The 125,864-nt window shown below is 43.7% G+C and overlaps 1 protein-coding gene and 1 pseudogene across 8 annotated transcripts; one reads left to right on the forward strand and one right to left on the reverse strand.

Annotated features, from left to right (window-relative positions):
• Positions 1-8,230: 8,230 nt before the first annotated feature.
• Positions 8,231-89,258, forward strand: Ddhd1 (DDHD domain containing 1). Of its 8 annotated transcripts, XR_008217108.1 has the most exons (16): positions 8,231-9,142; positions 48,588-48,761; positions 49,472-49,492; positions 55,650-55,751; positions 56,956-57,084; positions 58,925-59,072; positions 61,675-61,781; positions 64,779-64,885; positions 69,495-69,757; positions 72,286-72,361; positions 76,731-76,880; positions 78,911-79,163; positions 80,069-80,260; positions 82,516-82,599; positions 86,633-88,113; positions 88,520-89,258. XR_008217108.1 is itself a non-coding variant. In XM_052733438.1 (15 exons), exons 1-15 carry the CDS (start codon positions 8,350-8,352, stop codon positions 86,809-86,811), a joined length of 2,778 nt encoding a protein of 925 aa, XP_052589398.1. In that variant the 5' UTR covers positions 8,231-8,349; the 3' UTR covers positions 86,812-89,258. The 8 variants fall into 8 exon arrangements, 7 of the variants coding, with proteins under 7 accessions (XP_052589398.1, XP_052589400.1, XP_052589401.1 ...); XM_052733438.1 differs by having other exon boundaries at positions 86,633-89,258; XM_052733440.1 differs by lacking the exon at positions 82,516-82,599 and having other exon boundaries at positions 86,633-89,258.
• Positions 33,544-34,531, reverse strand: LOC128107517 (60S ribosomal protein L36-like; annotated as a pseudogene).
• Positions 89,259-125,864: the final 36,606 nt, after the last annotated feature.

Consider the following 125,864-nt stretch of genomic DNA (forward strand, 5'->3'; position numbering starts at 1 on the left):
TCTCCAAAATATATAAAGAACTCAAGAAGCTAGATACCAAAATATCAAATAATCATTTAAAAACTGGGCTACAGATCTAAACAGAATTCTCAACAGAAGAATCTCAAACGGCTGAAAGACATTTAAGGAATTACTCAACATCCTTAGTCATCAGGGAGATGCAAATCAAAATGACTCTGAGATACCATCTTATACCTGTCAGAATGGCTATGATCAAAAACACTGAAGACAGCTTATGTTGGAGAGGATGTGGAAAAAGGAGAACACTCCTCCACTGTTGGTGGGAATGCTAACTTGTACAGCCACTTTGGAAATCAGTATGGTGCTTTCTCAGAAAATTGGGAATCATCCTACCTCAAGACCCAGCTATACCACTCCTGGACATACACCCAAAAGATGCTCAACCACGCCATAAGAACATAGACTCAATTATGTTCATAGCAGCATTATTCATAATAGCCAGAACCTGGAAATGGCCTAGATGCACCTCAGCCAAAGAATAGATAAAGAAAATGTGGTGCATATACACAGTGGAGTTTTACTCAACAGTAAAAAACAATGTCATCATGAAATCTGTAGGCAAATGGATGGAACTAGAAAAAATCATCCTGGTGAGGTAATGTTATGCCCAGATCGTGGGGACCCCCAAAAGACCACCACAGAGACTGAATCCTGTATGTAAAAGCAAACAGCCTTTATTTTCAAGCTTGGAGCTTGGGCTCTCTGTCCAATGCAGCAGCGACAGCAGAGAGCCCAGAGCACAGGCAGGGTGGAGTTTTTATCATAGCAGAGGTTGGGAGAGAGGGGATTTCCAGGGTTCAGGACCCTGATTGGCTGACATTTGTATGGGGTATTGTAGATGAACAGTCTTATTAAATAAGAAACACAGAGCCAATTGCAGAGTTCAAAGCTCAAGAGGTTAGAACAATAGCTGAGAGCCGAGCTTACCCTTTGCTGCCGCTGCTGTCCTTCCTCTCAGCAAGTGCGCTACTTCCTGTATATCTGTCTTTTTTTTTTTGGTTTTTCGAGACAGGGTTTCTCTGTGTAGCTTTGCGCCTTTCCTGGAACTCACTCTGTAGCCCAGGCTGGCCTTGAACTCACAGAGATCCGCCTGGCTCTGCCTCCCGAGTGCTGGGATTAAAGGCGTGCGCCACCACCGCCCGGCTGTCTTTTTATAGACTTTCTGTTCTGCCTTTTCATTGGTTCTAAACCCAACCATATGACCGCCTTATCACTGCCCATCTATACAGACCTCCAGGTCTTCTATGGTTGGTATTGAGATTAAAGGCATGTGTCTCCATGCTGGCTATATCCTTGAACACACAGAGATCTGCCTAGCTCTGCCTCCCAAGTGCTGGGAATAAAGGCGTGTGCCACCACCACCCAGCTTCGGCTATGGCTTGCTATTAGCTCTGACCCCCAGGCAACTTTATTTATTAACATACAAATAAAATCACATTTCAGTACAAATAAAATATCACCATAGGGTATGTTTGGAATGTCAGGTATTTCCCCTTAGATGCAGGCCCCACTGGGTGGGGTGAGCTTATGGCTTGTCCTGGGTTCAGGTGGTGCCTGCCAGAAGCTGTGTCTGGGCCTCTAAGCCTGTCATGGCAGCTGTGTGGTCAAGATGTTTCTCCCTCCACCCCAACAGGAACCCAGACCCAGGAAGACAAACACAGTACATACTCACTCATAAGTGAATATTAGACACAAAGCAAAGGATACCCAGGCTACAATCCACAATCCCAGAGAAGCTGGGTAAAGAGGAGAACCCTAAGAGAGACATGCATGGATCGCCCAGGGAAGGGGAAAAGGTTAAGATCTCCTGGGTAAACTGGAAGATGAGAACATGAGGGTTCAAGATGGCCGAGGTGGGGGAGGGACAGAGACGGAGAGCAATGAAAGAGATGTCTTGATAGAGTGAACCATTAAGAGGTTAGGAAGAAATCTGGAACTAGGGAAATCCCCAGGAACTCCTAAGGATGTCCCCAGCTAAGACTCATGGCAATAGTGGAAAGGGTGCTTGAACTAGCCTTTCCCTGCACTTGGATTGGTGTCTACCCTAATTGTCATCATAGAACTTACATCCAGTGACTGATGGAAGCAGATGCAGAGACCCACAGCCAAGCACTTGGCCAAGATCCTGGAGTTCAGTTGAAGAGAGGGAGGAGGGAATATAGGAGCAAGAAGGGCCAGGATCATGACGGGGAGTGGGGGTGTGGGGGGGTGAGGGGGGGTGGGAGTGAGGGGGGCGCGGGGGCGGGGAACCACAGAGACAGCTGACCCAAACTATTGGGAGCTCATGGACTCTGGAGTGACACTAGGGAGCCTGCATGGGACCACACTAGGCCCTCTGAATATGGGTGACAGTTTTGTGGCTTGATGTGTTTGTGGGTTCCCTGGCAATGAGACCAGGACTTATCCCAGGTACACAAAGTGGCTTTTTAGAGCCCATTCCCTATGGTGCAATGCCTTACTCAGCTGTGATGGGGTGTGGGGGGGGGGGAGGGGGGAGTGTTGTTCCTGTCCCAACTTGGTTTGCCAGCCTGTGTTGACTACCCAAGGGAGGCCTTACCCGCTATGAGGAGGGAATGGGGGTGGGATGCAGGGAAGGTGGGGAGGAGTGAGAGAAGGGCACTGGGGAGGGGGGAGTATGTAAAATGAAAAAAAAAAATTTTAAAAAGATTTTAAATGTTGCCATACAGATAAACTTACTTCCTCAAGCAGTAGTTGTAAAAACAGTAACTGTGTCTTGCCTTTTTTTTTTTTTTTTTTTTTTTTGGTTTTTTCAAGACAGGGTTTCTCTGTGTAGCTTTGTGCCTTTCCTGGAACTCACTTGGTAGCCCAGGCTGGCCTCGAACTCACAGAGATCCCCTGGCTCTGCCTCCCGAGTGCTGGGATTAAAGGCGTGTGCCACCACCGCCTGGCGTGTCTTGCCTTTAAAAAAAAAAAAATCTCAGCAAATAATTCAGGGTGTCCCTGCTAGACATCCCATCAGAGCATAGGATTCGTGGTTTGTTGAAAAATCAGAATGAAATACATAGGTACAATCTCTCTCAGCACAATATGATAACTGTCAATGGTTTTTTGACATGAATCACATACTATATACTTTATTAATCATTTACCTCTGGGGAGAGACAGGAAGAAGAAAAAAAAACCCAGAGCACAGAAGTGACAAAGTAGCACAGCTAAGCCTCACAGCAAACCACGCTGTAGTCGAAATCATGTTTTAATACTGAAATCTCCCTTTTCTGTACTGAAAAAAAAAAGTCAAGGAGTATTTTGTGGGTGCCCCATGCTATATATACATCAAATATTGTATTGATTTTTTATTTCTATAATTAAACTACATTTATCTTCAATAGAATCAGCTTTTATTTGCAGAAAGAACACTTCTGTTTTATGGGGTTTGAAGTATTTTTGTGGGGTTTATAGTTTGGTGGCTAGACCTTTAACAAATTCGTAAGCAAATGCATTTCAGAATCCTACACTTATTCCAGTTGTATATACTTAAAAAAATAAAAACAACATATTTAATACTGCTAGACAAATACTTGTTGATTGACTAGATGGAAGAATGAAAGACTTTATTCATTATGTATTTCCAGGTCACTTCAGCTGCAGTTTGGTTTCCTCTATTGATCTGTCTTTAGAGAGAATGGCTCTGTGTAGTCACACCACCGTCCTTACCTTACAGTCACATTCCTCTTAGGAGTTAAAAAGTTGTCACTGTATTTTGTTTTGTTTAACTTGAGCATTTTTAAAGATTATTTTACTTTGGGCTGGAGAAATGGCTCAGCCGTTAAGAGCACTGACTGCTCTTCCAGGAGATCCAGGTTCAATTTCCAGCACTCCCTTGGCAGCTCACAACGGTCTGTAACTCCAAGATCTGACACCCTCACACAGACATACATGCAGTCAAAACACCAATGCACATAAAAAAAATAATTTTTTTAAAGATTCTTTTATTTTTATGTATGTGTGTTTCTGTGTGCATGTGCACACAAAAGGCAGAGGAAGGAATCAGATTCCCTGGAGTTGGAGTTACAGGTGGGTGTGAGCCACCCGATGGGGATGCTGGGAATCAAACTCCAGTCCTCTGAAAGAGCAGTAAGTGCTCCTAATGGATGGGCCATCTCTCCAGTCCTACCTCTATGTTTTTATTGGGAGATACCTAATGTTATGACGTTTCATACAGTTCCTCGTGTTGCTGTGACCCCCAACCATAAAATTATTTTTGTTGCTACTTCAGAACTGTAATTTTGCTACTGTTATGAATTGTAATGTAAATATTTGATATGCAGGCTGTCTGATATGTGACCCCTGTGAAAGTGTCACTCAACCCCCAAAGGGGTCACAACCCATAGGTTGAAAACCACTGCTGTAGAGCTTAGCAGAGGGCCTGGAACTTGGGGGACACCTGATGTGTCTGTGACTGTTCTCTAAGTCTAGAATGTGGTTGAATTTAGTCAGGGTCCTAAAACACACCCTTACTTTAAGAAATGGAAAAATGCCAGTTTTAAAGAGTAAAGTTCAAATGTAGACAGCGTAGTAAGCAGGAGATACCGCAGATCGCTTGGGTTTCATTCTACACATGCTCCATCACATGTCTGGATGAAGCCATTTCAGTGTGAGTGTAGGGTACTAGCTCAAAATAACGTATATGGCATAAGGCTAGCCTCGTATTTTCTACAGGTGAAAGCAGATTCAAGTGAAAAAGAGAAGCAAGACTGACAGGAAATGGAGCCCTGTAACTTCTGAGAAGAAGGAAGAGGAAGGTGGTCTTTCTTGCCAGATAACCCTTGCCAGGTGCATTATGGGAAGGAAAGTGGTAGGATGAACTGATGCACTGCGCTGTTTTTCTTTTGTAGTATATAAAAAGCTAATTTCCCTCCCCATACTGAGGCTCCCCTGGGCTTGGTTCTAAAAACCACCTGGCTCTTACAGCAGCGCAGGCCCACAAATGCCAGATGTTTGAATCAGTCATACCTAATTTCCTTATGGAAAAAGAGGCTTGGTTGGGTAATTATTAAAATGCAATAGGATGTGTTGCATAATGCCTTGGCAGGTCAGAGAGTGCCACGTCCATTAGCCTCGTAATGATGTGCAGGGATGAGGAGCTACTTGACTCCTCTTCTTGCTGGTGAGGAATGGAAGGCATGCCAGACCCCTTACCCACCTGAGAGGAACATATAACCTGAAAAAAAAATGTTCTAGGGAGCAAAAAGATTCTAGCAGGAAGTCTTAGCTAGGAATGACCGTTTAAAGCAGAAAAGAAGGTTGAGAAGAGGTGCTTCCAAACCTTTGACTTGCTATGGCTAGGGAATAAAAAGGAAAGGAACACGTGCAGACACATGCAATTTGCTATCTTCAAATGCCTTTTGCTCACTGTCAGCCTCTCACCTAGTGCAAGCTGTTCTAGTCCATGGGAAGCAGTGAGCTCAATTCCCACAAATACGGACTGACATCTCTCACCAATGCACCCTGAAGTCAGGAGAGAGTCTACAACCCCTTTTTCTTGCTACCTGGATGGCAATGAGAAATCAACACTTACTTCAGGAAGGATTATGCAACCTAGCTGTGTAGCCTGAATCAGCACACAAACAATAAAAACATTCGCTCAGTACAAGGCAAAGAGTCCTTTTTAAAAAACAGACGAGAGCAGATGTGGTGGCCTGTAATCCTAGCAGAGACAGGTAGATCTCTGAGTTTGAGGCCAGCCTGGTCCATAAAGCAAGTTCCAGGACAGCCAGGGCTACGCAGAAAAACCCCCATTTCAAAAAACAAAAAACAAAACAATCAAAAAGAAACAGCAGGCAATGATATTTATTGATGGAAATGATGTCATCCTTAAGAGATAAAACTGCTAAAAATAAATAAGTAAATAAATCTGACCATTAACATGTAAATATTTGAGCTATATCCTGTCAAGAAACAGGAAGGTATTTTAAATGTCATAATGTCTACTACTTTTAATTACACTTTAATATAATGTCTGTGTTTATTTATCAAGGTTCCCCCACTAAGCAATAGGTTTTTTGGTTTTTGGTTTGTTTGGGTTTTTTTTGTGTGTGTGTTTTTGAGACAGGGTTTCTCTGCATAGCCCTGGCTGTCCTGGAACTCATTCTGTAGACCAGGCTGGCCTCAAACTCACAGAGATCCACCTGCCTCTGCCTCCTGAGTGCTGTGATCGAAGGTGTGCACAACCACCGCCCAGCAAGCTCTAGGTTCTTGGTTCTCTTTTGCATCAGAAGCTAACACAGAGGTGCCTGTACATCGATAACAGAGCAGTGTGGAACTAATGCCTTCATGAATAGCAAACAATTCAGAGTTCATACCCAATTTCTTATTCTGCATACTACCAATAGAAACATTCAAAGAGAATTTGGGATACAGGTACTCTGACAGTATGGATGCTTTGTTATTGGGGCTATAATGTACAAACGGACAGACTGTTCACAGGGCAAGATTATCCAGCCAAATGTGCAAGTTACAGTAGAAAATTCAGCCCATGTTCCTCACCGTGAGCCACAGTATCACTCCACATGTGCCCATAGAAAACAGGGCCTTCTTACAGATCCCTACAGAAGCACTGTGCGCAGGAGAGATGAGCCTGAGTTCAAGAATGATTTTGAATTCTCTCTGACAGTTACATCCTAAGAGCAAGACAACGTGCCCTGCTGACCGGATTCCACAAGGTCAATGTAACAGTGGAGATGGTCTATTCGTGAACTAAGAACAAGGTTGGAGATTGTTTTCCAGGGATTGTCGACAGAGGATGGGCTTAAAAAATAAATACTTCTCAATTAAAAGAATTGTCTGAGGTGATAGAGTGCCTCAGCTATAAAACAGGATTCCTACGAGGTTACAGCTGACCCTGACCAACCTCATCCGTCAGCCACAGTCCAGAGAATGTCTGCTGGGGACAGCGTATCTCCCAAGATAGCAGCTCTCTTGCCTGAAACTGACAATTCCAAGAAAGACAGATTACAGACCCACACAAAGTCCGCTATGGCTGCAAGAACTTCCTCATTCCCAAGCCTCCCACCTGCCTCTGTAAAGGGCCCCAGCTAGCCTTTCCCCTTTCAAGACACCCCTTCCCTCAGGAGAGTGTCTGTCCTTCCCTGTAAGTGTTCAGTCTGTTGAGGTCAGATTCTGGTCTCTTTCTGCCTTCTGTCTCTTTAAGCTGTCTCAGAAATCTAACAGAAGGGAGCCTCAGTATTTCCCTGATCCCAGGAAGTAAGTTACAGAATCAGCGGCACACAATAAACAAATAAAAACAAAACCAACCCTGTGAATGCTTAAAGATCCTAGAATCACTACTAGGCGTTACTAGAGAGAGACCATCCGGTCCAATGATATCCTGATTATACCAACAAGCAAGCCAAACAGATCAAGTGACTTGCTTGAGGGTGGCAAAGCTGAACCTAGAATCTCGATAATTTTTCTTTCAATCTAATAATCTATCACACCTGGCTGGCATTGCCATCGGTATAACTGAGGACCGTCAAATATGAACCGATGTGGGAAAAGACCGAGACACAGGGACTTGGTTTCTATCCAAGGCCTTACTGTAATACGGAAAGAACAGAAAATGTAAGTACAAGAGCGTAAGCAATCCTAAGAGCTGGCACAGGGGGAGGCTGGGACTCTTTTTTTCTAAGTGGGAGTAGTGTTGCCCAGGTGAGCAGCAGGCATAGGGTGGGGGTGCCTTCTTAGGTCTGGGCTGAAGGTTGGGAGAGGGCCAGGCCAGGTGGCCGAGCAGGTCCAGCGGAAGCTGCAAGCGGGCCTAAAGCCTGGAACGTGAGCGAGCAACTTCCAGGGCCCCTCTGGGCATAGAGCTGAATCAGCCTCTGGGCTCATGACCCGAATGTGTAAAGATGAGTGGGAGAGAGTCTCATTCCAGCTGGCATCTGGGGGCGTGGGAGCGAGGGGGAGAAGCCACGCCGGGCGCCGAGAGCCGTGACGGGGGGGGGGGGGGGGGGGGGAGGGAGCTGCACTGAAGTCGAGGATGACAGCGACCCCATCCGATCCCCCCCGGCTCGGGGCGGTGACACTAGATCCCGCCGCCGAGCGCGCGCTAAACCAGCAGCTTCGGGCCTTCCGGGGTGGCGCGCGCGGCTGGGGGAGGCGGGGCCTCGCCCGGGCCCCGCCCACGCGCGGGCTGCGTAACAATGGGGGCGGTCCTCGGAACGGCGCTGCGGCGGCCCGGGGGCCTGCGGGGAGGCGGAGTCCCCTCGGCGGCAGCTGCTGGCCAGCCAGCTCGGGATTTGAAAGATTATAAAGTCCGGGCCGAGAGAGGGCGGCGGCATCGGATGCGCGTGTGGCGGAAGCGCCGGCGGCATGAACTACCCGGGCCGCGGCGCCCCGCGGAGCCCCGAGCGTAACGGCCGCGGCGGCGGCGCCAGGGAGCTGGGCTCGGACGCGGCGGGCACGTTCGGCGGCGGCGGCGGCTGCTGCTTCGAGCACCAGCCGGGAGACGGCGTGCCGCTGGCGTTGCTGCGCGCGGAGCCGCTGCACCTGGCGCCGGGCACCGACGACCTGAGCCACCTTGCTCTGGACCCGTGCCTCAGCGACGCGACCTACGACTTCAGCTCGGCCGAGTCGGGGTCGTCGCTGCGCTACTACAGCGAGGGCGAGAGCGCGGGCGGCGGCAGCTCTTCTTCGCCTCCGCCGCCGCTGGTCGCCCCGAACTCGGGGGGCGGTGGGGCGGCGGGAGGGGGCCCCGGGGACAGGAAGCGCGCCCGGGCCGGCAGCGCCGCTGCCCGGCACCGCTACGAGGTGGTGACGGAGCTGGGCCCCGAGGAGGTACGCTGGTTCTACAAGGAGGACAAGAAGACCTGGAAACCCTTCATCGGCTACGACTCCCTGCGCATCGAGCTCGCCTTCCGGACCCTGCTGCAGACCACGGGCTCCCGTACCGGGGTGGAGGGCCGCGATGGAGACCCGGTGGGCGGCCAGGCCTCCAGCTCCGGGGAGGAAGACGACGAGGACCGCGCCTGCGGCTTCTGCCCGCGGGCAGCGGGGCCCGAGCCCGAGATGGAGGAGCTGGTGACCATCGAGCCGGTGTGCGTGCGCGGCGGCCTCTACGAGGTGGACGTCACTCAAGGAGAGTGCTACCCGGTGTACTGGAACCGTAAGTGGCTGGCTAGGGGCGGGCCGGGTACGGCGCGCGCGGGGCCGGGTTAGGGGGCTTGGGTGCCCCCGCGATGCCTGCTTACCGCTGGTCGGGTTAGGATGCAGATTGTGCGGGGTGCGTCGGCAGGTGAAGGGTAAAAGAGCAGATGGCAGCGCCCAAGCTGCCGGGAGGGGGGGTGGTGGGGGTGGTCAGGAGAGGAGGATTCCGCCGGGGATGGCGCCTCCTGGGTGAGCCGAGTGCTGCTGCCATCCCCTGGAGGGGATCCAGGAGCGGATCCCCAATCCGGTAGCTTTAATTTCTACTAGTGTCCACCTGGATATCTGATTTGGTCTCATGTCTCCTGAAGATTTAAACAACATGTCCTGGAGTGAGTGGGGAGGTTTGAGAGTGTCTGCTTGAGAATCAACAGTTTAGTTTAGAGACCCGGGGAGAGAAAAGTCCTGGCGGGAGAGGAGACCTCCGTGTGTTATTCCCTTGGTTGTATTGGCAGAAGAGGAAAGAACCGCAGGAAACGCCTCTGGGAAGTGGGTCCGTGCCCTCTGTGTGGAATGCTTGTGTATCTCTTGGGTCCTCTCTATATACTTTTGCTTCTTAACCTGGGACTATCTGCCTTAGCATGCAGCATATATTAATATGGTAATGTAATTAATATAATCACATATATGTGATATATAATAATAACAAGCTGTTGGCCATCAATAATTTGTAACATACAGTATTAACTTTATGGGGTTTAGTGCCTTACCTCAGATGCCCTTCCCGATCTTTTGGCCCTCCATACATCTTACTTTATTCTGACATGTTAATAATGTGTATTGATGGCTGAGCTTCCTTTCAATGTAGTTAGTGACTTCTGAGCAGAGAGTCCACCACCTTTATCTTTGTGTTCATAAAACCTAGCGCAATAGGTATTCAATGACTTGGTATTGGCATTGAATTGCACCAGTAATTTGATAATGTCAAAGCATGCATACATTAAGTGCAAGTTACCAACATGGCAAATTCAACAACATGCCAAATCAGGTAAAATTAGCATAGCAGAAATTTCTTGTTACTCTTGATGACAATAAAGGCATTTGTTACTTTTTTTTTAAGACGAGACTCGTGGACTCTGTTATGTCATCTCTTGATTATAAGCTCACTGAGGACAAGGAGCCCTTGCATTCATTCATTGATTTGCATATTTACTTAGTGAATCTGCAAGCACAGTGCTCCTGTGCACATTATTAGGAAAATCCATATCTATCAGAGGCCCTCTCTGTGTGTCTCTCTGTTTCTCTCTTTCTCTCTAATGATCCAGACATCACTCTCTTTCTCTCTAATGATCCAGACATCACCGCAGGTCTTTTCTGCAGACAGAACCTAGTGGACTTAGAAAGAAGGATGAGAATGCAGAGCTTCCTCCAAGGGGAACTGGGAACTAGAAGCTAAGCCTCACCCTTAGCTTAGACTTCCAGTGCATGGATTATGCTTACACGTTTTTGATTTTGTTTTTGAGACAGGGTTTCTCTGTGTAGTTTTGATTCCTGTCCTGGAGCTGGCTCTGTAGACCAGGCTGGCCTCGAACTCATAGAGATCCGCCTGGCTCTGCCTCCCGAGTTCTGGGATTAAAGGCGTGCGCCACCACCGCCCGGCTATGCTTACACGTTTTAATGCCTTATTGTTCACAAAGTAATTTTGACAGTAGTCATTGCACTGTGACAGCAAACTGATACTGACTTTCCGCATATGAGAAAGTAGCCCCAGTGCAATTAATGACCTGACCAAGGTCACTCAGCTAGAAAGTGATGCAGCGAGCATCTCTTTAGTCAGTGAGGGAACACGACGCCATATCTGAGAAGTTTCAGGATGTAAAACTGAGTCCAGAGGTTGGCTTTAGTCAGGCAGAGGAAGCAGGGGTGTTAGGGAAAGGGGTTCCTCTCAGTTGGGGCCAGCGTATCCAGGGAAACACAGGTGTGAAACTGCAGAGCAGTTGAAGAATTGAAGGGTGCATCTCTGGAGTTCAGACATCCAGTATGGGTTTGGATTTGACCCCTGCAGAGGTGAGGTGTGTGAGGGCTGCTGATGCGTGGTGCTGAGTTTGGACTTCATCCTCCGAGTCACAGTGAACCAAAGGTGCTGTATTAATTAGGTGTGATTCGTGCCGGTTGGAGAAGAGAAGACAACATCGTGGGTTATATAAGTCATGTTATAAACCTGAAGGTCACGTGGACTTAGGCCTCTCCAGTTTTCTTTCCTAAAGCAATTATTATTTGGCCAATTATGACTGATAAATTACTTGTTAATTAGTATAGAAAAAAACTTTAATTTTAGTATTTTCTGATCAGCTCTTTACAGTGCTCAACCCTGTGGGTGTTCATCTTATAGTATAGAGTGAAAGCACAAAAGCAGTCTTTCTGGTGTCCTGATAAGTGTCCATGTCTCACATGGTGACATGTCTCCCCTGTAACTGGTGTCCTGAGTGTCTGTGTACTATATACATTTTCACACCTTTGGGGGAGAGTTCATGCCCAGTTTGGTGGTCTCCTCCTTTCCTCAAATAATGGAGCTTAACAATAATATCCAGCTCTTTCCCATTGTGTGTTCCCTTCTTTACCCTTGGGGAAGCTGAATGATGGTAATGAGAGGTTTTTAAAAGAAAGCATTCAACAAGGACCTCCTTAGTGTGATGGTAATGTCTATCTGTTGGCCATTTAGGTTTTTGTGGCCTAATTTAACCCACTTTTTCTTGGCATTAGGGAGAATGAGCTAGCTCTGTCCAATAAAAGAAAGGTATTAATGTACCCTTCCTTCTGAACTTCATTCACAGACAATATTTGAATCACTTGAGCATCTGACAATTAGACGGGGAACAGCATTTGTCTTCTACAGATAGGAAGTGCGTTTAGATGGGGGGGGGTGGACTAGCTGTAGGACATTTATTTCGGTTTATCATCTACTTCGATATTCTTATGGCTGCGTGTGGACATTGTAGATAAAAGCTGATCATTGCTGAGTAAAGGCTAGATGAAGTTCCATGTCTCCACTGTTCCTTCTAAGCTCCTTGTTTTGAGAATTACTATCTGTGGCATGTTAGAACGTGCTTGGGCACACAGGACAAGGTAGGTAACTGCTAACTGTACATGGATCTCAAAAAGCTGTGTACCCAACAAAGATTAATAATGCTACCACTGCAAAATTGTGTGCTCCAAGTGTGTTGTTGGCCTTGTCCTCATCAGAGGTGACAAAATATTTGTAAAGAATCTTGGCAAGAAAGTGGCCCAAGAATTTAGTCACACACTGATGGGAAGACATCTGGAACTAGAGATGTTTCACGAGCTTAAAATAGTGTCGCTGCTATTTCGTGGCATTGGCGTGTGCAGTATACACTGAGAGTGTATAATTTTTATTCACTAAGCAAATTACTTAATTGGCCACATTTTTTCTGTGAATGTGTAGTTTCCAAAAGCAGCCACTAGCCGCAGGCCCCTCATCCCCTTCTGGCTCTAGTCACATTGTTAGAGTTTTCAGCCGTTTACACTGTCAGGTACTTTAGAAATTAGTTTGTTATCTTTGTGGATGGTAAAGTGAAAGGGGCATTTCATTGCTGACAAAACAGGATTTTAAAAAATTGGAGGTTTTCCCTCAAATATGTATTTATTAATTTAGCATAAATGTAACCTATTCAGGTGTGAACAGTAGTTCTTTATGTGCACAGAAGGAATCATGAGAGACTGTAACAGAGTCCAGGGGGGTTCTAGGCACTTTTTCTTGATCAGCTTATGTCTCCAAAACAGGATTGTAAGGGCTTTAGAGACCACTTACAATAGTAATACTAATCATTAATATTAATATGCCTATCTGAGGAAGTGCTCAGGAGCTTTCCCAGATCACCCTTCCCCAGTAGTTGAGATTAGAAAGCAGCCCTGGGCACCATTTGCAGACCTATCCCAGGTAGAGTCTGCTTTAGGTGCTTTGTAAGTCACTGAAGCGGCACAGGATGCCGTTGGCTGCCACATAGAGTAGAAGGCAGGACCTGGCACTCCCGATCACACCCCATCCAAGACTTCTGTTCATCTTTGCTGTTAGTTAAAAAAATCTTGTCATATTATATATTGGATTCACCTTGTTTCTGTATGGCTTGAATGTAATCGTGCACATTATACAAGTGTGTTATATAAATGTTCAGGACCAATCTCTCTCCTCTGCCAAGCCTCTCCTCATTCTTCATATACTGTTTTATTATAAAAGACCCTTTGTGCTCCTTCCTCTCCCAGAATTTATTTCCTGGATCTTTTATTTCCCCATCAATGCCTGTGTTTTGTTTGGTTGAGGCCTTTTATGTCTGGAACCCTACAGCTGATCCCTTTTTGTAGAGAACAAGAAAAGACTGGCTGTGCTGGCCAAGGCATCCTCAGAAAGTGACAGACACTAAGGGGAGGGCAGGGGGAAGGATGAGGAGGGAGTGAAGACTTCATAGGAATCCTGAGGTGGAGATGCTGGCAGAGAGGGGGAAAGTCGTGCTGAAAGCCTGTAAATTGGGGAATCGGATCTAAGACCTTTATCTTTCCATGAGCAGGATAGAGTTTGAACATGTCATCAAGGAAAAGCAACATCAGTGATAAAAGGTCCAGAGTCAGACAGTCCTGGCTTTGTCATGGTACATTCCTAAAAGGTAGAAAAAAAAAAAGGAGGGGCGGAATGTACTTACTATATGTAATCTACATTTCTACTTTAAAAATATTTTCATTAAGCCGGGCGGTGGTGGCGCACGCCTTTAATCCCAGCACTCGGGAGGCAGAGCCAGGCGGATCTCTGTGAGTTCGAGGCCAGCCTGGGCTACCAAGTGAGTCCCAGGAAAGGCGTAAAGCTACACAGAGAAACCCTGTCTCGAAAAACCAAAAAAAAAAAAAAAAAAAAAAAAATTTTCATTAGACTTACTCATTTTATGTGTGAGTATTCTGCCTGCATATATGTCTCTGAATCATGCCCTGCTTAGTGCCCATAAAAGTCAGAAGGGGCATCAGATCCCCTAGAACTGGAGTTACAGATGCTTGTAAACGCTGTGTAGGTGCTGGGAATCAAACCCGGCCTTCTGGAAGAACAACCAGTGCTCTTAACCCCTGAGCATTGCTCCAGCCCCCCTACTTCTACTTTTAGTTCTGCATCTTTAAAGGGAAATTGTACCCACAGGAAAAAAGTTGCATCACTGATAAATGAATGGTTTGTTGAGACAAAGAACATATATAGATATTTCTGGTATGGCAACATTAGGAGACAAGTGAAATTGCAGATGGTAAAAAGCTGGTATTGACTATGTCAGAGAGCTATGAACAAACAAGCAATATGATGGCAGCAGCAGATTCCTCTTTTATGTACTACTTTCCATTTCTGCCAGATTGCCAAGAAGAATAAACTACATATTCCTTGTTTATCCTAAAGTCTTAAGCTACATCGAGATATCTTTATCGCTGTTATTCTTGTGTGTTCAGACTGACTCTGTTAAGTGAGCACAGGGGCCAGGCCAGCCTTTGGAAATTACATTGTTATTGTCACTTCTTTATCCCATAACCAGAGAGCCCTGAAAATTCTGGAGAACTATAAATTGCATCTCAGTGGTAGATGGCATTTCTGAATACTTGTAAGCGAAGTTTTTATGTGCTTGGTGCAATTCTTACTCCTGTGTGAGTAGAAATGTGCATTACTACTTCTCCATTTGGCTATTTCATGGACCATTCTTTTAAACATTGGTACACTCACCCTGGACACATTCCACAGGACAGAGAACTAGGTGAACGCAGCCAAAGCCTGAGGTTTCTGAAGCCTGTGCCGGGGACTGTGCTGCTCAGTGACTTCCGTGGCGCACTGACAGCAGAACTGAAATGAGACAGGTCTCAGCCTCGGGACGGGAGTAGTTAGAGGAGTCGCAGCACCGTGTTCCACTTATTACAAGTGGCCAACTTTCACTTCACATTTTATTGACAGAATCCACTATTCTCATAGACTTGCTTTTGGTTTGACTCAGGGTCGGCCTGGTTTGCCCCCGTACTTCTTCAGTAAAACCTGAGTGTGTGTGTGTGTGTGTGTGTGTGTGTGTGTGTGTGTGTGTGTGTGTGCGCGTGCGCGTGCGCGCTACCCATGTTAGTTATCTTCCTGAATTGCTCAACACCTAATTTTTTTAAATAATAATTTTATTTATTCTTTATTTATTCTTTGAGAATTTCAAGTTTGTATACAATGTATTTTGGTCATGTTTATCTCCTCTACCCTCCAGTGCCTTCCAGATACCCTCAAGGTGTCCTTCTCCCAACCTCATGCCCTTTTTATTTTTATTATCCACTAAATCTAGTTAGTGCCTCCCATAAGCCCATGAGTGTAGGGCCTTCCACTGGCTCATGGTCAGCCTGCTAGGGCCACACTCCCAAAAGAAAACGACTGCTTCCCTAGCAGCCGTCTGTTATCTCTCCTTCTTTTGTGAGACAGGATGTCTCACTTGTCCAGTACTTCCCAGCTAGACTGGCTACACAGTAGGTCCCAGAGATCCTCCTGTCTCTACCTCCCCAGTGCTGGGGTCACAGGCTTATGCTACTGTGTCCCACTTTGTATGTAGGTACTGGGATCTGAAGTCAGATCCTTGTGTTAGTGCCCAGGCAAGCATTTTACTAATGAAGCCATCTCCTGTCCCCCGAAACCTACATTTTAATATCCAGTATATTTAACCTTCCTCTAAGTTCATTTATGATTTGGAAAACAAAGCCTTTGCTTTGACTCAGAAGACAATCCTTGGAAAGAGACTACTTCAGAGTAAACCAGTGTTGGGTTCCACTCACTAAAGACAGTAAGTGTGACTGCGCGAGCATGTGTAGTAGCACCTACCAGACCCCTGGACAGTTGGCTGGCCACTGCTGAAGTGAGCCTTTGTATACTTAGCCTTAAGTAAGACAAATGTGGTGTCCCTAAATTAATGAACAGTGGCCGAAGAGATGGCTCAGCAGTTACTGCTTTTGCAAAGGACCCAGGTTCAATTCCTAGCATGCACATGACAGCTCATAACCATCCATAACTCCATTTCCAGGGAATCTGATGGCCGATTTTGGTTTCTGTGGGTACCAGGCTTGCACATGGTACATGTACATACAGACAGATACATTTTCTTATTTAAGATTAGTACAAGTCACTTGTTTTGCTCTTTGCCTTTCACTAGGGAAAAAATTGAGACATGTTTTGCTGTTGTTGTTTGATATTACTGGGAATTAAACCCAGGGCCTCATACATGCCATGCCAGCCCCATTACCAGGCTTTAGAGTATCTTTTTGGGTATAGTCACAGGTGTGTATGTGTATTCATTCATTCATGTGTATACACATATGTGTTCATACATGTGGAGGCAAGAGGACGTCTAGTGTCATTCCTCAAGCACTGTCCATCTTGTTTTTTGAGACAGGATCTCTCACTAGGACACGGAGCTGAGCTGGCTGTCCAGGTGAGCCCCAGAAATCTGCCTGACTCCACACAAGACACGCGAAAACTAAGTTAATGAAGTAGTCGACTACATTGTGTAGTCTTTGGTGTGTAACCCTGCCTTGTGTCTAGTGAATGCCCAGCGTTGTAAAGCAGGATAGACTTGTTTGGAATTCTGCTCACCTGACAGGAGTCTGCCTTAAGGAAAGGCCGCCAGCCCGTCCAGGAAGATGATGGGTCCACACATCGGTGGACCTAGCTTAAAGCATTGGTTTTCAAATCACTTTCGCCGCACTTCAGCTCTTCAGTTTCCTCTCTGCCGTGTCTCCCTCAGTGCTGACTGGCTTTGCTAGAGAAGCAGCGTTGTGTAGCCCTTCAAGTCAGGACTGAAGAGCCCCTGGCGCCAGCTCTGCCATTGCTTGTCCGTGTGACTGGACACGGTAACCTGGCTTGCCTACGCCTTTGTTTCCCCATTGAGTGCGGCCGGTCGTTCCCACCTCTTAGCACTGCAGTGGATGAGCCAAAACCCCATCCTCCTGCCGTTCTCGCCCTCTAAATTTGTGCACTGCTTGACATTCTTGGCTCTCTTGATTTAGAGTCTTTCCTGAGGTGACATCTCCTTGGCCTGTTGTTTTGATAATCACCCCTCAAGTAGGCAGAGTCCTAGATAGAGTTGCCCAAACCTGAGAGAAGCCGTGGTTTTCACTTGATCTCTCAGACCCCTGAAAAGTCTGAGCTGTCTTGAATCTCCCCTGCTTGGACCTCAGAGGAGTGCCTCAGCGGTTCTCTTGCTGCCTGCCTGAATGTGTCCGGGGTGGGAAGGGAGTTCTTTGCCATAGAAACACTCCAAAACCTTGAGCCTCTGCCTTGGAGAGACTGACTCCACCCCCAAAGCTCATACAGGTCATCTCTACCCCCTTCTGGGATTTTGATAGAATCGAGAACTTTAGAAAGTCTGCCCACTTTTCATTTGAGGTGGAGCCAGTAGCGCTCCGGTTTTCTGCCACGTTGGCAAAGAAAAATGGCTCCCAACAGTCCCTCAAACGGTGGAGACTCAGCCTGGAAACTTCGCAGGAGTCCTGTAGTTGACCTCTAGCCAAGCCAGCAGGTACTGACAGCGGGTTCTGGCATCGAGTAGGCATCTAACTTGAAATAACCTTGAATCTACCCTTAATAAAGGGGTTTGGGAGAACCACCTCTTTCCAGCATTGGCAGTAAAAGCTGGGCAAGTTCAGAGAGCAGGTCTTCATTGTCAGATTTCTTTACTTAAATAAATCCTTTAGTCACATGACTTTGAACAAGTTATGACCTGTGGCCTAGTTTCTTCTTTGTAAATGGAGATCATTCCTGTGTCAAAAGATTCAATTGAAGTATATGTAGAGTTCTTCCATGACTGAGTAAGTGTTAATTGCTATAACTAAGCCAAGCTGGTGTAACTTTTTTTTTTTTTTTTTTTTTTTTTGGTTTTTCGAGACAGGGTTTCTCTGTGTAGCTTTGCGCCTTTCCTGGAACTCGCTTTGGAGACCAGGCTGGCCTCGAACTCACAGAGATCCGCCTGGCTCTGCCTCCCGAGTGCTGGGATTAAAGGCGTGCGCCACCACCGCCCGGCCTGGTGTAACTTTTTTTGACCTAGAAGCCTTGTCTCTTGGAAATGGAAAGTGATGGGATAGGCCTCTTTTCTTTGTGAGAAAGGGATGTGGAAAGCTATAGCTCGACCAAAGCCACTTTGGCTTAAACTTGACAACATTCACCAATTTGTGGACGTGTACTATCAATGTATTTCCATACACCCGCCTTAAACTTGTCTTCATCACCAGAAAGTTGGAGGAATCCCACTGAAGTCACACATTAAGGCCTTTCTATAACCAGGCGAGATGAAGACAGCGGAAGGCTTGAGTCTGCAGTGCGCATGTCGGGTTCTGTCTCCAGAATGGCATCTGGTGTTAGGCTAGTAGTTGGTGGTTGTTATTAGCGTTGTTCATCAGTCAGCCATCTTTTGTCTTCCTGGTCCTCCTTCCATTGATGGCTTTCAGCAATTTGATCATATTGTACCTTGGTGTGGTTTTCTTCATAGTCCATTTGCATAGGATTTGTTGAGATTCTGGTGCCTGGGTTTGTAGTGTTAACCTAATTAGTAAAACATTTGGTTTTGGGGAGTTTTTTTCTCCATATTTATTTGATTACAATTATTCTCTTTTACAGTTTGACTTGGAATCTAGTGTATTCGATGTGTCACCACAACTCTGCATTTTGATTTACTTCACACGCTCTATGATTTTTCCTTTCAGTTCTTTTCTGTGTATTTCATTCTAGATAGTTCCTATGATTACTTTCTATTGTCAGCTTCCTATTTTGAACATGAAGAATTTCACTGGTCTTCTCTAATCAGCTATCAATTTATTTCATTTTAGATGTTTTTCATGTGCGATGTATTTCTCACTTCTATAAGTTGTTAGGTATTTTCTATACCTTGTTTCCTTCTTCATTGTGTTCATATTTTCCTCTACTTCATGCATCAAGGATATGGGATGGTTGTTTTAAAATCTTGGGTTTTTTTTTAAACTATTTTTACAGCTTGTTCTTCTAACCTTACCATCTGTGTTGTGTGGGGGTATGGGGGGCTGTCTGCTGGTTTTCTCCTCCTGGTGGGGTTGTCTTTGAGCTTAGAGTGTCCAGTTGGTGTTCTTAGGACTCTATAGGACTCTAGAATTCTGTAGGACCCTAGGATTCTCTAGGACTCTAGGATTCTCTAGGACTCTAGGACTCTATACAATTCTGTAGGATTCTGTAGGACTCTGTAGGATTTTGTAGGACCCTAGAATTCTGTAGGACTCTAGGATTCTATAGAATTCTGTAGGACTCTGTGGGACTGTGTAGGACTCTGTAGGACTCTGTGGGACTCTGTGGGACTCTGTGGGATTCTGTGGGACCCTGTGGAACTCTGTGGAACTCTGTGGGACCCTGTGGGACCCTGTAGGACCCTGTAGGACCGTGTAGGACTCTGTAGGACCCTGTAGGACTCTGTAGGACTGTGTAGGACTCTGTAGCATTCTGTAGGACTCTGTAGGACTCCGTGGGATTCTCTAGGACTCCGTTAGGACTCAGTAGTACCTCTCAGCTTTGCTCCAACACACAGTAACTGTCAGGCTGACATTCTAGGGCTTTCCTTCAACCATTTCTACTGTCAGAGCAGTTTGTAATACAAGAGTAATTTATCCCTGTTACTGAGGCAGTGCCTGTAGGGCATTTGTCAAGATCCCTTGGATTTGGGGCTGGAGAGGTGGCTCAGCAGTTAAGAACACTTAGCACACACTTAGCTGGCGTCCAACGCTAGCTACACTTAGCTCCTTACATCTCTGAGCCCATCTACAGCTCCTCCTGTTAATTTCGCTCTTGCCAGCACTGCACTCCAACCACAACAGACTCCTACTGATCCTAGAGTGTGAGGTCTAGCCCCAGGGCCTTTGCACTTACGATTCCCTCTGACTCATTTCATTGTTCCTGGGTCATCATGTCTTATGATACACATTTTTCATGCCTAAGATGTCTGCAAGGCTCACACTCTGACCTACATCTTGGCTGTAAAGCTCACTCTCACAAGCATCAAAGCAAGGCTGGGGAGGTAGTGGTTAAGAGCACCAGCTGCTCTTCCAGAGGACCTGGATTCAATCCTAGCACCTACATGGCAGCTCATACCCACCTCTAGCTCCAGTTCCAAGGGATCTGATGCCCTTGTCTAGCCTCAGCACTGAAGACACAAGTGGTGCACAAACCTAAGTGTAGGCAAAACACCGTACACTAAAATTAAAAAATCAAAACCTTTTTAAACGATTCAGGTCTTTATAGCCTGGCTTTTTGGAACATAAGCCACCCACAAGCCTGTATGAGCTCTGGGAATTGTCACACCTACTCAGTTTCTAGGGCTCTTTTCTCCCACGTGTGCATAAATCAGAACTTAGCCAAAGACTTTCCGAGGCCTCTTGTATCGCGAGCACTGCTCTTCTCTGTGGCCCGCTACGCCCCGGTGTTCTACCCACAGATTCTGACCGCAACTCAGCAGAATTGCTAGGGTCTTTTGGGGTTGTCTTCCCCACATCACAACCTGGGAAGTCCCCCGGCACCAGCAGTGGACGGTGGTAGCACTTGTCCCACGGATTGCTGCCTTCTCAATCTGTTCTCCATTATTGTTGGGAGCCGAGGTCTGCTCTTCCAGACTAACACACTGTTCTGTCCTTCCTGTTTAATTTTTAAATTAAATTTAATTTTACTTTTTGGGTTTTTTTGAGTCAGGCTTTCTTTGTGTAGCCCTGACTTTCCTGGCACTTTCTCTCTAGAGCAGGCTGGCCTTAAACTCAGAGATCCACCTGCCTCTGCCTTCTAAGTGCGGGGATTAAAGGTGTGTGGTATGACACAATGCCTAACTCTCTGTTTAGAGTTTTGTTACACTTAATTATCATTTTGTGTATGTGCACAAATGATGTGTTTGTGTAGGGGTGTGCATATGGAGGTCAGAGGACAATTTGAGGAAGCCAGTTCTCTGCTTCTACCATGTGGGTCCCAGGGATTGAACTCAGGTCATCAGAACTGGTGGCAGGAACCTTTACCTATTGACCATCTTATAGGCACCTGCTCTTTCCATTGTTTTAATTCTTCTTCCTATATTTCTGCATGTATGAGACAAGATGGAGTACTCTCAAATACTTTGTGTCTTTCTGTGTGGGGGTGGCGGGGGGTGTAATTAGAATGAGCAACAGAACCCCTTTAAGTGGGGGACAGATCAAGGGTCTGCCACATTGAGATGCCTCGCTAGCCATTTTTAGGGGCTGTAGGGTAAAAATGCCTGCTAACTTTTTATATCAAAACTCTGCTGCTAGCCCTTTTATTCCTGATATAATACCCATGGGCTAATTTAATCAGTTGCTGCATTTAATTTCTTGTGCCCTCCAGTGGACTAAGTGTTGATAGCACTCTGAGACTTCATATCCTGGAATCCTGACTTCCAAGGTGATGGTATTGGGACATGCAGGTCCTCACCAGACACTGAGTCTGCCTGGTCGAAGTCTTCACCTTCCACTTCCAGTCTCCAGAACTGATGAAATTGCCATGTGTGAGCTGCCCAGTTTATAGAATTCCACTGTAGCACTCTAGATGATTGAGACAGCTGCTTCATGACCTCCTCCTCTGTCTGTTTCTTACAACTCCATTGTAACAAAGGCATGAAGGACCTGCCTTTTATTGGTATCACCAAGAAATAACTCAGAATGCTAGATTAACTCGCCAGTCCCAGTATGATGGATGACACGATCTCATCTTCAAGTCTTAGCAGACTTTGGGCTCCCCAGGCTGCCTTCTACACTTGTCCTGGCAGGAGGTACTCATTTGGAATTTTGAGATGATAGAAAAATGGGGTTTTAATGATGCCAGATGGCTGAAGATTCCAGGAGATTAGAGTCAGACGTAACTGCTCCTATGGCTTGAGAGACTTCAGATAGCTTCTGAGTCAAAGCGGTGTGGTAATGTAGAGTGGGGTCTGAGTGGAGCGGTGACATGATCCGTTGCCTCTCTGCTGGAAGGCAGTGTCTGACTTCAGTCTTGCCCAGTATCTTTAGTGTCCGGCTTTCTGTGCGCTTCTCAGTGTTCTGGACCTGCGCCATAAGAAGCCCCTTTTCTTCTTCTTCCCTCTTCTGCTCCTCCTCTTTTAAAAAAGACTAGCTTTTCTTTTGATTTCCTTTCAGTTCACAGCTCAGGTTCAGATTCATTTGCCCCTCGGTTAGTTTGACTGCGGCATTTGTTACCATCCTCCTAAGTACGGTTCATCCTTTGCACTGAGGCGTTTTTCTTTCCATGGTTTCTAAAAACTTGAATTACTGTGATTCAACGCTTATTTATCTGTTGTCTGTGGTCTCCAGATAAAAGGAGACCCCTCTCTGACAAGTAACTCTATAGAGAAATATGTAGTTGGCTTGAGTCTTAAAGGTCCTCACGCCAGAAATGAATTAAAAACGTGGAGTCAGGAGATGGTTGCACTTTGAGAGATTGTGTGGCGTGAAGCAATCGGAGTGGAGACGGGTCAGAGACATAGATCCGGACTAGACCGGGGTGAGCTTTGTCACGCTGAATTTTTAAATTTTATCTTGTGAAAATGAAACATTTGGCAGGTGTAAAATGGAGAAGCTGAAATTTGCATTTTAGATTGCCACTTTGGCAGCAGTGTGAAAGAAAGTGTAAAGCGGGGAAGGGCTCTCAGAATGAGGGAGAGCCGCTAGGGAGTTAGTGTAGCGCTCTGAGAGGGCGCTCTGAACGGTTGGGACGGTGAGGCGGCGCGAGAATGAGTGAATGAATGTGCAGTGCTGTGTTCCTCACGTGGCAGAGGATGTGTGGGGCAGCCTAGGCTCTCTGCTCTTTCACCTGATCCAGCCCAGCCCCAGCCTGTGGTGGCAGAGAAAAGGAGCCTGCTTCAGCTGGACCGAAATACCCATGGCAGTTGAGGGCATAAGTCTAGAGTTCAGGAGAAGAGCATGCTGGGATTCAGGGTGCAAAGAGACTGTAAACCAGTAGCCTCTAAAATGGAGTGTGTCAACACTGATTTTGGGGGTGTTACAATTGAAATATTTGGATTTTATTTAATTTCTAGTTCATCCTTCCAATTTTTATACTCTATAATTAATAAAGCATTTTTGTAGTACTAGTATACATGTGTAATTTGTAAATGTATACGTATGAGAATATGTTAAAAAATATCTTTTTTTAATCTTTGATGAGTGACCAAATGTGGAAATGTGTGGTTTATTTTATTTTATTTTATTTTTTGTTGTTGTTTTTTGAGACAGGGTTTCTCTGTGTAGCTTTATGCCTTTCCTGGAACTCGCTTTGTAGACCAGGCTGGCCTCAAACTTACGAGATCCGCCTGCCTCTGCCTCCCAAGTGCTGGGATTAAAGGCGTGCGCCACCACCACCCAGCAGAAATGTCTGGTTTAAACTGATTGTGAGCCAGTGGTTACTTTTGAGCATTTTCTTGTATGCCCTATAACCTGGAGCTCTTCATTAAAGTCATATATCGATTGATACTATCTCAGAGATTGTTGTTTAGTGAGGGTTCTGAAAAGCCTGTCTTTTAATTCCAACTCAAGTGACTTCTGATACTTTGGACAGGTTTGGAAACCACTGGTTAAAATTACAGAAAACATGTTGAATAGAAAGAGAGCGCCTGTTCAAATGATACTTTTCTCATTCTAAAAAGTCCAGGTATGGTAGTGCATATTCATTTTTATTTTAGTCAGCATTGTGGCTGTATATACAATGGCTGTGTTGTAAATAGAGCAGATGTTGTCAGTATAGAATTGATGATCTCCGCTATTTTAAAATTCACACTAAGAGCTCAGGCGACTGAATGTTTTTACTCCATCATTTAACACAATTTCTTTCTTCTACATCTATGTACATTATACCAACTTATTTTTATGTTAGCCAAGTGCTTGGATATAGAATTTTCCTTAAGCATATAAAATTCTGCATACATAAATCTACCAAAACAGTGAACTTGGGAGGCTTAGTATATAGTGAGTTATGATATAAAGTCTATCCTCCAGATTCGAGGGGAAGAGATGCTAAGAACATCTAGCATCTGTCATCTATTAATTAAAATGCGCGGAACTGTGAGTGCAATATGAATGTCGGAAGAGATCATGTGGTAGAACTTTAGGGGACTATTATGGATTGAATTGTGTCCCCATACAACTCCACCCTCCAGTCCTTAAGAGTGTGAGTGCAAGTGATACTGGTGACGTTGGAATCAAGCTAATAGGTAAACCCCAGTCTGCCCCAGTCAGCTGCAACTGGGTGAGAGGAGGAAATTTAGACACATACGAAGGAAGGACCATGTGGACAATGTGACAGTGAGCACCCACAAGCCAAGCAGAGAGGCCCGTGAGTGCCTGAGGCTTCGTGGGATCTCAAGATGCCAACCCCTGTATTTGGGACACCGAGACTCCAGTTATGACAAAACACATTTCTGCTGATGTGCGTCTCTAGACCTGTTGTATTTGTTAAGGCGGCTCTGGCAAACTGGTTGATAGCCAGGCCGTTAGCCTTGGAGTGGCGCTGCTGGAGAACAGACAGGTGGGCTTTCAAACCCTAAACACCAGAGCAGTTGGTGTTCAGTGTATAACTACAGCTAGCATCTTCTGCCTCCATGAAACTTGTAAGTTTGCCTAAGCGTGGCTAGTGGTAGGTAGTATTGGCATTCATTTAAGCATGGCTTAGCGTTCTCAGTGTGATGGTAACTTTCCAGTATGACCCACGGTATATTTGGAGGTCTGTTGGTTTTGGAAGATCAGTTGTGGCACTGCAGTGAAGCTGAGCTGACTGTTAGAACAGTCATTTGATTGCGCTCATCCTACATTCCTCCAAATCACAGATTCTAGTGAATGAACTGGCTTCCAGGAATCCTGATGTGTGACAGCTTTCGATACTCTGTCCCTAATTTACTCTCTTTTATTCCATTTACTAGTTGAATATTTGTTAACTTTATATTTTATCATTCACCTAAATAGTTTATTATTTTAATTATATATCACAAACGTTAAAAAAAAAAAACAGCATAACCAACAATAACCTCTTTACTTAGTTTAAACATTAAACATTACAGATAAATCAAAATCTCCTCTATGACCTCTCCAGCCACTGTTTTCATTCTAGACACAGCCACCCTAGTCTATATTGCTTCACATTATTTAGGTTACTGATCCCTGTTGGCACTTTGTGCTTATTGTAGTTTTGTCTGTAAAGGACTATTGTATTTGTATCCTTCTGCAACTTGGTTTTTAGTTCAGAGATAAGTTGCTGATTCACGGAATCTGCCTATTTCCATTGAATGAGTATGCCCCTTGACTTTCCTCTTTGGCATTTAAGTTGTTCATGGTTTGGGGGTGCTGTGAACATTGCTGCAGCACACATCTTTCTGTGTACCCCTTGTGGGCCTGTGCCAGAATTGGAGCTGTTGCAAATCTGTCTAATAGGTTTTCTGTACACTATAATAGTTTCTCTGCCGACACAGTAAGCCAGATCAAGCCAAACTGAAAAAGTAAAAGAACAGGTTTATTTGAGCAAAGCAACTCCCGGGTGAGATCTCCAGTCCCAGAGATTGAGGCAGGAGAAGTCACACTCCTGAACTGAAGCAGGGAGCTCATATCGCCTGTAGGCGAGGGGTGGTGATGCGTGTGCCACAAGCTGGGTTTTGTGCCCAAGTATGGTCAAAAGCTGGAGTGCTCAGGACTTGGGCAGCTGGCAACTTTAGGGGAGGAGCTAAGAATGTGGAACTGGGCTTTTTGGTGCCTTCCCTTTGTTCAGAGTCTCTGAGAGGGTGTTGTTTGGGGGAGAGAGAGAGAGACAGACAGGAATGGGGCTTTCCTGATCAAGCAGGAGTGAACTGGAAGTTCCAACTGAACACTGTCCATCTCGGATGATTACCAGTGAATCTGAGCATACTTTATGTGTTACAGGCTTAACTATGTAAGTTTCTTCTTCTGTAGAAAGTCTTGCTATAGAAGTCCAATGAAAAGCCAGAAATTCTTCACTAGTTTTAACAGAAAGAATAGCACAAATATCTATTAATAGAGGAATTAGTAAAGCAAAGGTAACTAACTATATAAAGAGCACAGAGGTAGAAGGTACAGGTAGCAGCCACTTAACCATGGGATTGAGAAAGAGACCATTCCTGGGAAGGTAAAGATTCAGACCTAGTTGAAACTGGCAGAGGCCACTGAAGCTATCCCTTTAAGGAATGCTGGAAATTGACCCCCTGCTGGTGGAAGTGACCTGAACTTGGACATCACTGTAAGTCTCCCAAGGCTGTGCTGAATAAGTCACACAAAATGGCCTGGGGATACAGTGCCCAGGGAAGCTTCCCTAACAAAGGTGACACTTTGTCAGCACTGTGGACTGTTGAAAATGGAAGGGTGCAGCCCTCGAGCTGAGCAGTGAGCACACTGGAGGCCGGAGAACCCCCTCCCCCTTATCTCCATGACATCGTTCGCATAGGTAGACCCGGTTTTATTCAGTCTGTTGTATTTGCATGTGTGTGTGTGTGTGTGTGTGTGGTGTGTGTGTGTGTGTGTGTGTGTGTGTGTGTGTGTCTCTGTGTGTGTGTGTCTCTGTGTGTGTGTGTGTGTGTGTGTGTCTCTGTGTGTGTGTGTGTGTGGCACATTTGTGTCATGGCACATAAGGAGGTTGGAGGACAACTTTCAGGACTCAGTTCTCTCCTTCACTGTGGGCTCTGAGGATCAAACTCCGGTTGTCAGCTCTCACAACAAGTGTCTTGTGCGCTGAGCCCTCTCACCAGCCCCACCTCCTGCCTGTATTTTTTAATTGACTTCTATTTTCTATTTATAGAATATACTCTTAAAAACATAAACAGACAGAATGGTCAGACAAATTTGAAGTACCTTCCTCCTGATCCTAAATTACTTTTTACTTGTTTTTTAATACAGCAGGGGTTACCTTTAAATTTTTGCATATTTCTCTGTCAGGTAATGCTAGTTTATCTTTATATTCAAGTACCTTCAGGATTCCCAGTGCCACAAACAGCACACAGACAATTGCATTGCACAAGTCCAGCACGCTTAATGATAGCTGTGAAGAACCTACCGCTGTCCTGTGATAGCAAGGAATGTGTATGCTCTACACACTGCGTTAATATAAAAGGTAGATGCTGTGGAGACTGTTACAAGTAAAGCTAGAAACCAGAGCTGTTAGATTTTGGTAAGCAGGCTGGCAGCTAAATACATCAGTAGAACAGCAGGTGAAATGTCCTGGCTATCGTGGGTATTGAGAACATGTGAAAAGCATAATTGCCATAGTAGATGGCTGCATCTTTGGGAAGGAAGTCACCTGAGCAAAGACAAATTGACCAATGTAACTTCCTCTGCTTGTCTCAAAGAGATACAGATGGCTGGTGAACAAAGCTTAGAGTGGTGACTTAGACGATGGCTAACACATCGATTCTACCTCCTCTACAGCATTGGTGTGGACCACAACTGGCTTCTTTTCATAACAAATAAAAGCATTAGCTAGAAAATGTCAAATTATATGAAGCACGTTCTGTTTACTAAGGAAGTTAAATACTTGAGAAAATCTCCTGACCTTTATGGTTAGACAGTTGTCTTTTATGACACCGTAATTAGCCAGAATACTACATTTCAATAACCAATACATTGTTGTATTTTACTGATTTTAATGGGAGATTGTAGATGTAACCAACCGTCTTATTAAATAAGAAACACAGAGCCGATTCAGAGAAGAACGCCAAGAGGTCAGAGCTAAGAGCCTCACCCTTCCTGATTCAGCAATCCTCTTCAGCCAAGAGAGCTCTCCGAAAAGGGACCTACTTCCTGTGTGTATGTCTTTATATAGTCTAGCTGTTCTGCCTTCTCATTGGTTGTAAACCCAAACATGTGACTGCCTCATCACTGCCTGTATGTCCCGCCCTCCAGGTCCTTAAAGGCGTGCGCCACCGCCGCCACGCACTTGCTATGGCTCTAATAGCTCTGACCCCCAGGCAACTTTATTTATTAACATACAATTAAAATCACATTTCAGTACAAGTAAAATACCACCACATTTTCCCTTTTCTATTTTAATAAAAAGAAAAAAAAAAGAAAAAGGTTATAACTAACAAAAGAAAAACTATATACAAGAGTACAATGACTATATACAATATATACAAGTAATAAATGTCTAAACAATGTCTAGTCCATTTGTATTTGACAAATTCAGAGAAAATAATTTCATTATCTATCCTATTTTGTTAAGTCCAAAATGTATCTAATTCACTTTCTATCCTAATTAATCTTCAACTATAACTAACTAACCTTCAGCTATAACTAATCTTCAACTCCCTCAGAGACCCAAGAAGGAAATAATATTAGCTAACAAAAATAAAAACAGAAAGTGCATGCAAGCAACTTCCAAAAAATTTGTGAGTTGACAGAAACAGCCAGCTGCCTGGACAGTCACCTGAGGTTTCTCCGCAATGCTGGGGCATCATCTTCAGCCTATAGGCTTAGCGTATCTGACAGACTCATTTGTGAAGTAGGATGTACACAAGCTCAACAGTTCAACCTCACACTGGGTGAGAGCAGTCCATGTACCAAAAACACCTGAATTCCGCTAGTGTCGTGTTATGATTCAGGATTTTAAATTCTGGAAATTGTTGATGGTTTTTTAATTCAACTGTCCATTCTTCTTGGCTGTGTATATATGGCTTCATCTCAGCATCCCGTTCTTCTCCACATCCCTCTATCAAATGCCAGTCTACTATTGAGAGGCGTGAGCTTAGTTACTCTTCAAGAATAACTGTTTCAGCTGCTGTTCCGTAGCACATCAGAAGCCATTGGCCCACTGCTTGTTCAGCTCCCTTCAAAGAAAAGGGCACTGTACCTTTTCCGAATTGCGAAGGCCACTTCAGGGATGGTGCCATATTGTCCTGGCCTCAGAAGATGCCTTTTGATAAAGCCATAACCACACTTGTTTTGGCAAGAATCAGTAGTCCTTTGTTTCATGTCCTGTCTGTCCATTTTGTTAGCAGTTGATTCGAGGATACTTTGTTGTCCAGTGGCTAACTTTTGCCACAATGAAAGTTAACTCCATATGCAGTTTCTTCAATGCCCATATTTTCTCTGAAGTAGATTGGTACTGCCAGGAGCCGACATGTCTCATAATCATAACAAAAAAGAAAAAATTTCTAAGTTATCAAAACATTTTAAATGCCATATTCTGTAGATCTCTGAAGGGTTTGAAGATGACCTGTCTAAAATATATCTGCTCAATTTTTAAAACATATCTAATATGACTGCAAGTTCTATTGTAATGTCTAACTACTAACTTTCATTTCTTTATATCCTAATAGTTGGTAATAATAACATTCAAGGATCAGAAAATTGCATTGTTAAATGAATGGTTTAAGTACAATTAGAAATATACATATAGCATTTTCTAACAATATCAATTTCACTATATATAATTTGTATACAATATAAAACAATCCAATCCAATGTAAAAATTTAAAACTAGTAATTGTCTTTTTCTTCTTTCTTTCTTTCTTTCTCTCTTTTTTTTAATTTTTTTTTTATTTTTTATTTTTTTTTGGTTTTTCGAGACAGGGTTTCTCTGTGTAGCTTTGCGCCTTTCCTGGAACTCACTTGGTAGCCCAGGCTGGCCTCGAACTCACAGAGATCCGCCTGGCTCTGCCTCCCGAGTGCTGGGATTAAAGGCGTGAGCCACCACCGCCTGGCTTCTCTTTTTTTTTTTTTTAAAACAAGAACCTTAAATCTAATCTCCTTTGCTTAGCCTTTTTCCTAACCCTTGACAACAACTTGTAACCAACCCCCCTAAACAATGAAAATTATCCCAGACCCAAAACCCATTAAAAAGACCAAAAAAACCACCCGCCCCACACCACCTCTTTGGGAATGTGGGCGTCGTATTCTTAAAATTGCTTCCTGCTGGGTATGGGCGAAGTTATCTTTATCCTGAAAGAAAAATTTTAGGTTAATTGTCAAATTCTAGGAAAGGTAACTATGTCCTTCATTATCCAGTCTGTGTATAATGCCAAAGTTCAGGGTTTATCTCAAGTCCTTATTCAAGTAGTCTTTGAGACTGGATCATCTCAGCTAGTCATCTCAAAATTGCTCTGAGCATCTTGTAGTTCAGAGCTGATCTGTAGATGATGTTTGTCAGCTTAGTGATGTTATTATTGTCCACGTGGAATTGTTGTTGTTGTGGGGCCCCAACTTCTTCCTGGAGACTTCAGTTGATGTTAGGCCTGGCCATGATTTCCTGCAAAAAACTGATAAGAGACTCGAACACAAAGACATATATATGCAGCTAATTGAAACCTTTTTTCTAGCATTAATTAGTACTCTATATAACCATTCATATCTTAACAAAGTTTAAAATGTATATATATCTATATATATATTAATCTTGTAAATTTTGATATAAAATTTATACTTTAAGAGAAGTTTTAAAGAATCAGAATAGAATCAAAGAGTTGAGATTAGTAATAGAATAGTCCCTTAATTAATTTGGCTTTTCTCCTGTCCCATAGCAGAAGATGGCTCTTTTATTCTGGCATGATACAGGGAGTTTGCATTTTCCTTTTAACAACATGCTTGAGTTTAAAGAAGGAGAGAGCCGTTCTCCAACTCCAAAGTCAGCTTTAATTTTTAATTGAACTGGGACTATTAGAAGACCAATAGTGTTAAATCTTTAGAGAAAAGCAGAAACAAACATTTAGGAAGACACAAAATTTTTTAGATAATATATACCCATACGACGTTTCACTCTGTTTCGTGGGATAGACGATTTGTCCCTTTTCTTCAGTTGTCTCATTTGTCCAGTGTTCTTCAGATTCCTTAACCTTCATTCTCCTAAAAGACAAAAACAAAAACCTTTCCCCAAGACTAATTTTGGGGATGTTCCTTTTTGGCAAGTTATTATCTGATTAAATGAAAAGACATGTGTTACTGGTATAAGTTAGTTTAAATTGGATGTTCATGCTTGTTGAAGAACTATCACCTCCTCTAATTAAGAGGTTTCTCTTGTTCAAATCGAACCTTTATCAATTTTGATGGTACCCACAGCTTATCTTCTCCTGTAGAAACAAAAGCAAAACCTCGTCCCCAACGTAACACATACCCTGGTTTCCATTCTGAGGTCAGCACATCCTTAAAGTATATAGGCTGATTTAATTCTGTAGTTTTTCCTATTATCCAATGTCTCTCTGCAGCTGTTGTTCCTTTCTCATTGGCATTAAGAAAATTCAAAGTTAATAGAGCATTATGCAGTCTATTTCTGGGGGGTTTTGTTACCCCTTTCTGTTTATTTAGCATATCCTTTAGAGTTCTGTTTGATCTTTCTATAACTGCTTGACCTGTAGGATTATGTGGTATGCCTGTAATATGTTTTATATTGTAATAAGCAAAAAACTGTTTCATTTTAACAGAGACATATGATGGAGCATTGTCAGTTTTGATTTGTGCAGGTATACCCATGATGGCCATAACTTCTAGCAAATGAGTGATTACAGAATCAGCTTTTTCAGAACTCAAAGCAGTTGCCCACTGAAATCCTGAATAAGTATCGATAGTGTGGTGTACATATTTCAGTTTTCCAAATTCTGCAAAGTGAAACACGTCCATCTGCCAGATTTCATTCCTCTGAGTACCCTTTGGGTTACATCCTGCTGGTAATGGCGTTTGATTGTAGAAGGAACAAGTAGGACATTTCTTTACTATTTCTTTGGCTTGTTGCCAGGTTATGGAAAAACCCTTTTTTAAACCTTTACTATTGACATGATGTTTTTTATGAAATTCTGAGGTCTCCAGCACATTTCCTATCAATAATTTATCAATCTCATCATTGCCTTGTGCTAGAGGGCCTGGCAGACCAGTATGGGATCGAATGAGTTATATATAAAGGATGACTCCTTTTCTTGATTGTATCTTGTAATTGAATAAATAGTGAAGTTAATTCCGAAGCATCAGGGATAAATTCTGTAGTCTCAATATGTAATACTACTCTTTCAGCATACTGAGAGTCAGTAACTATGTTGAGAGGTTCTGAAAAATCCATTAATACCAACAGAATAGCATACAATTCTGATTTTTGAACTGAATTATAAGGACTTTGAACCACTTTACTTAAATTTTCTGATTTGTAACCTGCCTTTCCTTGTTTGTTGGCATCTGTATAAAATGTACGAACTCCAGATATGGGTTTTTCCTGTATAATTCGAGGCAAGATCCAATCAGCTCTCTTTATAAGATCAATTCTATCGCTTTTGGGATATTTGCTGTTAATTTCTCCAAAAAAAAAATACTGCAAGCTCTTTGCCAAGGTTCACTTTCTGTCCATAATTTTTCAATGTCCTCCTTAGTTAAAGGTACGACAATTTCTGCTGGGTCTATTCCTGCTAATTGACGAAGTCTCAATTTTCCTTTCCAAATCAAGTCAGAGATTTTTTTCCACATAAGTTTTTAATTTTTTATTTGGTTTATTTGGTAAAAAATATCCATTCCAATATAATATCTTCCCTCTGCATTAATATTCCTGTAGGAGAATGCCTAGAAGGTAAAATAACCAAAATGCAATCCAGCTTTGGATCAATACGATCCACGTGCCCTTCATGTACTTTCTTTTCCACCAAGGCCAATTCTTTCTCAGCTTCAGGTGATAATTCTCTTGGACTATTTAAGTCCTTGTCACCTTCTAAGGTTTTGAACAAATTATGCAGTTCATCATTTTTTACCCCAACAATCTACCACCACAGGAGATGCCAACCAATGTTGTTATGTCTGAATAATTCAAACTTTATATTTCTGTAAAATGAATTTGAAGTAAGTGCAGACGTTGAAGTGACAGATTCTTTGTTTGACTGAGCGTAATTCACTTGTTCTGGTAACAAGTTCAGTTACTTTATACCAGCTTACCCCTCTTGTCTTACTGATGCTTAACAGCTTGCAGTGACCTGCCCAGGAAAGTCAGATTCTGCACTGCTCAGGTTCCTAAAGAATCACAGCATTGAGAGCCCATTGCCTATGCTGTGGCCACAAGGGAGAATTGTCACCATTACCTACCCAGTCCTGAATATTGTTAGGAAAATAAAGATGTTCATGGGATATAATTTCTGCCATAGTGGAGAAATATGTATCTGGAGCCTAAATTGTAACATAGGATTCCCTTTTCTCCTTGTTACTTTTAGAGAGAGAGAGAGAGAGAGAGAGAGAGAGAGAGAGTGTGTGTGTGTGTGTGTGTGTGTGTGGTCAGTCAGTCATAGCATGCATGTGGATGGTAGAGGACAACCTGTCCTGTTAGGGTCGAATTTAGTCCTCAGACTTAGCACCTTTACCCACTGATCCACCTCACCAGCCAAAATGCATTTGTCTTTAGTAAACATTATAAAAGATGATTTTGTGAAAATGGCACATTAATTAATATGCGTGTAATGGCTGAAGGAGGCATCTGTGGGAGCGGTCTGGCCATCTTTTAAAGCAGGAATCTATGAAAGCTAAAGTCCGAGTCCCTTGATGTGCGTTTACAGTAAGTGTCCAAATAAAAGACAGTTTTCCACCTTGTTTTTCTGTCCTCCAGGTCTTTTATAGTTCCTTCCTCTGGGTCTTTTTTCTCTTCTAATTCTCGCTGGTTTCTTCTTCTCTTGGATAGCAATAATCCACCACTCCTGTTCCCCCTTGTGCCGTGACGTCTTCCCTCTCTGTATCAGACTTGCCCTGGAAGTTTCTATGAAGTGACTCATATCCTGGTGTGGTGCGGCGCTCGGGGGTAGAAGGCGGCTGATCTGAGTTCAAGGCCATCCAGAGCTATACAGGGAGGCCTGTCTCCAGACTTCTGGGTGTGCATCAGGCCTCAGGAAGCTGTAAGAGCATGATGCTAACCAGAGTGGGTCTCTCAGGTCTTCTTTGCTGGTCTCACACACACACAGTATGATGGGATATAAACTGTCCTCAGAAATACACCTGTAAGAATCCTAAAGTTGTTTTCCTCTGACTTGTAGTTAACGTAGCTCTGCGTGTGTGTGTGCGTGTGCGTGTGCGTGTGCGTGTGCGTGATTTATCAGGGAAGGGGGCACCAGTCCTTGGCCACGGCCTTCCTCATGGTTACCAGCATGTTGCTCAGCTCCTCCTGCTTCCTCTTGGTGTAGAGGTGCATGTCCACCCTCTTCTTGATGAACTGGAGCAGGTGCTTGTCTTTGGACACCTTGAGCAGCTCCATGGCTCTGTTCATAGGGCACTAAGCCACACTCATCCCGAAGGAACTTAGTGTGTTTGGTGAGGTGTACATGGTTCTGGCAGAGTGCATCCGCTCGCTGACATTCTCTGTCACCTTGTGGCCATTGTTGAGGCCCACGGCCATGGGGTGACACAGGGCCATGGCTGCTATTCTCCAATGGCAACTACAAGAGGCTAATGTAACTTTTTATACATAAATGTTTTCCTTTTCTAACACATCTTTTTTTATTTCTCTCTCATGTATTACATCCCTACTACAGTTTCCCCCACCTCCACTCCTCTCAATATACCCTCCCCCACCTCCTTCTCCCCCAGATCCACTGCTCCTCTCTTTCCCTTCAGAAAAGAACAGGCCTTCCAGGGATATCAACCGAACTCAGAATAACAAGTTACAATAAGACTAGCCACAAACTCTCATGTTAAGACTGGATGAGGCAATCCAGTAGGAAGAAAAGGGTCCTAAAAGCAGATAAAAGAGTCATAGATACCCTTACTCTCATTGTTGGGAGTCCCACAAAAAACCCAAGCTAAATAACCACAAAATAGATGCAGAGGACTTAGCAAAGACTCATGCAGGCTCTGTAACTGTTACTTCAATCTCTGTGAGCCCCTATTAGCCCTGCTTAGTTAATTCTGTGGGCTGAATCTTCATGATGTTCTTGACCCCTCTGGCTCTTACAGTCCTTCTTATCCATCTTCCATGGGCTTCCCCAAGTTCTATTCTGCCTAATGTTTGGCTCTGGGTTGCTGCATCTGCTCCCATAAAGAGGCTGGGTGAAGCCTCTCTGATGATGATTGGGCTAGGCACCGATCTATGAGTATAGTAAAATATCATTTCATTGACTCAACTCTCCAATAAAAAGATACAAACTAGTGTGGTTTGAAAGAAAATGCCCCCCAAAGGGAGTGGCACTATTAGGAGGTGTGGCTTTATTGGAGTAGGTGTGGTGTTGTTGGAGAAAGTGTGTCACTGTGGAGGCGGACTTTGAAGTCTCATATATGCTCAAGCTGCATCCAGTGTCTCAGACCACTTCCTGTGAGTCAAGATGTAGGACACTCCACCACTTCTCCAGCACCATGTCTGTCTGCACACCACCATGTTGTACCATGAAAATGGACTAAACCTCTGAAAATGGAAGCCACCCCAATTAAATGTTTTTCCTTTATAAGAATTGCTGTGATCATCTCTTCACAGCAATAGAAACCTTAACTAAGAAATTGGTACCAGGGACTGGGGTATTATTGTGACAGACCTGACCATGCTTTTGTTTGAAGGAATATGGACCTTGGGAAAGTGAGTTAGAGAAGCAGTTGAACGCTTTAAGTGTTGCTTAGCGGGCCATCCTAGTAGGAACCTGGAAGACGTAGTGCTGAGTGTGATTTGAACTGTGGGGGCCTGGCTCAAGAGCTCCCAGATGAGAATATTAATATGTGGCCTAGAGCTTGTTCCTGTGATTTTGGTGAAGAAAGTGGCTGCTTTTTGCCCTTGTCCAAAGAGTCTGCCTGCGGCTAAAGTGGAGAGGTTTGGATTAATTCCATTGACAGGGGAAATCTCAAAGCAGCCTAGTATAGACTCGGTCATGTGGTTATTAGTGGTAACTCTAAACATGATTTATGAAAAGGAGCAAGCCAGCTCTCCTCCATGGCCTCTGCATTAGCTCATGCCTCCAGGTTCTAACCCTGCTTAAGTTCCTGTTCTGACTTCCTCCAATGATAGACTATGATCTGGAAGTGTAAGCCAAATAAACACTTTTCTCCCAACTTGCTTTTTGGTCATCATGTTTCAGCACAGCAATAGAAACCCTAACTAAGACACAGATTAATAGAATGGATGTGAAAACAAATACTTCCTTCTACTGCATACAAGAAACACACCACACACCTCAATGTCAGAGATAGACATTGTCTTGGAGTAAAAAGTTGGAAAAAGGTTTTCTAATCAAATGGACCCAAGAAGCAAGCTGATGTAGCCATTCTAGTATCTAACAAAACATACTCGCCGGGCGGTGGTGGCGCACGCCTTTAATCCCAGCACTCGGGAGGCAGAGCCAGGCGGATCTCTGTGAGTTCGAGGCCAGCCTGGGCTACCAAGTGAGTTCCAGGAAAGGCGCAAAGCTACACAGAGAAACCCTGTCTCGAAAAACCAAAAAAAAAAAAAAACATACTCAAACCAAAATTAATCAAAACAGATGGGACCCATTAAAGTAAAAATCCACCCAAGGTGACATTTCAGTTCTTAACATCTGTGCCTCAAATGTGAGGGCACTCGCGAAGAAACATTATAAAGCTTAAAACACACACTGATCCCCTACATTGATAGTGGCAGACTTCAGTAGTACCCTACTCTCGCCAATAGAGGTCATCCAGACAATGAAACAGAAGTACTGGAGCTAACGGATCTTATGAATCAAATGGACCTAACAGATACCTACAGAACATTTCACCCAAACACAAAAGAATACACCTTTTCTATCATATTCTATCATATTCTACCAGGTTTCTATCAGATTTCCACACCCACACATGAGAGTCACTCATGCATTTACATGAATAGAATATTTATAGCAGAAAACAGACCTTGAAATGGTTTTCCAATCAAGAAGAACCCACACCCTTTTATTTGTTACATGGTCAGGGCTTCTCTCTAAACCAGTGGTTCTCTAGCTGTGGATTGTCAGTGACCCCTTTTGGGGTCGAATGATCCTTTCACAGGGGTCACCTAAGACCATCAGAAATATTAGATATTTATATTACAGTTCATAACAGTAGCAAAATTACAGTTATGTAGCAGCAACAAAAATAATTTTATGGTTGGGGGTCACCACAACACGAGGAAGTGTATTAAAGGGTCACAGCATTAGGAAGGTTGAGAACCACTTCCTGTGATTTGGGCAAATGTTGCATTTCAGATAATGACTTAGTTGTTTTCTGATGGGCAGGTAGCAATTATAAGTCTTAGTCTTAAAGTTTAAAGTGACTTCCCATGGGTATTGTTACAAACAGAGAAGCAGTATTAATCTAGTTAGATACATGCTTTAACATCCACTAACCTACTGTTCCTTGGTCTCCTGTTATAAGTCCATCGTGTGGCAGATGTGTCCAGGATTGCCATGGTAACTACAAAGTAGGGGGACATTTTCAAACAGCACCCACAGGATGTGTGTCTGTCCACCTCAGATGCTGTAGCACCTAGTTTAGAAAGCCACAGTAGTAGTGGCTTAAGCACATGGGTGTGTGGCTTTGTGAAGTCAGTGATATGGCGGTTACCTTGTGATCAGGATCTTTTACAGGAAACCACAAACAAGTGCCGTGAAACATGTACCATAGTGAGTGTGTACAAATCAGGTCTCAGACTCAGCAGCAAGCACCTCTGCCCACTGCATCATCTAGCCATCCTATGTATTTATCCAGTTCTTTGTTGATAGGCCGTGGATGTTTTGTTTGCTTTTTATTTGTTAATCACCATGCAGAGTACCCGATTTCCCTGTAGCATTCTTGTCTGTACTTAGTCTGGGTTGGTCATTCCCTGCTTCACTCAGTCCTCTCCATCTCCTCAGCCCCCTCAGCCCCATGGATGAGCTTACACTCCTGGTGTTTTGTGTTCCACTTTCATACTTCATGTGTTTTACTGTCTTCCCACCACCTCCCTCTCAGCCTTTACCCCTGTGTTCATGGGCCCCTTTCTAGATTCCTGCTCCCCAACCATGCTCACTCCACATAATTAAGTTAGGATCCCCGTGTGAGAGAACATGTCGTATTTGCCTTCCTTAGTCTGGTTTACCTTACTTGATATATTTTCCAGTTCCATCCATTTTCTTGTCAATTTCATAATTTTGTTTTCCTTTAGAGCTGGATAAAATTGTGTCATGTGTATGTACCACGTTTTCATTATCCACTTATCTGTTGATGGACAGCTAGGCTGATTAAATTTCCTTGCTATTATGACTAGAGCACCAATAAACATGGCCATGCACGTATCTCTGTGATAGGACATAAAGTCCTTTTGAAATATGCCAAGAGTGGTATAGCCGGATCATATGGCAGGCACTTTAGTTTTTGAAAACCTCTGTAATGGCTGAACCAGTTTACACTCCCACCATGGTAAGAGTTCCTTTCCCTCTGTCCTCTCCAGTGTGAGTTTGTTTTCTTGGTAGTATAGGTGTGTTTTGTTACGCTTTCCTTTCTATTATAACAGTACCGGAGTAAGTATCTTGGCTGTGTCTCTGGACAGTTTAGCACATTCCTGTAAATATATGCTAGAAGTACAATTGTTCTATGAAGATTACTAATATTTCAGTCTTTGAGAAATATCTGAGCCAGATATGGTAGTACACACCTATATGTAAATCCTAGCACTTGGGAGGGGAGGAAGGGGAATCAGGAGTTCAAGGCCACCTATCTTCAGCTAGATAACAAGTTTGAGGGCATCCTGGCAGACTACTGTCTTTAGAAGAAAAAAAAAGAGTTCTTAGTGTCTGTACTGTTGACATGTTGAGCCCAATACTACTTTGTTGGTGGGAGTGGGAAGGAAGGAGCTGGGTTGTATACGATTTTTAGAAGCATCTTTGGCTCCACCCACTAAATTCCAGTTAGCAGAACAATTGTGGAACCAAGTCTTTAACAAATAGACTTTCGAGGACACAACCGTCCCAAACTTCAGCAGTCCTGGAGATGTAGTCCTCACTGGGTAACCCACAGCATGTAATTAGAGAGTAATTGTCCAATGTGTCTACATTATTTAGAATCAGCTTAGTGGTAGAAATAAGTAGGCCAAGAATGTGGCTATGGCTGTCTAATGTTTGATAATCCCTGACAAGTACTTTACCCATTAAATAATCCTGTTTATGGCTGGTTAGTGGCTCATCTTGTGAAAATGCCTGACACTAAGTTCAGTCCCTGGATCTCCACATGATGGGAGGGGAGAACAGGCTCTGACCTTCACCTGTGGGGAGGGAGGGATGGATGGTAATAAAGCCTCATGTTTTGAACCAAAGACACAACAAAGAAGTACAAACTATATTGTGATATCATGTGTATGTTTTTTAATCTTGTAATTGCATTAATGTACAGAAAATTTAGCAGTGTACATTTAACCCGGTTTAGTGGCAAGTTCTTTGGCCTTTGCCTTTTCCAGCTTAGCAATGCAAGCCACAGATTTAGGACCCAAGATGTTGCCTCCCCATTGGTGGCAGATCTCATTGTAGCTGTCATTGTAATTGGTCCTAACAGCGTCCACCAGCTTAGCCAGAGCACCCTTGTCTTCCGGGTTAACCCCTGTGAAGACAACAGTGATACACGTCTTCCTGTGGACCAGACGCCCCAGCCTGCCCTTTCCCTTGATGATGCATGTCTTAGTTTAGGTCTCTATTGCTATGAAGAGACACTATGACCACAGCAACTCTTTTTTTTTTCTTTTTCCGGAGCTGAGGACCGAACCCAGGGCCTTGCACTTGCTAGGCAAGCGCTCTACCTCTGAGCTAAATCCTCAACCCCTACACAGCAACTCTTATAAAGAAAAACATTTAATGGGGTGACTTGCTTACAGTTCAGAGGTCCAATCCATTATCATCATGGTGGGACATGGCAGCGTGTAGGCAGACGTGGTGCTGGAGAATTCTACATCTTTTTTTTTTTTTGGTTTTTCGAGACAGGGTCTCTCTGTGTAGCTTTGCGCCTTTCCTGGAACTCACTTGGTAGCCCAGGCCGGCCTCGAACTCACAGAGATCCGCCTGGCTCTGCCTCCCGAGTGCTAGGATTAAAGGCGTGCGTTGTCGCCGCCGCCGCCGCCGCCGCCACCACCACCGCCACCACCGCCCGGCGAATTCTACATCTTGATCCAAAGGCAAGCAGAAGTGAACTATGACACTGGCAGTAAGTATCCTGAGCATAGGAAACCTCAAAGCTCACCCCCACCGTGACACACTTCAACAAGGCCATACCCACTCCAGCAAAGCCACACCTCCTAATAGTGCCACTCCCTATGAGATTATGGGGGCCAGTGACAGTCAACCTACCACAGTGCAGTAGGGAACCCCCATCTTTGGACACAGGGCCAGCTCGTCATGGGCGATCACCACCAGCCTTCTTGTTTTCCACTGAGGTGGTGACTGTATTAACCCTGCTTGAAGGACAGGCCGTCTCTTAGTTGGGACGTCCCCTTTGCCAGCAGCTTTCTCAGCACGGGCCAGCAGCCTTTGCTGCTTCTCCTGCTTTGTCTCTGGCCTGTACTTGTGAGCAAGCTTAAGCAGCTGGGTAACTGTTTCCGGTCCAGGGCCTGAGGGAACTGGTTAATGGCAGGAGGTATTTTGAGCTGCTTATAGAGGATGGTCCTTTGCCGCTGCAGCCGCTGTATTGGGGCCATTTGATGAAGCGTGTGAGGTCTCCTTGGGCTGACGTCCTGCCCAATGCCAAAGTCCTTAGGATGCACCACCTTTTTTCTTCGCCTGTTTCTTCACAATGGCAGCGCTGGGCCTCCTTCTTCCCCTTGGCCTTCTTTCCTTTGGGCATCTTGCTTGGCTGGAGGAGAGAGAAAGCCATCATTCATATATATATATATATATATATATATATATGAATGGCTGAACTAATCTGTAGTCCTGTAGTTGGGTGCGTTTCCCTTAGTGAGGAGTGAAGGCTTATACCTGAGTGTAGGAGGGAACCTTCTGGAACCCTTCCTTAGTCTGGGTATTAACACTTGTAAATTGCTGTGCATGTGGTGGTGTATTTTTCTGAATGCATGTTACTCTTCAGTGAGGCATTGGGCCTCTAAAATCCTCCCATTCTTATCCTTAGAAAGTAGGCGGACAGGTGTGTGTTTGTTTTCTGAGTCAGAGAACGAGTGTCAGAAACTGGTGTGATCATGGCATTGCAGCACACCCAGCCAATCAGGCAGGCACACTCAGACCTGGGAGAAACCCAGGCAGCCACCGGGGCGTGCTGCCGCTCCTCCGCAACGTTTAACACGTGCGGTGAAGTAGTGCTTCCTGGAGTTCCTCTTGCACACGACTGAGATGCAGGCAACATAGCGCTTGTGTCCAAGATCCCAGAGAAACCAGGACGGCTACAGCAGCTGGCTATACACAAAATAAGCCAGGTGTGTGGGCACAGGCCCGTAATGCCAGCACTTAAACCAGGTGGAGGCGGGACTGTCAGAAGCTCAGGGCATTCTCAGCTACATAATGAGTTTGAGACCAGCCTAGTGTCCTGGAAGTTCCTGTCTCAAAAAGCCCCCACCCAAAAAATCATTTAAAAATAAATAAAAATCATCAGAACAAAAGCAAAGTATATATGAATGTCATAAGGAAACTGTTTACTTTATGTGAATAGATTTAATCTTATTTTTATCTCTATTTTTTTTGTTTTTTGAGACAGGGTTTCTGTGTGTAGCCCTGGCTGTCCTGGAATGCACTCTGTAAACCAGGCTGGTCTCAACTCACAGATGCCTGGCTTCTAAATATTAACTTAAAAGAATATAGTCAAGATAAACACTGTCAGGTGTGTACAGCATTAATCCAGTCGAGTCCTAGAGAAGGGAAGGGTTCATGAAGAGATAAAGCTAGACGTTAACTAGATGAAACAGGTAAGAACATCGTATGTGCACATGTGACATCCAAGACCAACATACATAGATTACACTCAGATACAACTCCACACACACACACACCACAGGTGGAAGTGCCCTGATGATGCACAAAGTACAGGGACCCTCGACGCTCTCGTCTGCATCCCAACACCTACCCTGGTGCCTGCTTTATGGTCGATACTCGGAAGTTGCATGCGTACATACATGAAGTACATGAAGAGGAAGTCAAAAGGGGGGTGATTAGGAACTTACCTGAGAGAAACAGTACAGAGCCATAAGAGAATCTGAGTATTGACATAAACATTTTTGGCATCTATAAAAGGTAGATTGGCTTTCCGAGGAGAAAGGAGTAGCTGGGGGAGTCCGTGTGTACACACATATGTGTACTTACACAAGTGCATGCTGACAGCTAAGCGTTAGGAGGAGTCCGTGTGTACACACATACGTGTACTTACACAAGTGCATGCTGACAGCTAAGCGTTAGGAGAGACGGTGACTGTTAACAGACTTGACACTAGTGACTCCAGGTTCGGTGAGGACTTCTGGAGATAACAAGCGAGAGCCAAGGCATCCTGGTGAGTAGTCGGGTGGGTTTTTGTTGTTAGGGTCATTGGTGGTGGCTGAGTGGGTGTACCCGTGTGCACACATCCAGAGTCTGGAGAGGCTCCGTCCCTCGCCATCTCCTTCCTTTGCGATGGATAGCTGACCAGCACGCTCCCGGAGTATGCCTGTCTCCTCCCCCCGGTAGTGGAGTTTCCTGCACCTGCAGCCACACCTGCCTTTTATGTGGGTCTTACCATAGCAAACGGCTTATTCCTCAGCCCAGTTTGAGCGTGATCTTTGAGGTACAGTAAACTTAGTGTTGCGCTGTAGTTGTGGAAAGCATTCAGGAAGCGGCGTCTTGGGGGACCCACCCCAGGCTGGTGGGTGGTGTTCCATTCACTGCTGAGCAGCACAGGTGGGAGGGCAGATTTGTATGCTGCTGTGTGCTGTTTGTTTCCCCGGAAGTCGGTGTGGTGGGTGGTTAGTTCACGACTCGGTACAACTCAAGAACCTGTGTTTGGGGGACAGAGGGCTAAGCAGGTGTCTTCCCTCCTGGAAAGCTCCACTGTGTGGTTGGAAAAGCTCAGGTGAGCATAGTAGACAGACTTCTGCGGGGATCGTGGTTCTCACATCACCGGCTCTGTGCTTGGGCCAGGCGATGGGTTTTCTGTGAGACGCAGCTGTACTTTGGAAGCAGGAGAAACACTTAAGATTACAGTTAAGATAAAATGAGATAAACTGCTTGATCTGGAAGGTGGTGACAGCTCTCCAAACCTAAATTGCCAGGAAGGGCCACACACACACAGCTCACACCTTCAGCAAGAAAGACAGTGAATCTTTAATTACTTTTATATAAAGAAAGCAAATTACAGCAGTTACTATCACTGTTTTCAACCTGGGAGCACAGAGGGGGCACACAAGGCCTAAGACTAAAGAAAGGAGTGGTGAAGAGTTTAACAAAAAGCACAGACAGACCTACCCACAGATCCCTGTGTGGATGGGGGAAACTTCAAAAGGCCCCACCTCTATCTAAATGGAGAGCCGCAGGCAATTACTGGCAGCTGAGAGGGTTGAATTCATCTTCGGCCAGACCCCTGATAGATTATCTAGTTCCAAGCAGTCAGCCCTAAACATCTGTACATATGAGTAATGCTAAATGAACTTAGCAAATTGTGAGTGCATGGGTGAGTGAGTGTGAGCGTGTGTGTGTGTGTGTGTGTGGGGTGAGTGAGTGTGAGCGTGTGTGTGTGTGTGTGTGTGTGTGTGTGTGTGTGTGTGTGTGTGTGTGTGTGTGTGTAACAATGATAAACAGGTCATGAATTTGAGAGGGGTTGAACAGGGAGAGGATATGGTTAAAATGAAAATACAGTACTCATGGATGAAAATGTCAGGCAATAATATAAGTAAAAATAAGTTTGACCACTTAAAGCATCAAAGAAAATTATCCATACAGAGAAATGTCCCAACACCAACTGCTGAATACCAGTACAGGTCTGGGATTAGTAAAGAAGGAAGAGGAGGAGGAGGAGGAAGCTGAGGGTGGGGGTGGGGTGGACCAGTGCGAAAGGAGAAGGGCAAAGAAAGAACCACCTGGGGCAGACATTCCAAAGCTGAGATCAAACAGAAACAGGAAGAAGTGCAGCAGGATTGTACTGAACTTGGGAAGAAGTCTGTGCTGGTTGGTATTTGTCAACTTGACCGACCCTACACATATCAGGGAGGAGTGGACTTTAACTGAGAAATGCCGGCGTCTGTTTAGGCTGTAGACAAATCTCTAAGACATTCTCTTTATTAATGATTGATTATGGTTAGGCCCAGCCCACTGTGGGCGGTGCCACCACTGAGTAGGTGCCCTGGGTTGTTTAAGAAAGCAAGCAGAGCAAGCCATGAAGAGCAAGGCAGTATGTATTACTCCATGGTTCTGTTTCGGTTCCTGCCCAGAGTTCCTTCATGGTGAACTGTAAGCTGTAAGAAGAGATAAACCCTTTCTTCCCCAAGTTGCTTCTGATCATGTTTATCACAGCATAGAAACCCAAGACAAAATTGAAGGAAAGGCAATACATTAACTACAATATGTCCACGGGAGAATAAATTCAAAATCTAATAAGGGCCATCGATGAAAAGGCAAATAACCAGGAGCAGGGAAGTAGGCTGCAAGAGCAAGGATGGGGGACTTAGAAAGTACCCAGTGCAACACAGGATGGAACACTGACATGCGCACCGGGGTCTCCCAAGACCATAGAGCAGCCACCATGGAAGACCCAGAACAGCTCTGAGTCACCTTGATGACATTAGACTTCAAAGGTCAGTTGTTTCTTTCTGGACCTGTAAGGGGAAAAAGGTCCCATTACTAATAAAGTTAGAACCATGTCCAAGGAAGGCTGAGATACAGGAGCACGTTTAGGACTTGAGCTGGCTAACCTGCCCTTCTAGTATCAGGTGAACAGATTGGACATATAGGGATTTAGAAGATACATACCACAAACAATTATTTTTTAATGTAGATCCAAGAAAAAAAAAGTGTTGGAAACATAAATGTAATTGTATGTCCAAACAAAGAGAAAATAGTAGTAACCTATTGCGTGTATAGTAAGTAGGAGTCATAAATACCATTTAAAAGAGACTGACCAAATAGTAAAAAATTTAAGCAAAAAAAGATTTACAATAACACACACACATACACACACACACACACACACACACACACACACACACACACACACAAATAACTTCTTGAATGAGAAACACACTTTCCTAGTCTTCGTAATACAGAGGGCAGAAATGCTACACAGAGAAAGTTTGAAAAAGAAAGGATAATTATAAAAGAACAAAGAGTTGAGTTCAGATATATTAATCATATCAGTAAACGTTGTCTTATTCAAAAGAACACTTCCCATGGCTTTTTTTGCAAAACCCAGTTCTTTTCTATATGTGAGGCACCTGTAGAGCACAGTGATCCAAAAGGGATGTGCAGCTACCGCGCCTAATGGAGAGAAGAGACCCAGCTTCAGCCTCAGTAGCACAAGTAAAATCCAAGCCTCCCACCCTCCCCAATGAACATAACAGTACACATACACACAGTGTGAAAGCCATAGTGTGGGAAGCTCTGTTTTCAATGTGTCTCCTAACACAGCAAGTATGGCAGTGCACAGTTTCTGTAGAGCATTAGAAGAAGACATAGAGGAGCCGGGGTGCTGGGATTCTAACACTCCAAGTTCAAGACCTGCCTGGGCCAGCCAGGGCTACACAGGAAGACTTTATTTCAAAAAACACAAGACGAAGAACAAACTTTTAAACACATCATAGTACAAGTCTGGTAGAAACACATAGATAATCGGACATATTTCTTGCCCAAGCCCAGAATCAGCTGTTTTGTTCCGTTTCTTTTTTTTGTTTTGTTTTGTTTTTCGAGACAGGGTTTCTCTGTGTAGCTTTGCGCCTTTCCTGGATCTCGCTCTGTAGACCAGGCTGGCCTTGAACTCACAAAGATCTGCCTGCCTCTGCCTCCTGAGTGCTGGGATTAAAGGCGTGCGCCACCACCGCCCGGCCTTGTTCCGTTTCTTGAACTTGGGAGAACTGATACTTTGAGATCAACTCAGCTCAGTGTTAGGGTTACTCACATGCACTTGAGTGATTTGTGTCTTTTTTTTTTTTTTTTTTAAGAGAAAAGGCATCAGTAGTTCATGTTGATATTCCTAATTGAAATTTAGAATTACAGAAGTTTTTTGGTTTTTTGTTTTGTTTTGTTGTTGTTGTTTTTATGTCTGTATCCCTTTGTGCCAAAGCACTAAGTTCCAATTTTCAGGTCCAAAGGAAACTCCAATTCCCCAAACTCCAAACAGCAGTCAGATATCTAGAAATGAAGTCAGCCTGGACTATGGAAAGCTTTCTGGTGGTTAAATAAAGCCAGCATTCCTCAGGAACTTGTGAAGCCAGTTCTCACCTGCCAGAAGGAGCCATTTCCCTTACCTCTGGCATCAGGGACATTTGGCTCTTCAGTGTGGCCCTATCAGCATATCAAGGTCCAATTAGCATAGCTGTGATGCCTATCAGTGTACCTAGATCAGTGGCAGCCTCCAGGCTCCCTCAGTCTCTACTCACTAGTCTGTGTTATACATTTCAAAGCTCCCAAACCAGTCTCCTGCCGCCCGCCCCTTCATCCTCCTTATAACCCAGCTATTCTCACAGGTCTCAGCCCTTGCTGTGCTCTCTCTGCTTTCTCCAGCCTCTATCCCCTGCTGTTCTCCCCTTCCTGCAGATAGCCCTGACTGTCCACTTCTTTTTCTCTCTTGTTCTGGACTCCTCCAGATGCCTCTGGCTGTTTTTTCTCATGGATAGTTTCCCTCTTTTATGCACAGTAAGACCTAATCATACCATAAAGTGTTCACACTATCACTTTATACACTAATGATATTGACAAAACTAATACATTCATCAGAGCCTACAGTTTCAAATTAGCTGTGTTGTTATGACTAAAAATGGGACTATTGGAAAGTTTAAGGTATATTTTTGTTTTGCCTGTAGATTATTTCCGTGTGTGTGTGTGTGTGTGTGTGTGTGTGTGTGTGTGTGTGTGTGTTTCATTTTGCTTCTACTTTTAGGGTAATGTTAGTTTAATTCTGGTTGATTTCTTTTGTTGTTGTTTTTGAGGGGGCAGTTATTATTTGCTTTGGTTTTGTTGTTGTTGTTTTTTGTTTTTGTTTTTTTTGGTAGTACTGAGAGTTGAACTGAGGACCTGGTGTGTTTTCTGCAAGTACTTTGCTACTATAGTACTTGTAGCCCTGTGTTTGCTTTTTTTGTAAGCATTTTTAGGATTCAAGATGACTACTCGTGAGGTTTATTTAAAGTAAACAAAGGTCTTAGGCTTCTGGTAACAGTATTTATTTAAAAAATGTTATTCAATAAATTTTCCTAAATGGATGAGAAATTTACTATAATTGCCTTATTTTTCCTGTGTTCTACCTGGAAACACATGTATTCCAACATGGCCTAAAAAGCTCAGCCTTGCATGTACAGTTTCTAAACACTGCATCTGGGATATCACCTTAATATAAGGCTGTCTTCGTTGGCGTTTGTATTGCTGTGAAGAGACACATGACCACTGCAACTCTTCTTTTTTTTTTTTTGGTTTTTTGAGACAGGGTTTTCCCGTGTAGTTTTGGTGCCTGTCCTGGCTCTCGCTCTGTAGACCAGGCTGGCCTCGAACTCACAGAGATACGCCTGGCTCTGCCTCCCAAGTGCTGAGATTAGAGGTGTGTACCACCACCACCCGGCATCACTGCAGCTCTTGTAAAGAAAACATTTAATTGGGGGTGCCTTACAGTTTCAGAGGTTCAGTCCATTATCATCATGGTGGGGAGCATGGCGGTGTGCAGACAAATATGGTACTGGCTACCTCTTGATATGCAAGCAACAGGAAGTCAACTGAGACACTAGGTGGTATCCTCAGCATAGGAAACCTCAGAGCCCACTCCCACAGTGACACACTTCCTCCAACAAGGCCATACCCACTTCAGTAAAGCCACACTCACAGCTCCCAATAGTGCTACTCCCTAGGAGATTATGGGGGCCAATTGCATTCAGACTACCACAAAGGCTTTTGAACTATCAACAAAGTCTTACAGGAAAGCCTTTAGCCTCCAATTTGGTTATTTAGGGCCTCAAATGTATAGACAGTTGCTCATCTGTCTTCTGAATGGTAAAGCAGCTTAGGTGTAGTGTGTAGGATGTAGTGTGTGGGATAACTTAGTCTTGGTGTCTGTAAAGTACTCTAGCCAGGGGTGGTGTCTCACCCTTGCCAACCTGGCACTCAGGAGGCAGAGGTCAGAGAGAAGCTGCAGGCATGAAGCCAGCCTGGTCTACCCCATGAGTTCCAGGCCAGCCAAGGCTCCAGCGTGAGACCGTGACTGAAATGAAGAGGAAAATTACACCCTGACTTGAAATCTGGATTTATTTCTACCTTAAATGACTATATTGGGTCATTAAAGTCTGTTTGGAGAATCACAATAGTAGAATGTAAGATTGTAGCTAAGTCTCCTTTTGAGATGCTGACCTTGTGATGTCTCTTTTTCAGAAGCTGATAAAATACCAGTAATGCGTGGACAGTGGTTTATTGATGGGACTTGGCAGCCTCTAGAAGAAGAAGAAAGTAATTTAATCGAGCAAGAACATCTCAGTTGCTTTAGAGGTCAGCAGATGCAAGAAAACTTTGATATTGAAGTGTCAAAACCCATAGATGGAAAAGATGGTAAGATGACCAGTTAATACATTTAATAACGTTCTGTAAAAGTAAGTAAGCAAGCAATCGATGATTCATAGAGTAGTTGGTAAGTTTGGTAACAGTAACTCAGGAGGGGTTAGAATTTATTAAATTTGACATTATTTGAAGTGCTAGGGGTCAGGCCTTATGCATACTAGGCAAGTGTACTACCCCTAAACTATATCCCCTAGCTCTAAAATTTGGTTTTTTAAATACTTTACTATTCTAGAATTTAAAGTTACTATGAATTTCTGGATTATCTTACTTAGTACATAGGTTTTATTGCATGGTATTAACAAAATATATAATATTGGTACAAATTGTTTATATTATACTCCAAGTTAGTCATTTAGGGTAATTTGAGTTATCACTGAAAATAGAACTTATTTTAAAAAATTCTTGCTGTTATATTAAAAGAGCACTTTTATTAGTATTTCAATATTGATTCTTTTCGTGAGTTTTAAAAGTCAGCATTACTTTTGTGTGTCTTTTACCTCTCTTTGGAAGATAAATACCAGTTTTTAATTTAAAACATTATTCTTCTTAGAGTTCCTTACTCAGCAAGTAAATATGTTTCAACAGTTAGAATGTTATATAATAGCCAAGGTTGCCATGTTTTCAGTATGTGTCTGAATCTTGAATAAACCTCAAAGTATGTGGTAAAGTTAAAAATCCTTCTATTATTCCATTTAATGCAGGCAGTGGGATCAACTATTCTGGTGAGTACAATGTCCAGGTAGCTTAGACTATATAGATACTTAGAGTGTTTCTTCCTCTGTGCTTGCCTTTGTTTGGGAGGCTTTTGGCAAGCCCTGCTGAACCCAGATGAAGTGCGACTTGGGTCATCCTTTTCCTTTCCCCATAAAACCTCTCTAAAGGCAAGAAGCCCAGTATTGATCAGGTAATTCACAGAATGTCGTTCTTCACTGTCTTCAGACCTTGATCCAGTTTCTTCTCTTGTGGTCCATTGTTTTCCTCTCTGCTTCTGTTCTTAACTGTCTATCATGTCACTGAACACACATAAGCACATGCATTGGTCACAAGAAAAGAAGCTGTAACACTCACTACCTTAGCTCCTGTGTCTACTCAGTTAAGTCTGGTTAACTGATAAATTTCCAGTGAAATCTATCGTTATGTGATGCTTTACAATTGGCAGGTCCAACTCTGAGTTTTAAATACATTACCTCATTTTATTAATTTGTAGACTCAAGTATATCCTTATTTTGCTGTAGATTTAGGCTAAAGGTTTTACCCGTCAGTGTAGAAAAAGTGGTTCTCTGTAAGAGCTGTGGCTGCTGATGCCTGCAGCTAAGATTTTAATAACTAGAGAAGTAGTATTGCTCTCTTGTGCAGCAGGAATTGAAAATGTATCTGTGATTTGAAGTTAAGGAATGAAATCTCTTACCACTATGACCAGAATCACCACAAACCTACTTCCGTGTGTGAATGACAGAAACTTCAGCCTAAAACATTGTTATTAGAGAAAGTGCAGTTTGGGAACTGTTTTCTTCCTTAAGTTTTCTACCTTAAAAATAGCAATTCGTATAACAAACATAGTTTTTGTCACCCCAGTTCCTTACTGTTAGTGCTTGAAAGCCCCGGGACATGGAGGAAGGGCGGGGAATATGCAAACTATGAGGAAGTTGTCCCCTTCCTCATCCTATTCTTCCCCTTTTGTGGAGTTATTGTCTGTCATCCCTGCATCTCACTGGTTTAGAATCATATGCACAATAAAATTAATTTTCATGTCAACTCTATATTCTGCTCCCTTTCTAAATATTAAATGTAACAAATACTTCAGTCTTCTGCAAAGTACCCAAACTTGGTATTCGTAAGAACACAGTTTATGCTGGACAGTGGTGGCGCATGCCTTTACTCCCAGTACTTGGGAGGCAGAGTCAGTTAGATCTCTGTGAGTTCAAGGCCAGCCTGGTCTACAGTGTGAGTTCCAGGACTGCTGGGTCTACACAGAGAAACCCTGTTTGTGGGGTAAAAAAAAGAACACAGTTTATTTGTAAGAGTAGGTTTTTCTCTGTGTGTGTTGGAGGGGGGTAAATCTCAACTAGTGAAACAATATTGTTTGGTATCTTTAAGGATCCACATGAAATTCTAATTAGAAATAACATGTTCATCTGGGCATGGTGGTACACACCTTTAATAGCAAGTTCCAGGATAATCAGGGCTATATCAAAAGGGAGAGAAAGAGAGTGGAAAGAAAAAAGAAATAATGTATTAAATTGTCATAATTTAAAATGATTCCTTGACACTCATTAGAAGAAAATTTTATTTATATATGTGTTTTATTTATTTATTATTTAGTCTTTTAAGACAGAGTCCCTCTGTGTAGCCCTTGTAGACTATACTGGCCTTGAACTCACAGAGATCCACCTGCCTCTGCCTTGGGTAATGGGTTTAAAGGTATGTGCCACCACTGCCTCACAAATTTTTATTGTTGTTGTTGATCTGGTTTTTTTTTTTTTTTTTTTTTTTTTTTTTTTTTTTTATGGAAACGGTGTCATGTAGTCCCAGTTGGCCTTGACTTCTGTATGTGGTTGAGTGTGACCTCTTAACCTCTAACCACCCAAGTGCTAAGATTACAAGCATATACCACCACTCCGGTTTGTGATGAGAATGTTAGTTGCATTGTGATATATAGATAAAGATTTATCATATTGTTAGTTCAATAATTTTCAGTCCTTTCATCTATTATTTGGTATTATGATAAATATATACTCAGAGGTTAAGGTGTGACACTTAACTTTGAAGATCATGGGAAATTTGGTAGTGTGTTTTACAGTGATATTATAGAAACAACATTTACCCTCCAAAAAGCCACCATTTAGGGGAAAATAACTCAAACTTAAAACATTTAACAAAAAAATATATACTCCTGATTATTTCGTCTTTCTTTCTAAACTTCTGAAATTTTCTATTTCACTCTTTTTGGTGTGAAAAATACCCTTTTCAACTAAATATTTTCATGTGGTGATAAAGCTTTGGCTCTTCCTTTGGAAAGATTGTCAATGCCTGCCGGTTCTGCTAGGCAGTTTTGTAGGAGAAATACAAAGGCATCCACCCACGGAGTTTTCAGGGTATCTTAGAGAAGAGAGAGCCAGCAGGACAGTGAGCAGGTTGAGTGCAAAGTGGCACAGCAGACAGTGGACCCAGACAGTTTGGAAGAAAGTGCCATGGAGTTATTAACAGGCTGTCTGAAGAGTCTCGTCCAATAAATACAAATGTTTAAAAATATTAGAGCAGGAACTCTTCCAGTATTTTATGGAATCCCAAAGAAATGAAGTTCTTGCCTTTGGGAGCATTAAAATAAGATATAACTTCCCACTTTTTTGACCATGTCCATTTAGTGTAAGTGTTGCCACAGATGGATTGGATATGTTTTAAGTTTTTACCTCCTTTAGATTTTCATATTAATCTGAAGATAAACATTGAACTAGATTGATGGAAGTCTGGTATAACTATCCAAATAAAGATAACCTGCTTTGTGACTTAGATCCTTGAAACTTAATTCTCTGAGAACTAAAATGAAAATACTCTCCTACCTCATCTAATAGCCAGGGGGGATAAATTATCTGTATGTGTGTGGCTGAGTGTATTTATGTGTACCACCTGTGTGCCCAACGGGGTCAGAAAAGGCTGCCATTTGGGTGCTGGGAACCAAACTCAGGTCCTCAGCAAGAGCAGTAAGCACTCTTAACCACTGGGCCTTCTCTCCAACCCCAAGGCTAGGAAATTTTTATCTAACACAGTAACTAATCTGAGCCCATCCATTTACTTAAGATGACTAATATAAATAAAATTGTGCCTTCAAATTAGTAATTCTTGCCAGGTAGTGGTGGCACCCACCTTTAATCCCAGCATTCAGCAGGTAGGAACAGGTGGATCTCTGAGTTTGAGGACAGCCTGGTCTGCAGAGCAAATTCCCGGGCTATCAGAGAAACTCCTGAGACAGGCTACCCTGTCTCGAAAAACAAAGCAAAATTTGTAAACACATTTAGTGCTCAATTGTTGTTTCGTTCCCTTACAGTTTATCCAAGCATATACAGTAGTTTTTAAAAGCTGACCTAAATGTATTAATATTGTGCATCACTCTGGCCACAAACTGCACAACCTCGATTTTGTGGTAAAAGAAACATGAGACAAACGAGCTGAGGCTCTTCTACCACATCACAAATAGATGTCTGGCCACAAACTGCACAACCTCGATTTTGTGGTAAAAGAAACATGAGACAAACGAGCTGAGGCTCTTCTACCACATCACAAATAGATGTTCCTGCTGTGCTCAGACTTCCTCACCTGGTGTTCTCGATGGGGTCCTAGAACAGAAAACCCAAGAGTTTGAGGATAGCCTGGTCTACATAGCCTGTGCCAGGCCAGCCAGGGCTACAGAGTGAGTGAGACTCTATCTCAAAAGAGAGAGAGAGAGAGAGAGAGAGAGAGAGAGATGAAGTGGAGGTGTTCTGGCCCCTGAACCAGCTTTCTCCTCTGTCTTTGTGACTGAAGATTCCCATCTTCTAGTTTGGGGTTGTGACTTTATTATTTAATTTTTTTTATCAGTTGTTCAAATTAATTTACCTGAGGTCCAAGAAAGAGTGCTAGAGTTTGGTTGTACTTAGCAAGTTTGAGATGCACAAGGCCACCTGCTTTCCCTGAGAGAAAGAATTTTCCAGATCAATGCTAGGCATCATGGGACATATCTGGACTCTGATTGCTTGGAAGGAAAGAGCAAGGCATCCTCTGAGGCAGCCTGGGCAAGCCGCTGTCTAAAAGAAGAGTACTGGTTTTCCAGACAGTTGGCTTTCATAAAGGAAAAAGTAGTTGTGTATCTCTCTTGTAGAAACTGTTATTCTATTCTTTTTTTTTTTGGATAAACTTACTGTATTCAGAGTTACATGGTGAAGAAAGTTTCTAAGAGATTAATTAGTAAGGAAATGATTCTAAATAATTTAACATTTCAGTCGTTTTTCATTACCGAACAAGACTTTAATATGTAAATGTCTTATTTAATGCTCTCAACTTACACCCTCACACCTTCAGTTGTACTGGGAATTTATGAATACTTTTGTAATACTACATAGGAGCTACTAAACAAAATGTATTTTAACAAAAGGAACTAGAACTGCCTAGAACCTAAGCCTCCTTTACCTGTAAGTGATCTCTAGTTTGTAAAGGGTTTCTTCTGTGAAAAGTAATACCTGTAATTCTGTGTTTGGGCTTCAAAGAATTAAGCTCTGTAGCAAATGGTTTTCAAATGAAAATAAGATATAAAGGTAAAGAACCATAACCATTTAATTTTATAAAAAGGTTTTAAATAAGTACAATTTTCTGTTGGGAGCAGAAAGCTGTGTAGTGATGTTTGTTTATCTTTGTAGAGTTAAGCTGTTGTTTTTAAAAGGCAGGAATTCATCATTGTGTCTGACCAGCTTTCTGAAAGTGCTTACAAAATTTTATAATGTCAGGTGGCCTATATGTGTCCTGAGAGCTCTTTTGGGTAAATGTGGGATTTGGTTCAGATTCGTTTTACCACTGGACCTACAAAATCTAGTCTTTGTTTCTTTATACAAGTTTATATTGGTCTGACCTCTTAGCTGTACTAGCAGCTTTTCCTAGTTTATTTGGTTTAACGCCTTTGCTGGCCTAAGTATACCTCTGCTCCTGACTGACCAGAAGGCACATGAAAGAACATGGGCAGGAAGAAACCTGCTTCCGAGTCCTTTTTTCCTGTGTCAGAGGCGTTCTATAGTTCTGCTGTCCTCCAGCTTTTAGCCCTAGTTTATAGTCCTAAAGCCATCTAGTTGCATGTAGGTGTAGTAATTTAATGTGTAGGTGTAGTTGTTAATGCTTTGTAAGAATTTCCCAAAAACCCTTATTGCATAAATATTTGCATATACTTTGATTGTATATACAACAGAAATTAAAGATTTTTTTTTCATTTGAGCAATATTTAACCTTTGAATGTCAAATTCATGTAGATGGGAGTGAGGGTGAAAATTGAATGTATTAAAACATAAATTTTAGCTAAATCATAAAAATTTGATAATTACCTGACGTAGTAAACTGATTTTTAAAATTTAGTTTCAAGTATACTAAATAATTACTTAAATATAAGGAATGTTATCAGCGATATATAACTAGCAGATTCGACAAGGAACATGTTGGCTTTAAGGTTATCTACTGATTCGTCAAATCTCCAGTCCGCCTGGCTTTTCTGTGCTGTCTGCTTAATGCCTACAAGGTAGCACAGCGTATGTTTTTCTAATGAGATTATTTTTGTTATGTTATCATTAATCTTTCCAAAAGGGATAGTTGAAAGTTGAGCCTCCAATATGATTTCCTTAGAAAAATTTTCACTTTTAAGTCTTTTAACAACTTTCTCAATTGAGATAGGAAGCCTTGCTTTTAACGAATCTTAAAGCCATCATACCTTAGTATGGAGAGCATTCAGTGGACTGTATACTGTGGTATCTCAGGGGAGCTGAATTAGCTGTTTAAAATATGGTTGTATTCTCAAATTGTGTATCACCTCTTGGCTATGTCATCACAAATAAAGATAGAGTTCATAAATCTCTTAGCATTCAAAAATGCCATGCATTTCTTGTAGCTATGCAAAGGAATTAAATAATGATCATGTAATTGTCTGTCACTGATAAATTTGTTCCTTTCAATACAAGTAGAGCATATATTTGACAGACATTAAACTAATTTTTGTTTTACCAATTTTTAGCTAGAAATTATATTTTAAAAAGCATTTAGAGTAATGTTTGTCAAATGTAGTTTTTAAAAGTTAAGACTAAAAGGAAAAGGCTAAATAGAAAAACTCACTTAAATGTACTTTGAAGCTCAGTGTTTTTGCTTTCTTAGTTGTCTACCACCTCCCTCCCTTCACCCTCCCTTCTCTGTTCAAATGGAGAGGATATAAGGAGAGTACAGATGCCACAGGTCTTAAGCGAAAGCGTTCCCAAGGTACAGTAACCGTAGTTTCTCTGTGTAGCTCACACCAGCTGTAGTTCAGTTGTGCTTAAAGCTTAGAAGTACTAGTTTTTTCTGAAAATGTCTCTGTTGCGCTGTTTGGCTTAGTTTTACATTATTATACGTATATATAAAAAACTGTATTCCATTACGGTGTTTGAATATTAGGATGTTCCACTTTAAGACAATATATAAATGATTGGCAGAGGAACAAACTTTGGCTAGATTTATACTTTTCTCTAAATATTTGATCATATAGTTTCAGTCTTTTAAACATATGGAACTCAGAACTATATTAACAATAATTTGTTTTGTAAATGGTTATTAAGCCCTTGCAAAAGTTATTAAACCCTTTTAATTTATGAAAAGCTTTTAAATTAAAAGTCTGAGCCTGAGGTTGCATTGTGTGGAACTAAAGCTGTTAGTGTGTGTTGTGTTAATTGAATCTTAGTCCTGTGAGAGATACATTCACACAACACACACACACGTACACACACACACATATGTACAAGTCATTAACATATCCTGAGAGGTAAGTAAAATATAATTGGTTTTCATCAAACTAAGTTACTTGTTAATTTAAGAACTAGATTTTCTTGTAGTGTGCCATGTCTTCTCAGGGGGAACACGCTACTTCAGCATGTCTTACAGTCTTGACCAGGACTATACCGTCTTACATAGAATGTATTCTTAATTCTTAAAACAATTCATCTTTAGGTAAAACAGGTGTACCCTGCCAATCACAGTTTTTGAGCAAATCGGTCTCTTTTTTGTTTCACATTGAGTGAAATTTTTACATATCCTAATATTTTTAATAAAATCAACAGAGGGGTAGAACTTAAGTTTCTATGTCAGAGCTATTGAAAACTTTTAAATAGGTGTGTACCCCACAGAAAGAGGAGCCATACCCCTGGGGATGCAACTCCTTCATAATCAAAAGCCATTTCACCCACATCCAAGAGGTCAATATCATGCAGTCATGCCGGTCACTCTGCTGTTCCTCGCAGCATTGCTGATCTTTTATAAAGGTCTGTGTATTGCTTATGTGACAGATGGTTTTAATGAAATTTTCTCTACTGAACTAAAGCACATGGTATCTGAGTTAGGTAATAGTGATTCAGAAACCTGAGTGTTAGGATTTTCTACGCAAAGAAAATCTGTCTTGGAGAACTTGAAATTCCTCTCTTTTGTACAACAGCTGTTCATAGTTTCAAACTGAGTCGGAATCATGTGGATTGGCACAGCATGGATGAGGTGTATCTCTACAGTGATGCCACGACATCCAAGATCGCAAGGACTGTAACCCAGAAACTGGGGTTTTCTAAAGGTATTGTTACACGTCACTGCGTGTTCTCAAAAGTATATCATTCATGTTCTGTTTTTATTGTATTTTTAAGTAGAAGTTAAATTCAGTGACAAGAACCCTGTTGAGCAAAACTTACTAACTCATAACTATGTGAAAGCAGTCTACCTCGAGACAGTGAAACCTGAACATGGCACTTGGTACATGGCATAAAGGAAGGGGAGGCTGAAAGTGTCTTCAGGGACAGTGGGTTTGGGGACTGGAATTGTTGGGAAAGAAGCCATATTGTCACAGATTCATTTTCAGTGGAGGAGGGAGTAGTGGTTGTGGGAAAGACAACACAACTTTTTGTAGAACTTTGCTAAAGGAATTGCTTCTTGGCCTTTTACAGATTAAAGTAGTTTTATTTATTTATCTATCTATCTATTTATTTATTTTATTTATTCTAGGGATTTTGGGGGCGGGGGTTGGGGGAGGGTTTTGAGACAGGGTTTCTCTGTGTAATAGCCTTGGCTGTCCTGGAACTCACTCTGTAGATTGAGGCTGGCCACAGCCTGCCTCTGCCTCCCGAGTGCTGAGATTAAAGATGTGCACCACCATTGCCCTGTGAAGTAGTCTTACTAAAGAAAAAGGAAGGGTTGGGTAGATGGCTCTATAGAGAAAAAGCACTTGTCACTCAAGTGTGATGCCCTGCGTTCAAAGTCTCAGAAGCCACATAAAAGCTAGATGCATAGTATGCATCCGCAGTCCTCGCACTACTACAGCAAGACAGAGGGCTGGGACGGATTCCGGGAAGCTCAGCGCCAGCTACCCTAGCATCATGCAGCAGAGAACCAGAGGCTGCTTTGTGGAAAGTAAGCACCGAACACCTGAGGCTGTCCCCTGACCTCTCACATGCTTCCCATATGTCGTCTCTCTCCATCTCTCTCTCTGTCTCTCTCTCTGTCTCTCTCTCTGTCTCTCTCTCTCTCTCTCTCTCTCTCTCTCACTCACACACACACACACACACACACACACACAGATAATTTTTTTTAAAATGAGTGTTTAGGGAAGATAGAGTATCCTCAATAAGTTTGAAAATTCATTTTTAAATCTAATAAAATGTTATTATGTCATTTTAATTTATTTGTTATAAATGTAGCTGAATATTTTATATGTTTATAGTTGTATTCATTTTGTGGAGTACCTTTTTACGTCTTCAGCTCAAAATATTAATTGAATGTGTGTACTTTTTGTTTGTTTGTTTGTTTGTTTTTCGAGACAGGGTTTCTCTGTAGTTTTGCGCCTTTCCTGGAACTCACTTTGTAGACCAGGCTGGCCTCGAACTCACAGAGATCCTCCTGCCTCTGCCTCCCGAGTGCTGGGATTAAAGGCGTGCGCCACCACCGCCCGGCGAATGTGTGTACTTTTTGACTAGCAAGCTCTCTTTGACTTTTTTTTTTTTTTTTTTTTTTTTTTTTTTTTTGAGACAGGGTCTCACTGTATATCCCTGGCTATTCTGGAACTCACTGTGTAGTCCAGGCTGGCCTTATACTCACAGACATCAACCTGCCTTTACCTCCCAAGTGCTAGGATTAAAGGTGTATGCCACCATACCTGGTATATTTTTTAATATAGGTTTTTTTTTATTATTCTATATTCTGTTTATCCTTTTATTTTCCTAGTGGTTTCTGGCTTTTCTGTTGTATTCACTTCATTTTATGTCTGTCAGTCAATAGATATTATCTTACAAACTTTATTTTCTCTTTCTATACCCAGTGAAATATTTTCTTAGATTCTTATCATTACTACTTTTTCTTTCTTTAAACATATTTTACAATACAACTTCCCAAGTACTAAACTTAGGGCCATAATTTCCCTACAGCCTCCAGTAGTGGGACCAGACTTCATAGAGGTTATGTAGAAGAAGCCACGCTAGAAGACAAGCCCTCACAGACTTCTCATATCGTGTTTGTTGTGCATGGCATTGGACAGAAGATGGACCAAGGAAGAATTATAAAAAACACAGCCATGTGAGTTCTCTGCAGACAGAGTCCCAGCTTCTGCCTAAGGCAAAGCAGATCCACAGAGGTTCAACTCCATGTTTTCCTGGTGCCAACTCTTCTAATACCATTGATGTTTCTGGATGAAACCAAGAGTGACTGTATGTTGATAATATGTGACTTTTACCTCCATTGTGATTTTAAAAAGAATAGCCTTAATTAACATATTAATTTAGGGTTGAGAGCAGGAAAAGAACTGGTTTTAAGTTTGTTGGTTGCTCTCTGAGCTTCAGAAATTGAGAATCTCCAAAGTTGTCCAACTCTGAGGAGATTAAGAATTGTTTAAACTGACAGTTTTCAATATAATCTGCCCACTAATTGCTCCCAGAGGAAACAACTCCAGATTGTACACAGAAGTCTGGATACTTAACACACAGGCAGTTTGTTCCTCTTCTTAACTGACAGGCGGCACTCAGCTTTACTCTAAACCCTCTCTAGGAGCTTATTGGGATGTGTGTGGGGCCTGTGTGTTTCAGAAGTTAAGTGCTGTGTTAGAGGGGTTTTGGTTAAAGTTTCCGCCTTAGACCTGGCTCTTTACCAGTGGTCCCGACAAAGCAGAACTGATGAGGCACAGGCTCCTAACATAGTGAGAACAAACAGTTACTGTAGAAAGCACACTGACCGCTCCGGAGGCTGCCAGTCAAATTCGTCATCCGTGAAGTAAGTGTTGTTTGACTCTAGGAAGTAGATCCTCGGTAGCCTGCATGTGCAGGTGTGGAGCTTGCTGCACTCTGTAAGATCATCATGCCCACAGAGGCTTAAAGTAAAATCGCATGCAGCTCAAGTTGTGGTGGTGCTGGAGACTGGGAGGCTCCCTTAGTTTTCTCAATCCCTTGTTTTCTCTTATAGGCATCTCGTAGCTCTAATTCTGACTTTGTTTTATGATGATCCATATATGACTTGGCATGATAATTATGTCCTGATGCATCCTTTGCTTAAATATCAAGGACCATGAGAATTGGTTTGCTGGCATATCCTCCTTGAGATCATTAGTAAAACAGAAGTTTAATTTCTTCAGGTACAAGTAAGGCAAAACCTAACACAAAAAGGCTGAAAAAAGCCTGTGGAGTCTTTCCAAACTCACTGACCTCTGCTCAGCCCCCCATTTCATACCACCTTACAGGATCTGTGCAATAGATGTTATTGTTATTCACAATAACATCACATGGATGCAATTAGTAAACAGACTATAGGAAACTCCATAGGGGGTGGGGGGGGCTGTAAATTAACAACAGCTGTGACCTATCTACCATCTGCAGTGAATGTACTACAGTATTTGGAACATAAACAAACATAAAATGTTTTAATGTTATTGTGAAATAGTTCTTATAGTCAGTTGGGGAAATGAGGCTGCTGAACTACATATTTGCTAAAATTAAAAATTACTTGATTGCAATACGTTAATATTGAATAGATGTTATTTTAGAAAATTATGCTATTTGGAGATAAGATGGCTAGGGATGAAGCTCAGTGGTAGAACATTTACCTTACATGTGCAAGGTATAACTCAGTGGTAAAGCAATTGCCTCAAGTATTTGAAACCTGAGTTCAGTGTTTGTATGAAGAAATAAAAAGGTGTGGTATTTGGGATTTGCTTTAAACCATGAAGGGAAGGTATACCTGTTGAAGGGACAGCATGAGAGAATTTTTCACTGTGAACCTCTGAGTATCTTCATTATGTCGTGATGATCAAAATCCTATCTGTAGTAGAATTCATGTAATTGGCAAAAGGAAAGCTGTAAGTTCATTGATACCTTAATTTTCAAAGTAAAAAAAATGAAATTTGCATTATAAAGAGTTAAAGGGGGCAGAAAGATTGCAAGAGCCAGAGGACCAGGAAGTCTTCTGCAAGATAGTGTCTTCTAGCTATGACTGGGAAGCTACGCCCATGAGACCTCAACAGTATGGCTGCCTGAACAAGACCTGAATAGTGGCACCACCACTAGACATGCCAGCGTGGATGAGGAAACTCATGGGGGACCATTACTAGATGAAGAGCTACAGGCAATTAACTATTTCAGAGAGAGAAAAAAATTAGTAACCCCAGGATGAGCCCCCTCATTGGTTATCCCATACCATGTGGTCAGACCTAAAATTATATGTGTAAGCAAGACTGAACAGACTCAGCAGGTTGTATTTATATATTTATTCATTCGTGTGTATGTGTGTAACAATATAGTTCGAAGAAAAGAGACCATAAATTGAGGGAGTAGGAGAGGCGAGTACAGGGATATGAGAGGAGCTAGAGGGAAGAAAGGGAGGGGAAAGGAAATGATGCCGTTATGTATTAATTAAAAATACAATTGTTTAAAGGAGATGAAATGAGATGTGTGGAGATGAGCGAAAGCACGGATGTGTTCATTATGCTCTTACATCCCTGAAGAGCTGTGTCATTTAGAATGTAATGTAAGTGGGAGCGTCTGAAGTCCCGAGTGACAGACAGGAAAGTCACTGAGGCAAAGCTGTGCTAGTGTAGCCAGCGTAGTGTCAGCCAAGAGACGCAGCTGGACAGAGCTGCCAGGAGATCCGGGAAGTCATTCTCAAGTGTGTCTTACGTTTCTTTCTTTTTTAGGATGAGAGAGGCAGCGAGAAAAATAGAAGAGAGGCATTTTTCCAACCATGCAACACACGTTGAGTTTCTGCCTGTTGAATGGCGGTCAAAGCTTACTCTTGATGGAGGTATCGTTTGTTTTAAAATGGAATGATTTTAACCAAAGACAAAGCTTTACTAGAGTAAATATACAGTTTTAGAAATATTTTTATTAAGAACAAAATCCTGGCCATGTTTGATGGCATAATATGCCTTTAATCCCAACACTTATGGGTGGGAAGGATAAAGGCAGGTCGGTTTCTGTGAGTTCAAGCCTAGCCTGGTTGATACAGCAAGTTCCAGACCAGCTGAACACACATGGACAGACACACCACAGGAACAAAATCTTTTAGTTGTCTTAGGGTATATTCACTTTTTGTTCCAGATTATTCAAGAACATATTTGAGGGAAAAAAGCTGATTTTAAAATTAACAAAATTGACTTGTGTCTTTGGACTGTCATGTAGACTTCACAAATAGCATGTTTGTGTGTGTGTGTGCTTTGTGCTTTGGAGGTAGAGGAAGGAGATCTAGGTCTGTGTGACAGTGACAGCCACCTTCATTACAGTGGTACACTGCCCCGGGTGCAGCCACAGAGTCTTCCGGGTCTGTGTTACTATCTCATAGTTAGCAATGTCAACTAGAACATTGTACTCCAAAATTGTATGAGCATCAAAAATTGTAGTGAACTTTTTAAGAAATAAGTATGTCTTAGTTAGGGTTTCTATTGCTGTGAAGAGACACCATGACCACAGCAACTCTTATAAAGGAAAAACATTTAAGTGGGGTGGCTTACAGTTTCAGAGTTTTAATCCATTATCATCATGGTGGGACATGGCTGCATGCAGGCAGACATGGTGCTGGAGAAGTGGCAGAGTGTCCTACATCTTGACTTGCAGGCAACAGGAAGTGGTCTCCAACACTGGGCGGTATCTTGAGCATGTATGAGACCTCAAAGCCCAACCCCCGCCCCCAGTGACACAAGTCTCCAACAAGGCCACACTTCCTAATAGTGCCACTCTCGTTGGGGGCCATTGTCTTTCAAACCACTACAAAGTAGCTAAATGCTAGTGACCAAAGGAAGCTGTCTCAGCAGTAACGGTACATGTGTGAAGTTCCATATACTAACACTGTAGGCTTTGCTGACTCACCCAGGTAAACTTCAGGAATGTACATTACTAACCCCCTGAGCCTGTCATTCTGGCTAAGTTTACATTGTCGTGATACTTGTTTGTTTTTGAAACAGTCTCACCTTTGTAGCCCAGATGGCCTTGAAACTCAGTCTTCCTGCCTTAGCCTCCTGAGCCTTGGAGTCCTGGGCATCACCTACTGCTGATAGTTTTGAAGGTATTAAGATAACAGAAAGAAGCCAACCAGAAAGAGACTGTACTTCATGCTTCCATTCATATAACTGAACAAAGCAAAAGTACAGTCACAAAGAGCAAGCCAGTGACTGCCAGAACTTAAGGAAAGGGAGGCAGAACGTTGAAGTCAGGACAGTTCCGTGTCCTGATCACAACCGTCGTTACATAACACTGTGCAAGCATTCACATTCACACTCAGCTTGACTCTGTATACATTTCAAAGTAAAAGCATGCTGTAGCAAGTATCAGAGTACTCATGGGTAGTGAAAGGATAAAAGGAAACTAATGATGTCCGTGGACTTACTGTCTTTGCAGCACAATAAGACGTCCCATGCTGTCTGCTCAGAACGCACAAAACTATGCAGAAAAGTCATTAGAACTGATCGGCTTATCAAGGACATGGCATAGAGGATTTATGTGTAAAAATAGTTGCTTTTCTGTAGACCAGCAACAAACAAATAACATTAAAAAATGCAAGGCCCCAAGAAATAGCTTAAATATACAACTATAAAAAATGTGTAACTTTAAATAACTGAAATATGTATATTTAGATTTTAAAGTATAAGAACTATTAAAATACAGGAAAACTTAAATACAAAGATGATTCTCTCAGATTAAGTGGTTGAATATTCTAGAGATGCTAACTCCCAAATTGATCTGTAGATTTTCACAGAACTTGATGAGCTGACTGTAAAATGATTGTGGAACAGAGGGCCCAGACTAGCCAAGAACAGAGTCGAAGTCATGTCCTCCTAAGTTGCTGGCTCGATTTCACTTCCATAGTTGAAACACTTGAATATTGGGACAAAGCTGGGCAGATAGACCAGTATGGCACGTGCCGCACCATCTGTGCTAATGTGGAACCTGATCCATGGCAGAGCAGTATTGCAGCCCAGTGGTGGAAGGATTGTTCTTTGAATGTGCTTAGAAACTGGTTATCCTCTGGGGGAAATGGTTAAAGTGGTGTCTGCTTTATACCAGTAGGACCAAAGGCTTACCATGAAGGCCACCACTTTAGAAAATATTTGGGAGAATCGTTCAGGGTAAAGAGAGAATCCTAGTCTTTATCATGGTGCCTTTCAGTCTTTACTACATTGTACTAAATTACAGAATAAATGTGAATAAATAACCTGAGCCAATGCAGTGACTTGTCCTTGAGTGAGGTCATCAGGCTCCTGCCCTCCTGTGCTTTCACGGGACAATGTTCATTCTCTGTGCCTCTGTAAGCAATACAGATGCTTCTCTGCATCTCCAGTCATTTTAGTAGGTAAGACCTTTTTCACAGTTACAGCAGCTTTGTCCTGTGTACTGACGCACATCACTAATACGTTTGCCTTTGTGTTCATTTATGCTTTGACAGTGCATGCCCATAGAGTCATTGGTTCACAGAGGTAGATAAATGCGAAGCATAGGAAAAGTCTTATTTATTGTTGGTTTGTTGTTAGCAGTGCCCAGGCATACCAAGTGGGCATAGTCAGGGCCAAGGTAAACAGAGCCAAAAAAAAATTGATAATGGCCTTCATCCTTCAACATTCCTTTTCTTTTTGTTGTCTTTTACTTTTTGGGTTTTGTTTTGTTTTTTAGATATTTTGCAAGAAGGGAAGGTCCCCACTAATGTTTAATATTTAAATATTAAGTAACTTTAGGAAATGTAGGAACTGTAATTTTTCCCTGGAACCCTCTCTAAGTTTGAGTTGGTTGTTGTTGTTGTTTTTTCTTATAGACACTGTTGATTCCATTACTCCTGACAAGGTGCGCGGCTTGCGGGACATGCTGAACAGCAGTGCGATGGACATAATGTACTATACCAGCCCGCTCTATAGGGACGAGGTGAGCATTGTGAGCATCTTGTCCTGGGAGTGTGCTTTATAGTGACATCCGCTTCTTAATAGTGAATTTGATCAGCTTCAGACCAGAGAGGCCTCGTAAGAACAACCACTTGGTGCTCCTTAAAAATACAGAGGAAGGCCAGACATGGTAGCACACACCTTAACCTCAGCACTCCAGAAGCAGAGCTACAAAGTGAGACCTATCTCAAAACAAGGAGAAAGGTACATGGTGGTTCACACCTGCAATCCCAGTACTCAGGAGACTAAGGCAGAAAGATTGCCATGAGTTCAAGACCAGTGTGAACTACAGAGTGAAGCCCTATCTCCAAAAAAGAGAGAATAATAAAAATAACACTGTTCTATAATGTATAGAGACTGGGAATGAAGGTATCATTCTGAACACATGGTTTATAAAATGTGCTTATATATATATGTATGTATATATACATGTATATGCAGGTGACCGTGTTTACATGCATAAATACATTTCCCAGCCATGTATACTAAAATAGCCAAAAAAACAAGGATCCCCTCATCACACTGAGCACCCCTCACACCCAGATGTTTGTAGTGCCTTGTTCCCATAGAGAAAATTACAATACCTCATGAATATAGCTCGTTCAGAGGCCAAAACAATTTGTGACAGAAACTAAAGAAATGTTCAAAAGAATAATGGCAGGTCACAAGGGTAGGAGCTGGAGAACCGTTCTAGTTGGCTGAATCTGAAACTGCGTGGGCACCAGAGTGGTTCACCGTTACTACAGGAGTTATTAGTACTTTAATGTGGGATATAATAATGACTGCAATAAAGGATTGTAAACCATTTTTTTAAATCTTTCATTTATATTATAATTTGAAAAATTAAGTGGGAAGCAGATAGGTCCCTTGCTTTTAGGAGAACGATAAAGCTGACAGGCGTTGGAAAGTCATTTTATAGCTGTCGTGGCAGTATTGGGTATGAGGAGACTGGACATGAATCATCAGTGACTATTAAATTGAGGGCAATGTTTTGGTTAGGAGCAGGCTAATTGTCTGCATCCCCGAAGTCTGCTCACTGGTCCATAAAAGAGAAACCATAATTACACACAGGAGAAATCAGGCAGCATCTATCCTGGGTTTTCCCAAGGGACGGATGGACATTGTGAGCCTTTGGATGTGATACCCAGTGGAGGATGCAGCATCCCCTGTGTGGTATCATAATATTGAGGAAATACCTGAGAAACACAAACAGGGAATGGAACTGGTGCTGTATTCTTTTAAATTGTCAATGTCATAAAAGACAGTTTTTATAGGAAACATTCCTGATCACAGGAGGGGAAGAGATCTGGTAAATACTCTATCCCATTTTCTGCTGACCTGTAGAAGATGAGGGAGCTGCAGGAATGGATGACAGAGCTGAGTTGTGCTGGTAGATTAGATAAAATATATCCAAATAGTGCCATGTGGCTGAATAATTTTACCAGAAATATTCTAATATTAGAGAATGTACAATGAAGTATTAAGGGATAAAAGATGACAGCATGTATACTATATCCCTCAAGTAATTACCAAAACTTTGGGAAGGTGTGCATTTGCATATTTACAGAAGAGAATACCACAAATGTGATAAATGCTAACAAGAGGAGAATCTAACTAAAAGATAATGTATGGGCTTTTTTAATCATGTGTTGTGAGGAGGGGATGTGCATGTGACTGCAAATGCCTATGGAGTCCAGACCAGGGCATCGGCTCCCTTGGAGCTAGAGTTAACAGTTGGTATGAGCCACCCTACATGGGTTCAGTTGAGAACTGAACTCGGGTCTCTGTAAGAGCAGTATGCTTTCATAATCCCTGAGCCGGCTCCAACCCAGACATTTGATTTTTTTTATGTTAATTTTACTTGGTAACATTTTGTATTTTCAACTAAAAAGTTCAAGAAACAAAATATTTAAGGGGAAAAACAGTTTTCTAGGTCCGTCCCCTAGAGGTTGTGATTCAGTTGGTCTGAAATAGAGCTTGTGTTTATATTTTAAATTAACAGTCCTCCTAGGAGATAACATCAGGGAATTCTGGGTATTGCTTTTTAAAGCATTATGAAGGACAAAAGGCATATAGAGGAAGAGGTGGGCAGAGGTGTTCTTGTTTGCTTGCTTGTTTACAGAAGACAGTCTGTAAATTAAAATCCCTCATACTGGGACCGGAGATGTGGCTCAGCAGTTAAGAGCACTTGTTGCTCTTGCATTGGATCCTGGTTCGGTTCCCAGCACCCACATGGTGGTTCACAATCATCTGACTCCAGTTGTAGGAATCCTAGCCCCCTCTTCTGACATCCTCCAGGCATGTGTGGTGCACAGACATGTATGCAGATAAATCATTCATCAAAAATAATCAGAAAAATTATAACCCCCTCATATTACTCTTTAACATAGAACGTAAAATAATCAGTGAATAGGAGGAGTGTGTTTGTTTACTGTGGTGAAGACCTTTGTAGTAGCAAAGTTGCCTCAAAAGAATTGACACTCCCTTCAACATGGAAATAAGAGACGGGGTGGCTGCTAAGCCACCACCAGCCAGAGGTGCCACAGAAGGCACTCTCATCTCCACAGCAGTTAAGTTAGGTCACCCCTTGATCTCTTGACTCCAAGATTGAGCTTCTTAAGGGAAAAACCCTAAGTTTGTTACTGGTCACCAAGGAGCCAGGGTTAGAGGGACAAGGCTGTGTGTCAGCTAGTCCTTCTCAATTCCCACTTTCTGAGAATTGGGTTTTTTAAAAAACATGAAAATTGGGTCCTTTTTGCCAGTGTACTGAAGTACTTCTGTGTTTACCTATTATAAACCTTAGAATCAAGACCTTCGTAAGTAAATAATAATACAGAGCTGGGTCAGTGTCTCACTGCCCAAGCATACACAACGTCCTCAATCCCAAGCAAAACACACCCGTGCTCTTTCTCTGAAACTGCTGCATGGATTGGAAGGAAGGAAGGTTTTTAATCTTAAGGATTGTTGATATTGTAAGAGCTCCCTCCAAAGAATTACAGCTCCCTTAATGAACAGCACACAGAGTAACATCGCATTGCACACTCCTTAGTCCTGGAGTTTCACCTACAGCCCATGTCTTAAAAGGCTTTTATATTCATTTGTTCTTGAACTAGTAGTTCCTAAAGTAGAGCTCTCAGGCCAGCAGCACCAGCATTTTCCAGGAACTTGTTTGTAATGCAAATTCCCAGGCTCTCCAGAGCCTCTGAGTCAAGAACTCAGAGCCAGAGCCCAGCAGTCCACTTTGAGCAGTCTGCCCAAGTGATTCTGATACATGTGAGAATTGGAGAACCATTGCCACTAAAGCACGGGACTCTTCCTCTCTCAGTCTCATTGCCAGGATATATTGCATCAGACATATTCCATAGTTTCAGTAGCTCAGATTAGCCTCAGTGTTTTATTGAATGCTTAGATGTCAACAGAGGATGCCAGAGCTTCGTGCATGTCATCACTGAGCCTCCCAGTCAGAAAGTTCAAGAGTGAATGCTGGTGTATGCCATCAGGTGAAGAGTGTTCAGTAGCAGCTGATAGAGTTTGGTTGTCTCTTGATATAACATGATTTTAAAATAGAAGCTGTAAAAAAAAAAAAATCTGTCAGAACAATGACTGGCTTGTTAAGAATGAGATGGGCCTGGAGAGATGCTCAATGGCTAAGAGGACTGGCTGCTCTTCCAGAGGACCCTGGTTCAATTCCCAGCACCCACATGGCAGCTCATCGCTGCCTGTAACTCCTGTTCCAGAGGATTCAACACCCTCACACAGATATACATGCAGCCAAAACACAAATGCACATGAAATAATAAAAATAAATAAATTTTTGAAAAAGAAGTAATGAGATAAAATGAATAAAAACTGAAAATTCATAACCAAATAGAAGAAGCAGTAAGAAGAGAGGACTGGGCTAAACTTCAGATCAGGGTCCAGGATACGTTGGAAAGAGAAGCCGCCTTCTTGTGGATTTGGGGGAGGGATTATTCAGTAGCTTTACAAAGACGACGTACTGAGCTGCTTCACGTCAGTGCTTTTATTAGTTAATCTCAATCACAGAAGTCATCTTTTATTTTTCTCTGTCACCAACATGATGAGATTTGAACTGTCAAGGTCTCTTGGTGATTCTTCCATACAGTAGCCTCTTACTACATTCTATTAACTATATAATATATATTTAATATATCTATTATAAATTTGTATTCTTTTTGTACCATGACTAAAACCCACACACTGTGAAAATTTAGAATTGACATATAGTGAGTTGCAGTGAAGTAGGAATTTCCAGGGGTCTTTGAAAATTTCATTAGACTCTAAAAGGAAGTATATTTCTGTCCTTAGAACAGCTGGCTAGTGTAATTGACTGAAAACCTACAAAAGGATCCTCATGGGTAACATCTGCCTATGGTGTACTCTGTGCTAATGGTAGGGTGTATAGCATATAGACATACCTCCATTTCTGTATCTTTGTAATGCACCTGAGTAAACTTAATAACCTGTTTATATTTCATCAGTCTTGTTTGTTTTTCTTCATAGTACATTTAGAAATAAAGTTTATAGCACTCAGTGAAAAATCTAATATGATTATATTTTCTTATTTCAAACAGCTAGTTAAAGGCCTTCAGCAAGAGCTGAATCGATTATATTCCCTTTTCTGTTCTCGGAATCCAGACTTTGAAGAAAAAGGGGGTAAAGTCTCAATAGTGTCCCATTCCTTGGGGTGTGTAATTACTTATGACATCATGATGGGCTGGAATCCAGTTCGACTGTATGAGCAGCTGCTCCAGAAGGAAGAAGAGCTGCCTGATGAACGCTGGATGAGCTATGAAGAGCGACATCTTCTTGATGAACTCTATATAACAAAACGACGGTAAACAACCTAAAGTTTTGAAAGAGTTGGAAATGTCCTTACGGAATTGCTGATGTTCTTAAAAGAAAACCTTTGGTCTGGAGAGGTGGCTCCATGGTTAAGAACACAGGCTGCTCTTTCAGAGGACCAGAGTTCAGTTCCTAGCACCCACATCAGGCTGCTCACCATTCCTTGAACTCCATTTCCAGGAAATAACATGCCTTTTTTTGTACTCACACATACGCACACAACAAACACCAGTGTAGTTATAATTAAAATTTTAAATAAAAAAGAAAAAGCTTTATGCTTTGTTCAAGGTAAAGATTACTAGATAACATACCTAACCTAGCTTTCAGTTAGTCATTTTCATTCTTTGCTTACATGCATTTTTCCACAGAAGAGTTTCATTTGCTGCCCTCCATCTTTGCTCATAGTTTGTTCAGGGTTTGCAGTGTGTAATCATTTGTTTTGCTGGTGTATAGAGGTTGGTCTGCACCTTTATTACTATTATTCTGAAAATAGTATTAAAACTTCGTTATTCTTGGCAAGTTATTTTACATGTTAGTTTTACTAACAATTATATAGTATATAATTATAAACAGATTTAATGATTATATGACCATCTGGGACCTTTGCTACATCATTATCTTAATTTATATTTGCACTCTCCATCTTCTTCATCCTCTTACTGATACAAGTTTATAATGAAAAACACTGATTCTAATAGTTTAGCATTTTATAAAGACAGCGGAAGTCAATTGACAAAAATTTTTACTCAGGCTTTGTTTTACTTTTAGAATGGTTGTCTCAGGACTTAACTGATTAGGTGCCGTTGACATAAATATTACGATAGCAAAATGATTACTAGTCTCAGAAGAAAATGGCATTTAGCCAGGTGTGGTGACACACACCTTTAATCCCAGCACTCAAGAAGCAGAGACAAGTGGATCTCTGAGTTTGAAGCTAGCCTGGTCTACAGAGCAAGTTCCAGGACATCCAAGGCTACACAGGAAAACCCTGTCGACACAAACACAAGAGGAAATGAGATGACAGCCCTCAGAATGGCGTTTTCAGATGTGCAGATTGAGTGAGACTTTTCAGTGGACCTGAATTTGATCCCCAGTGCCTTTATCAGACAGCACAACTACCCTATCTGTGCAGGCACACGTCCATATCCATTCACACCACCACCCTCTCTGTGCAGGCACATGTCCATATCCATTCACACCACCACCCTCTCTGTGCAGGCACACGTCCATATCCATTCACACCACCACCCTCTCTGTGCAGGCACATGTCCATATCCATTCACATGACCACCCTCTCTGTGCAGGCACACGTCCATATCCATTCACACCACCACCTTCTCTGTGCAGGCACACGTCCATATCCATTCACACCACCACCTTCTCTGTGCAGGCACATGTCCATATCCATTCACACCACCACCTTCTCTGTGCAGGCACACATCCATATCCATTCACACATACACACACATGATTAAAGATGAAATCTAAAAACATTTAAAAAAATTTTTTTTTTTTTTGGTTTTTCGAGACAGGGTTTCTCTGTGTAGCTTTGCGCCTTTTCCTGGGACTCACTTGGTAGCCCAGGCTGGCCTCGAACTCACTGAGATCCACCTGGCTCTGCCTCCCGAGTGCTGGGATTAAAGGCGTGCGCCACCACCGCCTTAAAAAAAATTTTAAATGTAGTCATGCACAGGCCTGTAATCCCAGCACTTGGGGAGTAGAATCAGGAGGATCAGGAGTTCAAAGTCAGCCCAAGCTACATGAGATTGTCTCAGAATAAGTAAGGAAATGCATATACATGTAATCAAGCCTGTCTTAGAAAGTGAGTTGTAGCTTTCTTGAGAAATGTATGTCAGCACAACTGAAGAATGTAATAAAACACGTGACTCAGATGTCCTTAGCAGAGAAGGGTTGAACGTGGTTCCTCGTGTGGTGGACAAATAATGGCTGTTTTAGAAATTAAAGTAGGTGAGGGCAATGCAATGAAAGACTTATAAAATTCATTACTAAATATGGAAAAGGGAAAAACATTGTTTTAAAAAAGATTGGAGCCGGGCGGTGGTGGCGCACGCCTTTAATCCCAGCACTCGGGAGGCAGAGGCAGGAGGATCTCTGTGAGTTCGAGGCCAGCCTGGTCTACAAAGTGAGTTCCAGGAAAGGCGCAAAGCTACACAGAGAAACCCTGTCTCGAAAAACCAAAAAAAAAAAAGATTGGACAAGAGAGTATAAAGTATAATTTTAAAGCAACATAGGTAGATAGGGTAGGTAGGTAGGTAGGGAGAGAGAGAGAGAGATTGGTAGGTAGGTAGGTAGGTAGATAATTATGTATATACAGGTATCATAAGAAGTCCCTGTGCAGGCCTTACGCCGTACAGCAGGAGCATTAATTAAACATTGTCACAGATGGGGGTTAGTGCGAGTGCCATCATTTGCTTCCTGATGTAGTAAAGCCTCTAATACAATGATGATTTGTAGTGAAACTATAAGTGTTTGTATGTGTGATCTCATACTGCCTCCTAGGCTGAGGGAAATAGAAGAACGTCTGCATGGATTGAAGGCGTCATCCGTAACACAAACACCTGCCTTAAAATTTAAGGTAAGGGAAGGGACCAGCTTCTCCTTGTCTCGGTACTTTTTGAACACTGGAGTGCGGAGTCCGGACACAAATGAAAGTTTAGCCGTGAATGGTTATGTGCTGTGTGCCTGGACGCTGCTGCTTCGAAGAACAGCGTGGGCAAGGTGGTTCTCCAGCCCCAGACTGTAACGGTGTGCAGAGCAGTCATGCACTGGCGAGGGGTGGCTTTCAGAGGATGAACACTTGTTCTTTACCTCAGTTTACATTTGGCCAAGTCAGAAGAGAAAAGGAAAGGGAGGAAAGGAAAAGTTGAGGCAAGCGTGTGAAATGTTGACTGTTTAGAACTAACAAAATGTCAGCAACAAGAAGAAAATAAAAGGAAATGGGCTGGCCTGAATTCAGGGAAGAAAGCTGGGCGCTTCCGTGTATGAAGTTTCCACAAAAGCCCAAGGCAAAGCTCCCAGGGTCAGTTTGGCTGGAGTTGTCAGGACTTGGCAAGGGGCTGTGAGAGAAGGGGAACTGCCATCTGCTTGAGAGGGGCAGAGTGGAACTGGTTTTTAGACTAGTAAAACAGCGCTCTAGGAACGCTTAAGGCGTTAGAGACCTCGGCACCTCGGCACCGACAGCACTGGGAAACACTCTCCCCTGCAGTGCTGAGCCTCTAACATGACCTCTGCGTGCACAGCGCACCACATGCCTGCCCCTGGTGTTTCCCTTCTCACTCAGGAGCTTAGTGTGCAGCTTAAAGTGTGGGGTGACTCTATGGCTTACACAGTTCCTCTTTAACTGGTATTTATTTTTGTGAGCATGGGTGAATGCCTATATGAATACGTAAAAACCATGTGTGTGCCTGGTGCCTGCAGAGGCCATAAGAGGGTGCCAGATCCCTGTAACTGGGCTCCCCCACACTGTGTTTCTTTTAACTTATACCATACATTTAAAAACTACATTGTTGAGCAGGGCTCATAACTCTGGCAAAGAGCTTGGCCCACGCACACAAGGCACTTGGTTCAATCGCTAGCACTGTGCGGGCGGGGGATGGGGGGTGGGGGCATGGTCAAATGGTAAAGTTGAAACATGCATTTAAAGAATATGTTCTCTGGAGTTATCAATCTAGAATTTGAATACCAGCACTATTATATATGATTAATGCTAATGTATAAATGTATCTGGTAGATAAAGAAAACTGGTTTTTACTAGAGAATTGGATAGGACACATTAAGTCTATTATGATCTTAGATTCAGTACCACATGACTAGAACCTGCGCATATAATTGAGTTTCTTCTGACGCAAGTCATGCATAGGTTAATAAAGGCTCCTCATTGTTATTTGGAGGGAAACATAGAAGTTGAGAATTAAGAAGGCCATCTGAGAACAGGGTCAGAAGAAAACAAGTTTTTCCTGTGGATAACCAGCAGCTGGATTGACCTTGAGGATGCTGGCGTCTGTCCTGTTACAGTTGACCACTGAGCTTCGAAACCAGGAAAAGAGCAGTGAGGGTTGTCAGCGTGCAGTGTGGACAGTGAAGCTTGATTCGGTCGTGGCTTTTGTCCTATCTAGATAGTAACGTTAGCCAAGTCATGTACCATTTCTGAACTCAGCTCTTGACTTGTCTCTAGACGAGGAAGCTAAACTAAGTATCTAAAGTTCCTTTTTGTCTTCAAAATTCTTTGATGGGGCTGGTGAGATGGCTCAGCAGGGAAGGGAGCTTGTCGTGCAAGCCTGGTGACGTGAGTTCAATCCCTGCAACCCACAAAAGGCAGAAGGAGAGAATCAGCTTTACAGAATTGTCCTCTGACCACCACATATGTGCCACGGTACACACATGCCCCCACATATACATCATACCTGTACACATGATATTTTAATGGTTTTTGATCATTTGACAGTCAGACTGAGAGAACAGTACTTCCGTGTTTGTCAGACTGCAGTCATCATAAACAAAACAACACAGAAGAAACGACTTAACAGATGTTTCTGGAGTGACTAGGCAATGCAGAAAGCGTTGTGCGTAGAATGTCATAGCTCTCTTGTCACCTAGTTTTTGTATATTGGGGGGCTGGTGCAAGTGTGTGGGGGCAGCTGGTGCATGCACTTGAATATGCAGGTGTGTGTGTAGGGGTGGGCCAGTGCATGCACTTGAATACGCAGGTGGGGGTGTGTGCTGGGACATGCACTTGAATACACAGGTGGGGGTGTGTGCTGGGGCATGCACTTGAATATACAGGTGGGGGGGTGTGCTGGGACATGCACTTGAATATGCAGGTGGGGGGGTGTGCTGGGGCATGCACTTGAATATGCAGGTGGGGGTGTGTGCTGGGACATGCACTTGAATATGCAGGTGGGGGTGTGTGCTGGGGCATGCACTTGAATATACAGGTGGGGGTGTGTGCTGGGGCATGCACTTGAATATACAGGTGGGGGGGTGTGCTGGGGCATGCACTTGAATATACAGGTGTTTGTCCTGCATACACACAGGTCAGAGTACAAAGCAGAATGTTTTCCTCTATCACTCTGCCTTACTGCCTTGGGATAGAATCTGGCACTGAACTAGAAGCTTTCCATTTTGACTAGTTTGCAGGATTTCAGAACCTTCACAATCCTGGGGTGACAAGCATGCATAACCACACCCAGCTTCTTTATGTGAATGTGAGGGATTCAAACTTAGGTCGTCAAGCTAGAAAGTAAATGCTCTCTCTTACCCACTGAGCCACACACCCCCCAACCCTTGTTTTTGCTTTTTGAGACAGAACCTCTGATATCAAGTAACCCAAGCTAATTACCCTGTAGCCCAGGCTGGCCTCAGACTCCCAGTCCTGCCTCAGTCTCATGAGTACTGGGATTACAGACATGAGTCACATGTGTGGCTTTATTTTCTCTTTCAGACCTCCTCTCCCCACTTTGTATAAGAACTAGGTCATACCAGCTGTGCCCTGTTACTTACAGCTTTTCCTTGGGCTGGGCAGCTTGGTGGCATGTGTGAGGGCTCTAGGTTCAGAAACACAAAGGCCCTATTTCAGAATATTCATTCAAAATAAATATTCGTGCATATTTTTTCACTCTGAAAATAAAAGTCATTCTGTGATCTTTTTGGAAAGAGTTACAGGTATATAAAATTGGAGGTCAAGACCCTGTCACAATATAGTTAGGGTGACAGATGATGGCTATTAGGAACAGAATCTGACTTACGTGAACCATTTATTCTGGTTCTTTCTTTCACTCTCCCTTCTAGAGTTCCCTCTTTCTCCTGCTGACTAAATGTAGTCAGTGTTCTAAGCACATCCTAGGCAAGCTCGTTGACTTTCTTAGCCTCACATGCTCTGACTACAGTGATGGTGGTGTGGATGTAGATGTGAATGGCAGAAGATACAATTCTGTATCCCCTGCTCTGACTTTTCACCCACATATTGCAGAGGTCTCAAACTTACCTGTGAACAAACATAAGATCTGGGGACAGTTTCCTCTGACAATGAAATTACATTGTTGTCTCTGGCCCATTCTTTATCGTCTCCGATCAAGCTTGTGACCCACTCTGTCCTCGATGTTCCCATTATGAATGACAGCTGGGCCTACACAACTTGAGATTATCTCTTGCCTCGTTTCTTTCAAGAGATTTTTTTCCCCAAAAAATCAATAGTATCTCAATTTTCTGGTGTATCCATACACACTACTACTAGGTTATGCTTCCCAGAGTATGGATTAAGTGCTGTTCTTCACTGCCTAAGATATAAAGCCCATCTTCCTTAGAGATCTGACAAGAAGACTCATGCACATGCGCACGCACACACACAGTTTTTCAGTCTTACCTGTGTCTTTTCTCAAAAATGCTCCAGTACCTTTCTCTCTCTGCTTTAGTCCATAGGAGTATCAGTCTTGTCTGTCGTTCTCCTAGCCCTGAAACCCCAGTCTCAACCGTAGAAACCCTTACTCTCTTGTACTGGTCACAGCACACCCCACCCTCTGTAAGGCCCTCAGAGTCGGAGGCTCCATTCCTTCCACTGTGCCTCCCACACGCCACTGTCAGCTCGGGAGCAGTGGCTCTCCCATGCTGGTCCCGACCATCACAGCATCTCGTCTAGCAGTGTGGTCACGTGTCCTAGCTCAGTACACCCTGACTAGTGAATGCTAGACACAATGACTGCTTCTCTTCACCTCCCTCCTTTTCTCAGTTTCAACTTGTTAGATTTTAAAATACTGAAAACCCTCCTGGAAGTAAATTGTTATAAAATCATTAATGACTAGTATGTAATTAACAAGTAATGTGGACAAAGCTTATACTTAGAGGTAATTTTATTGTTTGTATTTTATTATGTAACATGTTATCCCCAGATTCTGTTAAAAATAACGCTTCATCATTTTTTAAATTTAGGATGGCTCTTTTCATTTTAGGTTGAGAATTTCTTCTGTATGGGATCCCCACTAGCAGTTTTTTTGGCATTGCGTGGCATCCGGCCAGGAAATACTGGAAGTCAAGACCACATTTTACCTAGAGAGATTTGTAATCGCTTACTAAATATTTTTCATCCTACAGACCCAGTGGTGAGTTTTATTGTGAGCTTCCTAGATCCTGAACTGTTGCTCTGTGAGAAACCTTGTAAGGGGCCATGAACTAACAAGAGAATTCATTTTCTAGCTCATTGGAAAGGTTATATTTTTAACACCGTGTGTTGGTTCATTCAGAGTTGATGAAATAAAATATTAGAGAGGATCTTCTCCTGTAACACCTTACCAGGGACTGGAGAGATGGCTCAGTTGTTAAGAGCACTTGCTGCTCTTGCATAGGACCTGGGTTTGGTTCCCAGACCCACCCACATCAGGTGACTCACTACCTTCTGTAAATCCAACTTCAGGGGAGCCCTCTTCTGCCCTCCATGGGCACTGCACACCCTTGGTGCACATACACATAAATCAATCTTTAAAAAAAAATTATAAAAATAATACCCCTGGACAGCAGTACAAGAGACAAGCATCTATTAATTTCAAATCCTAACCAGTAATGATGCCAATGGCCTAGGAACAGAAGTCTTAAATCCTGCTTTAAAGGCTGGCAAGAGAACTCAGGTAGAGGTGCTTGTCACCATGCCTGACAGCCTGAGAGTACTCCCTGGAACCACGTGATGGAAGAGAACAGCACCTCCCACAGTTGTCCTGTATGTCTTGGTGTACAGACACAGAAATAAATCAGGAAATACAGAAACCCTACTTTATGTGCTGTTTACTAAAATGTCCTATGTAATTGAGATGAACCTAACAGATCCTCTTGAAAACATGAAAGGTAAAGCCATGCATTTAGTTGAGTCAAAATATAAAATACTCATTTTTTTCAATTTTCTACTATATTTGCTTTTTTAAATGTTTTTAAATGTAAACAGTCCAAGATCTTACATCTAGTCATAAATAGTGAGAGTCAAGAAGAGGTTTTTAGACAAGACAAATACTTTAGGCTGGAGTGTAGCTCAGTTTACTTAGTTTACTGGAGGAACCTGGTCTGATTCTCCACCACACAGTGAAGTTTTCTTACGTCTTGTTAGGGAGAACGGTCAGTCTAATGCACACACAGTAAAACTATTTTAAATAATTATCTGAAATTGGCTTTTATTATACTTGTGTGAAGTCTTTTGAAAGGTCACTAGCTACCACCAGACAAACACTGACAGACTCTGTGAATTTTAGAACGTCCTGTGTGTTTAAGCTATCAGCTGCCATGTTAAGAGAAAGCTCCAGCTGAAACGGAAGAGTGAAAGTAATCTTCTGCCAGGGGGACAGCCTCAGTCTGTCAGAGGCTCAGATCCAGAGTACAGAGCCGCAGTCCCTCGGAGACCAGCATGTCTGTATGTTCAGGCGCCTTTCTGCGCACGTGAATTCTGTCGTCTTTGTACATCTCAAATTTGGCTTTTATGTCTTGGGTTCTGGGATTTGAACCCACGCTTCCCATGTCCTAAGCATGCATCTTTCCACCAAGCTGCACTGCTTTTCTTTAATGCTTCGTGTGGACCTTTGCTAGGCCAAGGTCCTCCTATAAAACGGCTCTGAGATTCTGTGACCTAATGGCAAACCGTGACGGTGAGACTGTGCTGAGGCCCCGACGCTGCCCTACAGCTGATGGCTGGCTCGTTGCTGTAGGCAGCAGCCTCTCGTTGGCTGTCAAGTTAGGCTCTTACTGGAGTCATGTGTTTGAAATCAGGTGTATTAAACGATCTAAATATTAGAGATCAACCTTATTTGCCTCGTTTTGGGCTATCATCCACCACTTCAGCTTTGTGAGTCTGACATAAATCTTGTTAGACCATATCAGAATGTGGTAAAATTTAGTCTTTTTCACTGAAAATGAATTAATAGACACCATTAATCAAAACTAACTCCAGTTTTTTTTTATAATCTCATCATTAAGAATATGTAATTAGACAGGCACATATTTTAACAGTGAAAAATATAGAAGCATATTTAAGCCATTTTTAAAATTCCTGCTTAAGATTCACTTACTCAGCAGAGCTTTGGGAATAAACATTTTACTAAAATCCAGCCATTGTGTATTAACGTTGTATTTCTGTGCCTTTTTAACTATCTAGGCCTACAGATTAGAGCCATTGATTCTGAAACACTACAGCAACATCTCGCCGGTCCAGATCCACTGGTACAACACTTCAAATCCTCTACCTTATGAGCATATGAAGCCAAACTTTCTCAACCCAGCAAAAGAACCTACCTCAGTTTCGGAGAGTGAAAGCATCGCAAATATCCCGAGCCCCGTGACCTCCCCAGTCTTATCGCGGCGCCACTATGGAGAATCCATAACTAACATTGGCAAAGCCAGCATACTGGGTAATCGCTCTCATTTCTAGCCATGAATGGAAGCACTTAAGTTGGGGGAGTTGGAAATAGGCTGATAGAAAACTTCCAGCTGTCCATCTCCTGGAATTAGCTTCCCTGCCAACTGAGCAGAAGCTCTGACGTCCTGCACTTACAGTGGAGGAGAACAAGAAGCAGCATTCTGTCACTCGCTGTAGTCTTGGCCCCGTGACTTGAGGAGGGACCCTAAGAAATGCTGTTGTTTTTATGCTCCCCTCGCTCTCCCGCATTCTGGGAGAACCTCCCCATCAGGACTCTGACATCTTCTGAAAGTCAAGTCCTTTAGTGCTTTTGCTTCCTAGGGCAACGACTATCTCATCTGTCTTTGAGTAACTCCTGGTACCAGCACAGAAATTGGGTATTTCAGTGGCATACCACTGAGTTTGGCCTTTATTTCTGGCTTAGTGTCCTTGATCCAAATGCCACAAGAGGGCACTGTAAGTAGGCCTTACCCGCCAGACTTGCTTGGGTTTGACTTCCTGCCCAGAGGTTATGGAAGGCTTTTTATAGCATAAATTTAGTAAGACATATGCCTACTAATAGTAGGTATATGCCCCGTGTCAACAGCATGAGTTTTTGTTAGACATTTTAATTTTGCCAAATACTTCCATAATAATGAACATTTGAATACAATACCCTTTTGGTTGTATATTCATGTATCTGTATCCCTAGAATTTATACAACTTTATTCTTTTAACATCATTCTTACTTAGAAACCTACATAGAAATTGGAATTTTCTTAGGTCCCCACCCTGGAAGAAAATGAGTGGGCTTGGCCCGTCTGCCAGTTGGCTGTAATTATGGGTGGTGCTCTTCAGTGTGCTGTTGATGAGCAGAGATGAGTCAGCAGAGTGACTGCCCTGTTTTGTGACTTACAGGGGCTGCTAGCATTGGAAAGGGGCTTGGAGGAATGTTGTTCTCGAGATTTGGACGTTCTTCAACATCACAGCCATCTGAGACATCTAAAGACACAGTGGAAGACGAGAAGAAGCCTGTTTCTTCGCCCTCAACCACCACCGTGGCAACCCAGACCCTGCCGCACAGCAGCTCGGGCTTCCTGGACTCTGCATGTTAGTTCCTACAGTTCTCCTTGAGCTTACTTACCTCTGTAGCTTCTAGAGGGACGGGAGGGCGGGAAGACTGGAGGTCCCTGCTCAGGTCTGTAGAGAGAAGTTACTAGATCGTTTTAGCCAGGGCTCTGTAGCACAAGGGTCTAAATTATCAAGCACAAGACAGTCTGTGGGGTGAGTGCCTCTAGCTTTTACAAAGTACATTTTTAGTACAATCACCAAGGTTTAAATTTCACATTATCACTGATAGACGTGTCCTGTATCTGGCCTTGAGAGTTCTGAAAACACTGCTCTGTCCTGCAGCCAAGCACACTCGAATCCAGCTCTGTGAGACCTCCAAAGCTGAGGAATTTTATTGTGTCCCACTGGGTGTCTTCTATTCCTGCCCAGTTACCTAGTGTACAGTAGGGGTTTCTATGAGGGTACATGTCGCAGTAAGATGGAACTTTGTCTTTTTCCAGTGGACTTCAAATTTTTTTAATCTTACATAGCTGTGAATCACTAGTCCATCGGTGAACATTACTTGGAAGTGTCCAGTAACAGCACTAAGACCTTGGGTATTCCCACTGGTGATAAAGACAGCAAGTTCTGAAGCAGCTGCTCCCTTTCTGCAGCTAGCAGGAGGGATTGGCCTGCTCCAGTCATGTGACCGCCTCATTGCAGTTCCTGGTAGCATTGTGTTTCTGCTGTGTCCGCCACCCTGAATTTTGAAGGGACCAGCAACCAGGACAAGTCAAGGTGGCCTCCCAGAGGCTGCATGGTTCCTCCACACTCAACCCCCTCCAGAGTGGATGAGCAGTAGGGCTGAGCATTCCTAACTGGGCCAACAGCATTTTTCTTCCTTTTGAGTGCTAAAATTTATATTTGTGAGTCATGGGGACCATGTGTAAACAGTTCTTTTTAGACTTTGGTATCTGTATAAAACTCATTTTCCTCTGAATTCTTACGCTATGATCCAGTCATTTGTACCTAGAAACATGCCTGTGAGTGTATAAACTTTAATGACATGCAGTTCTGCATAACCTTGCTGCTGCACAGCAGAGACGCTGCTGCACAAGAGGGCCCATCCTGGGGCCAGACTCCCACGGCGACAGTGGAGACCCTCAGAAAAAGGAGTAAACACATACAGGTCCGAGCAAAGAAAATGTTTTCATTTTGGTTCTCACTACCGCATGTGTCTCAAATGGTAGTAGAGAAGCAGTCCTTCCTACTGTTGAGCAGTCCGTAGGTGCTCAGCTGGACAGCCTCGTCCCACATGTTCCCTGAGTCCTAGGCCCTAGTGTGTGCTCTGCATGCAGCCTACAGTCTGCGGAGCTGCGCCCCAGCCATGGTGTGTCTTGCTTGGATGTAAATGCTTTACCAGTCTTCATGTTAAACTCCACCCTTAGGCTCGACTGTAGCAGAGATAATCAGGAGTCTCTGTAGTCATCTCTGAGTAGAGAAGGACTGTTAAACTCAGACCTGTGACAATACAATTCTGTCTTAAGTCCCTCAGGATCTGTCTCAGTAAGTCTTTGACTTGCCTCAGTCTACCGCTCTGTGTCACCCTGACTTTCATGCTGCAATTGCTGTCTTGCAATCCTGAGACTTCTCTCCCTTCAGTCTTTCTGGAATTTGGCTGTGGTGATTAGGTGACTGAGCTTCCTCCCTCCTCCTCCTCCTCACACTGATGGCCTCAGCTCCTCAGGGTAACCTCTCTTCTGACGCCACTGTCTCTGAGTCTCTTATCTGAGGGTAAGGAGGACACAGACTGAACTCCTGACCAAGTGTCCTCTTGGAAGAGTAAGTGTTGTCGCTCGGTCTGCATTGTCTTCATCGAGGTGACACATCCCATGTGGCTCGCCGTCATTTCTTCCGAAAAGACCAGCTTGTTGTAGAGCATTTTATGCTTTCATTTCTCGTGCCCCTGTGTTTGTAACATGTTGTGAAAGGAAAGGATCTGTTTCCTTCAGGGGTTTTTGTTTGTTTGGTTTTGTTTTTGTTTTGTTGCCCTCTAGGTAGCTTGAATTAGTGCTAAGTTTGAGGAGTCTCGAGCTCTCAACAGATTCTGACATTACACTTGAGAATTGAATCGTGCTTACATTTTCCGTGCAGGAGCTCTTCACAGAAACCTAGGGGCGTGCTTCTTTGTGTGTGTGCTAGGCTTACTCAGCTTATTTGGAAGGTTGCACTAACGTTTTGGCCATCGCAACAGTGAAGGCCGTTTTGAACTCTCAGCCTTGACTTTACAGCATCTTGTTTGTTTTTTTTCACAGATTTCAGACTTCAAGAATCGTTCTTTTATCTCCCACAACTTCTTTTCCCGGAAAATGTGATGCAGAGTAAAGATGCTAGCCTCGGTATGGTGTATGTCAGGGGTGATGCTCGGCACACTGTGAGAATGGTCTACTTAGAGAGGCTCAGGGAGAACTGGAAGAGCAGCCTCAGTGCTACCACTGCAGACTATATGTGTATTTTCTCATCCTCAATGGTAGAGTTCATGACCACTTCAGATGCTAAAAAATACAGCACCCCTACAAAAGAGGGACTTCAGAGGCAGGAGAAAGGCATCAGGCCCCTGTCTGTCTTATTGTCCTCGAGACCTCGCACATTTCGCTCTTCTTTCCTGTCTCTACTTAGATGTAAGAAGGTTTCCTGTACAAAGAACTGCATCTCTCCTGCTTGTTCTGACGTCTGACGTTAGCGTTGGGTTATTCCAACACAAACACAGAACATTCTCCCCCTGGGTGGATCCTTTATAAACAGTGATACTGATGCAGAGGTGTTCTCAGCCTTCCTGTCCAGCACACTCCGAATCTATCACTGAGGACTTATCTAACAACTTAAAATTCCTTTACTGACTGATTTCTCATTCTTTCTTCTAGAGTTTCTCTCTCTTTCCTGTTTTTCTTACTAATAGTGAATTTTATCTTTGATGTTAAAAACGTGTTCAGGATTTTCTTTGGTTATTTTAGCCACCTTTAATTTTTCGTACATCTTTTTCAATTATCAAAAACCATACTACTTGATATATTTCCCAAACAGTGTTTGAGTATAACAAGCTGGGTCCTTTTTTTTGCCTCCAGAGCAGGAGTTTATATTGACCTAACTCAGTAAATTGCCTTCAAGAAGTTACTTTACATAAGAATTCCAGTTATATAGCCAAACATTTCCTTAAAAAATAACGTAATTGGGCTGGAGAAATAGCTCAGTCAGGAAAATCCTTGTAAGAGAACCTGAGTTCAAGCCTCAGAACCCACTCTTTACAAGCTGGGCACGGTGGTACATGCTTTTACTGCAGTTCTAAGGGTGCGGAGATGGCTGAATCCTTGGGCCCCTCTCCTGCCAGCCTGGCCTCGTTAACACGCTCCGAGCCAATGAGAGGTACTGTGTGAAGAACCACACAGAAAAGGAGAGACTTCAGGAGTGACTCCCAATGTTGTCATTCGGCCTGGGTGCACACATGCACCTGTTTTCAGCCACAGATGCGCTCTGTTTCTCTCCACCTGCCCAGGAACAAGGTCTGTCTGTCTGTCTGTCTGTTTTTTAACAGAGTTTGCATTTAGGTATTTGAAGCATAGAAAAAGAAGAAAAGGTAATTTTACTTTCTCCTTCCCCATGATCGCAGACAGCTAGAGGAACTAGGAGCATCCATCACCTGTGTTGTCCTAACAGGTCTTGGTATGATCATACCGAGACAGCGGTCCATCTGCGTCTGAACCTGTCTGGCCAAGAGCATATTGTCCAGCAGTACAAAGTGGTACTGCCGTGTAGAATCTCTCTCCCTGGGAGAGGCTGTGAGCCACATAACAGGAAGAGAGGAGAGGGAGCACAACCCCTCTTCATTTCCACCCTGATCTTCCCACAAAGCCAGCAAGATGTGCAGTAACTGCACTGAGGACACAAAGGAAGTTGTGAGGCCAGAACAGGTCGGTGGGGAAGCTGGCTACCTAATTTGCATTTTGATGCCTCTAACCCAAGCCCAGTGATAGTGGGAAAGCACAGACGAAGCCCATCTAGGTAACAAATAACCGATGTCCCCAAAAGTGACAAGAATGACAAGGGCCCATAATAAAATAGAGTAACCACTTTATGAAAGCAGTGTTTTAGGACAGTGGTAGCATGGCAGTGGTGGTGCACTCCTTTAATCTTGGGAGGCAGAGTCAGGTAGGTCTCTGTGAGTTCGAGGCCAGCCTGGTCTACAAAGCACGTTCCAGGACAACCAGAGCTACACAGAGAAACCCTGTCTTCAAAAAAAAAAAAAAAAAAAATCAGACCTTAAAACCAGAGTGGAGCCAAATAATTCCTGTAGCAGGAAAACTGTGCCTTTGATTTGAATGTGTAATGAAGAGTTTTGGACTAAAAAGGATTGTGCAGCAGCATTTGAGGTGGAACCCTCCCAGATCACACACTTACCTCTTCTCTTTCTCTGTAACCTACTTCATCTTGACTCCACGTATCATGTTGGAGAATTCCGTTTTCTCATTTCCTATTCTGGTCTGGTGTGAGAGAGTGTCTACCAATCTCATGTGAAGGCCCATGGAGTGCAAAAATACAGGATTAGGGCATTCTTACCTAAATCCACATGGATTTCAGCAATTTCTTACATTATGGATTAGTTTTATTTTAATTAAGTGAAAAATTTAGAGTAAAAGAACTTTGTGAAAGTTCTATGTCGGTGTTTTATACAAGTATTTTATAGGCTAGAAGGCATTTCACTTCTTAAGTATAAATCTTCTCTGAGCGGATACATAGATAAATTTACAAATCAGAAAAGTATAACTGAAAGGTAACTACTATATGTTTATATGTTGTCAACCGCTGTTACCACAAAACAAGCCCTGTTTAAGATTAGCATTAGCAGCTGGGGGGAGGGGGGGACACCTTTAATCCTAGCATTCAGGAGGCCGAGTTCTGAGTTTGAGGCCAGTCTGGTCTACAGAACGAGTTCTAGGACAGCCAGGGCTACACAGAGAAACCCTGCCTCGAAAATAATCAACGACAGCAACAACAAAAAAATAGCATTATCAAACATTTATTTAAAATAATTTTCTAGAGTGGTAAGATTTCTTATGTGTGACTGCCACATTCCCAATATAAAGCAAAACCTAGTTTTTTTCTCCAGCCTTCTTTGTTTTTGTTACTTTTTACTTTTGACATCCTTTGGCACTAAACAGAGATGTTAATAAGTATTTGGTAGTGACCTGGGTGTTTTTGTTTGTAAGACAGATCATTCAAAGTATTGTATGGTTCATGAACAGTTTTAAAAGAGACCCTGAATATACTAATGCCATTTTTTTTTTTTCCGAGACAGTGTTTCTCTGTGTAGCTTTGGTGCCTATCCTGGATCTCGCTCAGTAGACCAGGCTGGCCTCGAACTCACAGAGATCCTCCTGGCTCTGCCTCCCGAGTGCTGGGATTAAAGGCGTGCGCCACCACCACCCGGCATTATACCATTTTTTTAAAGTATGTATTGTGTGTATATGCAAGTAAATGATGTGTATACATGAGTCGGAGGACACCTTGTGGAGTTGCTTCTCTCGTTCACCCTTTTCATGGATTCCAGGAAGCAAACCTAGGTTGCCAAGCTTATGCCATTCCTCCAACACTCGTGATATCATTTTCCCAGTGTGTTATCTCTGAGGGTCTATTACATTAGCCCGTTAAGATTTGACAAGAGCCTTGATCTGTGCATTTCTCTCCACTATTGCGAGGACTGTTGGTGGGTTTTGGAAAGGCTTAATTGGATACATGGAATTGTTCGAGGGCAGGAAATTATAGGTAAAGCCCTTCCTCCTACAGGATATTCCCGCAGTTTAATTTATCCCACCACATAGTGGGTTCTTTTGAGTGCTTGAGTGTCGAATGTTGCAGGCACAGGCTAGACCCTGCTAAATAGATGCAGTCTGATATATGTGTGGCAGCTGCCTCTAAGGAATTCAGCCTAGTGGGGAAGAACACTGTTGTAAGATGATGATAATAATAATAATAAGTAATTTAAAATTTTTTTTAAAAAAAATGGTTGTTGTGGAACATTTCCCCACAGAACACGTCCCCAATGAGGAGGCGTCAGGTGACCTCCCCACTTCCCCGGGGATACAGGAAATTCTTCAAAGAAGGGAGATAAGAAATAGTCTTCTAATGCCAGAAATATGCCATGATAGCAAGTGAATTTTTGTTGTTGTTTCCTTTCCTTATTATTCTTTGCTGACTGGAGCAATGGAACAGAGCCCACCGGTAGAACCCTAACAGCTTCGGCTTTTTTACTGCCCCATAAATTCAGAGTGAGGAGGGTAACAATTTAAAGCTCATTTCCGTTCGCCTGCTTTCCCCCAGCTGTCTGCAGCCTGCACCAAACACACCATAATCTTCACTGAACTCTTGTCTTTTCAGTGGAACTGGAGCACAGGATTGACTTTGAACTCAGAGAAGGCCTGGTGGAGAGCCGCTATTGGTCAGCCGTCACGTCGCACACTGCCTACTGGTCATCCTTGGACGTCGCTCTGTTCCTTTTAACATTCATGTATAAACATGAGCGTGATGCTGCAAAGCCCAGCCTAGATCCAATCTGAACTCTCGAAGGATACGAATGGCCCAAAACTTGGTTTTCTGTTAAAATGTGTCAAGATATGGAGATATCAAGGTTCCAGTTTTGTTTAGGGCAAGAAATACTTTAACTTAAAAGCACCTTATTTTATTTTTAAAAGAGAACAAAAACACATTTTCAGTTCTAAAGAAGTTCTTTACTGTTTCTATAATTTTGATTATGAGTCTAGCCAAGCCCCTGCAGAGAATCACCCGGCATGGAAGTGTGGAGGGTTTAGGAGAGCTGCGTGAAGGCAGCCATCACAGTCTAGTTCTCCAGGAGTCTAATTTAATGTATTAATCTAAAGCTGTTGTAACTCTGAGGTGGTCAGAGTCCAGTACGTTCTGTGAAGACCACAGGTGGCATCATGGTTGGATTCTGTGAAGGCTTCCGTGTCCACAGTTCCTTTGAAAGAAGAATATAACAAATTTAAAAAGTTCTAAATTTAACTTGTTTAAAAAAAACTAATGCTAGAAAGCAATATTTGAACTACTGTACTTATAATTTATTATCTCTAGTTAGTTCAGTGTATGAAACATTACATTTTTTTTTTTTTTTTTTTGTTTGGGTTTTTCGAGACAGGGTTTCTCTGTGTAGCTTTGCGCCTTTTCTGGAACTCACTTGGTAGCCCAGGCTGGCCTCGAACTCACAGAGATCCGCCTGCCTCTGCCTCCCGAGTGCTGGGATTAAAGGCGTGCGCCACCACCGCCCGGCTTACTTTTTTTTTTTTTTGTTTGTTTGAAACATTACATTTTTAATGTTTCTTTTGAGCCACATTCATTTTGTATCATGTTGAGGCCCCTTTTTCTCAAAATCCATCTTTGTACCATCAGATGACCAGATGATGCTGTGGCATACTTTCAGGTTTTGGGGGGTTTTTTGTTTTTGTTTTGTTTTTCATTAAAAACATGGTTTCACACAGCACTAGTTCAATTTTTTTAAAATTTATTTTTTTATGATGTCACATGTACCTCAGGGAAAGCTGAAAGTTGTCAACACAGGGACTCCACATTGGGTTATGTATTGGCTGTGTTGGGAAATTAGGACACACCTTTGGGCTAGAGAATGTGAGGACTGGAAATATATAAACAGCTGTGTGCCAAACAGCTGACACATGTGAAGGGTGGAATACCACCAGCATGTAATATTTAAAACTCTAAGGAAACATGGAGACTTGGGCCCAGTCCACGGACACTGAGGCACTGGAGGGTTTTCTGGGCTGTAATTATTTCCACAGTGCTTTTCATCGGAAGTGTGCATTCAGCGACCTGTGTAGAAGCTTCCTGAGGTAAGTGAACACATGCTACCATGTCACATGTTTATATACTGAGGCACCAATATTTGAAGTGCCTTGCATTAGATTACACAGCAAATCAAGAGCGTTTGCATTGAAGCCAGACCATACCCTTTTCTGTGCTACCTAATGACTTCGCTCCCATGTGACCCTGAGGAGTCTGCAGTTAGTAAGCTGGAGAATGACTGTGAAGCCCAGCGTTACCTCCAGATACATTCTGGACTCCGACAGAAGAGGGGTTCACTTAAGGCAGCAGGAGCTGTCCTTGCCATGGCCAACACTGGCTTCCGGGTGGCTCTCACTAGGTTCCACTCAAGGTGCTCTTTCTCATGGAAGGGATTTTGTAGCTGCTGGGAGCAGAGCCAGTCAGCCCACATCTGCCCTGCTCTTTTCTCTGCAGGGTGGCAGAGCCCATGGCTTTGTGGGTGTTACTTCTGGTCCTCAGTACTGTCGGTTCCTCGCTGTCCTTGAATCTGCTCGACACTCAGCACCTCCTTCTAGAATTCCAAGGCTGCGTGACCAAGTGCGTGGCTCACAAAAACCCTTGCTGCAAAGGCTTTTGATGAATCTTAGCAGAGCTGAGGCATCTTTCGAGTTTGGAGATTCCTATAAAGGCAGGTCATTTTCGTAGCCTATTTATTTAGCAGGTCTCTTTTAATTCTCAGGAAAATTAAGCTCATATCGTATAGCTTTCGTTAAAGGTAGTTGAGTATGTGTTGGATATCAACTGAAAAGTTGGCTTTCGTAAGCAAAGGAGTATGTCTGCTTGCTTTTCCTCACACGGCAAAGCAGTTGACATAAACACTGTTTGAGTTTATGTCAATTCTTGGAAAGAACAGCATTCAAAGCACCCTTTCAATGAAAAGTCGATGTTCTGCACCTCTGGACAGCTGTTTCCAGTTCATAATTTCATCAGTGCCAATGGAGAGTTTGGTTTTATAGCTCTTGTCTCTCCATCTCTGCATGTAATCATTGGATATGCTGTATATACTAAAGTAATATACAGAGTATGTGTAATTCTGACTTGATTTAGAAGCTAAGTCAGTTACCGAGTAACAGTTTGCAATTTTACTCCAGCAAGTACTAAACTGGCCCCCAAAAGTCCTGATTTTGATACTAATTAAAATTCTATTCTCTAACCTGTGTTCATATTGAGTCTTTTGAGTATTGATCATATCAACTTTAACCCAGTTAGGTTGGATAAGGAGAATGTTTGGAGTTCAATCTTATTTTTCCTTTAAAATTGACCTTTCTAAGGCTTTTTATTCATAACTTTATTTTTAGCAGTAATTGCACTTTTCTTACAGTCCAATCTTAACTACATTTTAGGACATAATTACAAAATAATGCTGACTCTCCAAGATAATGCTGACTCTCCAAGCCTTGAAAATCTTAGGCTTTTCTCTATCAGAAAGTAAGCTTTGGGGCTGGAAAGATGACTCAGTGGTTAAGAGCATTGGCTGCTCTTCCAGTGGACCTTAGTCCAACACTTACATGGCAGCTCACAGCTGTCTGTAACTCCAGTTCCAGGGGATCCAACACCATCACAGACATATATGCAGGTAAAAAACAATGTATATAAAATTAAAAGTAAATAATTTTTTTCAAATTAAAAAAAAAATTAGCTTTTGTGCTTGTTTCAAAGACCTCGGACCCAGAAATTCTCATCAGTCTTTCTCTGTGCTATGTCCTCATTGGCAAAACCTCCCTTCTCTGTGAAGCATTTAACACCATAACCAAATGAGGCCCAGTAGTATGCCTCTGTAATCCTAACACATGAGAAGCTGAGGCAGAAGGATTGCTATGAGTTTGAGGTCACCCTGGGCTAAAGGTAGGTTAAAGTGGGGCCAGGTAGAGTTGTAATTCAACTAGTAAAGTGTTTGCCAAGCATGCATGAAGTATTGGGTTTAATCCCTGTCAACACCCAAACCCAGAGCACACCTGTAATGCCAGCACTTGGGAGGTAGAGGCAAGAAAGATCCTGATCCGGTTGTCCTCTGCTGCATAGTGAGTTTGAAGTACGCCTGGGCTGCTGCTATACACAAACCAGTGACGTGGGAAAGAAATCACGAGCCAGTGAGATGGCTCGGGGGCTAAAAACACTGGCTGCCAAACCCGACGACTTGAGTTCAGTTCCCAGAACCCACGTGGCAGAAGGACAGATCTGGCTCCCATAGGTTGCCCGCTGTCCTCCGCGCACTAATGTCGTAGTATGTGCATGCCCTCACACATGCATTCGCACAGTAAATATTTAAGGTCTGTGTCATGTCAGCGGCTGCGACACTCATTACAGCAGTGACACCTGAACCCCATGAGGTGGCGTCAGACCAAACGGGTTTGTCTGGCACACCTGTTGAAGATAAGTAGTTGGCCCTCCTCCTCATCAGTTACTATTTATTTCCTTGGAGTCTAATGAATTAGACATTTCAAAACTTGAGAAACTGACCAAAAGATCTTTAAAATGTTTTGAGTTTTTGAATCTTCAACTATTTATGGAAACAGGCCAAAGAATGATGTTAGTGATCGTCAAGGCAGGGCTAAAAACAATAATGTACCAATAGTGTCTGGAAAAAAGAAACTGCCAAACTGAGTGTGGGAGAGTTGTGGTCTGTTGATTCTCGTTTCCGATCTTGTGTCCCTACTCGGTTGCCACCCTGACCCCTGGCTTTTGCCAGGAACTGGTGGCACTCAGACTGAATCTGAACCATGAAACTCACATTGCTCTTGACCCCTATGGTGCTAGCACCTGCTAGATAAACACACCCCCTGAGAAACCCCTAGTATTGTGTGATGGTGACCCGAGAGTGTACATCCTGTCTTGGTCATACACTTGAATATTTTCAAAGAACTCTCAAATTTTACAGTCTGTGTAGAGTTTGTGAAATTTCTTGGATTTGTTTTATGTCTCTAAGCATTGTGCTTGCGTGTGCAAAACCTTCACCTGTGTGCCTGGTGCCAGCAGAGATCAGAAAAGGGTGCTGAATCCCCTGGAACTGGAGTTACAGATGGTTGTGAGCCACCATGTGGTTGCTGGGACCCGAAACCTCTGCAAGAGCAGCCTGTACCCTTAACCACTTCACCATTGCTCCGGCCCCGCCCCCCACCAGATTGTATAGATTTTAGAGTCATCTCTTTCAACCCTGTGAGTTTCATGAAAAGTAGAGGCTGCAGGCTTGGCAGGCCACAGAGCGCAGTGACTGGGGGAAGCAGTCGGTTCTCCAAGGAAAGATTAATAGAGTGCTAAAGCCAGAGCAGTTAGAAAGATGGGTTTTCCAAAGCATGGGCTGCGAATGTTAATATGTCATGCCAGAAAATAAGTGGGAAGTAGCAAAAGTTTCAAAAGTTTCTTCAGGCCAGGATGGTGGCACATGCCTTTTGTCGAAACTCTAGGAAAGCAGGGACAGGTGGATTTCTGTGAGTTCAAAGCCAACCCGGTCTCCATAGAGAGTTCAGGCCAGCCAGAGGGGAAATCTTTCATAGGAGGATGTAGGGAGCCTGCTGTGTTGAATGCATTTCACACCTGCCAGGTGCTGCTGGGAGGGGGAAGGGGAGAGGTGCAAACTTAGCTATAGGACTTGTTCTCCAGCTGGGGAAATCCTGATCACAGGTAATTCCCTCATCCTGCGGTTTTGCCCTCGTCTGGAACCTTCGTCTTACAAGGCAATGCTTCCACCCTGCTCAGGTTAGGTGTTTAACAAGGAACAGAACCTCCTGTCCTGTTTTGTACCAGTCTGCCTGTTTTAAAAAGTTAATAGGAAATTTTGGGGGTAGAAAGTGGCTTCATTTTTGTGGGGTGCACACCCCTCTTAGGCATTGCTTATGACAAGATATTAGCTGAACCGTCCATAACTTGTATCTGGAGTTGATCCAACCCTTTTCTTTCAAGTCTCGTGAGAGAGTCCGAACATATCTGAAGAGACTGCCTTGCATGTCTGAGACTCCTAATACCCAGGGGCAGGGGACACAAAACCCAGGAGGACATTCATTAGTTTTCCTTTCTGTTGACACATGCAGATGTGATAAGGAAGGAAGCAAATGCAACAGGATTGGCATTTGCCCCTCTGTTCTTCCCGTATCATTTACTTTGATAGCATCCAATAAAAGTTAACTCATGCACCTTAAGCACTGTATTTTTGGAGACCAGGAGGAGCATTTTTGCTGACGATGCATGTGCTCCCCAAAATAGTCTCTTGTAGATTGCTAGCATGAACTCTTCCTCTGCTTTTGTTTGAACGAGGGTGGGTCCCTGCCTAGCATTGTCTCTCACCCTGTGGCTTTTCATTTATATGTACCGGAGTGCAGCTTACTTCCTCCCCACCCTGAAGTTCTCAGGATATGTTGGGAGATAGCCCTTAGGAAGATTACTAATGCCTGACCAGAATTCGGTCGGGGTAAGATAAAAAACAGACGTGGTCCTCAGCCCAGGGAAGACTGGTCTCGGTCATCTGTGGGCACCAACCCAACCACTACAGATTATCAGGGATCATGAATAGTGTGTTAGAGAGTTTACACTGAGCCTGAGCATCTCCTAGTTTACTTGGAATATATGATGTAAGGTACATGCTTTGCAAACAGCTATATTTAGGAAGTAATGGGGGGAAAAGTGTGTTGATGTTCAGTACTGATGCGTTTTCAGTTGTTCCCATCCTCACTTGGTGGATCCATGGCACTATAGAAGATGACCAAGCATTGGTACATCACCTTTAGTGCTGTCTCCTGGAGGACATGGACTATGTAACAGCATCGCTCATAACGTCCCTTGATGATGGCCACACCCTCTGCCTCGTGGCCTCTAAAAACAGTAACTGATCCCACAAAACTTCATGAAAGAAAGTTAACCCTGTTCTGGTCCTCAGCCTGTCACAGTAAGCCCGCTCTGTGGTAGAGTCTGAGGAAGGCTTCCTTTCCCTTGTTCTGCATTGTGACTAGACAAGGCAGGCAAGTTTTCTGACTCTTCAGTTTTGTTGAAGCATCCATGGTTCCTATTTATATTTATCTCTTCAGTAATCAACTTGGATGGCATTAAACCATTTATGTCAATGTCCAGTTCTGCCTTTTCTCAACCAGAATTTAGTTGATGCATTTATGAAAACTGAAGGAGAGTGGAATCTGCTATTAAGCTATGGTTACTACATCCTATTCTACTAGATACGGTGGCTGCCATGTTCCTCGACATCAGATGAAAAAGTCTACATATGACACATTCTGTTCTTACAGAGTGCAGTGCAGTCACAGATTCAAGTTTGAGGCGAACCCAAAAACCTGTGCAGACTGGAACCGGCTGCTGCCATGTTCTTCCTCACTTGCCCTCTGCTTGGTGCCATGGTGACTAAAATGTGCTGTTTAAGTATAGCTTGTTTTCAGTCTGAATTTGAATACTGAATAAAAGTAGCACATGTTTTGGATTTGGAAAGTAATATGGGCAAGGGGACAGAGAGTAAGCATGATCCATCCAGGAGAGTAGCCGAGAGGCAACATCGTCACATAGGTCTGACCACAGCATCCCTTCACCGGAATGAGCATTGATCACTTAGAGCTACAGCAGGCCAACCTAACCACTGTCACACCCTCCACTGACTGTCCTCACTGACCTCTTCCTGTCCTAGCAAACCAACCATTCCCATTGTTACAGTGGCTACTGTTTCTGTCTACCAGGCGTCCTGCTTCTACCTCCTTGTGGTCCCTTTCCCCACTGTGTGACACTCTGCACTAGTCCTGCTCACTCAGTTCTGTCAGGAACCAAGAAAGTCTGCCAGGGTGGTGGCACATGCCTGTAATTCCAGGACTTGGAGAAGCTAGGGCAGGAAAGAACAGCCTGAGTTCTGAGTCAGTGTGGACAACACAAGGAGCTTCCATATCCCACCCCCCAGTTCAAATTGTGTCCAAGTGCGAGCCCCATGTAAACCACGGCCACTGTGCCATGGCCTAAGGAAGAGTTCATGACTCAGGACAGACTTCATTTCCTACCCCATGAGCCATGCTGATGAGCCAAGAGATAAGCACATGACCCAAAGTAGAGGGCGGGGGTTTTTGTGGAATTGTATTTGCCAGCCTCAAAAATGCAGATAACCTACTGTAGCTACTAGGCATAATCCAATGGCATCTGGTATCCTTGTATGACAGGTCATGTCAATCTTCCATGGAAAAGTGAAGCCTGCATGGTCACACTCATGGGGGAGCCAAAGCCATTTTTATTTCTTTTGAGAACTCTGTTCAGATCCATAGCCCATTTTTCAATTGGGACATTTGTGGTCTTGTCTCTTTTTTTTTTTTTAATTCTTTGTGAGTTCTGAATATTAGTTCCCTATCAGATGCACAACTGGCAAAGATTCCCTTTCTGTGGGCTTCCTCTTCACTCCATTGATTATTTTGCTGTGCAAGAGCTTTTTTTTTTTATTGGAGACCTATTCATAAAACTCTTCCAACTGTTGTTAAGTGAAGCTGTTTCTTTGATATCGAAGAGTTAAAATTAACATCATCTCATGGAAAATAACCCCCACATCCCTACTGGAAATTGTCGCTGGGGATATGTCTCTTGAAGCCTTTGTCTTCTGGCTGAGTGGGTGAAGCGAAACCCTGCTTTTAAAGCCACATTGACACTGTGTTCAGAAATTGCATTGGTGCCTTGGTTTTGGTTCTAAGTACATGGCTCCTCCCTCGGCGCCTGTGATCCTGTCAATGTGTACAGCATCTTAACAGTATTACCTAGGAGTTAACGGCTCAGGAAAGAGCTGTCTATGCCACTTCAGCCTAAGCACTCTGTGTTCAGTATGAAATTTTTTCCAGAACTTAGATCCTACAATGATTCAATTCTCTAACATGCATTTTCTACATATAATGTTTTGTGTGTGTGTGTATTACTAATACACCCAGTTTCTCAGTTATGCAGACGTCTCTAAAGATTATCAATTTTAAATTAGAAATTGTCAAGAGGAACCTTGGCAGGCTTGATGGCTCTGTGAGTAAAGGGTCTTGCTGCCAACCTGACTACCTGAGTTCTGTTGCCCGAAACCCGTATGAAAGAGAGAACTGACTCCTGCAAGTTGTCCTCTGACCTCCGTGCTTGAGCTGTAGCATGTCCCATGTGTGTGAACACATGTACACACACACACACGCTTTAAAAATGTGGAGGAAAAAGGAACCAAAATTCCTTTTATTTAAATCATGTTCTCTGAGAAGCTCAATACACTTAGATTTCAATTTATCTGAGCCTTGCTGAGTTTGCAGCATGGTATGTAAGAAGACAGAAGACAGCTCCCAAGACTCAAAGGCACAATCATGTTTACAAAAAGTATCCCCATTGTGCTGGTTGGTTTTTGACAACTTGACACAAGCTAAAGTCACTGAGAAGAGAGAGCCTCGATTGAGAAAATGCCTCCATCTAATTGGCCTTGTTTGCTTTGGTTTTTGTTCTTGATTAATAATTGGTGTGGAAGGGAAGGCCTAGCCCAGAGTGGGCAGTGCCACCCCTGGGAAGGTGGCCCTTGGAGGCATTAGAAGGGTAGCTAAACTTGAGCCTGAGAGCAGGCCAGTAAGCAGTGTTCCTCCATGGCCTCTACTTGAGTTCCTGCCTTGAGTCCCTGCCCAATTCCCTTGATGATAGATTATAATCTGTAAGATGAAACAAACCCTTTCTTCCCAAGATGCTTTTGTTCACGGTGTTTATCATAGCAATATGAACTTAAGACACCTTTATAACTTGGTTGAGATAGGTTCTGTCAATTAATAATATAAGGAAAATCATGAAATCTATGCAGATGCTCTCTGGATACCACCTGCCTTCTGCCTACCCTGTTTTAATAGTTTCTTTTTGCTGATGGTCTTGCCTCAGCTGTCGTTAACTTCTTATGTTTGGGTGTTTAGTAGAGGCTATAGTATCTCCATCATGATGGGAATAAAAGGAACTCGAGAAGCAACACCCTCCCACCATCTCTCTCTTCAGCAAGCCAGGGAGACCATCAGACTGAACAGCCACCTCATTCACAGTTCATCGTTATCCTTTTACTGGCTACATTGTGCAGCCTTGTCTTTGCCTCCATGATTAAACATTCCATATGCCTTTAATTTACTTAGAACTTGCTCCTGAGTTTTTGCTTTTGGCCTTTGTCCTACTTTTTGGTTGCACTAAACAAGGGAAGCATTCATCACTCTACACTGTCCAGATTCTTGTATAGCATTCAAGTTTAGAACACAGGGCCTTTTGTTGCAGGAAAAAAAAAATGAGCTAAAGAATGTTCTTAAGCATGTGATAGCAGAAGACATGTTACCTGGGAATGTCTACCACACTGCTACGCATTTATAAGAAGTTTCAATTGACTCTCCAGTGCGCATGTCCCTGAGAAAGTGTTGCTGAAGCAAGAAGATGAATACAATAATTGTTTTGAAATTGTCATCCAAAAATACCCTCATTTGTGTGTCAACACATACTTGAGTCCTAAATAGTTCAGTAACTAAGGCAGGCTCTCAGCTCCTGCCAGTAACTGAATTGGGTCATGGTGGAAGGTGCCCAGTTTATCAAGCTTTGGCTGACCTTTATGGAGTGGCCATTTGCCAGAGAAGATAGTTTTTCAGTCTGTTAGATTATTAAAGATAAGACTCCTCCAGCTGGAACTCGTGGGTCTAGGTGTGCAACTGAATGTTGCCCCAGATCTTCGTGTTCCCTAATCAACCAACAAGCTCTTCTTCCTCCATGTACGCTCTTGCCAAGGCCTCCTAGGCACCAACCCACTAGAGAACTTAGACCTGCCACACGTCTGAAGAGTATCATCCTAAAACCTCTGGAGACACAAATACCAGAGAAAGCAGCGTCACATTCAAGAAGTCACTAACCCAAGTACTGTGGTCAGTACATTTCCAGGCATGACCAAACCCACTGCAAAACCAAAAAGAACATCTGGGAGGAGAGTCAAAACCTTGGGTGTTATTGTGCAACATTCAAGCCAGCTGACAAGAACTCCGGAGTATTGGCTGGACTCATAGTGGCGGCTACAGAGCGTCACATATGAAATTCACTGCAGATTGCTCGTGTGTGGCCAGCTTTTTCAGCAGGAAGTTTTAACCCTTGGTGGATTTTTTTTCATTTGCATAAAATCTTTTTTGTGTTTTGTTTGGTTTGGTTTGGTTTGGTTTGGTTTTCTCAAGACAGGGTTTCTCTGTGTAGCTTTGGGCCTTTCCTGGATCTCACTCTGTAGACCAGGCTGGCCTCGAACTCACAAAGATCTGCCAGCCTCTGCCTCCTGAGTGCTGGGATTAAAGGCGTGCACCACCACACCACCCGGCTAAAATCTTATCTTTGAAGTATTACCAAATAGGCATAAGACTGCACTAGGATTTTCTATGATGTTTTCATTGGAGTGTTAGCTTGATCTGCCATGATTAGTTCCTAAAAGATACTGAATAATAAGGAAGGCCTTATAATCACAAAGAAGATGTGACTCCAAAGATACAAAGAAAAAACAAAGCTTTTGTTGATAAGTCTTAGACAGTAGTTATCTCCCTAAATTATTAGGGGGATGCTATCCCAATAAAAATATATCGATTGGAGCCGGGCGGTGGTGGCGCACGCCTTTAATCCCAGCACTCGGGAGGCAGAGGCAGGCAGATCTTTGTGAGTTCAAGGCCAGCCTGGTCTACAGAGCGAGATCCAGGAAAGGCGCAAAGCTACACAGAGAAACCCTGTCTCGAAAAACCAAAATAAATAAATAAATAAATAAAATAATAAACAAAAATATATCGATTGGTTTGAACCCAAACTGTTCTTCAAATCATAGTTTTATGAAGGTAAACAGGAGGCTGGAGAGACCACTCAGCAGTTAAGAACACTAATTGTACTGCCAGGGGACCCAGGTTCAATTCCCAGCACCCACATGGTGGCTCACAACTATCTGTAACTCCAGTCCCAGAGAATCCAATGCCCTCGTTTGGCCTCTAGAGGTACCAGGCACTCATGTGATGCACAGGCATGCATGCAGGCAAAATGACCATACAAAAAAAGAAAACTCAGGAAACCAGAGTGTCTGCTTTCTAACCCAGAAATTCTACTTCTGTAAAGTTCAAATATTTTCATATCCTTCAAATATTCTCCTCCATGCAAAGTGACCAGTGTATAAGTAAAATTCTTGGTGCCCACAATTTAAACCAATGTAAATATCTTAACTAGGATTAAGTGGCCAGCCGATAGTGGCGCCCATCTTTAATCCCAGCACTCAGAAGTCAGAGGCAGGCAGTTCTCCGAGTTCGAGGCCAGCCTGGTCTACAGAACAAGTTCCAGGACAGCCAAGGCTACACAGAGAAACCCTGTCTCAAAAAACAAAACAAATTAGGTGATGGTACTTCATTAAGTCAGATAATTATAATGTGCCACTTAAAAGGTGAAAAACAGCAGTCCTGTCCATACACAGCGGAACAATTACTAAGCCATGTGTTTATATGGAAAAACCGAAATATACAAGAGCATGTACAGATTTCATAACGTTTTTAGAATATGTGCCATTTGTTGGAAAGAGGGAGATAGTAAAAGAAAATACCCCAGAATGATTAAAAGTGAAATTAATTCCACAAATCGTGAGGTGATGGCTGGAAATAAGCGCCAGCCAGGCTGCTCTGAGGAAGAACTACAAAGGCTCAACTTAATCCCTTTGGAGAATTTCAAAGGAGAAGATAATTCAGCTGGCATCTGGGCTGTACCTTCCTGTACTCAAGGCACCCCACAAATCAGACAACCTTATCAATACCTTCGAGCAGACAACCTGCTGAAGCCCAAAATGGGGTGGGGGTGGAATTTAACAGGGAACTCCCAGAGGTTTAAACTAACTCAGTCTGCAGGTCTTCATCAATGAAAGGTTTTGTCGTTTTTCTTTTGTTAGTGGGGACAACATGACATTGCTCCAGCTCCAGCTCCTAGACTCCAGCAATCCTCTTCCCTCCCAAGCATCTCAAACACCAAAGCATTTGTACCACACTTAGCTTAATCAAGCTTCTAAAACCCTGCAATTTGCCTCCACCAAAGAACTTAGAACTTACTCATTAAAATCTTCCAAGGCTTTTGTCTAGCTCGTTTATGAATTGGTTTGTTTACCTCTCCATCTCTTGGTCTATGTTATTTTTGTTGGAATATAGAGTGAAAGGGATACTTCTTATTCTAATCATTCTGTTGTTGGTCAGTCCTTGGTTTCTACTGAACAGCCTTTTGGGGGGGAGGGGTTACTAAAAGTCAGGCATAGATTATAGTGTCCCCTATAAAGGTAATATAATGGGAAGCTAACCCAGTCCTCTGTACCAAGAAGAGACCTTGGGACGCTGGAAGCATCACCAAGGTGAGTAGGTACCAACAGATCTTACTGTGATAGGCTGTTTCCTTAGTGCCCCCATGTTCCTAGCAGTTCCCACAATGTACCCACCCCCTTTAGGGTAGAGAGTGACAGAGAAAGACACTGAACATCAGCCTCTGGCCTTGATACACAGAAAACCTCTGGCAACTTAAGTGTTAAAAAAAAATTAGAGCAGTTCTACATATACATCCAGCTGTGGAACAGTCACTAAGCTATATGGTTAAATGAAAACCCAGATGCAATAAAGAAGACATTAATGTCAACCTCTGGCTCACCCACATACCCAAGTGCACACACATAATGGTGTCTAAACTGCACATCTGATTCTAAATTTCTACTTCTGTTATGTAGTTAAAAATATTCCCATGGGCTGGGCATGGTGGCACACACCTTTAATCCCAGCACTTAGGAGGCAGAGGCAGTTGGATCTCTTTGAGTTCGAGGCCATCCTGGGCTACAGAGTTCCAGGACAGGCTCCAAAGCTATACAGAGAAACCCTGTCTCAAAAAACCAAAAGAAAAGGAAAAAAATTCCCATGGAGTTCGAGAGATGGCTCAGCGGTTAAGAGCACTGGCTGCTCTTCTAAAGATCCTGAGTTCAATTCCCAGCAACCACATGGTGGCTCACAACCATCTGTAATTAGATCTGGCACCCTCTTCTGGCCTGCAGGCATACATGCAGACAGAACACTGTATACAAAATAGATCTTTTTTTAAAAAAATATTCCCATCAATAAAACTTGTATGCCTTTTCTCTTGTTAATGTGATAACAAATTGTTTATTCACATTGTAACTGCCCCTAAACCTAAGATAGCGCATGGGATTTTTTTTCCTCCCTGACATATTTCCCCTTGTTGAATTTTAGTATTTATTACAGGCTGCTTTCATCATGAACTTTTGGCATGGTTTGTCACTTAAGAGTTGATAGAATTTCCTACTCAGAACATCTGTGGCCAGGGTGTGATTACTCAGCTTGGGGTGTACGGGATGTTAGGGATGTACAAACTTCCGCCTCTTGTAGCTGATGTCCTCTTCTAAGAACATTGGCAATTAATGTTTACTAGAAAATCATCCATTTCGTGAATGTTTAAAGATACTTTACTCAGAGCTAAGCGAAAGCAGCTTTTCGAAATCCTTCAGTCTGTCTGGCATGGTGGTGCATGCATATAATCCACGCTACTTGTGAGGCCAAGGCTGGAGGAGTGGGGGTCAGCTTAGGCAGCGTAGTAAGAGCCTGTTGAGAAAGGAAGGGCAGGGAGGTTGGTCTCCATTTCCCAGCTGTGGTTATTCCATTTCCATGTCCTGCTCTACTGTGTTTGCTTTATCCTTTAAAAACTTCCAGTAGGATCCAGTGAGATGGTTCATCAGGAGAAAGCACTTGCCATGGAAGCCTAACACCCGTATTCAATCTCCAGAACACAGGGAAGAAGGAGAGAGCCAAATCCTGCACGCTCTCCTGTGGTGCACATGTGCACACATGCATACACACACACACACACACACACACACACACACACACACACACACACACACACACACACGGTTCTACTAACAATGACTTAAACTTTTTAAATTGTTTTGGTCCATGCCTTTACTTCCAGCACTTGGGAAGCAGAGGTACATGGATCTCTGGGTTTGAGGCCAGCCTGATCTACAGAGCAAATTTCAGGAGAGCCAGAGCTACACGGAGAAACTCTGTCTCAAACAAGAAAAGGAATTTTTTTAAATAAGTAAATAAATTTAAAACCATTATGTAGAGGCTGGGACTGTATCTCACTGGTAGACCACTTGCCTAAGAGGCTTGAGGCCTTGGGTTAGAGGTCTAGCACCAAGTACTTAATAGTCTCAAACACCCACCTCCTATGCCAGGGTTCACATAGAAGGTTCAAGAATGTGAGGCATGCACTCTATCTCTGAGCTGCACCCTCAGCCTCTTTTATAATTTTTAATACCTACTTTATATTTATGCATCTCTTCCTTTTACTGTATGAGGTGTAATAAAGACAGTTCATTTGTAACAAAGCATTTGAAAATAAATAAATTGAAGTGATAGGCCATGTTTATCATGCGCTGTACAAAGAGTTTTTATGTATGTGTGGTATGTGGGTGTGTGTCTGTGTTGGCATACATGTGAATATGGAGGTCCAAAGTTGACATTGGGTGTCTTTCTTGATCATTCTCCACTTTATTTATTGAGGCAGAGTGGCTTGTAGAACCCACGGCTTCCCAATTGCAGCTAAGCAGTTTTCTGTAGGGATCCTCAACCCTTCCAAGTGCCGACATTACGGTGCCCGCCTGGCTTTTATGTAGGTTCTGAGGATCTGCACACCAGTTCTCAGGTTTATGCAAGAAGTGCTTTATACACTGAGCCATCTTCCCAGGCTACAGAATCTTTTTAAAGATAGAACAGTTAATTGCAGTGAGGAAAGGTGGGGTGGAATGCTAATTCTGACTCTCTTGTGTATAATTATCAATTTAACTACCTGTATTCTTTAATTTGGGAATTGTTGATAATTTAGCTTTCCTAAGCAACAAACCTATCTAACAGGGTTTTTGTTTATTCCCTTTTTGTTGACTTCAATTCCTTTTTAAATAGTTTTTTAATTTTTTAAATTATTTTTATTTGATTTTATATGCGTTGGTGTTTTCCCTGCCTGTATGTCTGTGTGAGGGTCAGCTGCCTTGGCACTGGAGTACAGACAGTTGTGAGCTGCCATGGGGTTGCTGGGAATTGAACCCGGTTGCTCTGGAAGAGCAGCCAGTGCTCTTAACCGCTGAGCCATCTCTCCAGCCCTGGTTTTCTTTCATTCTTAGTTTGTATTCAGTAGCCCAAGTTGTCATAGAAAGACGTCATATCTTCTCTCTCCCCGAGAACTGTGTTCAACGCGTTGATTTGTATGAATATACAGCCGCACTCCTCGTTTGCAGGAGGCCTTGATGTCACAAAGCAGGTAGCTGCTGTCTTTGTTGGATCAATTCCATTGCCCTCCTAGATGGTGGAGGGAGGGGGAAAAGCCGGAGGAAGTCCAGCCACTTCCGCTGTCCTTGCCGCCACTACCTCCACAGCCCACAGCTCCTCTAGCCTCGGACTGCAGAGATATGGGTTAATGACTTAACCCAGTTCCCTCTCCACAACAGCAAAAACAAGGAACAAAAGCTAATCCGGTTAATATGCGCACTCAGTAGTCAGATCCTCACTGCCATGTTCCTGGTTCAGCCCTCATTAGCTTGAATGATGCTCTTGTTTGAGTCCAAATCCTGCCAGGACTCAACCCCCAGATTGGATTTCCCAGGCAGCGCCTTGGTTCTTGGCACACTGCCAAGGAGCGTTAAAGGTTAGAGGTTTCCCTTTCCCTACAACATCCCCCAATTCTTGATGCTGGTGGAGCCTGGGAGTTGTAGCAAAAGGGTTTAATTACCTTCAGAGAATTTGATTTCTTACAAATGTAAAATACCCTTCATTTCCATGGTCATATTCCCCATAGAAGATAGGACAAAGAATCGTAGGTGGCGTATATGTACACTGTCCAAAAGACATGCTGTCGTCTGTGATGGGTAGAACACTCTTGGGATGTTAGAAAACAAGCAGGCATCTAAAAAAAGTAAAATAAACTGGAATAGGACAAAGCAAACGGAAGAAAAAGAGCCAAATAAAAAATACAATAAACAGAGGCACACGTGTTCCCACATACAGGAATCTCATAAAAACACAAAACTGGAAGCCAGAATTTATACATAAAGGACCTGTAAGGTAACAAAAACAAACAAAAAAACCCTCGGTTTGGTGGCACATGCCTTTGGTCCCAGGACTCGGCGGGGCAGAATCGACAGATCTCTGAGTTTGAACCTGGACAGCATAGTCTACAGCGTGAGTTCCAGGACAGCCAGAGCTACAGAGAAACCCTGTCTCGGAAAACCGAAAGGAAAGATAAAAAAAGCCCTGCCAAAACATTATAAGACAGTGATCCAAATGTCCCAGGCTTTTTCTCTTGGGCCACCAACCAGCTCCCAAATCCTGACACAGAGACTTATTACTAGTTTTGAGAGCTCAGCCTAGCTTAGGCTCATTCCTGGCTAGCTCTTTTAACTTAACCTGTTTCTCTTCATCCGCCTTTTGCCTTGGTGTTTATTACCTTTCTTACTTCTGTAGATCTTACTCTTACTGCTTCTCACATCTAGCTGGCTAGAGTTGCCTGGCTTCTGGCCCTGGACGTCTCCCTCATTCTCCTCCTGTTTCTCTCTTCTCTCCAGCCTAGACTTCTCCCATTTGTTCTCTCTGCCCGCCAGCCCCACTTATCTTTCTCCTGCCCAGCTATTGACTGTTCAGCTTTTTATTAGACCAATCAGGTGCCTTAGGCAGGCAAGGGGAAATAAATGCAACACATCTTTACATAATTAAACACACATCCTCACATTGTTAAACAAATGCAGCATAAACAAAAGTAACATGCCTTTACACAGTTAAGTAATATTCCACAGCACAAACAAATGTAACACACACCTTTATTCAGTTAAAATAATATTCCACAACAGACAACCTCCAAAGATCCCATTGAGTTCATTTTGTGTTGGACCTCTACTGCTGGGCATGGGACCTGCCTGCCCTTAAGAGTGATTTATATCCCCGGTGAGACTCCATTGGAGAAAACTAAGCAAGTAGCTGTCGGTTGGAAAGAGCTTCTGGGTTAGGGATGGAGGGATGGGGCTCATGTCCACTTCTCTCAACACCGGGACCTCATCTGGTGCAGACCTGTGCAGATCCTGTGAGTTCGTATGTGCGTTGGTCACACTGAGGTTAGAAGGCCCTGTTTCCATGACGTCCTCCATCCCTTCCTGCTCCTTGTCCTCTCTCTGCCTCTTCCATGGGGTTCCCTGATCCCTTAAGGGACAGATTGGATGGACATGTCCCATTTGGAACTGTCCAAGGTCTCTCAGTCTCTGCCTGTGGGTCTCTGTGTTTGTTCCCGTCTACTGCAGAGGAGGCTTCCCTGATGGTGGCTGAGCAAGACTGATCTGTGAGTATAGCAGGATGTCATCACAAGTAATTGTGTTGCTAGGTTCCTTTAGCAGAGCAGTTGCGTTTGATTTTCCCAGGGTCCATGGCCTATTGAGTCTCAGGTTTGGGGCCACTTAAGCAGTGTCAAGCAGGGGTGTAGGGGTGGTTGTCTGTGCTTCACTCCTGAAGCACCGGCCCTAGAAGACAGCATGTAACTACTAGGTACCTGCCCCGCCTGGGGCGTGGCCGAGACGGAGACCCCTTAAGACCAGAGATGCATACTCTTGGCTACCTCGTGATCCTGGATGCTGGATTGCAGAGCAGGCCAGAGTTCTCCAGGGAACTGTGTTGGGCTGTGCCTCACCTCTCCTGGATCCTGTAACCGATCCCTTTGCTGGCTGTAAGTGGCCCCGAAATAAACCTCTTTTGACTATCAGATAAACTACATGGAATTGCCTCGTTAATTGCCACTTCACATGGGTTCTATCTCATGGAGTGGGCTTTAACTCCAATCGGATAGTAGTTGGCTAGTTCCACGAGACTCTGTACCACTACTGCGCCAGTGAACCTTGCAGGTAGGTCACCATTGCCGATCACAGGGTTTGTAGCCGGGTTGGGTGCTTACCTTCCCAGTCCTATGAACACTCGCCCATAGTGGTGAAGGCTCTAGACTGACACCAGCTTGGCTTCTCTATGTTCAATGAGTTGTGAAGCGACTCAACTTTCTTGACAGATTTTTTTTTTCATAGCATCCCTTTGCCATCTAGCCAGTTCTGTGTAACCCATACTGTTAGTTGGTATGTAATAAATGGATTTATAGCCTTTACCCTCTGGACGAATCCATCATTTACTTCACAAGAATCCCTTCTGCAGCAGCCAGCACATCCTCCTCTTGGTGGCACCACATGTCTAGGTGTTTTTCTGGAATCTCCTGTTAACCAGAGAGCCGGCAACCAAGAGTTCGGAGGGCCATTCAGTCAGCCCTTGGCTCCAGATAGAAGTGAGCTGTCTGTTGCTTAAAGATGCACGTGCTGAGCCTTCCACTTCATCTGCTTCATCTGGGACATGTGGTCTGGATCACTGTGCTCCCTATTACTGTTGGTTTTAATGTCAACTTGCCACAAATTAGAATCGCCTGCATAAGGAGCCTCACCTGGAGAACTGGCCGGTGAAGACCCACCCCATGAGTGAGCAGCATCTTCCAGTAACAGCCCAGATGAAGGGGCATGGCCAGAGAAGGCATGCTTGTCTGTGGCTCCCTCGGCCTCCCTCTTGCTGAGGGTTTGATTCCTTTGCTGGTTGAGGAACCAGCAATTCTGGGTTTCCATCATGGACCAAGGACCAGTGGCTCCCCAGGAACCTTCCAGGTTTTGGACACCAGATTGGGACAGCCTTGTAGACTGAGCAACCACAGGGTTGTCATCCTCTCCAATGAGAGAGAGAGCTGCTGTGAAACTACCCTGACTGCTGAGGCACCCAACCTTGAGGACCAAGTAACTATGGGGTTCTCAGTCTCTCAGATGTGACTCAGCTGTTGTAGCTATTTTAAAGTAAGCTGACTTAATAAAGTCTTGAAGGGACCTGGAGAGATGGCTACCAGGTTAAGGGCACTGGCTGATTTTCCAAAGGACCCAGGTTTGATTTCCAGAAACTATGTGGTGGCTTATAACCATCCGTAACTCCGGTTCCAAGGGGTCTGACCCTCTCTTCCCTCATCCTCAGGTATCGGGTAAACACATGGTGCACAGGCATCCATGGAGGCCAAACACCCATACACATAAAAAATATAGGCAAAAAATTAAAAACAAATAAATTCATGAGATGTGTGTGGTTCTGTCCCTTTAGAGAACCCTGACTAAGTCACTCCCAGTCATCTCAGGCCATCTGCGCTGTGTGGTCCTATGGATCCTACACACAAGTTCAGTTCACACTCACTCTGGACATGGGAACAACCAAGTCCTTCAGTCGCTTCTTCCCTAAAATCCTTTCTATGTCTAGAATTTTCTATCCCACTTGCCCTGAGGCTCAAGGATAGTATAAGGTATGACATTTCGATGAGTGTCTTCAAAGTTTTTGCAAGGCAAAAATAAAATGAGTTCCTTGGTCAGACTCAATTCTTAAATGAAGTCAAGAGGAAAGAGAAGCCTGAGTTATTAACCTCTCCACCACTGCTGTGGCGTTACTTAGGGATAATGGGAATGGATTCACCCACTTTCAGCTGCTGTAACAGAATATCTGAGCTGGGATAATATATAAAGAAAACAAGTTTATCTAATTCATAATTTTGAAGGTTCAAGAGCATGGTTCCAAGACCTGCCTGGCTCTGGTGAGGATCCCCTGGACTTGTTCACACAGTCGATAACATCATGGTAAGATTGAACACAAAAAGAAAAAAATGGAGCCAGACATGGAGAGGCTGAGAACTGTCGGGAGAACTAACCAGGACTTCAAAGGAACTCTATGTGTCTCTTCTGGGGGTCGTGTCCCTAATAACTTAATCACCTCCTGTTAGACTTTTTTTGGGGGGGAGGGGGACAACATGGTTCTGAGACGGGGTTTCTGTGTGTAGCCCTGGCTTTCCTGGAACTTGCTCTGTAGACCAGGCTGGCCTTGAACTCACAAAGATGCGCCTGCCTCTGCCTCCTGAGTGCTGCGATTATAGGAATCCATCATTAAAGTAGAGGGTGGGCAATGGTGTTTCTTCATTGAAGCTGGTGTGCCTTCTCCCCCATCCACTCAGAGATCGGCTCTCCATCTACTCATATTGTCAGCCCCCACCCCCACCCCCGCCCCCAGGCATCCCCAGGCCTTTGATTGCGTATTCTGCCTTTCTAGTTTTCTCAAAGTAAGACATCATCTGTATCCTGAACAAGAGGGACCTTCAATCAAGCCCAAAGAGTCTAAGTGAGATGTAAACACCTCGGCAAACATTGAAGGAGGCCCACCCTTCTTCTGAAACACATTGAGGACATGTTGGCTCCCTTTAAATGTGAATGCAAACAGAAATTGTGAGTCAGGATCCAATGGAGTCAAAAAGAAAGCGAGCTGGGAGTGCACCTCAGTCATTAGAATGCTGGTCTAGCATACGGGGGACCCTGGTTTGGCTCACCAGCACTTCACAGACAGAGTGGATTTAGTGGCATAGAAGTGCAGGCCTGTCATCCCACCATGCAGTAGGCAGAGGCAGGGGGATCAGAAGCTCAGGGTCTTCCTTGGTTATCTAGTGAGTCTGAGGCCAACCTAGGTTCCGTGAAACTCTGTCTCAATAAGTGACTACAACTGCAGAAGTCAATTATTGTAAGCCACTGTGTCATTGGGAGCCAAGGTAACAATGTGGCTGGATTAGGGTCTATGGGATGGCAAGGAATCATGACTGAACTTCTGGCTCTCAGGTCTTGTGCAGATGGACAGATTTGGTTTCCCTCTGAATCGATTCTCTCTCCTTTCTTTACTAACCTGCTTATGGTACTAGAGGATGGGGAAGTAAAAACAGCATCCTACCCCCCACTCCACCTCATGAAAGAAGGGACCCAGCTGCTGGCAGGGAAAGGTTTGCTCCTCCCCAATGATGGGCACAGCTCTGCACTTAGCAGCAACCCAACCTCATATGCATGTGGGACACAGAAACCAAGAGGGATTATCTTTTAAGGTTACACCATCTTGGGCAGTTTTTAAATCAAGATTAGTCTCCATAAGGCAATAAAACATTTCAGAGCAGAGAAATAAAACCGCCTTCTCATCACATGGTATGCTGACAGAGATATTACAGTTTTTCTGCTGAAAGATGTTCAGGTAAGGATTCAGAAACTAGAAAGGCGGGGTGGGAGAGGAGGACTGAGGATGCTGAGGTGACAGAATCACTGAGAAGTCCTCTGAGTAACTATGCCTGTTCTAGATCCTTCAGCTGATGTACAAATGAGGGGTTCTAAGGTGAACTGAGATCAGCTGACCCTGATCACTTAATGAGATATTGTCCCACAGAAGAGGAAGAACCATCTAGGGAGGGTCTTCTTATAACTTTCCGGTTTCCCTAGTGTCCTGGAGTATAACATCTGAGATATACAGACACCTGCAGAGGAGGCTCTGCAGACCGTAGTGTCAAGTGACAGATTTAAGCTACTTTTCGGGTCCTGCTTTTGCGTCTGTCTGTAACTGCTCAATTTGCTAGGCAAGGGTTATTGATTTTCATTCTTTTTTCTTCTTGTTTTCAAAGAAATCTGTAGCTGCTTCTATAACAGTGCCAGAAGTCTGACTCACCAAGCTGGGCACTATTTGAGATTTGTCTCCTTATATCGGGAGATTTCCAATCAGGATAGACATTCACATTTTCTGTGTCCGGGGCTTTCACGGCGCAACATTGAGAAATTATGTGAAGTACTCCACAGGGGCATTAGGATGTCCCTGAAGGCAGGAGCTAAATGTGAGCAATTCACCGTGGGACCAAAGATCTCTGCCCTCACTCATTCATATACTGCATATGGCTTTCTAGATGGGGGAGCTAGATGTCCTAGCCATCTGTTTCTTTGGTCGAAGGTATACTCTGTGGGAGCAAAGGGAATTTGCCCTACACGTTTGGAAGTTTCAGATTGAAAGAAACCAAGTGGACAGTGGTGGCACATGCCTTTAATTCCAGCACATGGGAGGCAGAGACAGGTGGATCGTTGTGAGTTTGAGGCCAGCCTGGTCTACAGTTTGAGTCCCAGGACAGCCAGGGTCTACACAGAGAGACCCTATCTCAGAAAACCAAAATAAAAAGAAAGAAAGAAAGAAAGAAAGAAAGAAAGGAAGGAAGGAAGGAAGGAAGGAAGGAAGGAAGGAAGGAAGAAAGAAAGAAAGAAAGAAAGAAAGAAAGAAAGAAAGAAAGAAAGAAAGAAAGAAAGAAAAAACTGACTGGAAAGATGCTCAAGGTTAAGAGTTCGGATTCCAGCGTCCATAGAAAAGCTAAGTGTGGTACCGTTCATGCCTGTAGCCCCAGCACTGAGTAGGGCAGAGATGGGAGGGCCCGTGGGGCTTGCTGCCTGCCAGTCCAGCCAAAACAATGTGAGCTCCAGGTTCAGAAAGAGAGCTTAATGCTTCAATGTATATGGCCTTGGGTTGGGCCTCAGTCCTTTCCCCAGACTTGGCCTGAGAATCTCAAACAAAACTTGTTCACAGAATGTCACAGTGGAGATCCTCTGCCTTCCTGTGTCTTCACCTGGATTGGAATCCTACCAGGTGCCCTTCAGGAACCACCCAGTGATGAGATAGTAACCCACCAAAATCGTACAGGGCTTTGTAAAGAGAAGGAGCTCCAACTCTCTTCAGCGAACCCCAAACGTATGTGCTCAGGTGTGCCCCCCCTTCTGAGTGCCTCTCTTTCTCCTAACCTTCATGCTTAAGCCTATATTAAAATATCTTTAATAAAATCTCCAACTCTCATTCATAAACTGGCTAATCTTCACGTTCTTTTCAGCATCAAAGCAATGAACCCTGACTTCACATCAGTCTAGATCCCCCAAACTCTGGGAGCATGCTGCTGCATGTGGCAGTACAGAGCTGTGATTCTGTCACCCACCTCACAGCGGACAATCCTACCTCCCTCAACCCTGGGCAGGCCACTGTGGCTGGCTACCTGACAACAGTTGACATTTGCACCCCCTGGCGAGGGGACACCAGACAAAGTCTGCTCTCTGATCATGTAGCCAAGCTACAGGGCATAGAGCAGGATGGAGGGGGGATTTCATTTGATTTTGCTCTGTTGGGAGCCTAAGAGGACTGCCCTGCTGAGAACCATGAGTTTACCAGTCTGTGAGCTAACTCCAGGGACAGAATGGCCACACCTCCACCTCTGCCAGCTGAATTGCTACTTGGCATAAAGGTTTTCTCCTGACAATCTGAACTTCGAGGGGTTGGAGAGATGGCTCAGCAGTTTAGAGGTAGTACTACCCCTGCAGCGGACCCGTTTTGTGGCCACCACCATATTAGGTGGCTCAAAACCACCTGTAACTCCAGCTCCAGGGGATCTGACACCTGGATCCTATAGCACTCATACTCATATGTGCCTGTGCACACACACACACACATGCATGCATGCACTGGAACACATTTTAAAATAATTAAACAAAATTTAAATTTAGAAAGGGGGAAAAGATAAGAAACTTGTGGAATATTAGTTGAAGATATGTTACGTTCATTTATGCTGTGGAACATTTGTTTACTGATGCAAAGATGTGTTGCATTCTTTTATGTTGCATTTGTTTAACTCTGTAAAGCTGTGTTACTTTACCTATCAAAACACCTGATTGAGCCGGGCAGTGGTGGCGCACGCCTTTAATCCCAGCACTCGGGAGGCAGAGCCAGGTGGATCTCTGTGAGTTCAAGGCCAGCCTGGGCTACCAAGTGAGTCCCAGGAAAGGCGCAAAGCTACACAGAGAAACCCTGTCTCGAAAAACCAAAAAAAAAAAAAAAAAACCAAAAAAAAAACACCTGATTGGTCTAAAAAAGAGCTGAATGGCCAATAGCTAGGTGGGAGAGAGAAATAGGTGGGGCTGGCAGGCAGAGAGAATAAATAAGAGAAAAAAAGAATGAGGTAGGAGAGGAAGAGAAGCAAGAAAGAAGGAGAGGAGGACACCAGGGGCCAGCCACACAGCCACACAGCCACACAGCCACACAGCCAGCTAAGGAGTAAGAAGGAAAGAAAGACATATAGCATAGACAAAGGTTAAAAAGCCCAGAGGCAAAACATAGAAGAAAAGAAACAGGATAATTTAAGAAAAGCTGGCTAGAAATAAGCCAAGCTAAGGCCGGGCATTCATAAGTAAGAATAAGTCTCTGTATTTATTTGGGACCTGGGTGGTGTTCCCCCAAAGAGCTAAGAGTAAAAAATCAACTTCAAGACTTTTTTTTTTTTTTTTTTTGGTTTTTATAGACAGGGTTTCTGATGTTTTTCTGTCGGCTTAGTGGTTGCACATGAATCTACTGATATTTTAGTCATCATCTGCGGCCCCATGGCCCCTCAGTTAGTGCTCCGCCAGCCACTCAGGCATCATCTCAGTGGGATTTCCAGTCCCGAGGCCCCAGCTCTGCTGCGGTCCCAATATGTAGGTTTAAGTCTCTACCATTCTATTTATCAATAAGACTCGGGAGTCAAAGACTGGGGTGAAAACCTGCTAGCTCAGAGAAGCTGAGTAGCAACTAACTGACCTTGCTTTTAGGCCGGAGACGCTGCAAGAGACAAGTCTCTTCCCTTGTCCCAGAACTAAGAGAGCTCAAACTCTAGTCCCCACCCTTTCCTCCCTGTGCATCGTCTCTATCCAAATTGCTGGCTTCTCTACGGCCAATTCTGGTCACTGGTTCTACCCCCTGATTCAAGGTATAACTTTATTGGGCAGTCTTGGGAGTGTCAGAGTATGATCAAACTATCCCACAACAGGTTTCTCTGCATAGCCTTCTCTGTCCTAGAACTCATTCTGTAGACCAGGTTGGCCTCAAACTCACCAAGATCCACCTGCTTCTACCTTCTGAGTGCTGAGATTACAGGCATGTGCCGCTTCTCCCAGCACCCTTTCATAAATTAACAGTGTAATCATGCTGGGCAGTGGTGGCGCACGCCTTTAATCCCAGCACTCGGGAGGCAGAGGCAGGCGGATCTCTGTGAGTTCAAGGCCAACCTGGTCTACAGAGCAAGATTCAGGAAAGACACAAAGCTACAGAGAAACCCTGTCTCGGAAAAAAAAAAAAAAAACAGCAACAGTGTAATCAGCTGAAAGAAGATGAAAACAACATAATTACAAAAACTATTAAGTAAATTAAAAGTGGGGTCAGAGTAGAAATGGTGAAAACTTTAATTAATTCCTAACAGAGTAAAATCTTAAAGTAATCCCAGTTAACGCTAACTTAAAAAATGTAGAGAAAACCAAAATATAACAACACCCCATAATATGCCTTTTTGGTGTCAGTATGTTTTGAGCTGAGGACTTTAAGGAAGAGTACACAGCAATAAGTCTAAAACCAGCAGAACATACATGTTCATGAGGACTTTCTATCTGCGTCTAGAGGACATCTCCACTTGTTGGGATGTCTCCTCCCATGGCAGAAAGGTAAGAACACACCCAAATTCTCATGAATAGGAACGTCACCAGCTGGGGCTGGAGAGAGGGCTCAGAGTGCATTCTGTTCTTGCAGAGGACCCGAGTTCTGTTCTCAGCACCCAGGTCAGGAGGTTCACAAACTTCAGCTCCAGGGGATCTTAGAGGCTCTCTGGCACCAGCAATCACATGTGCATTCCTGCAAATGCACACTTAATAAAATAATATAAATAACCCTTTTTTAAAATTATTTATTATGTATACAGTGCACATATCCCTGCAGGCCAGAAGAGGGCACCAGATCTCATTACAGATGGTTGTGAGCCACCATATGGTTGCTGGGAATTGAACTCAGGATCTTTGGAAGAGCAAGCAGTGCTCTTAACCTCTGAGCCATCTCTCCAGCCCCTAAATAACCCTTTTTAAAAAAGAAAAATCAGCTAACACTTATCAGCCAAACATCACCCTTGTTTACTGTGTTGCCCACCCACAGCCAGCTTTTTCCACACTCGTCTCCGCTACAGTAGGTGGTTTTATTTAAGCCTGGAATCAAAGCCTGACTTCCCAAGTTGCTCATTCTTCTGAGTGTGACTCCTATAAAAGGCACACAGGTTTTGAACCTGGCTTGTTTCGCCCTTATCCGTCTGTCTTCTGTTCAAGTGTCTGCCCCAACTAAGAACCGGGAAGGGCTGAAAAACTTCCCTCTAACATTCTGGCAAGTATTATGCTAAGAGTGGAAATTATTTGTCCCCTAGCAGGTCATGGGAGGGGAATCTGGTCTACAGTGTTGAGTGGGACCTTTAATAAGGTGCTTGTGTGGGGGCTGGAGAGATGGTTCAGCAGTTAAGAGCACTGGCTTGCTTCTCCAGAGGTCCTGAATTCAATTCCTAGAAGCCACATGGTGGCGCGCAACCATCTAGAGTGGGATCTGATGCCTTCTTCTGGTGTAAAGTCCTACATGCAGATAGAGCACTCACATACATGAAATAAATAAATCTTTAAATAATTATAAATAAAGAAGGTGCTTGTGGAGGGATCCTTCATGAAGGGCCTGCCCTGCCCCCCCAGAAGCAGGTCAGGTAGTTCTTGTGAGGCCACTAAGTTTATCCTAAGAATAAAATAGTCTATTCGTTAAATCAGGGTTCTCTAAAGGAACAGCTAAAAGTGTGTGTGTGTGTGCGTGTGTGTATGTGTGTGTGTGTGCGTGCATGCGTGCGTGTGTGTGTGTGTGTGTGTGTGTGTGTGTGTGTGTGTGTGTGTGTGTGCGTGTGCGTGTGTGTGTGTGTGTGTGACCTCCAGGCTGTGCCCAGGTAGTCCATCAATGGCTGTCTCTTGCAGAATGGCCAAGAGCACTGTAGTTACTCAGTTCATAAGACTGGATGTCTCAGTGGTCCCAGTCGTGTGCCGGATCCTAGCGAGCTGCCGGTCTGCGGTCTGTGATGGAGTCCTGAAGAAGTAAGAGCTGCTACGAGGAAAGGAGCGCATCAGCAGCAGGATGAATGAACCTGCCAGAGAGGGAGGGCCAGCAGGCAAAGAGCAAAACCTTCCATGTCCTTTTATGTGGGTTGCCACCAGAAGGTGTGGCCCAGATTTAGGGTAGGTCTTTTTACGACAAGTGATCTGATCAAGGAAATCCCTCACAGATGTGTCCAGCTGCTTGGGGTTTTGTTGATCCCAGATGTGGTCAAGTTGACAACCAAGATCAGCAGCCATCACGGGTGGTTAGGCCGTAACAAGAGCAAGGGCGGCCCCACCCCTCACTGCAGCTTTCTGTCTTCCCAGGCGGCCTCTGCCTTCCTGTGTGTCCAGCATTGTGATGTCTGCCCTGAGTCAATGCCGCCGCCACCCCCTTGGACTTCCAGAGCCTTGAGTTGAAATAAACTATCTCCCTCAGGCTGTTTCTCACCCTTAGGGTTTTTTTTATTGCCTCAATAGGAATAGACAAATCTAATCCCTGAAACAGAGGCAGGAGACTCTGCAGAAATAAAGAACACAGCCGGGCGGTGGTGGCGCACGCCTTTAATCCCAGCACTCGGGAGGCAGAGCCAGGCGGATCTCTGTGAGTTCGAGGCCAGCCTGGTCTCCAAAGCGAGTTCCAGGAAAGGCGCAAAGCTACACAGAGAAACCCTGTCTCGAAAAACAAAAACAAAAAAAAAAAAAAGAAATAAAGAACACACCATCTGCCAGGTATACTGCTTCACATCTGTAAACCCAGCCCTCAAGGTGCTGAGGCGAGACTATCGTGAAGTCAGGCCAGCCTGAGCTACATAGCAAGACCATACCTAAAAAGTACCCCACATACCTTACTGTGCATCTGAAGCAGGAAGACTGTGAATTCAAGGCCAGCCTAGGCTGTATAGTGAGACCTTGCCTCAAAAAATTTTTTTAAAGGGCAGGCAAAATGGTTCAATGGGTAAAGGAGCTGACCCATGCCACCATGGTGACATGAGTTCATATTCTGGACTTATGTGAAGGTAGGAGAGAACGGACATACAAATGTTATCCTGATCTTCACATGCATACCATGACACACGTGCTCATACATATACACATGCCCACACACAAGTAATAAATCACAATTTTTAAAGTCAACGAGGTACATTCAGTGTTGAGACATATCTTGGTATAGCTACTAGAATGCCAAAGAAGGAAAAGAATTCAGACTCTCGGGCAGATCAAATTATCAGAGCTCAATGGCAGAAGATGGGGAGAGATGTTGATGGAGCCACCTTGGGGCTTATAAACTAAGTTTGGAGGGACAGGCAAAACAGACCTTCTCAAATTGTCAGCTTGACACAAGCTAGAGTCATACGGGAAGAGGGAACCACGATTGAGAAAATTTCCTCCATCCTATTAGCCTGTAGGCAGGTTTCTGGAGCAATTTGTTGATTGATGACTGATGTAGGGGGGCCCAACCCACTGTGGGTGGTGCCACCCATGTAGGTGGTCCTGGGAGGTATAAGGAAGGTAACTGCCAGAAGTTAAAACCACTGCTTGCCCTTCCAGAGAACCTGGGTTCCATTTCCACCCACACCACTACTCACAACCCTCTGTAACTCCTGGTCCATCCAGAGAGATCTAATGCCCTCTTCTGGCCACTGAGGGCACTGCACCTATGTGATACTATACATATGTATGTATGCATGCATATATATAGTCACACACACATATATGCCAGTAAAACACTCGTACACACACAAACAAAAAAGAGAGGTAATTGAACATAATCCTAGAGGACACGCTGCAAGCAGCGTTCCTCCGTGGTTCTGCTTCAGTTCCTGCCTCCAGGTTCCTGTTTGAGTTCCTGTCCATGGTGGATTGTGATCAGGACAAATAAAGCCTTTCTTCCTCAAAATTGTCTTTGGTCATTGTTTCTATCGCAGTAACAGAAACCTAAGACGCCAAACATGGAAAGAGTCGGGACACACACAGCACCCATGACTTCCTTTTTTAAAAAGCTAATGGATGACATTGGGCAGTCGAGAGATGGAAGAGGTGAAGAGAAGGTTGGTGAGAAGTGTGGACCACGACTGGGGTGAAGCTCAGCCCCAGTGCGCATGCTTAGCTTGCACCAGGGCCTGGGTTTCCCACCACCAAAGTCATGGAGGATGCAAACACCACATCTATTCAATATAAAGGAGGCCCACATTTCTGCCTGCTAGACTAGCTTCAACCGGGAGATGGTCTCCCGATGAGGGTGGGGCTCTGGTCTGTGAATGAAGCTCTGCTGGGCTCAACCCCCGGCTCCAGTTACCAGCCGACCAGTTGAGGGAGGGAGAAAGCCCAACTGGCTGGGTTTCTTCCTGCGCGAGCTCTTTGCAGCTTTCCTAACATTTTCTCCCCCGTCTCTGCAATGTTTGGCAGCTTTAGGGCCTCTGTTTCTCCTCCCTTTCAAATTGCCGGGTGCTTCCAGCCACAGGGGAGACCCAAAACCCAGCAGAACATCCCGGAACGCAAAGCATTTGCAGTGAGTCACAGCTGTGGAGGTGCCAGCTAGGGTTGTTCTAGACTTACAGGGAAGGGGCGGGGTTGTCAGCTCGCACAGCTGCAGAACCCTCACAGGCTAGACCCAGAAAGAGAAGAGAGGCCGCGGGGACCAGCGGAGGACAATGAGGAAGCAGCTGTCTGGGGACCCAAGGCTTGGAACTTCCCACCAGCTCTTTGTGGGGTCAACTCCCTAGCCTGCCACATTCTCTAGAGCTTAAATATCTGCAGAGGAAACAAACTTCTGGGTTATAGAGAATTGCAAATTGGCTTTTGGAAAATGATCCCTGACAGTCTTGTAACCAGCAATCACCAGGGCTGAGCCGGGAGCTCGGCCATGCTCTATTTTAAGCTGTACTTTAAAAATACAGTGGGCAGTTCTCTGCTTTTTCTCCCGACAGAGGGGCATTCACTGGCTGTGTCTGCCCGAAAGTGCACCCCTCTTTTGAAGTTCTAGAGAGCGTTTGGGTGTCAAAACATTGCCCATTTTCCATTAACAATCGTGAACAGGGGATTCATTCATAACATCCACCCAAAACATTCAGAACACTGTAAAATACGAAATAAGTTCCCAGCTCACGTCTCCCCACTCCAGGCATCTAGTTCCCTGATCCTAGTTTCTCATCTATTTTTACAGAAATATTATCTGAGTACACAAATATGCCTACAATGTGTCAGGTTTTTGTGCAAATATAAACAATATTACACGTGTTGCCTTCTGGAAACACACACACACAAGCTTTGAAAACACCCCTGGTCGGCACAAATAGAACTGCCTTGTTTGTTCGGTTTTAGCCAGAAAATTAAACAGGACCTTGTTTACACGTGTTGCCTATTTTTAGTTTTTAATAGAATCCCCCTATTAAAAACTGTGCTTCGGCGTGTGCCGTTGGGGAGTAGGTTCCCTCCCTTCACATTGTGGGTTCAGGGGGTAGAACACAGGCCCTCAGGCTTGACAATGTGTGACTTCGCCAGCTGAACTACCTTTGAACGTGTATCATGTACAGGTATACTCTAGAGAGGTTGCAGCGCAAACGTTAACTTTTTTTTTTTTTTTAACTTTTGTTGTTATTTGTGGCGAGATCCTGTAACCCATCCCCCAGCCGACCCAGTGTTTGCCTTGCAGCGCAGGCTGCTCTCAAACGTGTGATGACCTTTCTGCCTCATCTTCCCTAGTGCTGAGCCGGTAAGGGGCCCGCACACCTGACTTTCAGTTCCGCTATTTTCACAGCTCTTCTATCGCATTGCGCTTCGCTGTGTTTATGCCAAATGTAACCACACGCAGGGGAGCATCTTTCTCTCCCCTCCCTTAGCGCAGGATAGACTCACGTTTAAACGTTTGCCAGCTGATAGGTTCAAAATGGCATCCAGAGGCCAGGTGTTGGCTCAGTGCAGAGAGAAAGACAGAAAGAAAGACGCTTGCTGCCAAGCTTCGGTGTGAGACCTGCGTTCCAGCCACTGGGCACTATGTGGTGGAAGGTATTTAAACCTACTCCTGCAAGCTGTCCTCTGCCCTCCCTAAGAGTGCTGTGGCATGCACACTTTCAAGAGTGTGCACACACAGCACAGAGGGACCATAAATTAGTAAAGAAATGCTATTGTTTCATGTTAAGGTTTATTTCATTGCCCTTTTGATTTGGTTTCTTATGAGGCTGAACAGTCTTGCCTATATCTGAGAGCTATTTGTGTCTCCTGTCCTGTAAGACATGGTTTTTGCCTACTTATTTTGCTGTTTTGAGCTTTTGGACACTATCTACTAAGGAAATCGCCCTTCACCAAAGCAATGTTGGAGTTTTTCCAGATTTTTTTCCCCCTTTACATCCTACTTTCTGCATTAAGTTCATAAGGAGTCTTTTTTAGTTTTATGCCATTGAGTTTGTGTTTTCATTCTTAGCATAGGGCAAAAGAAACTGTCCCATCACTCTCTAGAGCTCAGCAAAGTTGACTCTGTGAAGTAAGCTGACAGCAGACAGCAGACAGCAGGAGCAGATCCTCCTCGGCTTCCATGCACAGGACCACAGGGAAGACACGCGAGTGCCCGGTAACCTAGGACATTACAAGGGTGCCTTCTCTAATGATTCCCGGGAGAGCGGGGTTGGTCACAAGTGACGACAGCCTGTGACTACTGTCTGTTTGGTCGTCTCTGGTCTTCGTCCACGTGAAACAAGGCAGTCTCCCAAGATGATGAGATTCCTAAGAAGGGCGTCAGAAAGGTTGACTTCATTATGGAGGAGCCATATAAAGGCAGACAGGAAAACTGGCAGCAAGCCTTCCCCACACTGCAAAGAAGGAAAGGCGAGATCTCACAGGGCGGAAGGGCGGTGGGGCCTTGGTCGTACTTGAGTTCAACCTGAGGGCCACCATGCTTTGGGGTACCAGTCTTTGAGTCCCAACATTGGCATCTAGAAAATATTTTTCTTGAAAGTGTGAAAATACTCCCTAACCTTTTCTGCTTGGAGATTATTTTATGTCCAGCATGTAAATCCAGCTTCCTCTAGCTGGCAGTCAGTAGTTCTGACCCCATGGCTGGGTTGGGAATCCAAGAATTATGCACCTTCAGGGTCTTCTGTTTTATAATACAAAGCTGCTATTAATGTGCCAGGCAGGGCTGTCGGGGGGAGGGGTGCAGCAAGGTCTCCACATGAGAAGAATTTGCTTCTAGCTCACATGGCTATTAGCAGGAGTCATTCATTCACCGTAGACTGTCAGATTGAGGGCCTCGGCTCCTTGACAGCTACCTCCGTGGGCCACCCTGAGTTCTTTGCCAGAAGCGCTTACTGTTTGGGGCCGGGGCAGGGGGGCACACAAGCATCAGGCCAGCACACTTGAAATTCATCCTCAAATCTTGTCATGATTTCCAAAGGCCCTGAGATATAACTGAAATCAAAGTGAAATTCTGGGTAAATAAATGACAGGCTGGGCGGAGGAAAGACTCTAAAAATTTTAAACCTTTGCTAGGTAGAGAGCAGGAGAAAACGCCACAGCAGGCTGGTTTTTGTCTCGGTTTCTGGTTACGTTGTGTGTGCTCGATTTGCTGTGTGTTTGCTGTTCGTAAACATCTTAAGGGCCCTTACTATTCTGCTTCCTCTGCTGAGAAGTAAAGGGGACGTGTACCTCAGGCCAAGCATGGAGGATTGGTTTAAAGTGGGCACCAGGAGCATGGGAGAGGCTGGTCACTGGGTGGAGCAGCTTTTACTGGGTTCCTGGCACTGAGACAGATGGCATCGAGGACTAAATCCGCTGACTGGTGTCCTTGTCAGAAAAGAAAGCTTTGAAACTGAGTCACACAAAGAGAAGGTCGCCCAGAAGGACAGGGACAGACATCATGGATCTGTGCAGCCCAGCAAGAAGGCTGGACTGCCAGAAGCTGCAAGAGGCAACGGAGGGGCCTGATCTCCAGCCTCCCCAGAGAATGTGTCCCTAACAACCCTGTGACTTCAGACACCTGACCTCTGTGACTTCAGACACCTGTCCCCTGTGACTTCAGACACCTGACCTCTGTGACTTCAGACACCTGACCCCTGTGACTTCAGACACCTGACCTCTGTGACTTCAGACACCTGACCTCTGTGAGTTCAGACACCTGACCTCTAGAAGCAGGACAGACAGAATAGCAAGTAACTAACAAAGGGCTTGTTTGGCTTCTTTTCCTAGACACAGAATCTGAAGCAGGCTTCCATATGAATGCCAGTTTAAAGATAGTGCTTAGTATACTTGCCAGTAGATAATTTGAGGGAGTCAAGCTCAAGCTACACACGTAATTGCTCGTTCTTTCTTCCACTCAAACTCGTGCCTGCGTGTGCTTTATAATCGGTTAGAGGCTGTGGAAAAAGTCCATAATGCAAGGAAGTTACTGTCATGATAGGGTCAAAACCGTGTGGGCGTGTGCTTGTGTGAGTCACGCTGATGTCAGAAGAACAGACCACAGGGCCCACAGGAAAGGAACTGTGTGTCTGGAGCTGAGGAGGAGGGAGCAGAGACACTAATGGAGGAAGAGCCATAGCGATGATTGATTCCGACAGTGGGTCCTGATGGCCTCCTTTCACATCTCTGTCTGCGGCTCCAGGCCATCTAAGCAGTCTCGTCTTTCCTGCCACCTTGTCGCTTTCTTCTGACTACGGTCAGCATCGATTCCTGCCGGGCCCTTAGCCACTTTCAAAGGCCTGACCGGGCTTACCCCACATCTTACAGAAGTCGACAGCCATGCAAAGAGAGGGTGGCTCTGGGAGCAGCGTGAAGAAAGAGAAAGGCGCTATACAACTTGAAAATAGAACTGTACATTTGTCCACCCACCCCCGGCCAGCAGAGCTAACTCTCCACGATGGAAAAGTGTTCCAAAGACCTGCGTGGGGAACCAAGGGTCCCCAGGCATTTGAGCTCAAGAGGAGTGCCAACAAATCACTTCTCATTTTTATTACTAAAGCAAGCAAAGCATGAGGTGATGTTTACAGTTAGCTTAAGCAGACACAAGTACAGCGAGGGAACACACCTGGCGTTACGTCTCATCACCTTTGGTCATGTGAGAAGAGCCAAGAATTTTCCTCCTGGGCCTTTGCTTTTCCCACAGAGATAATACAGACAGGCCGGGGTGTTCTCTTCACGTCCTCGCTTTCAAGGGCATGCACTTATCGTAGTTTATGGAATTCTTTCTAGAAGACCACCTTGTAGGTAAGAGTATTCCTCACTCTGCCCCGTCCACAGTTCACAGTGAGCTCACAGCTTTCTTACACAGGCTCCCGCACACACTTACAGCTAGTGCACACCTTCAGTGGTGTGCTCCAGGCGTTTCATGACACCTGGCAATCTTCACTGTTAGGAACGGCACACCAAGTTCACAAGACCGCTCAGAGTCATTCGGTCCCGTCAAGATCTCGGTTGGGGGCTTGGCTGATGACTCAGCCGAGCTCATACAGCTCTTGCAGGAGACCCACATTCGGTCCCCAGGCCCTGCGTCAGGCAGCTCACAACAAACTGCCTGCAACTGCAGTTCCAGGGGGATCCAATGCACTCTTCTGGCCCCCACACACATGTATACACTAACTCACATACAAAAAAAAATTGTAAATTAAAATAAATACATAAAAGTTTCTAAAGCATTGAGTTTCTTACCGAGTACAAACCAATTATGCTGAAAGACACTGTGGCAGTTTGAAAGAAAACGGCTCCCACAGGGAGTGTCACTATTAGGAGATGTGGCCTTGTTGGAGAAAGTGCGTCACTGTAGCCAACCCCACCTTATCCCACACTGATCTGTGGGCTTCCCTAGGACTGTTGTGTGAATAAGAGGTAAAGCATACGATATTTGAGCCATTACACATTGTGAGATCAATCATCTCCTAGTAAACTCCTTCTCTTGGGCACTTTTGGGGAGGATACATCAAGGAAATTTAACTATAATATTTGTGCAGGTATCTTTCATTTGCCCTTCAAAGCTCACCCTCCAACCTCTGCACCCTGAAGGCTGACATACTGCACAGACCTCTCAGCTCTGGGACTGACTGACTGACTGCCTGAGGCATGAGGAGGCAGAGTGAGGTGCAATCTTTCCTTTGGCTGGTTCTTTGGCACAGGCCTTGTTATGTAACTCAGGCTGGCCTCACACTCATGAATCTCCTGCCTCAGCCTCCTGAGTGCTGGGATTACAGGTGTGAGCCACCACACGGTCTGGTGGCTTCCTGTCCTGATTGGTTCACACTTTCCTCCTCCAAACTTGCCTTGTGTGGCTCCCTCTACTCTGGACTCTTAACTCCATACCCTGCTGTTGTCTGGGATACCTGGAGTGTGGCATCAGTTTGCCATTGCCAGACCCAGGTTACCGCAGCATCCCCGGCAAAGATGCTAAACCCACATCTTGATACTGTCCTCAAGAGAACGCTCCTGGAATCACTGTCCTTTGAGAACACCATCTGCTTCCTGTTAGCAATCTGGAGGATGCAATATTGTCTTATCATCATGCTCACAAACAATGACAGCAAGGGCTGTTATTTCCACACCCCGGTGAGTAGTTGTACATTTAGAGCAATCAATAGCATTCACTAGCCATAGGTCAAGGCCAATTAATGCATCTCCCTCTAATGGTGCCTGGAAGTTCTCAGCAGCTCCAACTTCACCTCTCCACCACCCAAACCTGATACTGGATGCCCTTAGCCTTCCATCGGGCTCAGCTCCTCAGCCCAGCATTCAAAGCCTTTTTCCAAACTCAGCTCCTCAGGCCAGCATTTAAGCCCCTGTTACTCTGCCACACCATCACTGCCAATCCATAGCTTTCTGCTCTCTCTTCTCATCTACGTCATATGCCAGATGTGGACCTCTCTCTGGAGTCACCTTCCATGTTCCCTTTCACCTAATTCTTGGTAGCCTTTCAAAACTTGGCCCATTCTTTGACGTCTGTCCTCAACTAAGGCCCCTCACCACCCATATGCTACCCCACCTACCCAGGCTGGCATCAGTCTCTGTACCCACATGGGGTGGTGCAACTACTCTGCTAGCCGGCCCATTGTTCTCCTGCTCTTGACTTCTGGAGTTTTCTGGACATCTGAGATTGCCTTTTATTTAGTTATTTAAAGACAGAGCTCACTGTGCAGCCCAGGATGATCTGTAGGGTCTTTCTGCCTACAGGTTGTGGAACACTGTCATCTAGGTATGACATGGCCATTGGTGTCTTGAAAATAAGCAACTGTGATTAGCCACACAGGGACCCCACAAGGTTTGACCCATAATATTGACTCATGGGAGAGTGGGTTTGCAAGGCTCATGGGGGGACTGACAGGCCACGGCCCATGGGGCACCGGAGGGCTCAAGCCTGGCTCACACCAGGTCAATCCACACTCCCTGAGGACGTGTAAGTGGTTGACAGTTGCTAAGAAGGGGCATCCTCTTCAGTGGTACAGCCACCTCTAAACTGCTCACGCTCCTGTAGGCATCTCTCACAAATGCTCCTGTCAGAACTCCAGTTGAACTCGCTGGTTCACTAAGCTGGATTTGGGCACAATTGTTTCTTTGGTCTGTCATTGCTTCACGTCTCACCAGGAAAGGTTCACTCAAAGCTGCTTCTCCCAGATGCTGGGATTACAGCCATGCACCACCACCAGAACTGGGATTACAGGCATACACCACCACCAGAACTGGGATTACAGGCATACACCACCACCAGACTAGGGTTACAGCCATGTACCACCATCAGGACTGGGATTACAGGCATACACCACAACCAGGACTGGAATTACAGGCATGCATCACCACCAGGACTGGGATTACAGGCATTCACCACCACCAGACTGGGGTTACAGCCATGCACCACCACCAAACTGGGGTTACAGGCATGCACCTCCATTAGGGGTAGGATTATAGGTATACCACCATACCAGGGCTGGGATTACAGTCATGCACCATGATGCCAGGGGTTAGGGTTATAGCCATGCACCAGCACACCAGGGTTGGGATTGATGATTATCAGTGTCGACAATCTCATTCCAGGTACTTCGTAAATGTTAGTTGAGTGCAGTCTCTCATGGTTCCAGGCGTTTATTGAAATCTCACAAGTGCCCTGCCATTCCTACAGGGGTGAAGATAAAGATGATGCGAGGAGAGGACAGATATCAACACTCCTCATTCTCTTCCCAAAAAAGCCAGAGATGTGGGAGAAGAGGGCTGCTTCTTCTCTCCCAGGAACCCCTGCCTTCTCTCCCCACAGGATAAATGACACTCCAGCCTTAATACGCACAACCCACCACAAACTCCCCATGAGCAGGACCTGGGTAACTGAAGTTTGTATTATCACATAAAATCTTATTTAAATTATTATGCCTTGCTTGTATTACTAATAACATTTTCATAAGTACATTTCCATAACTAATAGATAATATTTCCCAAAACAGAGTTCAATTATTCCTTAGAAATGTTGATTCAACTTTTGAAACATTGAATAAATGAGTGTGAGTATCATCTGTTTTAAGAACTCTGGAATCCATGGCTCCACAGCACAGCATCCAGTGTTGACTGAAAATAGGAGTCCATCCAGCTCCACATCTTTTTCACAGCAGGACTTGGATGATTCTCTCAGCTCTCTGCACCTCAGTTTCCACCCCTAAAAGAGAGAAGCAATTCATATCTCATAGGATTGTGTGAGGACCAACTTAGCATGTAAAAAGTGCTTAGAATAGTATTTAACCCATCATACCAGCATTAGGATGTAATCTTGTTTATCAAGTGTACTTTCAACAATATTTATTTGCATATACAGGATGGTCATCATTGAAAATCAGAATTATTAATTTAGTTTGTCAGGCTAGTCACGCCTTCCAGGTTGGTCATTGTCTTTGTAAATGGACATTTCCTGTCCTGACCACTTATCCCAAATACCCGACTCAGAGGCTGAATATGAATTATAAATGCTCAGTTGATAGCTCAGGCTTGTTACTAGCTAATTCTTACACTTAAATTAACCCATACTTCTATTCATGCTTTGCCACATGGCTCATGGCTTGTTATCTCATTTTTATATATCCTGCTTGCTCAGTGGCTGGCTGGTATCTCTCCTGACTCTGCCCTCCTTCATTCTCAAACATCATTCTCAGTTTGGCTTTCCTGCCTAACGTCCTGCCCAGCTACCAGCCTGTCAGCTTTTTATTAACCAATGAAAGTAACACATATTCATAGTGTAGAAAAGGATTGTTCCACAGCAGTCCTAGTCAGCACTCTATTGCTGTGAAGAGACACCAGGACCATGGAAACTCTTATAAAAGAAAGCACTTAATTGTAGACTTGCTTACAGTTTAAGATATTTAGTCCTTTATCATCACAGCAGGGGACATGACAGCAGCATGTATGGCCACAGGCAGGCAGACATGGTGCTGGAGAAGTAGCTGCGAGTTCTGCATCCTGATCCACAGGCAGAGACGGGGGTGGGGGGTGGGGGGTGGGAACTGAGCTTGGCATGGACTTTTGAAACCTCAAGGCCCACCCCCAGTGACACATCTCTGCATTCCAACAAGGCCACAACTCATAATCTTTGGTTGACTAAGCATTCAAATATATGAGCCTATGGGGGCTGTTCTTATTCAAACCACAGTCATTGAAAATAGTTTATAATTTTATTAAATGATCAAGAGCTGCCGGGCAGTGGTGGTACACACCTTTAATCCCAACACTCAGGAGGCAGAGGCAGGCGGATCTCTGGTCTATACAAGTTCCAGGACAGCCAGGATTAAACAGAGAAAACAACAACAACAAAAAAGTTCAAGAGCTTATACTTGTGCTCTGGTGACCAGGCCATCAGAAGTGAGTTGAATCTGGATTCTCTAAGCTCCGTTCCTACTTGCCCAAACTCGTGTCCCACAGGCCTCTGCTATGGTTGCCAATCTTCGCTGC

The sequence above is a fragment of the Peromyscus californicus genome, unplaced genomic scaffold, assembly GCF_007827085.1.
Source record: "Peromyscus californicus insignis strain IS unplaced genomic scaffold, ASM782708v3 Scaffold_12__1_contigs__length_115047231, whole genome shotgun sequence".
Taxonomy (NCBI): domain Eukaryota; kingdom Metazoa; phylum Chordata; class Mammalia; order Rodentia; family Cricetidae; genus Peromyscus; species Peromyscus californicus.

Bases quoted from the DNA above. Each gene is read 5' to 3' on its own strand.
- Ddhd1 (XM_052733438.1), top strand. From the start codon at position 8,350: ATGAACTACCCGGGCCGCGGCGCCCCGCGGAGCCCCGAGCGTAACGGC. The intron at 61,782-64,778 runs GTATCGTTTGTT...TTTTTCTTATAG, and splicing joins AAAGCTTACTCTTGATGGAG to ACACTGTTGATTCCATTACT. The intron at 76,881-78,910 runs GTGAGTTTTATT...TTAACTATCTAG, and splicing joins TTCATCCTACAGACCCAGTG to GCCTACAGATTAGAGCCATT.